The sequence below is a fragment of the Ambystoma mexicanum genome, chromosome 7q (genome assembly GCF_040938575.1).
Source record: "Ambystoma mexicanum isolate Mex_15411 chromosome 7q, UKY_AmexF1_1, whole genome shotgun sequence".
NCBI classification, from domain to species: domain Eukaryota; kingdom Metazoa; phylum Chordata; class Amphibia; order Caudata; family Ambystomatidae; genus Ambystoma; species Ambystoma mexicanum.
In genome coordinates this window covers 1,061,854,890-1,061,999,068 of record NC_090941.1, presented here as the reverse complement: position 1 = coordinate 1,061,999,068, position 144,179 = coordinate 1,061,854,890, and the positions used below count along the sequence as shown (strand labels likewise).

Here is a 144,179-nt window from a genome sequence, read left to right as displayed (position 1 = left end):
GGAAACAGTTACATCAACTTTCCAAATGTATCCTTCATTGCAAACTGTAATGATATTCCGGTAACATAGCCCAAACTGTTTTCTCCACAGTGAACTACAATGATGTCTGGATGCTTCAAGTGGACCATATTCTCACAAAACGGGAGGAAATCTGCACACTTCATTGCTCGAACTCCATACCATGAAACTTGAAATTCACAGAATACAAGATTTTCAGACAATCCACACTGCTCAGAATACACCTTCCGCCAATGGATCCAATAGTCTCCTAAAATCTGGAAATCCATACACTCTGCTTCCTCAAAGACTTAGCCATAGCCATCTTCAGGGCATTCACCGAACAAAACTCCTGCTTCCCCCTCTTCCTGGCACCACACCCAGGAAACCTGATTGTCTGGTCCCCCTTTGTCTGCAGTCATCCCCAACTGTCCGCGGTCTGCGCAGTCACCTTTCCATGTTAGGCATCCTCAAAATACCTGGATGTGGCACTTGCCATCCACGTACCAAAGTGGTGTCTGCGAACAGAATGTTCAATTGAAGGGTGTGGGAAGGTTTACATTTAATTTAAACAATGTATTGCACAATGGTGGCTCTTAAAAGAGCCATTTTTTGTTTTTTCAGTTTTTAATTTCTTTTTCCTTTTCTGATTTTTATTTTCTACAACTACTTACACGTTTTCATATGCCCTGTTCTTCTTTTTCACATAAACTTTCTGTAACGCTCACCTGACTCCCACGGAGACGCTGACCAGGTCTGGGCTGTTGCGGCCTCTTCTAAGGTGATGCGCAGGACTCGGAACACCGACTGGGCCGGACCCCCAAACCTCGCCTGTCTGATGCGTAGGAAGATCTTTCTGTAGATAGGGAAAAGGATTTTAATCACCTGCGGAGTGACGAGTCGAACCCCTCCTTTCCCCTTTTACTCTCTCTTCAAACCACCTCTGAACCTTTCCGTTAATTCTCACCTTAAGATTTGAAATGATGAGCTCTCCATCCTGCTTCTGGTGCAGGGGTGCAGTAGAATCCAGTTACTTCACTGGTTATTGGACGGGCATTCAGGTCCAATTGCTTCACTGGTTTTTTGGATGAATAAGGCGCTTTCGTAAGTATAGGACTTATCAAGTTCAAGGGTTGTTCTCCCTTCCTTTTTGGCCTTTATTTTCAATTGACTGCTTTTAGTCTTTTAGCGCAGGTGCAGAGCGAAGATTCCACGTAGTGAAGACAATTCGCTGTGGATAATTCAGGTGAGCTTATGTTGGGGTGTTTTTTCTAATGTCTGTATGTTCACCCACTAATGCGCGTGTTCTTTTTTCCGCAGAGGGGCCGGGGCGCGGTACTGCCAAAGGCGTGCCGACCCAAGATGAGGAAGGATTCTCCCCCACCAATCGCCAGGTAAGCCTTCTGGAAAATCAGTTTTTTCCCAATGTTTTCTCTGGCTCACCTCTTGTTCTTTTCTTTTCCTTCCTAGGTGCTGGAATGCAGCGGAACGTGTGGATGGTCGTAGGAGTACGGAATTCCTTGTGGACAGGTGAGTTGAGCGCAGCGCTGCAACGAGCAACGCGAGGAATCCAAAAATAATGTCTTTTCCTTTAGGATCGTCGGCGTGTTGGCTCCGGATCCCATGCAATATCAGGTAATGTCCTTTATTCACCTTCTCTTCCTCTCTTCTTCCTTTTAGGTGTTCCAGGACTGAAGCAGGCGTGGCTGGTGTCAGGATGCAGGAGCAGACACAGTGAGCGTCCAGCTGCTAGGAGCAGAGCAACGCGAAGCGTGAGCTGCTGTCTGGGCGTGGCTCAAATAGCCTCCAAAGAAGTCCCAGGTATGTATCCTTCCCCAATCAGGTATGTATCCTTCCCTGACCACGCCCGAGTGGCAAAATAGTCCCACAGGTAAAGTAGTTCCTTTCAGGCCTCAAAAAGGTCTGGATCTGGCAGCATGGTCTGCATCAGGTAAGTTCACCAAAAGCACTCCCTTTATGAGCCTGGCGCCTATGGCGCCAGGACTGATGTCCAAAAGGACTGTGTCCAAAGGGCCCCTATTTGGGGTTGCTGGACCTTCCCTTGGGTACCTGATGTGTGCTTCCGGGGCTGCCGGTCTTGGACTGGCTCTCCGGGAGTATGCATCATGACACTTTCTCAATACATTTTAAATATTTAAAAGAAACATTTGATTCCCAAAATCAGTAAAATTCACTCCATCACTCCGAAAATTGCTTGCACCATCCAACTTGATGTTGTCATTTTCAAAAGATGCCATGCCTACACCATTCCAAAAAAGCACATACACCTTTATTTACAAGGTGCCTACCTTCTTCTAGTTGTGCACACAACACATTTGGGCATCTCCATACTTACCTTGGATGTATTTGTGAAAAAACAGTCTTTTTACATGGAAATAATTCCATCAAGCCTCGGAACATATACTTTAATGCAACCTGCAAATGTAGTGGAGTAACATAGCCCAAACTATTTCCTCCACAATGAACAACAATAATATCTGGGCATTGAAAGTGAGCCATACAATGTCATTCCGAGTTGGGCGGTAAGTATAGGGGAATACTGGCATGGCGTTAAGAGCGTTTCCGTGCTGGCACTAGACCGTACAAATCGGCCTATTCTGACTTCGCGAGCACGCGCTTACCGCCATGCCGGTAATGAACGTTAACGCCATGCCGCAAAAGTGCCCCTAAAGCTCTTACTGCCAACAAATGCACCGTACATAACACTACCGACATGGAGTAATCAGCGGTGACCGTAAATAGCGGTCCCAGCTATTTACGGTCACTGGTAAAGAACGGAACCAGAAAAAAGGTCACCGCACAGGAACGGGAAGGAGCACGGCGGCCATCTTTAAAATCAGAATCCATTGCCATCCTCTCCATACAGGACCCGGAGGCATATACTGAAGAGAGAAATTGGCATTCGAGACCAGCATCATGCCTAAAGCACTAAAAAAGGGGGCCGCACGCATAAGAAAGGGGCGCTTTACCCAGGATGAGCTCCAGATACTGGTGGACACCCTGCATGAACATGCAGACACTGTATTCAGCAGTGATATGCGTAGGCCCACCGTCGTCAGGAAGAAAGAGATTTGGGCCTTGGTAGCACAGAGGGTGAGTGCCGTAGGAAACCCCCCCCCCGCACCACCAAGGATTGCCGGAAGCGGTGGGATGACCTCCGTCTCCAGGTGCGGGCATCCTCTCGGCAAACCGAAGTCAGGCCCTGGAGACAGGAGGAGGGCCAGGTTCCCCCATCAAAATGATGCCGTGGGAGGAAACGTGCGCGGCCATGATGGGCACAGAAGCCATAGAAGGGGTTGGCGAAATGGAGTGCGGTGCAGCGTCATCCGCTGATGGAGGTGAGTGTCATGATTCAAGACAGAACATGCATTCCTAATGTAAGTCACTGCCAGGAGCTGGGCAAGGTGTCACGTCATGGTTGGGCAAAACCCCCCCCCCCAATAAAATCATGACGCAACAAGTGGGACCCAGTCTGATGTCAGGTGCAAGGCTGTAACCCATATGGCCCATACCACACAAAGAGGCCGAATCTGTGAGGCACACGGGGCAGTGATTGTAAACATTGTGAATGTGAGTCATCACAGTACGCCGCCAACATGAGTGACCCAGACATATGCATGCATTTAGCATCCAAGCCCAGATCACTGTCCCACTCACCACCCAAATGTCCACAAAACGCTGCAATCCCATTGTGATACCATAAGCATGTACAAATGCTGACATTGCTCATGCCGTCTCTCTCTTCCCCCCCACAGGCAGCGGGCATGACAGCGAGGACCAGGAAAGCACCTGGGCCAGTACCTCCAGGGGCAGAGGCAGGGGCCAACGTATACCTGCAAGCAGGAGAAAAACACAAGCAACACCACCTGCTCCTGCAACCCCCATGGAGGGTGCACAACCCCCACCTGCACCCCTACCCATGCCTGCAGTGCCGCTGGACACGTGCCCCACGCTGCACTCAGAGGAGTCCAGTGTGGCTGGGGAGCATGCAGCCATGTGCCTCCTCGATGTGTCAGACAGCCCACCATCAATTTCCGGAGCCAACGCGGAGGATACCAATGACATTGCCCATACCCCTGACACACCATCATACAGCCAGGTGGCACACAGCGACTCCGGGGAGAGTGACACCCCAGGGCTCACAGGGCAAGGATTACAACCTGCCTGTCCTGAATCCACTTCCCCTGCAGACACTCCGGAAAGGCCTGCAGGCCCAATACCAAGCCTGCCAAGCACATCGGCCACATCGGCCACGGATGTATTGCGCTCCCAGGCCTCATTGAGGAGTTCATCAGGGACAATCGTGATTCTAGGTTGGAGTGGCACAATGACCTTCAGGCTCTGTGCGAGGTGATCAAGGCGAACACACCGGCTCTGCGAGGTGCTGGGCCAGATTGCAGATGCCCTGGAGGCAGTACACCCCACACCACAGCCCGAGCGGGTGGACCCACTCTCCCAAAGCTCGTCCACGCAGACCAGCCTGGTCCGACGCTCACTGCGTACAGTGCGCCGCCACGACATGGATCCCCCTGGCTCTGGGAGTGCACATTGACCATGCTAGCACACACATGTTGCCTATGTTGTACCAATGGGACTATTGTGGGGTTGTTGTGGGGGGAGGAGGAGGGGGGGGAGGGTGTGTGTGGGAGTTGGGGGGAGGGGGTGGAGGTTTTGTTGTACACGTTTGAACATTATTACTCAATACACTGGTTGATCATCCCTAAGAAACAGAGTGGACATTGATCATTGTGCATGTGTCCTTTAATGTCTCACAGTGCATGGTGGACATGTATCCCCACACCCAGTGCCCAATGTCCTGTCATCCTCACACCCTCAGCTGACTTGTGAGTCAGAAATATTGTCCGATCAATGATTGCCGCACGGAACGTCCCTCCTGTGCATCGGCACCGTGATGCTGTCCTGCCATTCCTTCCTCCTCCCCCTCATCATCATCTGGTGCTAGCAGTTCCACGTCAGGGGGCAGCGGCACGTTCCGACGGATGCACATGTTGTGCAGCATTACACATGCGATGGTGATCTTGGACACCTTCTCGTGGCTGTAGATGAGTGCCCCACCCGACCGGCTGAGGAAACGAAATCGTGCCTTCAACAGGCCGAAGGTCTGCTCTATCACCCCCCGTGTACGGGTATGGGATCTATTGTAGTCCTCCTCGTGCCTGTTCTGTGGGTTGCGGACCGGGGTCATGAGCCACGGCTTCAAAGGGTAGCCAGCATCACCTGCATGAGAGTGGAATGAAGGTAAGTGTTTGTACATTCATGGTGCAGAACTGTACTAGTCTTACATGGCAGCAGGTGATTACTGGCCATGCACACATGTCCCAGGATACAGTCACCCCATTACTGGCCCGGGTATGTGTCCTGTGCAATGGAATGATGGAGGGGGTAGCTTCTTCCTGATAGGTCATGGTGTGAACTCAGGTCTTGTTACATGTGCGTCGTATATGCATGCAGCAGTGTTGGACTGCATTCATTGATCTCATGCGCGACATTTGGTGACAGGGGGGTGTTGGCTGTAGTTGGTAACATACTCGTCATTCTGCACTGATCCCTACCATGGTGACTTGCAGCAATCCTATGGGGGTGCAGGACCAGTGACACACTGTGGGATCCCTGTTGGACTCACTTCTATGCACTCCCAGGGATGACTGTCCTGTGTGTTGTGATGCAGGAGTCAGCGACATGGTGCTATTGCACTGCATGGTGCAGGATACCCTTACGGTGTGTAAGGGCCGGCGATGAGTGGTGCATGTGTTGTGGTATTTGGCCAGGTTTCCTGTTAGTCATGTAGTGTTAGGTGTCGCCTCGGATTCAGCACTGTGTGGTTAGGTGGTCATGTGCCGTGTCACTTGTCTTAGGGCACAGTGTTCTGTGAGGTGCACATCGTGCACTGGCGTGAACATTCCCACACAGGTGGAGTATGCATCTCCCCCCCCCCTTTTCCCACACAGGTGGAGTATGCATCTCCCCCCCCTTTCCCACACAGGTGGAGTATGCATCTCCCCCCCCCCTTTCCCACACAGGTGGAGTATGCATCTCCCCTCCCTTTCCCACACAGGTGGAGTATGCATCCCCCCCCTTACCCACACAGGTGGAGTATGCATCCCCCCCTTTCCCACACAGGTGGAGTATGCATCCCCCCCCTTTCCCACACAGTTGGAGTATGCATCTCCCCCCCCTTTCCCACACAGGTGGAGTATGCATCTGCCCCCCCTTTCCCACACAGGTGGAGTATGCATCTCCCCCCCCTTTCCCACACAGGTGGAGTATGCATCTCCCCCCCCTTTCCCACACAGGTGGAGTATGCACCCCCCCCCCTTTCCCACACAGGTGGAGTATGCAGAAAACCTACTCACAGCCCCAATGCACTGCCATGGGCCATTCAGGTTACTCACCAAGTAGCCAGGCACGTCGTCCAGCATGTCGCTCCATGTAGCGTGGTAGTGTTGAGTTCCGCAGGACCGAGGAGTCATGAGTTGATCCGGGGTATCGGGCATTGCAATGTGTGATGGCTTTACTGGCATTGCACATCATCTGGACGTTGATGGAGTGGTATTGCTTGCTGTTGCGATACGGCACCTCCATGACATGTGGGACCACCAATTCAACGTGGGTGCAGTCGAGGGCACCTATGCAATTTGGCATGCCTGCCAGTGCATGGAAGGCAACTTTGGTATCATATATCTCCTGGGCAGTCTGTGGTAGAGATATGTAGTCCCTTGTGTGGTTGAGGAGGGCATCCAGCACTCGGTTGAGTATCCGGGAAAATATGGGCTGTGAAATGCCATGCATGTGCCCCACTGTATGCTGGTAGGTTCCTGTGGCAAGGAAGTGGAGCACAGACACTACCTTCAGTAGAGGGGGGATGGCAGTGCAGATTTCTATGCGGCTCACTATGTCGTCATGTATCAGGTCCACTATGGTGGTAATGGTGTCCCGGTCAAGCCGGTACAGGGTGTGGATCTGCTCTGGTGTGAGGTTGAAGGGGGTGGCTCTGATGCAGGGGATTGGGGCCTGCCGGCGTGGTAATGGTGGATGCACCGGTAGGGCATGCTGGGCCTGTCTCACCCTCCTTCTCCTCCTGTGTATCCTCTGTGGTGGGGGCTGTGGTTGTTGTTGTTGCTGTTGTTGTAGTTGCTACCTTGCAAGCAGGGCCTCCAGCTCCAGGAATGCTGCTACAATTGGTATCATCTTGGTGTGGGAGGGGGTGTGGTGTGTGGGTGTGCTCCTTTTGTGCTGTGACAGCTCCATTGCCTCCACCTGTGCTGATTGAGTGCACCTGTGCCTCTTTGAAACACTGCTCATGGTTCGTAACACCTTCTCGGCGATGCCGGCATTTACTCCATGGCGGTAAGGTACGTTGCGGCCTTGTGGAGGCCATTTTTTCCATGTCCGCTTTACTTTGGATCAGCTCCGGTTTACGCCATGGCGCTATTTTTGGTATAGAGTGTCGGGCGCGCGCCACTAAACCGCTATTTACGGCCTCGTAATTTACGGCGCCGTAAATAACGGTCTGGTGGGTCAGAATGGGCCGTAAAGGGAAACGATGCCGGTAATCCTTTACCGGCATCGTTTTACCTTTACCGCTCAACTCGGAATGACCCCCATAGTCTTACAAAATGATAGTAAACTCACCTCGTTTAATCCACACACTCTGCTTCCTCAAAGCCATAGCCATCTTCACTATACACAACAATCAAAACACCTACTATGCTCTCTTCCTGTAATCCACAACCAGAACAACTCATTGGCTAACCCCTAAAGTCCCCTTTCCATGCGGGCATTCTTGAAAGACCCGGATCTGGCACCGGCCATCCGCGGACGTCCGCAGTTTCCGCGGACCCCGTTACACAGTGGAAGCCCTTCTACCCTTTCCACTTTCATGTTCTCAACACTCCCTCATTGGCTGCTTTTAAAGAGTCACACATCCATCCTCCAATCACATCAGTTCAACACTTCAGATATACACTGGAAATCTGAGAGTAAATATCTCCTGTTAATCACAGCCATCTGCATCAGAAACTACTGTGAAACTCTCCAAAATTTCTATTTCCAGATTCAACATCTGCATCTAACAATATATAGTACTGGTATATTTATATTATTTAAGTATGTTCTGCAATGCTTTTACAAATATATATACGTATATAGGGTTCCTGCTACTTGCCCTGTAATAAGCTTCTCAATAAGCATATTCTCTTTTTAACCACCCCAGCAAAATCCATGCATTGCAGCATTCAGCACTTGCTCACATCAAGCAGCAAATACTTATAATGCAGTCATTTACAAATGTTTCTTTTTAGGAGTAATTTGATAAAAGTAAAAGAATGCATATGTCTATTTATTATAGCAGCACTGTATGTAACGTTTTACTAACAGAAAGAAAAAGCAGATGCAAAACATTTGTAAAACATTTTTAAGTCGCACCAGGTATGTAGAAGTTTAATATGTTGACAGTACATGCATAACTTCCAACATGACCCATTCCAATCTGTAGGTGCTTATCCAGTCCTGTGTGTTTCTGTGCAATCTGGAACTTGTAATCCAAGTTTTATAATTGGATAAGTGGAACTACAAGTCCCACAAGGCAAACAAATAAACTAGGACTACATAACCACCTATAGAATGGAATGGATTATGTTTGCAAGTATGCATGTGCTGCCAACATATTAAACTTACACACACCAAGTGCTACAAATCTTTCCCATCTGCTTTTATTTTATTTTACAAAACAGTTGCACACAGAGCTCCTGTAAATACACATATGCATTTCTTAACTTTCATGAAAAGGCTCCTAAAAAGAAACATGTGTAAATGCTCAGCATTTTCCATTTTCCTTTCCATAAACATGTCACACTTTCCACCATCACTCATTACACCCCTTACACTGCCATCATTGTCGGCCGACTCACACATATGTGTATATCGCCAAAGCATCTACATACAACATTTCACCTTACATATTAAGTACTCTTCTTTTCCAACCTCTACTATAATACGCCAAACAGTGCTACAACAATAATCCACCATTGCATTACCACTAGGCCACACTTTCCCTATTCTTAAAAAACACTGCAACACATTAAAAATACATTGCCCCACAGACACAGCTTCATTAACATCAGCAGCTCTAAAGTAACCTACAAATGCACCTTTTTCTCACGCCTATGTCTGCCCTGTTCTTTCTAATCCCCCAAACACAACTACTCATAATCCAATTGTTCTAAGAACATACTTAACATAATTTAGTACACCATCCATAACCAACGTTATTAAATCTTTTTCCCAACTACTCCTCCTACCATCATAAACAACACACTCTCTTACTAAAAGTACTTGACCATTACCAGATATACCTACTAACTTTCTTTTACAATTACAGGAAATAAGAAACTTCCCAAACACAGCTACCAAAAAAGAACACTCTTCAGATCCTACAAAGTAAGTACAATAATAATACAGTATTCATCTCTCTACTATTGTAACAATGTAATGTCACTATATATTAGTCTAGCATATTCTTTTCAAATCAACATTTATTTCACTCTTACTCATTATATTGTAACATGCACACTCCTTCTATTCCCATCTCAACAAACCTGGTATAACACCCACTGTTTTTCTCAAAACATCACAATGTCCCTACTTATTCATTTGCACCATCACTCTCTTACTCACTAACCCAAACCCATCACACATGTACACTCTCTTACTCTTACAACCTTCCCAAGCACAATTAGCAGCCCACTACACAATCACACAACACGCTAATAACCTCACTCCAAAAATCAAAACCAGCCACGACTACAAAAGGTGAAGTCCCTCTTTCAAAAACGAAAAGTAAAACAAATCTAGAAAGAAAAGCAAACCTACTAATGAACCTAACCCTATTTGTATCAGTCTTAACATAAACACTATAAAGCAATCCCAAAAATTAATGTTAAACATTTTTTTCCACCGTAGAATTCTTCACATTCTTATCACAAATGCTGGAAAGTCACTATCTACCCTTAAAAACTACCACAGGAGACTAATCCTTCATGCTCTAATTGACAGGGCATTTCTACTAAAGAGAACATTGTTTATATAGACTTTAAACAGAATGAAACTCTTACTAAATTAATAAATTATAAAAAGTACTTCTAAACATGTGCAGTGTCAATATAGATAGCTTTTCAAACTTCTGTGAAGGTGAACAATTGCCATAGACAGTGATAGCTGAGGGTATGAAATGTTAGGAGACACCATTATGGCAAATGAAAACCCTTATACAAAAAACATCCCCAACAAACGTTCAACGAAATGTTCCTTTCGCCCAAACAAACCATCCAATGTACAAATGGACATGCAGCCAATATGTAACGTAAGGCAACAATCCTTCAAATGTTTACGACAATTCCTCCATCGCTATGTCAAACTAAAAGACAAAAGTAGAATGAAAACTTTACAAACCATGGACTCCTGTCCAGTGCCGAGCCACACTGGTCTATGAGGACATTCATTAGCCTGCATTTTGGTAACTGCTTGCAAAAGCACCTTCCACCACATAAAAATTTTAGCAACACACCATTCCGCTATAGAGAATCGTGTGCATAGATTATACTATGCAAAAACTCCTGCTCTAGAACGAAAACATTTAAATAACATTCTCATACATGAAAGAGCCAGAGAACTCCTTTAAAAAATAGAGCACATCCAAAGTAAGTACTTTGGTACTGAAGCTGACAATTCAGTAACTTCAGAAAAAACTACTGAAAACACCAACCTCCTAACAAAAACAAATACAACAAAAATAGTTACATTTCAAAACACATCTGCTGAAATACCAGACCAAGTATGTGTCTGTTGTTGGAGAATTTTTATAAAAAAGAACACAAAAACAGTATATATGGCCTACAGAATAGAGGACAATGAAGAATGGCAATGGTACCAATTAGCTTTATATCTAACAGCAGAAAATAAGTACAAAACAACTGGCCCCTCAATACTTTGCACATGCTGCAACACAAAGCTTGACAATAACCAAATGCCATCACGTGCTATCACTAATAACTTCCTACTTCCAAAGACTCTCCAGCAACGTAACTTGTATGAGAGTATTATAATCCAAACAGTACACCCATTGCAAACTAACTTCAGCCGAAAGCAGTGAAATTACCTCCATCTGAGTTATTAAAGGGCATCAATGGCAAAGTAGTATATATTTGCCCTAAAATTTTAAGGAAAATGTAGAAATTGTAGGAGTACAATGACCAATAGATCTATCTTTGATTGTACTAGTTAATGGTGCACCAACAAAAGACAAAACAAATTGGCAAAAACTAGTTGACTTTAACAAAGTTAGACAAGCCCTACAATATCTAAAAGAAAACAATGAATACTACAGTGATATAAACATAGTTGAAAAGTTTAAAGAAACAACACAAATAATTCAAGATTCACCAGCAATTGGCTAATTTGAACGTGTTGATCATGTTACTGCAGCTAGCATTTTAGACCAGTATACAGTTCACCCAATACACTCCAAAGACACCATTGAAGATGCATTAGAAACATATCAAATGCGTCAATCCAAAGGATCCCCAATGAGCATATGGGAAAAAAGTGTAGAAGCACATTCTTTTCCTCAACTCTTTCCCGCAGGAAAATGAGGAAGATATGACAAAAGGTGCGCACAAATTAGTGCCTCAGAATATCACTCTTTACGAATGTATTCTGAAGACCCCAGATTCAAACAAAATGTAGAGTATATTTTCCACCTCTTGTTTGAACGTGAATTAGCAACTCAATGTTATGGAATGGCACACACATCAAAAACAAGCCCTACTTTTTTAAACATGTCCGCTACCCAACTGCTTCAAAAATAAAAGACAAATATGAAGCTTTGCAGTCAAGCATCACAAATCTCTTGGCAAACATGCATTTAGAATACTGGTTCAGACATCACCCTATTGTACGTTGTATGCTGAGGAACCTAAGCCCATCCACATGGTTTGTTACTTTTAGCTGTGCAGAGTGCGCATGGGATGACTTGCACAACTTCTTATGCACTGCAAACCAAAATAAAGATGGAATAGATATAAAACACTAGGAGAACTCTGTTCTCTTGACCATGTCAATGGATAAAGGTACTTTCACCATTGCTTCATTGCCATGCTTACTTCATCTACAATAAAACTACCCCTCTCCTCTGAGAAGTGCAACATTTATTTTGGAGAAAAGAATACCAATCCAGAGCAGCACCACACATCCACATGCTTTTGTGGATAAAAGATGTTCCCAAATTTGGCCATGACAGTGACGCCACTGTTTTACAGTTTATTGAAAAATACATAACCTGCAACATCCCCTCAGAAACCACAGATAGTGACCTACTCACACAAATAAGTGTGGCAAATACTGCAATAAAGATATAAAACAAAGGTAATTACTATACCAAATGTCGCTTTGGCTTCCCTAGATCCATTTGCATAAACAGACAAGTAAATAGCTTCATGTCTCCTGTTAGACACAGCATAAAAGGCAAATTCCCTAAAAACATAGACAACATTAAAAGGGACTAAGCATCCAAGTACATCAATGATTACAATGCAATCATTGCCCTCTTGTGGAATGCAAACATAGACATACAAAACATTGCAGACAATTCCACTGCAGTTGCAAGATATCTCAAAGCCTATCTCAACAAAGCTGAAAAAACAGAACTAAAAGACCTCTGAGATGACATATCATCTGACAAAACACTATAACACATTTTTTACATCTTTGGTAGAAAAATGCTCTCCCATAGAGAATGTGTGTACCATTGAGGCATCACTCAGGGTACACGCCTACGTTGCTAGTGTGTCTAAGAACGTGAACTATTATCTCAGGCTAATATGTCTGTTAAAACCTTTTGTGTCTGCAGCAAACTGTGAAACACTGGTAAGAGCACTCACTAGTCCTATTGAGACTAGATTATTGTAACGCACTATTTGCCGGAGCAAATAAAGGTTGCATTAAGAGGCTACATATTCTACAAAATCATGCTGTGAGAGTAGTGAAAGGTGTGTCGAAACATGAACATATCTCAGAACACAGGAGATGGAGTTTAAAATCAATGGGCCTCATTAAATGGAATGCGGTAAGGGTTTACCGGTACCGGTAAGGGCATCGGTACCGGTAAACCCTCACCGCCTTACTACGAGGTCCCTTTGCGGGACCCGACCTCAACGGCTGGTTTTACCAGCCGTTAAGGAACGGGCCCGCAAAGGGACCTTGGTGCTAATTACGGTACCGCAATTTGCACAGTAGTCCAATTCTTGCCTTATATCTGAGACAGTGTAACTGCTGTCAGGATTATTTGTGGGATTTCTATGAAGGGCAAGCATTTGCAAACACCACTGGTCCCAGCCGTTTAAGCAAATGTTGTTAACAATTGGTGGCAATTGGAAGAGAAGATTGATTGTTACATTTGCATAGAAATTTACTCCAGTTGTGTTGCTGAATTTAAATGGACCAGAGAGCTGTGTGTCTGCATTGTTTGATGGGCCTACAGATTATTTTGGAGAATAGATATTTGTCTCTTTCTTTTCTGATGGATGTGCAGTTGAGTTTATAATACACAGTTTTCTGGTTGTATTATTTGATGGAGAAGCAGTTGGTTGTTGTTTCTTCAGCGGTATTGTTGGGAGATGTAGATTCTGTTTGCATTACTTTCCTTTTTTTAAGGTTTTATTTGCAGTACCGTAATTAGCTCCTTCCCCATTCCCATTGAGCCCTATGGGGGCAAAAATGGGAATGGGGAAGTGCCTTGGTGAATGGGGAATTATCGCCCCCGCTCACCTTGGAGTAGGGCGGTAATTCCACCATCCACCAAGGTGGACACAGTAAAATACCAGCGGCAACCATGGCGCTAATAGCGCCATGGTTACCACATACCGTCTAATGAGGCCCAATGTCTTGACACCTAAATGTCTGTTTAGTAATGCACTTAGTTATCTTAAAACGCGCATTAACGTGCAAACATCAATCAGGAGCACTAAATCGAAGGACACCATGAGACTGCAACATTCTAAATCTCGTAGAGTTAACAGGAAAGAAAGCTAAAATCCTGTGAAAACAGCTATCGCCTAGAACAAATTGCCAATAGTTTTCTGATGTGAAAGAAACCTATCTAACTTTTTAAAAAAAACATGAAAACTGTGCTCTTTTCTTAAGATTATAATCATCTCAACCTCTAGGATTACAATGCAGTGTGCCCTCGAGACTTTCTACGTGCCCTGATGCCTATGAGCTTTGGTGCGTTAGAAATAGATAAATAAAATAAATAAATACAAGGCTACAGACCCTTTAACAGGTACAGCCTTATCTGTCAAATTTGAACACATTGTCTGGCTAAACCTGAGTCCAGCTTCATCCCAAAAAAGAGAGAGTACTAAAATCCTACCAAGAGATAGAAACAATAGCCACAAATGATCCCAACGGCCAGGACATTTTAAAATTGACACATACTACCCAAACAGAAATACTGCTTTGGAAAACATGTGCCCAAAACTACTCCTACAAAAACAATGTCACACCAGATGAGAAAACTGGCAAATGTTCAGTCCCAACTTGTGAAGGAAGCCTATTAAAACATACCAAACCTAGCCTAATAAATCATGTAAAGTTGTCATTTTAATCTCTGCAACATATAGAACTACATTACATGGCCATACTGCAGCTTTTTAAACCTTGGAGAAAAGAAAAAGAATTATTAGGTGACTATGGGCCTCATTACACGGATGGCGGTAAGGGTTAACGGTCACCGTTAATGGCAACGGTGACCGTTAACCCTTACCGCCGTACTACGAGGTCCCTTTGCGGGTTGGAGGATTTAACGCCTGCTTCTTGCAGGTGTTAAAATCCAACCCGCTAAGGGACCTCGGAGCTAATTACGGCACCGCAAAATTGCAGTGGCGTAATTAGCGCCTTCCCCATTTCCATAGAGCCCTATGGGGCAGAAATGGGAATGGGGAAGGGCAATGGCGGAAAGGGAATTTACCGCCACTCCAACCTTGGAATGGGGCGGTAAATCCCCTTTCCGCCAAGGCGGTGCCGGTATTTTACTGGCATGAGCCATGGCGCTAATAGCGCCATGGCTCACTGCCTTCCGTGTAATGAGGCCCATTTGAAACTACATTCAAAGCAAATGAAAGCAGTTTAACAAATTCCAATTTCAAACAATACAAAAAAATGTTATACAATGAACGCCAACAAGAGGAAGAAATTGAAGCTCAACTAGATGAAGACACTCCTGAGGGCACTCAACCTTCCTTTACTGGAAACCAAGAACCACTTGGAGACCACTCATTTTAAATGAAGCAAAAATAGCCATGACTGAGGTAGAAAATACCATAGGCCTCATCACGAGTTGGGCGGTATCCCTGGCGTTATTACCGCCGGGGCTATCGGCGTTACCGCCAAACCCCCAGAGCTATTAGCGCAGGATCATGGGTTTGGCGGAACGGTAAGTTCCCATTCCCCATTGGGCCCATTCGGGAATTCCCCATTCCCCATTGGGCCCAATGGGAAATTTTCAGTGCCATTACTGTCGGCGGTATTAGCGCAACGGTAATAGCACCCAAAATCAGCAAAATCACTGTGGATTTGCCCCCAGCTCAGAGCTGGGGTTAAATCCTGCCAAACCTGTGATTTGGCCGACCCTTAAATGCGGCAGTAATAGCATTACTGCTGCATTTAAGGGTTACCGCCAAACCCGTGATGAGGCAGCATCTGTCAATATAAACAATCTGAATGTTACGCTCACCTGGTATCCAGAGGGACACCACCCAGCCGGGTTACTCACTGGTATGCTTCTCAGCTTTGCCCTGATGTGGTCTGCAGGGAAGGTTCTGCCTGAAAATACAGGAGGAATGTGTTCAAGACTGACCGACGGAGGTAAGTATCCTCACTCCACCCCCGTATAATTTCAGTCCCTCTGGCGCCCTCTCCTCACCTTGTGGTAGAATTAGGCATGCTCTCCGTCCTGCCTTCTTTGCAGGGGCGCGTTGTCTTTCATGGGAGAGTGCGGTCCAGTTACTTCACTGACGCCGGCCCATTTGATATTGTTCAGGTAGGTCTTATTGCTGTTCTTTAGTTTTGTTGCTATTCTGCATGCCTTTCTTTGTTTAAAATGTCTCTTTTTTCTCTCCCTTAGGTATGCAGAGCTTCAGCGCGGCGAACTGGCTTGGTTGAGCCCCGCTGGTAAATGATGGTGCATTAAGAGTGCTATGATGTGGTAAGTAAGCGCTATGCGCAGCGGTGCGAAGTCTTGCCTTTGCTAACCTGGGTTTTCCTTCCTTGTAGGTCGTGGTGTTCTTCAGCGCGAGTGGAATGTCCGGAGTGGTGCCAGCCGAGAGGCGACCAGCCAGGTAAGCCTTTTGAGCAGGTCGTAATTTGTAAATGTCTCTACTGCTTTCTTTAATGTTGCCTCTATCTTCCTCTTTCAGGTCGTTCTGTCCGGGAGACGTGCAGATTCGAGGAAGCTGTTCTCAGTAGCTGCGAGTGTTTAAAAATGAAGACTGCAGGTAAGATGCTGCTGCTAATGATGCTCCTTTTGTCTCCTTGCAGGTTCTGCTTCTCCGAGGTTCGAGGGAATAGCTGGATACGGTGAGCGTCATGTTGCAAGCTGCAAAGTAACGCAAAGCTTGTTGTCTTGCTCGGGTATGGTTTAAATAGCCCCAACAAAATAGTCCAGGTAAAGTAGTGCCTAGGCTACCACACCCAAAACACTAGACCGCATAGCTTGGTTCTTATGAACCAAGCTATGTGGATGCCTCCATGTTGGCTGACAATACAATAAAGTAGTTCCCAAGCACATTGTTTTTCATGGTGTATGAGCCTGGCCCCGTGAGGGCTTTTGAAGAGGATGCCAGGCTCTAGAGGCCCGAGTCTTGACTCCACCTGGCCAATGGGTTTGCCAGAGGGGGTTTTGGGCGAGAGTCGTGACACTGAAGTAGACTTGTCAGTGCTCAAATCACAGATAAATGATGAACAACTCACCATTTATCTAGAAGTCACTGAAGAAATTGAACATGGTTTTAAACATGAAACTAAAAAGTGTAGCTGTAGAAATTATAAACCTCTGCTCCTGTGTGTAAGTGGTGAAGCTGGCTCTGGTAAAACATTCTTAATTAAAATAATCTGCACATTTCTCCAAACCTTAACCAACAACAACCTTTCCGCTGTTGTAACAGCCCCCACACGTTTAGCTGCCTACAACATCGGATGTGTAACTTTACACCGACTACTCCTCCTTCCAGTAGAACACCAAAATAAATTACAATACTGCTAATTATCAGTAGAGACTGCTACTGAAGTATGCAGAATTCTGAAACAAATGAAAGTGCTCCTAATAGATGAGATAAGCATGGTTTCCAACCTCATGTTGACTTTAATTCACCTCAGAATGCAAGAAGTCCTAAAAACCAACTACAAAGAAATGTTTGGAGGAAAACATGTTATTTTTTTCGGAGACCTACTAAAGTTAACACCAGTAAAAGGTCAACCTATTTTCAAAATACGAGGACATACTTGGCAGCATTATAAAAGTAAATCTCTGGCAACATTTTCAGTACAGAGAACTAACTCAAAACATGTGTCAGCCTGGAGACCTCACATATGCTAACATTTTAAAAGACATTAGAACTGGTCTGCTTATAAAAGATGCAAAATCCATCTAAAATACTAGACTAATCCATGAGGTACATGGGCGAAACACATCGGCTCCTGATGTCATGGAAAAATGTGCTCAACAAAATCTAAAATGCATGTCCGTCCTTGATACCAACCCTTGAAAGCTGTAGTCAATTCAAAGAGACAGTGTAAAAAAAATGAAATGCATCCCTTACTGCATATCCGCTCCACAGACAAACTAGAAGTGCACAGCATGACACTCCCTATGTGTCAACAAGCAACCACATAGCTAAATACCTAAATCTCTCTCCAACACAGCTGGATTGGAGAAAATATTAATTTTGTGCCTAAACAGCAGAGTAATTTTAAAACGGAACCTTGATGTAGAGCAAGGTTTAGTTAATGGAGCAATTGGTACAGTTGTTGGCTTCCAAACATATACACATGACAACAACATTCAGTTTGACAACATCCACTATGACAAACTTGCAGAAGTTAAAAGAATTGGCTGCACAATAGTATGTTTCCTCCTTTTCAAAGACATGTACGTATGCAAAGAATAATTTTCTCTATCTCTTGCATATGCTGTCACTATTCACAAATCGCAATGTCTAACCCTAGATCACGCATTGATTGATATTGGCAGCACAATCTTTAAGGAAGATATGAGGTATGTACACTTTCACTTCTGCATACACTCAATGGTCTACTCCTAGTTAACTTTGATGCAAACAAAGTCAATGCTGACATTCCTTACATCCTAGAATACAACAGGCTTCGTGCACTGTACACCCCATATAGATATGTACCCTGTACCTGAAAAAATAAAACCTTAAAAAAAGGAAAGTAATGCGAACAGAATCTACATCTCCCAACAATACCGCTGAAGAAACAACAACCAACTGCTTCTCCATCAAATAATACATCCAGAAAACTGTGTATTATAAACTCAACTGCACATCCATCAGAAAAGAAAGAGACAAATATCTATTGTCCAAAATAATCTGTAGGCCCATCAAACAATGCAGACACACAACGCTCTGGTCCATTTAAATTCAGCAACACAACTGGAGTAAATTGATATGCAAATGTAACAATCAATCTTCTCTTCCAATTGCCACCAATTGTTAACAACATTTGCTTAAACGGCTGGGACCAGTGGTGTTTGCAAATGCTTGCCCTTCATAGAAATCCCAAAAATAATCCTGACAGCAGTAACACTGTTTCAGGTATAAGGCAATAATTGGACTACTGTGCAGGAATGGTAAAATGTACCATAAGCACACAAGAAGATCATCATGAATTCCTAATGTACTTACTACAAATACTGGAAACCAAGAACAACCCATAAATGAAATCTTTCAGATTTCATACACGTGGAAACATGCATGCACTCTCTGCAACCATGTTTCACAAGAGCACATCCCTAATGAACAATTTGTATATGTATCCATACCAAATTGTGAATCCATTCCATTTCACCAGCTTCTGCAGAATGCAAATCATTGCATATTGTGCCCTTTTTGCAATTCAATCGTTCCAGTATGCAAATCAACTCACATAGCAAATATGTCATACTAATGCTTCTTATGTACAATACAGATGGTACCAAAAACAACTGTAAGCTTACTAGCGTCACACACGGCCAAGTATCTCTTGGCAAGAAAACCTTCACAACAGCAGGTATAATATATAACGCTCGTGCCACTGCCACTTCGGGCACTATACTGCATATGTCAAAAAAAGAAGTGGTTGGTTTGAATGTAACAACACCTCCAAAACATAGTTTACTGTATGGGAGCAAGGGGTCCTCAGGCCCCCTCGCGTCGTATGCTCCTCAGTACAAGGCTTGGACCACGTGCCTCCGGTAGTGGTATTACCCCTTGCCCTTCTGTAAAGTTAACCACGGTTGACTGCTGCATAGATGGGACTACTGAGCAGGACACGGGGCATCCATCTTTTGTGCCCCCTTTCGATTCCATCTTGGGTAAACAGGCCTCACTGCCATAGTACAGCAATGCTCAGCTCCCCTTTCCACCGCAGCAGCCAAGGACAGAGACACACACACACAAGGCGTGCAGGCAGCTGGCTGGCCCCCACCCTTGCACTCCCCCTGCGAAGGAAAGCTCTGCGCTTCCATTCTCACGCTGAAGCTGGAGAAAGTTGCAACAATCAATATGCTACAGTTTTCTTCCTCTGAGATCACTGTTTGCCTGAAAACCGGCATATGAACCAAGATGAGCTAAGCACTTTCTGCTCGATTTGTTCTCATAAACGTGCAAGCCACCCACCCCCATTAAAACAATTTATTGCCATCCTGACCCTGCACCCCCCTGTAAGGTATTTCTTTCAAGTGCCAGACCCTCGTCTGTGCTGCGAAACCCACCCAACACACCCACTACTAACCTTAAGCATTTTTATTATTATATATGCTTTTACTTGCACTAATGAGTTTGAAACCTAGAAAGAGATGCAAACATAGCCTGATTCTTTTACATGCACAATAAAGGTCAAGGCCTTCAATTAAAGCCACGAATGACTCAATTGTACTGACAATAATCATTGTGTGTAACTTATGTAGAAATGTGAAAAGTAGTATAAAATGTTTTAAATGATTTGTCATTTAGTATGCAACAATACTATCTTAGGTAGTGACCACACTGCATGGAGCGCAAGATGTTTGACGTCCGTCAGCTACTCAGCCAACCAGGAGGAAGAGATGCTACCCACACCTACAGCACCACATCGTCTGGCCAATCGGGTCCATTTAGTATTTTTTGTTAGAGTTACTTTAACTAATATAAATGTTGGCACTGAGGTAAATGAGTGGGAGTTTTTTGTGTTATTTCCTAGTTGGAGAAATAAACCATCCTTTGAACTCTTGCAGCCGGGTCTCAGTGCCTCTTTCCCCGACAAGGGGTTTTGCCTGTTATTTTATTTCTTTTTTTCTCACACGTAGTAAGACGAGGAAAGGCACCTACATTACTCCAAAACATAGGTTACCAGCAAATCTAACAAATGCCTACTTAATATTCCTTCAACCCAAATGTATTCATTAAAGTGTAGCACAATAACAGTTAGAATACGCCAACAGTTATCTAACTACTTAAAAAATACGCAAAAGAAGGTCTGGGAGTCACTCTACCGGCACAAACACAACCCATTGACCTGTTCTTGGGTGGATGGCCCCTGGGGGAGTCTCAACCACACTTTAGCTTGCTGCGCTTTTCACAGAGGAGAAATTTCCATATGCATATCAGTCTTTGTTCCACCCAAAGGCAGTCCAGCACTGAAATGCTAGGCAAATCTCCTCTGAACCGGAGTACCAACAGCAACCACAGACACGTGTTTTGGCCTATTCGAGCTTCATCAGTGAGGTGGAGCTGTGCCTCTCTGAGCACAGTGACCAAGGGGTCCACATCTAGATTACCCTGGTAACTTAAGGTGAGACCCAAAGTTCCTCAAAATATGCAAAAGAAGGTCTGGGAGTCCCTCTATCATCACAAACACAGCCCATTGACCATTTCTTGGGCTGATGGCCCCTGCGAGAGTCTCGACCATGCATTAGCTCAATGTGCTTTTCTCAGAGGAGAAATGTCCATATGCATATCAGTCTTTGTCCTACCCAAAGGCAGTCCAGCACTGAAATGCTTGGCAAACCTCCTCTGAACAAGAGTACCAACAGCAACCCCAGACACGTGTTGTTTTCACAGTTCCTGTGTCCTACCAGCTTGGTGCGCTCCACCACCAAGCATAGGATCTCAACACTAGCGCTGTGCTCCTTCTCCCCTATACTTCTTCTTATTTTAAGTCACTGTACAACTCAGGAGGAACTGTTTCTTAGCCTCACAGTTCTCCTATCACATCAGCTTGTCATGCTCTGCTACCAAGCTTGGATTCTTTCTTTTACAGTCCAGGGGTTTTGAACCTCTTATTCTTAACCTCTTATATGGGTGCGAGTCCCAGACATGCAATACTTTTTGTGGCTTGGTTCAGTCCTATGCCAAGCAAGTATTTTATCTTGTACTCTCTCTTTTCTCCTCTCACGGTTCCAGACCCTCTTTGCTTTCAACTTTAGCTTCACATATGGGTGTGAATCCCAGACTCACAATTTTGTGTTTTCTCCATTTGGTTCACTCTCCTGCCAAATATACAACTGTTTGAATCAGGGTGCCAAACCTTCCCTCTCCAGTTCCTGAGCTCACTGCAATGCTTCCCTGGACCTCTGACAGCTTCTTAGCGGTACCGGCAGTTCATGGGCCGCTGTATCCTTCCTAGAGGCTCCAGCAGCGTTCGAGCTTCCAGCGGGGTCTGCAGCGTCCCTGCAGACTGAGGCTTCTCTCCGGTGGCAAGTTCTTTCGTGCTTAGTCTCGCATCGCTGTATTGCTATCGCTATTCCTCTCGGGGTAGAGGGCTCTGCCTCTCTCGCGTCTTTGCAGCACTTTCGTTAGAGCCTGAGCTTGAACCTGGACGAGTTTGGAACTTGCATGTTGGAATTCAAGCAAATCGCTATTCTTGGAAAGCCAGACTGCATGCTTGGCTTCTCGCAAGTGATCCCTGAACTCATGGCCATCTTCTTCTTCACAGTACCAGCTTTAAAGTCACATGTGTAATATTTTGAATTCTCTAGTTTCCCAGTGTTATCATGTAGGTCACTTTGGCTAACTCTAGGGGGAGGGGGCAGGAGGGTTTGGGTGAGGGATTGGACATAGCAAAGCGGGGTGGTACTGTGTTCCCTGGTGATAATCATCCCCAACCCCTAGGGGGATTCCTTTCCCATATGATCCACCCTTGGTGCACCACCCCAAGGGGGACTATTGTACTGTGGACACACTGCCCTGGCCCAATGGGAAAGGTCTCGCCCTCGGTAAGAAACAACGAGATCCTCCGATTAGTCACAACCCACATGCACTACTCACCTAACCTAAGACTGTGATGTGCTCCCCGCGTTTTATCTACTAGCTGCTTGTTCCACCCTTACTGCTAAATGTCCCACCCTCCCCCTTCCAGTTGTTAGCTCCCCCTCCCTTGTATCTCTGCTTCCCTCACTATGTGCTTCCCCCTATGACTTGTAAAGCACTTGTTTGCTTGCTGAAACTAGGTCTGTGCTCAATAATAATAATAATAATAATGATAATAATAATAATAATAATAATAATAATCGGATGCTCCACCCCAAGTTGTGCATATGAGTGGTAATGGAGACTGGTGATGGGGAAGAGAAACACATTGATTGAAAATGTGTCAACCGTGCTGGACGAGACTGAGTGGCTGACAAGGATCCCGAGTAGTGTTGACTATGCAAGGGTTTGCAGGTGGGCTGGCGTGGGGCAGGCCAGGAACAGGAGGGACCACTACATAGTGCTGTGTTGCACGAGCTTGCATATTCCTTGGGGAATAACTGAAGATAACAGACTCATACTGCCCATTAGCCTTAGGGGATTGGTTAGTGGCGTTAGCCCAAAAGGGCACATGGGTGGGTCCCACACCAAGAGGCAGTTGCATGAGTCATTTTGGCAGCCTGCCATGAATAGGGGCATTAAAGAGTCAGCCAGGGAATGTGTCCCAGGTAGGCTAGGTGACAAGAGTTATGGTACCTGAGAGGGTGTAGAACAAGCTTGCCATTAACACCACGGGGCTCTTGAATGTATTGGGTAGGAGGGAGGGATTTTTGCTGGTTTTGCTGGACTACACATCCAGGAGGATTGCGGTAGATGCTTTCGAAATGGTGACCACAAAGAACGTTTTTGAGTTCATGAACAAGGTTTTTGACAGGGAGGATGTTCCCAGGCGTTTAATAACAAACAACAGCGTACAGTTTGTTTTATGTGAAATGTTGGATGTCCATGCCAGGTTGTCCATTGAGAGTCACAGGACTACTTTGTATAAGGCGAGTTCCAGCGGTTTAAGGGAAAATGTCAATAGGTCTGTGAAGGACTTAGTCAGGAAGATGCATTGACGACTTGTGACGGCTTGCACTAGCAAACAATTTGGATTGGCAGTCAGCTTTACCTGGAGGCATTCAAGGGGCAGTTCTGAGAGGAATCCAAAGATGGCGGGGAGTCAGTGAGCTTGGATATTGTATATCAATACCCAAACTACACACTAGACCAGGAACACTCAAACCCTGCAGCACACAGCACTAACAACACGGTCGGGTCTGATGCTTGATCTTCGGGTTCACCTAGTACCAGTAATCATGTTTAGGATGTACTTGTAAGTCCGATAGAACAGAACTGGATGTAACTGCACGCTGAGAAGGTGTCATCCAATAAGAAATTGCAGACTCAACAAGACACAGGGATGACCCTAGACCTGCAATCACTTAGCCCAGTAAATGTCTGGAATCAGGCAACTCAACACTGATGACACTGTCAAGCAGGAAAGGACACACTCAAGCTTGGTAATCAGAACATACTCCAAACTATACCAAGAATGTCTCTCGGAGAATTAAAGGTCTGAACCTCTAAAATAGAGAGATACGGTCACCTCTGCAGGCGCTGGAAGGAAATCAGAAACAGGGGACTCCCTTCAATACTCGCACATACCAATATGCTAATTCTCTCCTCTGCACCAACAGACAATAGAATGCAGCTATACCCCTTGATTAGTTTGGCCTAGCTGCACACATACATTTACACCTCCATAAACACCTCAGCAGTCTTCAGAATTCCGCTATCCCCCATGAGAAATCGGCCTAGCTGCACACATAATCTCATACACAAGCTCCACCACCGCCAGAACGCAGCTACTCCACGTCAAATCGGCCTGCTGCACACATTCTACTGATCTCACACAACCGCTGCACCACACCTAGCATTAGAATGCAGCTCCACACCACGGAAACTGCCCTGGGTGCACACATACTGAGTGCACCCAAGCACTACTTACTACCCTACTCTCTCCACTGACCTCGACTATGGTCCCCGAGGGCGTTCATCCTAGAACGCTTTGAGATTATACCAATGGTAAAAAGAGGCGCTATAAAAATGCCCAATAACGTAACATTATTTTGTTCTTGTTCACTTGACCGTTTTGTAAAAAGTTGCAGAAGGAGGGGTAAAGCAGTTTGGTATCACACGTAAAATGCTGCTGCACTGCATGAGCTTCTGGTTGTTGTTATGGAATGTTAATATGCTATCAACTTCAGGAACAGAGCCAGGTGGAACCCTGTGAGGTCAGCCAGGGGCAGCTGGTCCTGTGATGGTGGCTGCACGGTGTTACACTTGTCTTCTCATCTTCAACCTGCTGTCTGGTTACTTCAAAATGGAGGCCAGATGACTGTAGAATGTCATGGGTGGCGTTTGTATTTCCCTTGAGACCTTTTTAGTTTTGGCTGCCAGTGCCGGCTTTGCCTCATCAGATGGAAAACAATATCATTAGTATTAAAACTAATTTTAGGGGCTGCATTCGCAGCCTTAACTTGGTTCCTTATTAGATTGAGTTGCCTTAACTGTGACACGCAGCCTGCCAAAGACAACAGAGCAGTATCAGTCACTAACCATCAGTCTTTCTACTAACAACCGTGTATTCAATGTTTTATCTTCATCAAAGCCACTGCAATGTACCAGGAGAAAGACCCTAACATAAGCATCACAGAACACTCTTGGGGTGATTGCTGGAAAAAGGCGAATCAATCCTCCTGCTGTATTTCTAACAGAGACTGTGCCTTTCAGATTCTTTATAGGTGGTGTATGTACCTGTCCTATTTGCATAAAATACAATTGTCATTACCACCCCTATGTGGGAGAGGGTACAGAGAAAGAGGGAGCCTGGTCCAAATCTGGTGGTCCTGTCAAAAGGCCAATATCTTCTGCAAGGAGATTGCCCCACACATTAAGGATGTCGCAGGAGTGCAATTGCCTGTTGGCCCCTTGGTAGGGATTTAGAAGGACCCCCAATCCTCCTTGATCACACACCTCCGACAGCAGGTGCTGGAGGAATCCACAAGGCCCCACCTTTAGTCTATGGGGGTACAAGGTGTGGTAGATAGGGGGCTGCGAGAAAGTGACAGCTGCCATGCAGCGCCACCTCCCTCGGTTCACCGGGTAACGGTCCACTCTGCATACTTTCTGCACTAGCTTTCCCCAGTGGGTTATTGAACAATCAATGATGAAACACATTTTCCTAATTTTTGCACCCACATACGTGGACTTGAACTAAGGGACCCTGGGAAATTGCTATAATCTGCTCTGAACAACCTTGTGGGTTAATCCTAACAGTGAGAACTGTGAGCCTTGAATAATGTATGTACTGTGTTGCGGTAAATGACCATATGAACTTGAATGTTGTAATGTATTATTATCTTGTTCTTGCAATGCACGTTGTCTTCTGTACCACAAAAGAATCCTCGTTAAAAAACAATGCAATAACTATCAGCGTCACTCGCTCCGTGGAGGGGAGTGAGCTGTCGTACTTACCAGCATGCCCGGTTCCATTCTGGAGATGCTATCCTAGGCTTTTTCTTCCCATTGGATCCTGGCACCTTTAGTTCTGGATTTAATCCAGAACAACAAATTTAAGTATTCAATGAAAAAACATGACTGGACTAGGATCTCCCAAAATACATAGGTGGGTGATGGCATGCATGAGCTATTGAACTGAGTTCCCAGGTAGCCTCTCTTGGAATTCAGCAGCCTTCCCATTGATGGCATTTGCCCATTCATATAGTCTTGACACTGTTGCTTTACTCTACTGGTTTCTAACTCCAGTATTGCTCCTCGCCTGTCATTAGTACTTATGAGGCAATACCCTTGTCAAAGTAATATGAATGAAATGTCAATTTAAGTATCTCTTGAGCATTGGGAGCACAAGATGTCAGGGAACCCCTTTCATAAATGGACAGTATGCCTCCAACAGCTCATGCAGTACCGACTTGCGGGGTCTCCATGGAGACCAAGGAAGGGGCATAGACACAGGATGTAATATTACTTAGCAACAAGAATCTTCAGGTGGTGAAGTTCCACACTTACACAAAGGGAGAAGAGATGGAAAGCACTGTGCAGGGCAGAATGGTTTCAGCCACAGGTAAGGGTTGTCGCAATGCTCCTGGCTCAGGAAACGGCTGGTTTTTCACGTTATTTCCATATGAGCACAGTGGGGCATGCTTTTTTGAGAGTGGTCTTTCCAAGTACGTGCAAAGCCTTCAGTGGTGTGTTCATATACACCTTGGCTGTATTAACTACTTGACCCCAAGTGGGAAGTCCTGTGTTAGGTTCTGTACTTTGTTGTGATGTAATGTTTATTTCTGCCATGGGTTCCAGAAGCCTAACCCCACTCAGACCTGGTAGCTTGCCTCTCAGACATTGACTTATGGATGCAGTGGGCACGGGTCCTAATGAAGGCGGCCAAGGGATAGGTTGGAGAAGGAGAGCTGTTTTGCCGCAGATTAGGATTTCGGTTTTTCCACGGTTGAGGAGCAAGTGGATGTTCGGCATCCAGAAGTCAATGTCTGAGAGGCAAGCTACCAGGTCTGGGTGGAGTGAGGGAGGGGAGTTGGGAATCTTGAAGTTATCTGAGTGTCATCAGCGTAGTTGTAACAGGTGAGATTGTAGGAGCTGATGAGCTTGTGGAGGGGTGAAAGGCAGAGGGTGAAGAGGAGAGGGGCGAGCGAGGGTCCCTGCTAGACTCTGTGGGGACTGGGCAGGGTCAGAGGAGAAAGGATGGATAAAGACAATTTGGGAACAGTCAGAGAGGAAAGAGGAGATCCATTTGAGTGTGGGATCCCTGATGTCTAGGTCGAAGAATCTGTTTGTGAGGCTGGAGTGGTTGATCGTGTTGAAGGCTACTGAGACGCCAAGGAGGAAGAGCGTGACACAGCCCGCAGAGTCTGCTGTCCTTTTCAGGTCATCTCAGATAGAGACAAGGGATGATTTAGTTCAATAGAGGGGTCTGAAGCCAGACTGGGCAGGGTCAAGAAGACTGTGGGATTTGGCAAAGAGACTGAGCTGAGAGTATGCCTTGCGATCTAATAGTTTGGTTATGAAGCGATTGTTAGAGATGGGGTGTTAATTAGAGGGGAGGAGGGGGTCAAGCGAGGGCTTTTTAGGAGTGGTTTGATGTGAGAGGTTTTGTAAGCTGTTAGTGAGTGGTTGATTATAGATATGGCGAGGGTGCCTGATTTTGAGGAGGGCCAGTGGGCAAGAGTCTCCCGGGGATCCTGAGGGGTGGATATTGGAGAGAAGCCTTGAGAACTCCGGAGCAGAGATTGCAGAGAGGGAACTGAAGAGGGTGACGGGGGGCAGACAGGCAGAAGTAGGTGATAGTTTAGTGTAGATGTAGAGGTTGTTATCAATATCTATGTTGAAGTAATGGTCAGAAAGGGTGCCACATAGTGCTTGGGAGATGGTGTACGGAGAGGAAGAGCAGAAGGGGGTCTTGAACTCAGAGATGATCTTGTGGAGTTCTTTACAGGGGTTGTTTGCATTGGCAATGCAGGAGTTGTAGAAGGCATGTTAAGCTTTACTAATTTCGAATATGTAGGCTCTTGTATGCCTAGAAAGAGTGTCTTTGTTTTGGGCAGAAGGGTTAATCCACCAATGGTGTTCCAGGTGATGGTTTGGGGTTTTGAGGGATTTGAGGTGAGGGCTGAACCACCTGGGGAAAGGGCCTGTGTGGTGGGATGGGAGTTTTGTGGGGGTTGGTGGGAATAGAGCATCAAAGAGCCATTGGTAAAAGTGGTCCGGGCAGGGAGTTCCTCCTTGGAGGGGGAGATTGGGAAGGGAGGAGAGTAGGGAGGATGATAAATCCAGGTAGATGATTACCTTGTTCCAGAGCAGGATCCTGGGGGAGTTGGCAGGGGTGGGACGGGGAGACGGGGGAGTGGGGTTTGTAGAGGACACCAGAGTCAGAGCTTAGAAAAAGATAGCAGAGTGATCAGTCCAGATGAGAGGTGATGAGATCAGGTTGGACGAGCTGAACACTACATCTGAGGTGTGATCTGCAATATGTGTGGGGCCTGATATGAGTTGGGTCATATTGAGGGCATCCAGGTTGTCAAGGAGATGATGAGTCATGGGGCTGTAGGGGGAGTTGAAACAGATGTTTAGATCACCAAAAACAGTAAACGTGGGATGAGAGATCAAGATGGCCACTACAGAGTCACTCAGAGAGTCTGCAAAGGTTCTATTATAGCCCGGGGGTCTGTAAAGGAGGAGTAAACTGAGGGAGAATGTGAGAAACCGTTGGAATTTGACTAGCAGGGATTCACAGTCATCACTGCAGGGTTGTTTCTCGACATGTGAGGTGAGGTTTGTGGAGGTTGGCTATTCCACCTGCTCTGCTGGCTCTGTTGTGGGTGATCAGGGAGAATCTTGGGGAAGAAGGCCTTGTGTGCAGAGGGGAGGAAGTCGTCAGAGAAACCATGTTTCAGTGATGAACTGGATGTCTGGGTTTTCGTCGCAGTTAAGGTCAAAATCATGTGTTTCTTTCTGGTGACTGATCTGGCATCGATGAGGATGCAAGAGAGAGGCTAGGGGGCAACGTCCTGTTGAGGGGGTTTATGATGGGAGATGCTATGGGAAGGGAAGGGAGACATGGGTGGGGTAAGAGGAGTGAGAGGGTGAAAAAGGGGTGGATGGGAGAGGAGTATTAGGGGAGAGTGTGGATGATTGCTGAATGGTGGGAGTGAGGGGGGAAAGTGGAGTTACCATGAAAGATGAAGAGAGGATAGACAGGGTTGGGCTTGCGGGTCGGGGGCAGGAGTGTAGCAGAGTGGTGAAAAATGTGGTTGCAAGGGCAGAGGCAGGGAGAAGTGCGGAGGGTGGTGGCTGCAAGTAGAAGGACTTCTGTGCCTGAGCCGAGGGTGCCAAATGTGTGTGGGTGAGGGTGGGGGGTTGGTCCGCAGAGTCCAGGATATTGGCCAAGGCTGTGCGGGCTGCGCATAAGGAAATGGAGGTTAGGTGCCTGGAAGGAGGGGTTTGGGCTGGGAGAAAAGGTGGGGCATAGGTGGCGGAGAGCAGGGGATGGGGAAGGTGGCTATGTGGGGTTTTCAGGGGAGAGGTAGAGAGGATGGGTAGGGTTGGGCAGCGGGGGAAGGGAGTAGGGGTGTAGGAGAGAGTGAAGAGATGAGGTACAGGTGGTGGATTGGTGGATTGGGCAAAGATTGTGGTGGCCAGGCCGGGGGGCTGCGGAAAGATGGCCTTCTGTTCCTTGGCCAATGGGGGGGAGGGGGTGCTAGAGGTGTGCGGGTGAGGGAAAGAAAGTTTTGAATGCCAGACAGCAGGGGTTTGGGGGGGGAAAAAGGGAGGGAAGGTGGAGGGGAAGGTCAAAGGGGGATGAAGGGGAGGGGTGGGCAAGTTGAGTTACCAAGGGGGTGGGAGAGGGGTTGGCCAGGTTTGGGATAGTGCAGAAAAGGGAGATGTGGGAGGAGGGATCACGGAGTAGGGTGGTGAGTGAAGGGGATCTTTCAGTAGGAGGGAATGGACTATATTAGGTGGGTGAGTAGTAGGGGGTGCTGGAAGGAGAGGAGGTGTTTGAGGAGGTGGGGGTGGATTTATGGTTTCTGATGCTCCAGAGGGCTCTTCTGGCCTTGGAATTGTTTGGCATGGTGAAGGAATTGGTTGGGAGTGGATGGGGAGACTAGATTCAAAGGGAGAGCAGGGCCTAGACAGATGTAAAATGAACAAAAATTAGAAAGACACCATGATTTAAAAGGGGAGCAGACATAGAGTGAACGAATTTAGAAATACATTTTATGCAAAGTGTGACTTCCCTACACAATTAGTCTCAGTGCAAAATATGGCTACCTTGCACAATTGGGCAAAATGCAAAAAAATACTACCTTACACATATAGGCTAAATGCAAAATCCACGATTAGGCTAAATTCAAAATCGGGCTACCTTACACATTGAGCTAAATTAAAAATATGGCTACCTTGCACAATAAGGTTACATTCAAAATATGGCTACCTTGCACAATTAGGCTAAATTCAAATATGGCCACCTTGTTCAATTAGGCTAAATTCAAAATATGGCTACCCTGCAAAATTAGGCAAAATTCTAAATATGGCTACATTGCACAATTGTGCTAAATGCAAAATATGGGTCCTTTGCACAATTAGTCTAAATTCAAAATATGGCCTTGCTGATGACGGTGACAAAACCATCTAGAAGGCAGAACCCACTGACAGCCTTTATGCAAAAATGCTGGCGCAGCATTTCCAATCGTATGGGAAACAATCCGTTTCTGTTCCAGGATGCATGGATTTGACTTTATCCAGCATTGACCGGCCAAGGAAAAGTTCTATTCTGGCCATCTTGGTTTTTAGGAGGAATTAAATACATAAAGGATATGGTTGAAGATGGGGAATGGATCCCCTTCGCGCATCTACGCAGTAGCTTTGACTTGAGTGAATGCACTTACGCGGAGTAAAGGAAATTGAGGGGTATCATCGCTGCCAAGATAGACCCTTCACTCGTAGCATCACAGAGCGCAACATGGTCAGCACTGGAGCTCTGCAGACGTGCTCTGCACCCAGCCACAACTATGTATGGAATTTTGAGATCCTTTCGTAAAAGAGATCCGGTGTTAGCCAATATCTGGGCTCTGGAGTTGGGCGAAGCAATTGATCAGGGCTGCTGGCTGAGATGCTGTGGCAATGTCTGATTGGTCAGCATGGATTTGGGCTCAAGAGCATCACAGACTAAACTCCTTTGTAGAACATATTGGACTCCAGAGCGTATGTATAAGCAATGCCTTTTGGAGAGCGATCAATGCTGGAAATGCAATCAGGCAAGGGGCACTTTAATCTGTCAAAAAATTAAAAACCTTTAGGAAGGGGTCTGTTAAAGACTGGGCTTGGTCCTGAGCTGCACTATCAGGATCAATGCTTCAATATTAGTGCTTGGTGATGTGTCTTCACTGGATGACATACAATTCTGTAGAAAAGTCTGGATACTCCGGGCTTGCATGGTTGCCAAAAAAATTATTTCAAGATCTTGGAAATCGTCTGCTTCCTTCTGCATTGATGACTGGGTGGAGGAGTTGTTAATTGTATCCACCTATAAGAAGGTAATGTATAAGCAATTGGCAGACACTGACACATTTTTAGACATATGGGGATGTTTTCTTGATGCTTATGGCTAATGTGTTTCCTATAGAAAGTGTGTTCTTTGTTGTGCGCTTAATCTAGTGAACCACTTCTTTTCTTCCTTCTCTCTTTCTCTCACTATTAATTGTAGACCATGATGTTTACACAGTGAGATTACAATTGTAGGTATGTTCATTTGTATCACTGCAATGGTTATGCTGTTTTTAAACTAATTAGAAAAGTTTGTTGAATTCCATGATGTTTGCTATATAAAAATAAAACTTTAAATTCCAAAATATGGCTACCTTACACAATTAGGATAAATGCATGTCGGTATATGGTAATAAGTAGTTAGAGTGGTGGGGCTTTTACTGAAGTACAGTAATTGCTGCACTGCCAACCCACACCACACTTGCCTTATCAGTCGCTGTAGGTTGTGTGCGTTCGGCGTACCAGGCGGAAACAAGCAGACACAGAGTGGAGCTGCTGAGTAGGGGGTGGCACTTTACCGGTGGCTATTAAACAAAACGGAATGAGTGCCCTAGTGGACTGATAGCAGATCGGGCAGAAAGAATTTAAAACACACAAGAAAGGGAATGCTACTGTTGTTGGTACTTGTTTGGTTATTGATTTTAACCTAATTGTATCAACATATTGTCGCAAATTATTCCTTACATTTGTATTCGTATCCACAAAATATCATGCAGACTACTGGAGTGTATCAAATAGACCATAAATTGAATTTTTACTCAGAAAAATTCATTTTAATTCAGTGAAAAACATCAACAAGACTAGTACATTTAAAACCTACTAGTAGGTAGGGAACACAATTGAAGTGAGAAAATTAAGAGTGGTGTTAGAGAAAAAAAAAGACAAACAGATCAAAAGATTGTAGGAAAGTGAAACAGAAATAAAACAATACGGTAAATACTCTTGACGAAAAGATTACATAACATATTGGCACAACAATTGATCATCAAGGCTATCTGAGAACTTTCTTCATAGCAAAACTAATTCTTAAATTGTACAGTAAGAACAGTTTTTCAGGCTTTGTAGTTCAATCAACACATTTTTCAAATAATTGTTCTTTTTTAAATCAATTTTCTTGTGGAAACAAATGATACAGCAGTAGAAAATCACAAATATTTCATTACTGTTTTAGCTAATAGGGGCTAATTATTCCGATTTAATTTGCAAATATGACCCTTTTTGGGTTTTAAAGGGAGTTTTATCAACCAGAAAGGAGAACCCAATGGGTCTGCCCACCTGACAGTAGGGGGATCTAATTCCAGTGTAGGGATGTAGTTCTCTTGAATGAGGTGATGGGGGACTCTCAACTCACATCACGTTTCGGCAGTGTTCAGTGGTTCAGAGCTGCCTTCTTCAGGGCGTGGCTACAAAGACCAATGGGGAAATAGTGCTCCAATTCCCATCAACTGGGAGGCTTGAACACTCTGTCAGTGGTATGTGGCCAGGGCAACTTCTGTTGGCAAGCTGTTGTAGGCTGCATGTGAATTGGAAGTGGTAGTCCTTTTATCAGTAGTGGTGAGGTCCACTAGTCAGACTCTGGAGGCATCTGGCGAATGAGACGAGAGAGTGTGTCAAAACATTGTCGTGGGAGAGCCTTCTGTTGCAGGCTGGTAAGAGCTCTTGGTCGTCAGGCTGAGGGCGTGCCTACTGGTGGGCGTGAATCGATCACGGTACCGGCGTCTGCAGAACTCTTGTTGGTATCAGCGTTTATGACGATTTGAATCTGTTGGTTCTGGCTGTGGCATCCTCGGCCAGCAGTGGAGCATCTGGGAGGTCTGCTGTGTATGAGGGAACCAAGAAGGGCTTCCCTTTTGCGGCCGCTCGTAATGTGTGGCGTGCACCCGTAACTGTGGAAACCTGTACACGGAGTGCCATGTTGCTAGGGAACGGGGGAAGCGGAACATGGTGGGCCATGGGTGTGTCTTAATGTGTCCATGTGTTAGATCAAACTACTTTCGGTGGCTGCCCAGGCAGCTGCTGCCCTGGGAGGTTATCTTAAAATGGTATTATGGTATTGCAGCCCAGTCAGGGGATGGTGGGCAGGCTGGGAGTCAGGAGGCTATTGGACGAGGAAGCGGGCAAGGAGGGGAGCAAGGAGGGTGAGAAACACGATGAGGAGCACAAAATAAAACAAAATAAAATACAGAAGCTGTATGGGGAGCGCAGACCAGGCGATACACTTATTCCAAAGAGCAGGTGGAGGTCAAGTGGCTCTTGGGGCTAAACAGAGGGGTCTCGACCCTTGTGTTGTTTCCTGCTAGGCCTTGTAGCCCAATCAGGGGATGGTGTCTGGGCTGGGAGGTGGGAGGCTGTTGGACGAGGAAGCGGGCAGGGAGGGGAGGGGAGCGAGGAGGGTGGGAAATGTGCTGAGGTGTGCCAAATAAAACAAAATAAAATACACAAGCTGGATGGGGAGCGCAGGCCAGGGGATGCACATACCCCAAAGAGCAGGCAGATGCTAAGTGGCTCTCGGGGCTAGACTGAGGGGTCAAGACCCTTGTGATGTTTCCTGCTAGGCCCTGCGGCCCAATCAGGGGATGGTGGGCGTGGTGGGAGGCAGGAGGCAGTCGAACCAGGAAGCGGGCGGGAGGGGAGCAAAGAGGGTGGGAAAAGTGCTGACTAATCTTAATACTGCGTGTCAATGTAGAAAACAGCCTACACTGTATTGTCTCTAGATGGTTTTGTGGTAATGTTATTACTATTGTGACACGGTCCCATGCTTGAGTCTAGGGGATTGGACTCCAGTGACTTAGAGACAGTGAACCAGCACCCTCTCCATGATGCAGGCTCTGGTGGAGGTATATGGCGGATCACCTGTGTTCCCCAGCCCATTCCTAGCCTTCTGTGTATGTTAGCACCGTATACATTAACAATCGCTTGACGAATCCACAGAACAATGCAGGCGGTCCAGCCTGCTCATGGATCCACTGCCATAAGGGTCTGCCACACAACACAACTAGAGAGCAATCTCCATGTAACCAGGACAGTGGACTGGGCTGATATGATATGATAGTTTATTTATATAGCGCCTATACACAATGTGTTTGAAAGTGCTTCAAGGTAAGGGAGGGAACAAGGGAAAAAACAATGACATTACAGTAAGGATGTGAAATTAACTATCGTACTCGGCCTGACGACATTTCAGATAGTGCAAGAGCTAAGACAGATAAGGAAGGGAGGGGGAGAGTGGGAAGGAAATGGAAACAGACAGATGACTACCGTACTACGCCTGACGATATTTCTGGTAGAGCCGGAGAAAACAAAAGGTGAGGGAGAGGGGTGCAGAAAGGGAGGGGAGGAACAAAACAAGCGACTATCGTACTAGGCCTGAGACTGAAAAGAGAGAGAAGGCGATCTAGTAAAGCAATTGGAAACACAAAAGGAAAGAGAGCTCAAGCAGCTTTGCTCCCTCGAGAAAGGTCCACCTCCGTAGCATTGGACGGCCACCAGAACGGGGAGAAGTCTCGTCCTCACGAGAGAGGACAGAGAGAGAGTGGCCGCAGGCATGAAGGGAAGTCGAGCCAGTCATGCAAAGTTGGAGATCGGAGCCTGGGGCAGTGTATGTCAGGAGCGGTCCATGGTAAAACATTTGGTGAGCGGGGCTCAGCGAATTGTAAAACCCTGGCTGCGTAAATGGTCCTTCTTGGGTGAAAGCCGTATCCCAGACCACGAGCGGTGCAGCCTGGGAGAAGGAGAACTAACCAGAGTGTGGTGGATGACCTGAGCTGGAGCAGCCCGGGTGGAGAGGCGGCTTGTGAGGAAACCAGACCATCCTAGGGTCTGACAGATGTAACACTCACCTGATATCCACGGGGACGCCACTCAGCCAGTCCGGACTTCTGACCACTTCGAACCCTTCCCTGGACTTGCTCAACCAAGCACTGGGCCTAAAACACAGTATTATCAGAGTTCAATTCCCTATTGGTCTTGCTTGTCTGGCCCACCTTTTCTTCCCTGGGTCCCAACCTTCCCCCGGACCTCTCCTCACCTTGTTTTTTGATGTGGGGCACTCTCCGTCCTGCCTTCGATGCGTTGGGTGATGCAGGCTGGAGGGTGCCTAGTTGCTTCACTGGCATGGGCCCGTCGGACGGGGCTTGCTGCGGCTTCAGCCCGACCGGTAATTGGAATGAGTCCTACAAACGTTCTGATGGCTCTAGTCCCTTTAAAACTGTGTCTTTCTTTCCTTAGGTGATGAAGGTCTTGAGGATGGTGATGCGCTGCTGACGTAAGTAGGAATGCGGAGCGTGATGCTTATTGGCTTCCTTAGCACTAACCAATGTTCGTCTTTTCCATGTCCTTTTAGGTGCCGCAGTAACCCAGCATGGAAGCCAGCTGAGGAGATGAGCTGCGGTGAGAAAGCGCGATGTGCGGCGCCTCTTAAATGTTTTGCGCTAACCTGATGTGTCTTTTCCCCTTTTTCCGATCGGCGGGATGCTCCGGAGCAGAAGTTGTCCGATCGACGGGAGTTCAGGTAAGGATTAAACTCTATTTGCAAATTCGAGAGAGCTAAGTATTGCAGAATGCTTACTAACGTCTTTTCTTCTATTCTTCTCCCCTTTGGTAGGGCGCGGCGTGCCGAGATGGAGATGACTCTGCCGTAGGAATCCGCAAGACTGGGAAGAGCTGGACAGAAGTTGGATGCTCTTCGAGGTGAGTATTGGCAACAAAGTTCTTATTCTTGCAGGTGCGCTGGCGCTGAAGAAAGAAGTGGGCCTATTCAGGAGATCCGAGCACGGTGAGTGTCACGCTGCAGGTGCAGAGAAACGCAAAGCATGTTTCTCAGGCCGGGTGTGTTTAAATAGTCTGTAGGTATCCCAGGTATCCCTGGGCCGAGCCACACCCGAAAGACTAGACCGCTCATCCAGTTCAAGGAACTGAATTACATGGGGGCATCCATTGCCCCATAATACATTGCAAGTCCATTACTAAGTGGATCTCAGGACTGTGTGTGAGCTTGGTGCCAAAGGCACCAAATCTGAGTGCAAGTAGGTGTCTGGGGAGATGGAGAGGCCCTTAGGGGCCGACTAGGTGGCCGTGACCTGGCTCCAGCCTGATATGCCGGGGGACTGGGGGCAGGAATCGTGACAACAGAGCAGGGGCAGTGGGAAGCTGGAGTGTGCCTGACGCAGGGATTGCCTGGGCCTGAGGAGGAGGGGCCTGGTTGGTGAAGAGGCAAGGAGTGCATACCAGTGGATGCCAATGACCGGGAAGCTCTAGGCCATTCTATTATAAACCGGGTAGTGACATAGCGAGGTGGCATCAAGTCTCATAAATACATTCTGGAAACCAACCACACAACCAGGACCCTAAATAGTAATTACACAGAGAGTCATGTAAGTGGCTAAAATATAGGTTGTAGACGTAAAATGGATGAGAGTGGGATGTCAGACATTAGGGGACCTGTTTGAGGGGGGAACTTTCGTCCCCTTCCGCACATCGGTGGTACAATACCAAATGCCTATGGGGCAATACCTAAACTATGCCAGGCTGACCAGCACCCTGGTGACTAAATCGGAGGGGATACCTGAGGAACCCCTGACTATATAGGGAAGGAGAGGTGGGCAATTTCCAGGCTATACTCGGCATTGCAGGGTAGCCGGACCCTTCCCCAACTCAATGTTAAGGAAAAGTTGGAACAGGTCCTACGCCTCATCTTTGAGGACTCGGAATGGCGTAAAATCTGTAAGAATGTGGGGAAAGTCTGCAGGATTCAAGGTTCAAGCTGGTGGTTCAATTCAATATTTTACATAGAACCTATCTCACTCCTCAAAAACTGCATATGATACACCCAGAGAACTCGCATCACTGCCCAAGGTGCGGACAACAGACTTCTGGCACATGACATGGACATGCCTGGTGACCACAGGGTACTGGCAGGGTGTGGTGTCTAAGGTCGATGCATTGCTGGAATGCCAGATGGACTGCAACTTCAAGATGTGTTTGATGGGAATAGTGCGGGGGAGGAGGAGCAGAAGAAACGAAGGAAGAAAATGGCTGTCCTCGTGTGGTTCCTAGCGAAAAGGAGGATGGCAATCTCGTGGAAATGTCCCAGAGGTCCGGTTCTAACGCAATGGGTGGCAGATGCACCGGGATGGGTTGCGGCAGAACAGGGGATTGTGCAGGCACACGGGAGGAAGTGGAGGGGAACGAGAACAAAGGACTGGCCTGGAATATACTATTACACGATCTACAGACCTCTCTGGGCGACCTTCCCCCCTGAGGAGTGTTAATCGATTGGGTGGAACTGGGGGCTGGAGTAGAAGCCAGGGAAGTGGGCGGAGAGAGCGAGAGTTGGAAGAGGGCCAGGGCACTGCGTAAGAACATGGCGGGACTCCTGCCTACTAGACATTATTTCGCGAAATACAGGAACTGGACAACATGGACCCTCGTGTAAGGGCAGACTGCATGAAAGGAGAGAAGACCCTGGGGGGAGAAAGGGGAGAATGGAGTCGGACCTTGAGACCAAGCATGTGGGGATTGAACTGGGAGGGGCGAGGGGGGTGCAGGGTGATTGTTGTATTACTATGTTATAAAACTGTAATAAAATGTTTAAGAAAATAAATACAAATAGGTTGTAGGCTTTATTATGTACAAAAAACAAAATATCAATGCTCAGGATGTGCTTTTGGCATCATGTGGGTGGTGCCCTCATCCCCAATGTTCAGGAATGGGCCTCCTTGAACCTGACCCGTGCCGCCACACCTGAGAGAGTGTACAGCCACTCAGATTCCCCCAAAAAGAACGCATCATTTACATCCCCTTTATGCTAGAGACCAAAAAAATCCTTGTCTGAATAATTCCATACCTTCTAATGACAAATGAACCCCATTCTGGTGAAACAATTCCAGATTACTAAATGATATTCCTCCATGTCTAGTAAAGGTCAGCCTGGTATTCCTACAAAGCTTTGCGAGAGTTTTGTTCTATTTTCTCCTAGAAATTACGACTGCTTTGTTGGAGTTGGCCCCTCTCCACTGTCTCCTATGCAACATTTCTGATAGTAATATTTCTGTATCCCTCCAACATTGGGCTATACTCTTGAGTGATGTACACATGTTAATTAATATGTGCTTTCTTCCTAGGTGTGCTAGGTCATTACCCCTTAAGTGTATTATTGAACATTTGTAAGGATCCCTGAAACCTATCAAGTCTGCCCGTCTGTCATGAGGGTCTTCTCATAACATACCCTGAATGTCCCATCAAACGGTGAACATTTTTTGGAACTGCATGCCTTCTTGAGAGTCTTCAAGCCCTCTGCCTGCTCTGGACATGAACGAGTGACCCAGAATCCATGCAGACTTGAAAGGGGTCTTACCTGCCGTAGAAATATGGGCATTACATCAGCTCCTCCCTTACATATCTCTTGCTAGTCCCAGATCTCCAACCTCCAATTTCATTCACCTTTTTGGGACCCATACCCCCATCCATGCAGAAGTTGCTGTCCCTATGCAGAATTAATGAGTCCCAAAATATGTTAGACCCCAACCAACTGTTCTAATTGCTTTCTTAATAACAGCTTGGGGGTGTGGCTAAGTTGGCCGTGGTGCGGGTGCATCCTTGGTGAGCTCCGGACTCATGGAGCTGGGGAAGCTGGTCCCCGGGGGCCTGTCAGCCCCATGTGCGACCTGTTAAGGAGGGGAAAGACTCTGTAACACAGTGGTGCTACCCGGAGTGAGCAGGAATGACCAAGCCTAATGAGTGGTTGTACCGTCCTGGGAGACTCTGCTGAGCGTGGCGTGTCATGCTGGAAGAGCGGACTGGAAGAAAACATCATGGTGGTGGACACAGAGCAGGAGGAGCAGCGAGTCCACGCTCTCCTCCAAGCTTTCCTGTGAGATGTTTAAGGCCCTGTATAACAGAGGGATTGGGGAGAGGGGGCACTCTCGTGGTCGAGGGTAGCCATCTTTGGTGTGGGCTGTGTCATGCTGGTCCTGTGTGGTGCCAAAGATGAGGATGTCATCGCTGTAGTTGAATGCATTGGGGACGGAGCAAATCAGTCTGTGTATTGTTTCCTGAAATATCTCGGCAGCGGACGAGATTCCAAAGTTGAGTCGCTTGTAGCGGAATAGGCCCTCATGGGTGGTGAATGTCGTGATGGGCCTCGATGCCGGGTCAATTACTAGCTGGTGATATCCCTGGTTGAGATCCAGCTTTGAGAATTTAGTGGCTTGGTTGAGCCTGATTAGCATGTCCTCTATGTTGGGGCCCGGATGTCTTTCCCGTTGAATGGCGGTATTGGGGATTCTCATGTCCACACAGAGGCGGAGGCGTCCATCTGCTTTGGGGACGACTACCAGTGGGGAAACCCACGGGGTGGGTCCTGTTGCCCTCTCTATGATGTCATTGTCCAGTAGTGTTTGCAGCTCGTGCGACACCTTCGCCTGCAGGTGGAACCCTACCCTCCTGGGGTGTTGTGGTACTGGCTGGATCTTGGGATCGACATGTAGTGTGATGACGTTGTCCTTCAGCCTGCCGACACCTTGAAATAGGGCGGGGTACGCCAGTTTCAAATTTTCTATGTTCGGGGCACTGTGATGGATGGCTTGTATGACACTGGAATTGGGTGGGACGCCTTGTATCACTTCTGACATTTCGTAGTGAAAGTCGATGAGGCCTAGGGCTGTGGCCGTCTTGTGGCTGAGCAGGCATCTGGCAGTCGCCTGGCTGAGGATGACGTGCATCGTGGTCGTTGCTCTCTTGCCTCTGTGTATGAGATCACATGTGAATTGTCCTTTCGAGGTCAGTGGCTGTGTTGCGCCCCATTGAAATATGTGGGCGTAGGATGGTTGTAAGGGGAACATGTCTGCTAGATGTTCGTATGCTATGTAGCTCATGACATTCACGGTTGCGCCGGTGTCCACTAGGAACGGTGTGTCTATCTCACCCAGGTGTACTGTCACTCTGGGTGCCGCACTGTCGTCGGAGGCTTCCGAGATGAGTCGGACATATTCCCTGCTGTATCGGTCGTATTCGGCGTAGGGTAGGTATTCGGCAGGGTGTTCTTCCACGGGTGGGTTTTCGTATGGGTCTCTATTGTTGTCTTCCCTCCGGATCTCCTCTTCAGGGTATGCTTGCATGTGGTATATTTGTTCATGGTTGGCATAGGGAGCATCTGCTTGGTCTACTTGTAGATTTTCGACCGCTCTGATGAACCCAGAGTTGTTTGGTGCTCTGGGGTTGACGGCTGGTTTGGCGTATTCTCGTTCCGCATACGGTCTTGGGTTGGGTGGTCGCATTGGCTCGGGTCGCGGCTCGAACTTCTTTGTGACCGGTTGCTGGCTGTGTGGTCTGTATGTTGACAGTGGGGGTGTCTTCTCCCGACACATGCTCTGAAAGTGGTTCTCTTGTCCACACCTCAAGCACATCTGGCCAATTGCGGGGCATTGGCCTCTGTGGGGAAATTCAAACCCGCATCGGTAACATTGTCTTTCAGGTGGTGGGCGTCTTGCGTTGTTCCATTGGTCTTGTCTGTACATGTTGTTGTGTTGGCGGCTGATTTGATTGGTGGTGACGGCCGCGATGGAGTCTATCTTTCTTGGGTTCTCCATGTGTGCAGCTTGAGCGTCCACTCTTTCATATACTCTGGCGAGTTCAGCAATTTCTTTCAGAGGGAGGGGTTTTTTTAGAAGATGTTTGCGGAAAATGGATGACAGGCATCCCTCTATCACTCTCAGGCGGATGGCCTCGTCATCGTTGAAGTTGGCGAAATCACAGTATGCTATTTTCCTTTGCAGGCGTAATATGAATTGGCCAATTGTTTCCTGGGGTAGTTGGGTGCATTGATTAAAGATGTAGCGCTCGTAGTCTCTGTTCGGGACTATTATCAGCCGACCGTCGATTGCTTCAATGAGTTTTTGGTATGTGTCCCTTTCTGTTGCAGGGATGGTCTTGATGACGCTTTTTATGTCTTTCCCGACCAAGTTAGTGAACATGTCTAGTTTGTTCGGGGCGTTTTGGTTGCCTACCGCCCTCATGAATTCCTCGAATTCGTCCATCCATTCTTGCCACCTTTGTCCTTGGTTTTCTTGCGGTTCCAGCGAGAATGGGTTTGGGCGGCGTAGGAAAGAGACTGGATTTGTGGGCGTCACGCCAGGCGTGGCAGGTGCTGTGTTGTCTCCCGCTGCGCTCCCACCACTTCCTTGTTGCGACATGGCTGGTGGTGTTGAGTGTCTGTTGGTGTGCGCTTTCTCTTGGTCGTGCCCTCTTGCGTGTGGCGTTCCTCGCTTTCAAGTGGCCGTTAACACGCTCACACGTGCGCACAGTTCCTCGTTTTCAAGTGGCGCTTTCCTCGCTTTCGAGTGGCCGTTAACACGCTCACACGTGCGTTCAGTTCCTCGCTTTCAAGTGGCTCATTGGGTGCGTCTGTTCCTCGCTTTCAAGTGGCTGAATAATTGCGTCAGGTCCTCGCTTTCAACGCTCACACGTGCGCGCAGTTCCTCGCTTTCAAGTGGCTCATTAATTTCGTCAGTTCCTCGCTTTCAAGTGGCACATTTATTGCGACAGTTCCTCGCTTTCAAGTGGCTTGCGTTGCTTCGCCGTGCCTACCTCCTTTTCCTGGACCTGTGGGTTTCGTGCAGTACTCGCGTGTGCTCTTGGCACCTAACGATCTCTCGGGCTGTTCCGCTGTCCTCGGCGTGCGTTTCCTTTCCGTCCTTCTCCTCGGCGTGCGTTTCCTTTCCGTCCTTCTCCTCGGCTCCGGCCGCTGTTCCGCTGTCCTCGGCGTGCGTTTCCTTTCCGTCCTTCTCCTCGGCGTGCGTTTCCTTTCCGTCCTTCTCCTCGGCTCCGGCCGTTTACTCGCGTGTATATGCGCCTCCGGCGTCGGGTCCTCCCGTTGCGCTGGGCTTCCGCTCCTCCTCGCTCGCGTGCGTACCTTTGCTCGCGTGCGTATCTTCGTGCGCGTAGGATCCTCCGTCCCTCGCGTCCAGTCCTCGGCGGCGGGTCTTTGTGCTGCTTCAGATATCTTCTTTGGGCACGCTGGATCCTCCTTGCCTCGCGTGCTCCCCGTCTGGGCCTTTCCTACGTGTGCGCGGTCCGCCGTCTCCGTCGCCAGTTGTTATGGGGCCGCCGGCCTACAAAAGACGCTGCGACACTCGGCACATCTTCACTCTCTAGCTTTATTAATACAGACTGCCGACTTCCCCGCTTTCCCGCTTCTCCCTCCCCTTTGTCCCGCCCCCCGTTCCCTCTGTCCATTCCTTTCTCTTAAAGGGGCCCTGTCCATTTCCCATGCCCAACAGGCATACTTCCAAGTTTCCTCATATACATGAACAGAAGCCATGCGTGAAAAGACAATTGCTGTTAAGGGAAGGCATCGAGGTAATCAAAATAGAGAAGTGGCATAGAGTGTCTCCACACAGCGGCCACGTTAGGCTCAGGCCACTTGTTGGAATAAGAGCTTTGATATACACAGAAGTGTGGCTTGATCTATACAATGGAACACACTCAGCTATGGGAGTTTAGAGAAACAGATATAAATAATTAAAATGTCATTTTTGGTCTTCTCAGAGAAGTGCTAAGTCAAGGAAAGGGAGTGATACAAAAAGGATCCCCCATCCCCCGGCTCTTGCTTGGGAACCCACGGTTATGATCCTGGTCTGGTCTTGGAAATACCACCACGATGTACATGGGGATTGAGCTATGAAGAAAAGTGAGAAGAGTAGGGCAAGTTTCCACTTTTTCGCCGACCGTGCGGCAGCACCCCACATTGGGACAGAAAAGTGCTCCTGGGAGGACTTCTGAGAAAAATAAGAAAAAAGAGAAACTGACTGATGGGGATTTCTTCGCTACGTGTGGCTCAACAAGCAAGCCATGCCCCTCGAAGCATCCGTCCCGGGCGTCATCCCCATCCCAAGAGAGCCTCGTGTCAGTTCTTTGGCGCATCGACAAAACAGTGGCACGCCTAGAAGGCAAGCTTGATCACCGAATGAAAAGGTGGCCCAGCTAGAAACCAAAATGGCGACTCTGGAGCAGAAAACAGCAGAATATTCAGACAGTCCCTGTGGTGAAGAAGATGAGCAAGGAAGTAGAGGCAGTGATACAGGCGAACAAGGAAAGGAGAGTGGAAGAACTTGAAAATGCACTGCGTGCTAAGCAGATTAGTTTGCTGGGCCTCCTGCTGGGTGCAGAAGGCAACAACCTGATAGCCTTTGTCTCCTCCTAGTTTCCAGAGCTGTTAGGCTTGGACACTGAAGAAGACCCACTATAAATTGACAAATGTTATAAAGTCAAGTAACGCAACATTGATAAAAAGAGGGATCCTGCAATGTGGTCAATGCTTATTGTCAAACTGTCTGATGCCAGAGACAAAGACAGAGGAGGTCATTACGACCCAGGCAGTAAGTACACCAACTTTACCACCATGGTATAAACTATGTTTACATCGTGGTGGATGGCGGATTTACCGCCCCATTCCAAGGTGAGTGGGGCGGTAAATCCCCATTTCCCATTTACCCTTCCCCATTCCCATTTTTGCCCCATAGAGCATAATGGGAGTGGGGAAGGCGCTAATTACGGCACCGTAAATTACGGTGCCGTAATTAGCACCAAGGCGGTTTAGCGCCATGGATTTTAACGCCTGCTAAAAGCAGCCGTTAAAATTGGAATCAGGCGTTAAGGGTTAACGACGGCGTTAACCCTTAACACCTGGGTCGTAATGACCTCCAGAGTCTTAAAAGCTGCTAAAGAGAAGGTGAGCCTGGAATATCAAGAGAAGAGGATTCCTCTATTCCTGGACTCGGCCCCAGACACGGAAAAGAGAAGGTGAGGCTGGAATATCAAGAGAAGAGGATTCCTCTATTCCCAGACCCGGCCCCAGACACGGAAAAGAGAAGGTGAGGCTGGAACATCAAGAGAAGATGATTCCTCTATTCCCGGACCCGGCCCCAGACACGGAAAAGAGAAGGTGAGCCTGGAATATCAAGAGAAGAGGATTCCTCTATTCCCGGACCCGGCCCCAGACACGGAAAAGAGAAGATGAGACTGGCATATCAAGAGAAGAGGATTCCTCTATTCCCGGACCCGGCCCCAGACACGGAAAAGAGAAGGTGAGGCTGGAATATCAAGAGAAGAGGATTCATCTATTCCCGGACCCGGCCCCAGACATGGAAAAGAGAAGATGAGGCTGGAATATCAAGAGAAGAGGATTCCTCTATTCACGAACCCGGCCCCAGACACGGAAAAGAGAAGGTGAGGTTGGAATATCAAGAGAAGAGGATTCCTCTATTCCCGGACCCGGCCCCAGACACGGAAAAGAGAAGATGAGGTTGGAATATCAAGAGAAGAGGATTCCTCTATTCCCGGACCCGGCCCCAGACACGGAAAAGAGAAGGTGAGGCTGGAATATCAAGAGAAGAGGATTCCTCTATTCCCGGACCCGGCCCCAGACACGGAAAAGAGAAGGTGAGGCTGGAATATCAAGAGAAGAGGATTCCTCTATTCCCGGACCCGGCCCCAGACACGGAAAAGAGAAGGTGAGGCTGGAATATCAAGAGAAGAGGATTCCTCTATTCCCGGACCCGGCCCCAGACACGGAAAAGAGAAGGTGAGCCCGGAATATCAAGAGAAGAGGATTCCTCTATTCCCAGACCCGGCCCCAGACAGGGAAAAGAGAAGGTAAGGCTGGAATATCAAGAGAAGAGGATTCCTCTATTCCTGGACCCGGCCCCAGACACGGAAAGATAAGGTGAGCCCGGAATATCAAGAGAGGAGGATTCCTCTATTCCCGGACCCGGCCCCAGACACGGAAAAGAGAAGGTGAGGCTGGAATATCAAGAGAAGAAGATTCCTCTATTCCCGGCGCCAGACACGGAAAAGAGAAGGTGAGGTTGGAATATCAAGAGAAGAGGATTCCTCTATTCCCGGACCCGGCCCCAGACACGGAAAAGAGAAGATGAGGTTGGAATATCAAGAGAAGAGCATTCCTCTATTCCCGGACCCGGCCCCAGACACGGAAAAGAGAAGGAGAGGCTGGAATATCAAGAGAAGAGGATTCCTCTAATCCCGGACCCGGCCCCAGACACGGAAAAGAGAAGGTGAGCCCGGAATATCAAGAGAAGAGGATTCCTCTATTCCCGGACCCGGCCCCAGACACGGAAAAGAGAAGGTGAGGCTGGAATATCAAGAGAAGAGGATTCCTCTATTCCCGGACCCGGCCCCAGACATGGAAAAGAGAAGGTCAGCCCGGAATATCAAGAGAAGAGGATTCCTCTATTCCCAGACCCGGCCCCAGACAGGGAAAAGAGAAGGTAAGGCTGGAATATCAAGAGAAGAGGATTCCTCTATTCCTGGACCCGGCCCCAGACACGGAAAGATAAGGTGAGCCCGGAATATCAAGAGAAGAGGATTCCTCTATTCCCGGACCCGGCCCCAGACACGGAAAAGAGAAGGTGAGGCTGGAATATCAAGAGAAGAAGATTCCTCTATTCCCGGCGCCAGACACGGAAAAGAGAAGGTGAGGCTGGAATATCAAGAGAAGAGGATTCCTCTAGTCCCGGACCCGGCCCCAGACACGGAAAAGAGAAGGTGAGCCCGGAATATCAAGAGAAGAGGATTCCTCTATTCCCAGACCCGGCCCCAGAAACGGAAAAGAGAAGGTGAGGCTGGAATATCAAGAGAAGAGGATTCCTCTATTCCCGGACCCAGCCCCAGACACGGAAAAGAGAAGGTGAGCCTGGAATATCAAGAGAAGAGGATTCCTCTATTCCCGGAATCGGCCCCAGACATGGAAAAGGGACAAAGACTCTAGAAAGCTTTAAAGAAGCGATGTCTTGACTGTGGAGCAAAGGCAGGCATTTTGCACCCTGCAAAACTCAGGATAACATGGAAAGGGAAAGAATACTTGTTCTGGGATGCTGAGAAGGCTGAAGAGCTTCTGAGTAGCTTGCCGGAAAGACCTGCAGAAGAAGGCTCGAGGTTGGAACAGAAGGTATTCCGGACAAGTGACTTGACTAATTAGAGGAATACCAGCTAGAAATATTTGTGTTTTATACTGTGAAGTAGGTTTGTTCTTGTTGTCCTCGTGCAGTCCTCGTATAGTCTCCACTTGGTGGGTTAAGGAGTTCAAGAAAGTTATACGGATCAGGTGGTTTGGCAGTTGATAGGGAAAATGGTGAGTTATTCCCCCATGCATCGTCCTATAGTTATGGAGGACATCCAGGAGCACCTCTGATTGTTATGTTGTTTTCATAGTGTGGATGTTTATGAGGTGCGATGACCCTATACATGGTGGGCAGAGCTCCTGTAATGTCTTTATTAAAACCCTTTAATAAAAGTAACCTTTAAAAAAAATAAAAGAAAACTGCTTGAAATAGAAATTTACTAAGGGACCTGCCATCTTTGTGTACCAGTAGTTGTTTTCCGAATTGGGGGCGAAGCTGTAGGAATAACCTGGTTATGCATATGGGGCAGTGCCTGAGGTAATCAATGCAGTGTACGTTTATTACTCTACCATTTCCTAGTTGATTAGATTTGGATCTCCTTAATATAATAGACATGTTTTCACATTTAACTATAACGCCCTCTTTTACTAAACCATCAACGATTGCTGTGTTTTTAGCTGTAACTTTGCTTACTCTAAATGCCCCAAAGTCATTCAGGGTGAATACAGCCCTAAGCAGAGTTACCTCATAAACGCTGCGGCACACCTCATCCAATAATCTCACTAACTTCCCAAAATTAAAAGGGCGCCTTGTATCTTTTCTTGTTCCCTATATTCTGAGCCCACATCTTGAGTGTGTACTTTGTTAATGCACAATGGGTCGGGTTAACACCCCACCCCCTACCCCACCGCCCCCCCTAACTTGTGAAATAAAAAATGTCTGACAAGCGTGATTTCTTTTTGTTCTGTTCAAAAGCCCATTCCAAAAATGTGTTTACTTGCTTTGTATTAATGTCCTTAATATTTCTTACTTGCATAATTTTACCAAACTCTTGAAGGCCCTTACTGTAGTGTTTTGCCGTTTTCTCCGCCTAAGCCTTCTTTTTGTGAGTATCCTGGTTGCAAAATTGAGTTTACCTGCTAGGGATTAGATTTCCCTCACTGTTGGTTTATCTCTCCTTTTTAATGTGATTATTGTGGTTAATAAGTCCCCTATTTTATTCTCTGGTATGCGACATTCACCTCTTACCAAGTCAATCTCTGTTCCTAGGAATGAAATTACCTGCACTGGATCAACTGACTTGTCCGTTGCTAAAGCATTCCCCAGTCTGCCGTGAGTTTCTTAAAACTCTCTAATGCCTTCCTGCCTAAGTCAGACCCCACTGGTCCTGTGAATAAAAAGCCATCCAAATAGTGGACCACTAATTCTTCGGGCATCATTTTTTGAAAAGCCCACTGCGAGAATGAACATACTTTTCCAAAGTACGCACACGATATGGCGCAACCCATGGGGAGGCATTTGTCAAAATAAATGTTTTGTCAAATTGAATACAGTGCCAGGGGGTAGAGTTCCTGTGAACCGGAAGTAACCTAAATGCTGATTGTATGTCAGCCTTGGCAATACATGTGCCATAGCCAGCCTTCCTCACTGTTAGGTAAGATTTTCATATGTATGATAAATCTTCCTGACTTCTGTCAACCCCAAACCATTTTGCTTTGCACCAGTAACTTTTTTACCTTGTCGCTAGGTGAAGGGGAATCTTTTTCCGCTCTCATAGTGTTTTACTCTTTTTATGGGGTGAGCTTTGTATGCCTCTCCATAGTGTATGGTTGAAGTTATAGTTTCCTGCAACCTTTGGGCTTATGCTGGGTTGCCCCTATTTCTCTTTCATTTACTTGTGTGAACTACAGTTCCCAAGTAGTAAAGAGGAATTTTCATCCCTCTTTACATTTTATATAGTGAGCCAGCACACCCCCTCCCTTATGTGGAGTGCTAGGGGGATACAATGTATCCCCTTTCTTACTTACCTGTAACATTTTTGTTACAATTGCAAGTTTGCATAAATGGCTGGTGGCAGTGGTTTTACCTTTATGACTTTTAGTCATGTTTACTTGCATGCTGTTAATTCAGGCTTGGTAATGCACAGTAGACCACAATGTTGTTGTTTCTAGTTTATGAGGTCTTCCCCTGCAATTCTAGGTGGTAACAACCTCAGTGGGAGTTTTGTCTCTTTGGCGGGATTCCTTTGTATTCCCTGCCGAGGCTCCAGAGTGTCTGAGAAGGCAGGAAGCGAGGGAGGAGTCCAAAACTCCACAGTGCTTTGTTTTTCACCTTGCCTGAAAGGAGCCCAGTCTCATTGGGAGAGATGGCTGTCCTGAGTGGACTGCCAGACCACCCCTTTCTGTAACATGCAGGGAGATATTGCAAATGTTGTGCTGTATTTCCTGATAAAAACTCAGAACCTGGAAGCTGCTGACAAGTAATACACCAATACCCTGGGACCTCAAGCTATCGGGTGGTGCACGGTCTTCCGAATTCCAAATCAAGCTGAAACTTTGGTGGCATCCTGCTGGACCATGGGAGACACAATTTGAGACCTTGAAGTCCCCTCACCAGAGTTCTGGACAAGATTAGAGATGGGAATCCGACCAGCGATATTCAGTCTTCTCCTGGCTCCTGAAAAGGGCGGCAAAACCACAGAGCCACATCCAGCCACAAAGACACTCTTGCCTGGAGCCTCCCCCATTTATCCCTGATGCTAAATCCCTTTCAGTGTCCTGTCTGTAGTCATCATGACAAGGAATTAATCGACCTGTTTTTGGCTGCAGATCCTGAAGTCCCCCGCCCCACTGAAAACTCTTCTTGTGTGCTGAGGTTCTGTGTTGGCTGGAGTATTTACTTAACTTAAGCCTGTGTGATTTCTGTAAAGCTTTGGGATGTTTCTTGTGATTGGGAGGCCTCTCATCCAGTTCATTCTGGCCCACAGCTGGAATCCTCCTAGGGTGTCTTCTCAGAAGTCCCTGGAACCTTTCAACCTCTCTGAAATGAAATACTTACTTGTTTGAACAGTCTCACATAGGATCTCTGACCTTTGCTACTTCTGTACCTGTCCTGAACTGCCTATTGGACACTAGAGACCTAGTGACCCCCCTTATGCAACTGAGAACTCTCCTGCTCCAAGAATAGGCAAGGACTTCTAAGGGTTGTGCCTGCTGCCTAGAAAAGAGAACACGTGTTTGCAATGTTTACTTACTTGTCAAAGAGTTGGTTGGTAACTGTCACTCTGAGAGTGAGCAGTTGCAAACGTACTTACTTACCTTGAATGCGTGCTGCCTGTCTGAAAAGTATGTGTAAGGTTATGTTACTCACCTGTGAATTGGTTATGGCTCTTTCCCAAAAGTAATGCTGTTGGCTTCACTTAATTATTTCTTTCAGAATATTCGTATGTATGTTTACCAACTGGGTCTTGCTTCCCCAGACCTGCTGTATAGCCTGTTTAGAATAAGTCTTAATAAGTGTATTCTAGGTTTTATTTACCTCTGTATGTCTTGTGCCACCCTAAACAGCATTAGAGAGTTATTGCTTACTTTAGTCTGTGTTCCACTGAACTGAAAACCAACTGTAATAGTATATTATATACTTAGGTTTTACTTACCTTGAATAGCTGTGTGCCATTCTTGAAAAGTATCCTGTAGGTGAAGCTAACCTTGGTCTGCCTGGTGCAATTCTAAATTGGTGCATAAAAAATTGCTTACCCTGTGTTCCACTGATTTTATAAGCAAATGTAATTGTATATTACACCATAAGGTCTTACCTGGTATAACTGTGTGTTATCCTGCATGTAGATATAGGTGTATAATGTTCTTTCAATCTGTGTTCAACTATTCAGAAAGCTGTCCTAGAAACAGGGTTGGTTTACTAAGTGATTCCTTAACTGAGTGCCACTGAATAACTGTAAGGTAATCTGAAAGTAACCTATGGTGTGGCATATACTAAATGTCTATGATGTGGTCTGACTTCCCTACAATTACTGTAGGTTATTCTGAAGAATGTTTATGCTCTGGTCTGTGTACCTTCAAGCATGGTTTTGTGTTTTTACAATGTGTTTGTGACTCTTTAACAAAATACTTACCCCAAGACTTAACTTGGCCGAGTTTTATTTATAATAAACCTTTATTTTTTATAATACCTCTGGTTGTAACTCTTTCTGTTGAACCCTTGCCATACTACACGTTCTTTGTACCTTTCTACAGCCCTCTCTCCCTCCCAAAATGTGCCTGGCTGCTCTGTCTATGCTACCATATACCCAGGTGGTACAGCCTTATACTAAGAGTGGAATTGTGTTCTGTCTGTAAGGAAGGCATGGTATCAAAGTAATACATCACAACGGATGGGTAACCCCTAAACCATGGAACTGGGGAACAACAATGTAACACAAAAAAACCCCAAAGGGGAAAAAGGTTCACATGGAAGAGTACTATATTAATTTGAGTACCCAATAATGGAAATAGAGGCGAGGAAGTGAAGGGAGCCCAATCATGATAAATTCACATTTTCTTTTTTAGTTTATTACCATTATAAAATTGCATAATATACAAACATCAAAACAACAATAAAATAGATGAATTAATTTTAATGTAAAATACTTGTCAAATCTAATGCCTTAAAACATTCAATCGCAATTTGATTACCACAATTCATAACCTCGTATTACTCAAGGTAAAGCATCACTGTCTCATTTTCAAATTTCATTCGAATAGTGGAGATGCTGTAGAACAAATGAATGGTTGACAATAGAAAAAAGTGCCAAATGCAACCAAGTGCTAAGTGCCAAATTGTTAACAATGGAATAAAGTGCTAAATGCAAAAAAGTGCTAGGTGCCTACTGTGCATACATGATCTTCAAATATCATAACAGTTTCGGCGAAATCAACCTATCTGGCTCAATTAAACGAGCCAGTAGTCGCCTTCTTCAGGGCGCACTAAATATTGCAAATATAAACCTGGAACATACTAATGCTTGAATTTCTTTCACTCAGTAGTTCTCATAGGTAAAACTTTGTACAATTCAAGAGGGCTTGATTGTAGATCTGAAGGTCTGTTCGAGACGTTAGCCCTTAATGAAACACATTAAAACAGACGAAAAAGAAAAAACAAAGAAACTTTAAGTTTAAAATACAGAATATAATGAGTGAGCCTCCTAATATTCAACGCCTCCAACCATAGAAATGAAACCTGGGGATATATATATATATATATTCACCTAAGTTGGTCCAAATATGGTGCCGAAAATTGTATTAGTTTCGATCTGCCACCCGAATAGGACTGAAGATGAAAGTAAATTTACATCTAAAAAGACAAAAATATGAAGCTTAGTGAGATATCACAGGATTATCTCAAACTTCAAATGCTAAACCCCAGTATCCCCTGTCTCCACAGGGAGTAGATCGCTATATTGCCCATTCTATTACCAACCTTAAAATGTTGAATGTTTCAAACTCGGATCAAAACAGCATTGGACTAAATTGTAGCTAAAGGTAGAAAATATTCCAAATCTGTGGATCTTAGACGGTGTAGGGTCAAGCCGGAAGGAGAGACCAACAGATGCAGGACCGTGGGTGAAGAACCCTAAGGGAAAGGTATAGAACAAATTTGCATTTTAATAGTTGCAAATCATTAAGTGCATCGATTACAAGAGCATTTTGGGATGAAAAACAAGCTGCATCAGAATTAAGTAGATTCTGACAGATGAGTAGCCTCCGAGCCTCTAAGAAACTAGAATAATAGAATTAGAATGTTAAGATTAATTTCAAATTCATCGGAGGAGATGGACTGCTGCTTGAGTCAGGCAAATGCCACTTACACAAGCCTGTCCTTATTTGTCATACTACAACCGACAATTCCTGACCTCTCATGCGCCCATTTCCAACCAGTATAGTAATGTCGAAGTTCTAACCTAGAGCAGCTTTCTCTCTTGATTTTAAAACAGCCGGCGTAGATTCGCGCCGTCCGATATAGCCTCCGCGGCTAAGTATATTAATACACGCGGAACTAGGGACGTTAATAGAACTGCATGTATGCCCTATGTCCCATCGAAACTGCAAGGAGGACTAAGTTCGGCTCGCGAAAGGGAAAGTCAACGAGTGTATGAAGAAATAACAAAGTTCTCACCCGGAACGAGCCTTCTCTCTCGTCTCGAAAAGCAGCCGACTGGAATGCACGCCGTCCGGTGTAACATCCGCGGCTGTGTTTATAAGTACTCGCGGGACTAAAAACAGTAATAGGACTACATGTGAGCCCTTTGTCCCATTGAAACTAAAACAGGACTAAGTACGGCTTCATAAAGGAAAGAACCAACGAGTATGTGCTAACAAATGTAGCATACTTGGAATAAGCCAATAATATTACATATAGGGCCATATTTAAACGACCGGCGTAAAAGCATGCCATTAAGTGTTATAACCGCGGTTATGTTCATAGATACACGCCGAAAAAGACCGTAATCAAAGTGAGACTACGTACGTCAGTTCTGTGTCCCATCAATGCTAAGAAAGGACTTAATATCTAAATTGCAGGGACAAAGGCAACCGAGTGCATGTCAGCAAGGTTTGCTTGTATGGATGTATTAAAAAATCATGAGCAAAACCGGATAAGAAAACTTTGTTTATATGCATGTTAAGGTATACAATGGAGCCATTCTTCTTGGCGATTTAATCCTGTCTCATAGCTATTGGTGTTGTACATCCACCATTGCTCCCTTTGCGCCAAACGGGCTGCTGTGTGGTTAACATCAGTGCCATAGACTTTTTCCAAAACGCACCATTTCAAACTGTTCGGGTCATGATTATTTTCAAAGTATCAAAGTAAGACAGACACAAGTGACCACAGTTCCAGGGGGTTTATTGAACTTTCACATGTGTGCGATAAACGCCTATCTAAACCTAAATCTAAGATGGGAGCAAGCTACAACCATCAAATAATAAAGAAGGCAGTTCTAATGGAGTCTTGTGAACATAAAAGGGCCTATACTAAAAAAAACTATTGCCAATCCTTACCGCTAATTACAAATAGTGTGGGATAATGTTCATGAAAAAGAAAGAAGTGTTCACAAAATGATAAGTCAGAATGTTAAGTCCGATGGCCTCCCTTCCCCACGTTTTCAGCACGGTAGAAGGCGGTTCACTTGAGCATAGCACACTCTTGGGCTTCTTAGGCACGAGGACACAGTTCCATTACAAGCATCTGGGCTTCTATGCCCAGGTCCCTTAAATGATCAAAAGTCTCTTGATTCAGAGGGCCTGATGTATCAAACAAACGAAAAGTTTCTTTCCAAGAATTGTTACGCTCACCTGGTCTCTGCTGGGACGTTGGGCACAGTTGCAGCCCTCCCAGGAAGTGGGGCCCCCCGATCTGCTTTCTCCCACTGCAAATAGGCTGTGGGCTGCTGCGATTAATTGGAACACTGCTCCTGCGTGGATATGAGAGGACGCAGGTTTGCTGGCCTGTGAGTGAATTCCATCTCAAACCCTTCCTCCCATAGCGTGGTGAGCATGCATCGTCCCATTAAGGCTCATATGTAGATTATTAATGGTGAACTCTCCGTCCTGCTACGTCTGGCAGGGGCGCATGTAGAATGAGGACCAAGGTCCTTCACTGGTCCAGTCCAGTGGCGACTATTCCACGCCTTTCTGGTAAGTGTCTTTCTGTTTTCTCTTTGTCTTGAAGTATTGGTATTGTCTTTTTCACAGCCTGTTATCAGCTCTGTAATAATGTCTTTCTCCCAAATAGGTGTGATTGCGGTCCAGCACAGCAACAGAGTCAGAGGTGGGTCTAGATAAGGAGCGCAGGATCCCGCAGTGGTCCGGCAGCAGGTAAGTGAGCTTTTAAGGACAAGCGCAAAGAATTTTGCAAGCGCGACCTTAAACTGCAGGTTCGTATGTCTAACCTTGCCTTTTGTCCTTTTACAGGGTCCGCCTTTGTGGAAGAAGAAGATGTGCTGCGAAGACCAGAGCCAAAGTCCCGCGTGTCAGAGGATGAAGAAGATGGCATGCTGCAGTGCCTGGAGCTGAAGTTATGCGTGCTGGAGGATGAAGAATGGGCGCCAGGCTCAGCGGTGAAGAATGCAGGTGAAAGCTGATTCCAGGAGGTAAGCGTATGGACAGGAGACTGGATTCCCAAGGTAAGTGCTGCTTATCTCTTGCGGCGATGAGCGTTACAGTGCATGCGAATGCAGATTAATGTGAAGCGTGCGCCTTGGGGTTGGGCTGGCTTTTATAGCTGAGCTCTTAAGGCCACGCCCACTAGTTAAGTTCTGCTTGCCACACCCTGCAACTCCTTGAAGTTGCATGTGCAGCTTAAGATAGAAAGCCACACCCGGACTGATTGCGCACAAGTGGAAAGTTCTTGAAAGCACTCCTGCCCATAATAATAGAGTCTTGCTTATGTTTCTCCACAAGCGTGGTGCCAAAGGGGCCAGGAATGAGTCCAACTGGGCCCCCTTTGTAAAAACGTCCCAAAGGGACGTGCGTGTACCATGGTGCCCCTTGCTCCCTCCACCTGATGGTGCAGCTCCTGTGATCCTGGGCAAGTGGCGATGACAAGTATTCAAGTAGGGTGATTCCCTCTTCATCCTGGATTCCTCTCAGCCGGGCTCAGATCCCCTTTTCTGCCACAATTTTTTCTCGGGTGACTCACAGTTCACCCCGGATCACGCTCAGCCGGGCGCAGATCCTCTTTTACAATTAGTCTTCGTCAGCTGGGCTCAGACCTATTACAGTTTGTATATGTTTTCTCAGGTGACTCACGGTTCACCCTGGATCCCCCTCAGCCGGGCTCAGATCCCTTTTCACAATTAGTCGCCCTCAGCCAGGTTTGGACCAATTGCAGTTTGCTCTACCTATCGAAAGATTTTCAAATGTGCCCAGGATTTGGCTTGACCCATTGCAGGACCACTTCGATTTCACAGTTCACAATTTTACACTCTCAGTTGGATACATAACAGAGACCTTCGAATGAGCACCCACGTGGCGCTGGGTGGATTTGGGTTGTTTGCCCGCAAGTTTGCGGCCAAAAAGAGCGCATCTAACTTGACCATTACGGTCAAACAACCCAAATTAAATGCCTACCCAAACATACCACACAAACACCTCCCCCCCCTTACACACCTTTTGTTTTTGTCTAGTTGTGTGCTGCCGACTCCCTGCAACACCAGTTCCTTTCACTTACATGTTTGAGAATCAGCGCCGTAGGGCCCTTTGTTTTCTTTTTTTTTTACTTTATTCCCCTATGCGGGGGACACACTGCAACCTCTGCTCCTCATGTTCAGTATTTTTGGATTCTCAATGGAAATGCCAAAAAAGACTGTATCCATTTGTACGAATGGTACAAGCCTTTTTTTGGTCTTTTGTACCATCCATACAAATGGATACTGTATTTTTGGATGTTTGCACGCCTGGACCACTCTGTATATGACATGTACCTAGGTTTCAAAAGTTCAGTCACTCATTAGATATGCAATTATATTTGCGTCGCTCATCACATACGTCTCACACTCTGTTCTTTACAGATTTCTTCATACAATGTTGCTCTTTGCAACTATAGTTCTAACACAGACCAGTCTGCTATCAGTCTCCTTGACTCACCGGCTGTGCTGACTTTACTGGAGCAGCTTTGTTGTAGGAGCCAAGGGCAGTACCACAGCGGCAATCACTCCTACCCACCTCGGCTATCGATGTGGAAGAGCCCTGGGCACCTTCGACACACAATGTACCTTTCTTCAGCATTAATTCCCGGTCTTATGTTTCTTATTCTTGAGGGCTCATGAAAGTAGCAGTTGTCTTCCTCTAAAAAGGCCATGGGCAATTCCCTCCTTGCAACCCTTTCTGGTCTTGTCGTCTTTCTCCTCGTATTTAACTGCCACCTGGGAACTGATGCTTCCTCATGTGTTTTGCCTTGCTCAGAGTGTGCTTTCATGCTCCGCTTTTTATCCGTGTGGGAAAGTGTGATGGAAGTAAGGTGTGTGTAATTATCAGAAAATGCCTGACCCTTGTGTTGGGACATGTCAGGTTTATTGCTCAGGAGTTAGTCCGTTTTCTCTCACAGTGAGCAGTCTGAATAAAAGTGTTTGTGTCGGGAAAGGGAGGAATGTGTTCCTAGGTATCCTACATGTTCAGATGGGGAAAAGGTGTTACAAGGAAGGGGACACTTTATCTCTCCCTTCGGTGTCCCACTTCCACTCCCCGAGGACCCCGCATCCCAGTGATCCTCCCGCATTGGTACACCCCCAGGAAGTGGATCCAAAAGCAATGGCCATGTCCTGGCCGCCTGGATGACAGATCCCCGGGGACTGGCCGGTGAGACACCTTCAGGTTTCTGACATGTCTCTGTTGTATGGTTTTACTAAGCGCTTAGTTGGACTTCAGAAAAACTGTCCTAACACTCATCAACTCTACCGCTTTTTTGGAAACTGGTGTAAAATACTGCTGCCTCAATGCTGGAGATACCATCATTGACAGACTATCAACGCAGAATGCTCCAGATACACCAAGCATTCGAGGCTGATGCCTGGCTCCATTACAACAGAGAATTTATAAGGTCAATACACACCTATACATGCTGCAGGTCCTTAAAGCTCAGACTTTAAGGCCTGATTACAAGTTTGACGGTCAAATTAAAACAGCTGTTCTTTTGGACACTGCATGTTGTATTACTCCGGCAAATTATGAGTTTTCCTCTTGAAATTCTTCATTTTTGCCTGCTTTTGTGCGCTGTAATTATCAGCACACAAAAGCAAAAACAGATCCAAAAGGACTGCATGCATTCATGTCTGGGTGACAATAGGGTATTTCCCAATGCAGAACCATGGGAATAACTAAAGAATCCACATGACTCAGACTCTTGTGGGCCCTTTAAAAACTGCATAGTTACAGTACTGCTGCATCGTCTAATGGTATCACTGTTTGGTGGTGTTTCTGGAGAAAATAGTGCCAAACTCGCCATCGGGCATTTTGTCTTCCATGTTCAACCCAGGAGACACACTCTCTTTTCGCCTATGGCGTTCTCACCATGGTCACTCTGAGCATATCATGGAGCTATTTTCAACCATGGCCATCGGAACCTTCCACTATTGAGGTTTTTGCCACCACAGCTCCCCCATTTATTCTGACGGGAAGGTTTACAACCTGAGCAAACACGGTCCTTGTATCCAACCATTTTGCTCACAGATCCAACATATGTTTGCCTAGCGTCAGTGTGGAGTAGTAAGGCAATTCTTTCATGTTATTAGTGCTTTTCATTGGTTGACATTTTGCCTCCACAGGAGCGCCTGTTAATTGGTGATCCACTGACTTTAATAGTAAATAATGAAGGGATTTGTCTTGGGTTTCCTTTAAGCAATTTTCTTGAAATTATTTTTTATAGCATAACACAAGTGTGCATTTTTATGAACTTGGATTGGGCATTAATCCTTGAATCTGTTTCTGTATTTTGTTGTTGAAGTTTTGTATCTGACTGCACTATTTTAACCGTTCTTAAGACCTCAAAGGCATACCAGCCTCTTTGCCACTCGAGTATTGCCCTTTTGCCCTGCCTCCTTGATGCAACTCTCCTTCAAGATATCTTAGTCTTGACCCACTCATGATTTTCCGCAGGAAACCTCCCTTTGGCTCTCAAAGAGCAATCACAGCTCTCTTGAAAAGGCCTGGATCTGATTCTAAGAACCCTGTTAACGATAGACCAATTCCGAACATGCCAGCTCTTGCAAAAATCATATGAGGTAATCTTGCAACAAATGGAAATAGCATGCAGGGGACCACCAAAGCTAACTCTTTTAAACACTCCCAAAGTGGAGTGTGGTGGGGGGTGCTCGATAAAGGTCCCAATGAAAAGAAGGTCTCACTTTGCGCGTGCCATATTGGTGACTGGGGAAGCAGCGGTGTTGAGGCGATGTTGCAATTTAACATGCATCTAGCGCAGTTAATGGGAATGGGATAAGTGTTAAATTTAGTGTTACTTTGTGTTTGAGGTGATACATTTTAGATTTGCACGTGCTTTGCAAGATACTGTCAAAACTGCTGATGCAAATGTAAACAATATAGGTGTGTGGGGTGCCACATAGCGGCTACAATTTGGGCAACAGGGAGCCCCATATGCGCATGTGAGGAAGGACATTTGCAATGAGAAAAACACTGTCAGAGGACGTGGTAGTCTTGAACGGTGTCCAGTCATTCATTCGAAAACAAAAGGATAGAATGCAATACATTTGAGTCAAAAGGACCGAAAAAAAAGACAGAATGCCTTTTTTTAATGTATTTTTTGGGGGGTTTTGGTATAGGTAAAATTAATGTTTTTTGGCCTAAAAACGGGGGGTTTTGGGTGTTACCCCCGAAAAATTATATTAAAAAAAAATAAACAAAATGTGGTCTTTTTTTTCGGCCCTTTTGACTCAAATGTATTGCATTTCGATCCTTTGTATTCGATCCTTTCACCCATAACCGTCTTGAACATGTATACACAGATACACATACCTGGGGGTCTTTAAGGACATATGTTTGGGTCAATTGGGTACATGGTGAATATACAAATCTGTATGCTGCAAGTCCTTTCATAGTTAGTACTGGCCCTGCAACCTGGGTTGGTGAGATGAACTGGGAAAACTGGTTTAGCAAGGTTGAAGGCTGTGGAAGGACAGCAGGCAACTGCAATAATATCGGATGGTCCACTATGAGCAGCCTCAGGTTTTTGCGAACTGGTACTATTGTGGAAAGGAGATGCAATCTTTTTAAGTACATGGGAGCATGTTATTCATTGTCCAAGGAAGTCTGCCCATCTGTTTGTGAGCGAGTAATAAACCTGGGGTGAAGGGAGACCTAAGGGCAGAGTTGACAAATACTTTATGGGTTTTGATCAGTTTCTCAGGATGTGGCCAGAGGCCATGCGTGTTGAATTGGTAGTTGTGTAGATTAGAGTGGAACATGCATGCCAGCAAGTCTGGGCCGGTAAGGTGTGTATGGCCCGTTCAAAGGGAACTTGTTTATTTCTTCCCCATCTCATGTCGTTGAAGTGTCCTTTGCAACCATGTGCATCTCCTCTGGGGTTATAGATCCCAGCAAGATGGAACTTGCAATGAATTACGTTTGTGTGTGAATGTGTAACTATGGGACAACGTCATTGTTGCAGGCTCGTCCTGCTCTGCATGATACTAGTGTGCCCCCACACATCAGGCAGAGCAGGCCCTTCAGGCACTCAGCACTTGGACAACCCCCTGCCCCCTGCACTTGCATGATCTGAATGACACAAGGCCTAGTAGGATTGTTTGTTTTGTCCTCCTTATGTCTCCCTACTGTGTCTTGTCACGCCTAGAAACACTTGTGTACAGGCGTGTTATAAATTAATCATCATTTCATATCAAATAATACACAGGAGACCAGAAGTAGAAAGAAATAGGCTGTAAAGCAAACACACACCAGTGCATTGGAGGGCTGCTCACTGCTTTGACCCTAGCATACATAAGAGTCCAATGTATGAACTCTCCCGTCCCCTGCACACTTTACTACTGTCAAATTAATATGTTGAATATAGTGTTACGTATAAAGACACTGGTCCTGGAGCTACATCTACTTACCCTACCCGCTCCTGTGCAATAGGGGGAAAAAACGGTTCCTTTTGTGCCTACAGCATGTTGAGTGTTCGCTCACTATTCTGTCGCGTAACTCAGACCCACCATCTGTAATGCTGTTGCATACATTGGGATTCCTTCTGTAAAAATCAATGGCTATGTGTAAATAGCGAGTATTTAGGAGTATTTAGGAGCACAATGACTTCCATTAAATAGGAGACAATTGTTGGTTAGAGCTTTTGTCCACTCCGTACATGAGATGAATTCCAGTCGGATCATTGGATTTCTCAGATATAAGGTGAATTTTTGGGTGCAATACACATATGTCCAGACACAGTGCTGCTTTTTCAGACTTGGACTAGTTTCAGCCTGGGGTATTACGTGCTCCTAAATACTCGCTATTTACACATAGCCATTGATTTTCACAGAAGTGATCCCAAAGTATGCAACAGCACCACAGATAGTGGGTGTGAGTTATGTGATGGAATAGTGAGCAAACACTCAATGTGCTGTAGGCCCAAAAGGAACAGTTTTGCCCCTTATTGCACAGGAGTGGGTAGGGTAAGTAGATGTGGCTCCACAACCAGTGTATTTAGACTTAACATTATATTGGACATATTCCTGATAGAGGTTTTACCCCATTGTTTTCAGAGCTAAATAAAAATGAGTAAGTTCCTCCACTACATATTTATGATCTGTTGGGTGTTCTGACCCACGTTTGGACTATTATGCTACAACATTTGGTGCTGTGGGCTTAGGAAATCCAAGATGGCCGAAAAAGCCCACATGTGCGCCAGAATCTATGAAAACCGCGCAGTTTGTGCGCACACCAAAATGGTCGCCTGACTTGCCACCCCCCCCGGTGCGGGTGTGCTGGGTCAGAAGAGCCATGAGTGAAATGGGGTGCCAAAGAGAAAAACAGCAGTGCCTGTTCGCTAGAAAGCACTTTAAAAAATCACCCTTTGTTTCTCTGAAGGCAAGCTCAGAATGCCCATTTCAAACATTGCAGAATATCCAACAATCTCACTGAACACCAGCAGACATTTGACAGAATAAAGTCTTGTGGGCATACAAAATCTGGAAAGAGGATGAGCCTAAAATAATAATGTTCATAGCAAAACTGGCTGAGCTGTGGATTTCAGAAGTTTAAGTAAATTTGGACTGAAAGACACTAAAAATCTAAATGTTTAAAAGAAATGAGTGACCTACTTCTGAGTGTCACATAGGTTTCAATTGTTTAAATGTCATAGTTTTAAACTTAGAATAAGCATTCTAGCTGCATGTGTAAAAATTGTTAGTTTATTTGAATGCAGAAAACTGGGTAACTAGAAGTGACATTAGCTGGGGCCTGGCTTAAGGAACTGAATTCTGCCTGACATCTACCCCCACAGGAGTTAAAACCTGCTCAGCCACTCTTCCCCTTGCCAAAAGGAGTTGTCACCTCTCTGATTAGGTTAGGGGTGGAGCAGCTACAGGGAGTTGAACAAAGGCCTGTCCTGGGCCCAGGCAGATGGTTTATTAGGGTAGTCGTAAATGGCTTCCTTTTGAACAATGGGCCTTCCAGGGCCCAGGCAGATGGTTTATTAGGGGGACCGTAAAATAGTTTCCTCTTAGCAGAAGCTGGGAGGGGCAGGGTCTCTGAGATTGGCAGAAACTGGATAAACTGGTTTCTACACCATGTGACCTGGGAAACCACACCCCTTTGGGGCCAGAACATAAATCTAAAAAGATGGATCATTCATAGAGCGGACTTGTGAAAATTTTATAAGTGATATCATTATTCTTGTGATATTTCTGTGCACATTTGAAGACGTGTTAGGACCGGGTGGTATGTGCAGGGGGGTTTTAGCGGAAAAGAGGATATTACTCTAAATGTATGTATGTTAGAAATCTGACACTCCACCACCTAATGCCCACATGTTTTGCGAACATTTGTGTAAATGCGGGGACAAATCCAATATTGGTAACCCGACCAAAAAGTGAAATATGTTGCCATTTTTGAACCCAAGCTCCTAGAAACGACAGAATTGGAACAGGGGCTACCATCAGTAAATGCATGATGCGTGTATGCAATGCCAAACAACTGTCTATCTATGAAATATGTCTATTAGGATCAGATATAGATTGTGTGTAAAGTTGACAGGGGTGGGTTCTCTGTATCATAAACAGACCTCATCATGATGACACTTCATTTCATTCCCCCAATCAAGGGGAAGAGGAGGAAGTGGCCAATGACAAGTGGAGAGGGGTAGGGTCTAGAAAGCTAGCCTCTCCACCCATTTTCAAAACACATAAAAGCAGACAGTCAGGACAGATAGGGACATTCTATTCCATCTGCTGTGGGACGCTCTGCCGGGAAAATCCATCCTCCATCAACCTCCAGAGAGCCAACACAGAGACTCCAATCTATCCACCTTCAGAGACCAAGACTTTACTTCAGAATTGGTAGCAGAGAGGTCAACTACAAGCTAAATCCCTCTTTTGCAGGCCTCAAATCATTGTAAACTATTCACAGCCAGGCGGGCTGTTTGAATTCTTTGCAAGAACTCTTGCCATTTGCCAGAAAGCAGTGTTGTATCCAGAGAAAGCTGTGCAGAAAGATCCAGAAGCAGTGCTGTACCCAGAGAAAGCAGAGCAGTATCCAGAACCAGAGGCCAGAGATCCAGAGTGACCCAGACCGCTGTTAGCAGAACCAGAGAGCTGACCCAGATTACTGTGAAGTGCCGAGACCAGAACCGGAGTCCAGTCCGAAAACCTGACCATATCCGTGGCGAGGCCTATTTCTAAATATATTGTGAGTACCTAGCAGAACTGTGCAGAACCCAATCTCTTAGCTAAAATAATCTAATGCAAGCTATTTTAACTTGAGTAGAACTGTCTCCTAGAGATCCTGTCACCTGTCATTCTTAAACTGCGAGCTGTCATATGTAAATCCAAAGTTGCACGCTGTCACTTATCATTTTGAGTTGTTCTAAATCCGAAAATCTACCTTTACTAAATCGTTCATAACTCCGGAACCGTTTTGGTTAGGAACGAAATTTAACTTACATCTGGAAGCTGTCCTAGGACCCCAAAACGATTGTGCTACTCCTTGTAGTTCCTCTGTAATTGCGCCCGGCGCACTCGGAAAAATCTGCCGTGATTTGACATTTTGCCGCGAATTGAAAGGTTAGCTCACGTGTAAAAATCTGCAGCTGCTTGCTTTCCGTTGCAAAAATTTGTTGTTTGCAACCTGACAACCATTCCTAGATCCTTGCTAAAGTGAGTCTGAACTCATCCCAAGTATATTTCACTCACCCTGAACCTCCTAAAGGGAATTAAAACCATTTTCAGCATATTCCTCACTTCATTGCCAGCACATATAAAAGCATTTTGGGCCTGTGTTTCAAACTTCTGTAGTCTAAGCTTGCTGGGGTGAACTGAATTACATTTGATTACATTTCTGAGAACTGTGTGCTTTCCTTCCATTTCCTTGCATTGCATAAAGGGGGGGAGTGAATTGCCAGAGAAAAGTGATTACATTGTCTTTTGCTGAAATCCTATCAAGTTTTTTTTCTGTTCTGCATTTTCATTCCACCTTGCATCCATTTGAAACCATAAAAGTATTTTTGCTATCTTATCCATCCTATGACCACTCATCATTGATTATAAAGAAGTGTGCTAGTGCCGGATTATCCATTATTGATTACTGCTCAGATTAAGTGTGATATTCAATTATTAATTTATTATAAAGTGTGATATATATATATATTGTTTAAATTATCAAATAAACCGTTTAAACTTGCAAAACAGAACTACTTCTTGGCTCAGTGGGGTCAGGGGGGTTCCAAGAGAGGGGTGTTATATAGGGGTAGTCATCCAGAACTCATGAACTGGACATAAAGATATATCAATAAGGGTTTCCATTCAGTATCCCAGACTAGGCATTGACTTAGCTGTAGTGCTGGATTGAATCCTCTTACAGATCTATTAGACAAAGGCCAGGTAGGTATCCGAATGGCAGATTTATCTTAAGCCTTAACCAATCAGCGCACAGGTGTGGTTCTCCATTAGGCATGAGGTCAATCTTTTTTTAATGCTTCTAGAATATCCTCTTGGAAAACCACATTGCCATTGATTCACAAATATATCGGTAGAAATCACTGTCTACCTCTGAGCATGAAGGTATATTTGTTTTTGGAGGTATGTACTGAGTATTAAAGCATGGGAACTATGTGTAGACTGGTGTGATATATTTCATAGTTGTAATATCTATGTTTGGATCTTGGTCTACAGTACGATTTGCTCTTGAAGAAGGGGTTGTGGTCCCCGAAATGCGTCCAGCACGAATTACACTGTTTGGCCTCTGCAGGAAACATCAATTGAGAGTTTTTGTATAATTTATTTGAAATCTACTTGATTAAACTACACTGTTGTAGTTAAAATATGTGTTCTTGAATTGTTATGTTTCCTATGCACTAAAGGTTTTGCAGATTTTTCAGCAGTTAAGTGTGCCGGGTATGGGAGAGTTCATAGATTGGACTGTTATGTATGTTCTTAGTATTATGATCTTGTGTCAAGTTCGTTATTCCTCCCCGCACCTAAACCTTTTGACCCTGTTTATTAAACCTGATTGTCTCGTTGGTGTGCACTAACAATTAGCTTTACACTGCACTTACCCTACCAGAACTGGCTCATCCTTATATACAAATGGAGTAGATAAATCCGTTCCCCACCCATAAAACCCCACGTAAAATACATGTATGATAACAAACAGGCCGATTTCGGAGAAACCTGAAGTTGTGAAATACACTGTCATTGTCATTTCTGCAAGGCAGCTTCTGGCAGCCTTGGGATTTGACCAGCATCGTTGCTGTGTACATTCTCAGCAGGGGCCTGAAGTGCCCTCGCCAGCCTGAGGCATCATGCATTCCACAGCTCAGCTCTGCTCTGCGCCCTCACCTGGCATGGGAGTTTCAGCTGTAGGCCAGTCTGTTAGGAAAAGCAGACTGGCCTACACTGGCAAAAACTGTAGTCCAGTCTCATTGCATCAGATCTACCTCAAAGGAACCAAAAGAAAATGCACTATCATTGATAGTAACATGTGCCCAGTTTATTTCCTCTCTTCTCATTCTATGAACCACTATAATTGCTGTCCAAAGCGTTGAACTACTTCTGCATAAAGCACACTGCAATACAACTATATCGATATATATATATACTCAATAAGGAAGCAACAAAATTAAAAAGCATTAGCAAAACAAGACAACGAATGTATGTCCTAACTCCTCTGCAGCCATTCATTCACTGTACTGCATAAATCCCTTCACCCCCCAACAATCATCATCTGCCATTATCTAGGTTTCATCTAAACCAACAAAAGCAGTGATAAGTACATGTCCCTCCCTTTCTAGCACTGAGCATCCTTGTCACTCTAAAATACAGCACCACCTCCTTCATGTGCCTATCATGTCTGTGTGCAATGTTCAAGTCAAAGTCAATGTTTCTCTCATTTTCCAGTATACAGTCAGCCTCTAGTACCTCCATGTCCCTAGGTGCACAGCAGTTAGTGTCAGCAACAACTTGTCAGTGCTTGTCATATTTCTCCCAAATAGCATATTGTATGGCAAATACCTGGTCACTACCGCTCTGTCAGTAGGCCGTAGAGACCAAACGACAGCCAGTCATCCCACTGCGTGTCTCTCACATCCATCTGCTTGAACTGCTCCTTTTTGAGCTCCTCTTTCTATTTTGTCCTCCAACTAGTCACACAAATGTCCACATGCTCCTTCCAGCCCTCTCTGGCCGTGGACCACCAGGCGATCACTGTCGGTACTGATACCCATTGTCTTGTTCTTTCCCTGCATTGATATATTGCATTATTTGTTCATCCTCCCCTTGCCGGTCCACCCGTAACTGCTCTCATCCGGGAGTGTTCATTGGTGCTGTCCTGCCATTAGTGAGACCTTTTATGGCATTCAAGGGTTTAATGAAGAAATGTACAGGGGCACAGGATCTGCTAGCTAGCCTTTGAAATTCCAACAGGACTTTTGGGACTCCTGCTCAGAGTGAGTGTGCCCAGTGTGACACTCTCCACTCTGCAGTTCCTTCTTAATGAGGCGTCTCCCCTAGCAACACTTGGTGGCAGCCTGGCACGGCATGGCAAGCGAACCGCCACAGGCAGATGTGCCTGTATATACATTTTAGAAGGGGGCTGCTGTCAGACTGGTGAGTGTCTGTGCCGCGGTGCTTTGGTGTAGGATATAGCCTGTTTCTTTCAGTTGGTCTTATAAACTGGGGGTTCATGTGTTTACCACAACTAGGTGATGGTAGCCTGGAGCTGCAAAGAACCGACTCTCTTGCCACTCAGTAGCACCCTGTGTGAAGAAATGAAATTACTGCAAGTGGGTGACCTTTTTACTCCGCCATTTAGCTGAGCCAATTCTTGAAGTTAATCAAGTGGTATATCAAGTCATTGGGCCTCATTACGAGGTTGGAGGTAGCCATGCCCTTAGTATGGGCATGGCTACCCCCAAACTCGGGTCTAGCTCCGGGTCCCATGAAAGGGGAAATACCGGGCCATTCCGACATTCGAGGGCCCGGTAATTTCCCTTTTGCGGAACTCGGAGACATTATGCCCCCATTCCCATTTGAGCCCCTATAGGGCTCAATGGGAATGGGGAGGATGGTAGCAGCGGTACCATTCATAAAGGTACCGTTGCTACCATCCTGTTCTGCTCGCGGGTGCCGCTCTGCACACCTGGACTGACCAGGTGTGCAGAGTGGCACCCGCAAGCAGAACTCGTAATGTGGCGGCATGGTTTCTGAACACTAAACTAGCGCTCCCAACCCCCCTTCCCAACCCCCCTACCCCTCCCCCAACCTCCCCCCTCTCCTCACCCACAGAGGCCGCCCCTACCTTCTCTTTCAAAACCATTCAGGAAAAAGACATGATCAACATCATGAAAAACATCAAACCCTCCAATTGCAAAGGGGACCCCTGCCCCGCCTCCATCATCAAAGACTGCTCAGACACCCTTGCTCCTTTCCTAACAGCCTTCGTCAATGCCTCCTTCACCACAGGGAGAGTTCCCTCGTGCCTCAAGGAAGCATGGGTCCGACCTCTCATAAAAAAACCTATACTTGACCCCACCTCCCCCAACAACTACCGCCCCATTACCACAGTCCCATTCGTCCTCAAGATTCTAGACAAGGCAGCCTACCTGCAGGTCCAGCACTTCCTCGAAGAGCATAACCTCTTAGGACTGAGACAATCTGGCTTTCGGCCTAGGCACGGGACAGAGACCGCCCTACTCGACCTCAAAAACCAAATGGATGACGCTAGAGACCAAGGCAAACCGGTCCTGCTCCTGCTCCTCGATCTCTCTGCAGCTTTCGATCTTGTAGATCACGACATCCTCTGCCATTCACCTCCACAGCCAACTTCTTCCAAGAAGCTACCACTTGGAGCCCTCTCCCCCTCCCTGAAGCCGCCTCCAGCAGCCAGCGCGTCGATAAGGAGGTCCCGAGAGACCTGCCTGACCCGGTCCCGAGGCCTGCCTGACCTCCCAATGCCGGGCGCATCGCGGCGCCGAAACGAGGCTGAGGCCGCCTCCTTCTGCATCCGTGCATCCGCCGGCAGGCGGATACGCCGGCGGCCTACACAAAGGCCATACTAAGGCCTGTTGGGTGCCTGTTTGGAGCCATAGGAGCCAGGGGCCAGGAACTTTGCCCTTACTGCTCCAGGTAAGCCAACGCTGCCACCTGCCACCTGTTTCTGTGCCTGTTTTTGCCCGATTCTGCCGTCCGCCACACCCTATGCCCATCTTATTCCAGGTAACTCTCGGCCAACACTACTGCACTACTCCCAGCTACCCATTATCTCCAGCACTATGTGTGTCTATGACACCCCAGGAAATAGCAACCAAAGTGCATAACCCGTGCGCACCACAAGACTGTTAGGTGTTACCCCACTGCATTTCTGCCTAATTGTGCTATTTGGAATCTAGGTGTTACCCCACTGCATTTCTGCCTAATTGTGCTATTTGGAATCTAGGTGTTACCCCACTGCATTTTTGCCTAATTGTGCTATTTGGAATCTAGGTGTTACCCCACTGCATTTTTGCCTAATTGTGCTATTTGGAATCTAGGTGTTACCCCACTGCATTTTTGCCTAATTGTGCTATTTGGAATCTAGGTGTTACCCCACTGCATTTTTGCCTAATTGTGCTACTTGGAATCTAGGTGTTACCCCACTGCATTTCTGCCTAATTGTGCTATTTTGAATCTAGGTGCTACCCCACCGCATATTTGCTGCCTACCACTATTCCTGCACATGTTCTGTTTACAAAGCCACCTATGTCCTCCCAGAGCCCACAGAGCTCCTACCGCAATCCAAAGTTCACCCCCTGATCACAACTGAATCTAGGTGTCACTGCCCTATCCGCATACTGCACTTTTACTGCCCTGCCCGAATTGAACTGTACGTGTTTGTATTGCTTCTCGCCCTGCCTGCCCTATCTCTCAGATAACACCTACATTGCTACTCCCACTCTGCTCACACAACGCCAGCGCAGTACTGCAGAAAATGCTAACTATATTACTCATCTTCTGTGCAATGGCCACGCCCGCATCCCCAGACACGCCCATCCATGATACTGACTCAGGTGCCCCCCCTCCCCAGCCAGGCACTAGTCTCACCAACGACTCCCACACAACTAGGTACTATCCTGACCCTTCCTACCCAAGATATCACTGCAAGTCAGGACCTACAACCGTTGCCACCCACCCCTGCACTACCACTGAAAGAAACAACAAACTTCGCGCTAGACTCTCTAAACTTTATGAGCCGCCCCGAAGATTCCTGTCTGATTCCAAATGCGAAGCCAAAAGTTCCGCCATAGGCACCACTATCCCCACAACCAAGTCCAAACCTATCATTCATACAAACATCTCGGTAAAAACGGATGTACACTCCTACAAAGGAGCTCTCCTCAATACCAGATCATTGGTCGCACACGCCCTTGATATAGCAGACCTAATTATCAAAGATAAATTAGACTTTATTGCTCTAACTGAAACGTGGCTCCACAATGCAGCAGGCCCATCCCTAATGCTGGCCATCCCAGACGGCTACACTATATCTAGGCAGGACCGGGTAGGTAACCGGGGTGGTGGCATCGCCATCATATCTAAAGTAAGCTTAGCTCTCAGACTAGCCCCGACCCAAACTCTGCAATCGTGTGAATCCCTCACTGCCAAACTCCCCATAAATAATACCCAATCCCTCACTATCCACCTGATCTACAGACCACCAGGTCCACTCGGAACCTTCGAGGAAGATCTACACAACCTAATCTCTAACAATGCGAAAACCACTTCACAACTACTACTACTAGGGGACCTTAACTTAGGGTTCAACGACCCAGCAGACATACATGCCTCCACCATAGCCAATACGATCTCATCACTCGGACTCTCACAAAAAGTCAACCTACCCACCCACCTGAAGGGTAGAACCCTAGACTGGGTTGCAGATGCTAATTGTTCAGCGGTCATCTCCGCCACCACACCACTACCCTGGACCGACCATTCGCTGGTCTCATTTAACCTACTGACCTCCAGACCACCTACCACAACCGTGTCACTGGCACCACCCTGCCTCACAAGAAACAAGAAAAATATCTCAATAGAAAAAATCATCCCAGCTATCCTTCCAACCCTAAACGCATTGCCAGACAATCTAGATCCCAACACACTAGTTCACGAATATAATAAAATCATGTTAACTACCTTGGACAAAATTGCCCCACTCAAACTTCGCACCAGCAAGCCAACATCCCATTTAAACAAATGGTACACACCCGAACTCAAAGCCCTCCGCCTAAAAAAGCGAAAAAGTGAAGCTGATTGGAAATCATGCCCCTCCAGTGAAAAGAAAGCCATCCTTGACACAATCTCTCGGCATTACAAAGCTGAAATCTGTTTAATTCCTATAACATCCGCATTGCCAACTCCAACTCAAGTATGAAGGAGCTCTTTTCCATACTGAAGGAACTTGAGTCACCCATTGCCACACCCGACACCTGCACTAAGAACCAGACCTGGTGCACAGACATCCAACAAGCACTAGCAAATAAAATAAACACCTTACAAAATAAAATTCAACTAAAAAAAGACTCCCTAAACCTCACTAGCCCTCCCACATCTCCGCCCAAAGCCTCACCAAGTACACACACTAACTCATTTACCTTCTCTAAAACCACCACCCTTGAGGTCGAGAAAATCATCCTCTCTCTTAAACCATCAAACTGTAAAGGTGATATCTGCCCTGCACACATAATAAAGGACGCAGCCAGAGACCTGTCGCCCTTTATCTCTAAACTTATTAACGCTTCTTTTTCCTCAGGCAGTATCCCTTCCAACCTAAAACAATCTTGGGTGCTCCCCCTCCTCAAAAAACAGACGCTTGATCCCCTCATCCCCACCAACTACCGACCCATCACCACGGTACCCTTCCTACTGAAAATCTTGGACAAAGTTGCCTATGTCCAGATTCAAAAATACCTAGAAATACACAAGCTACTAGGCGCCAGACAATCAGGTTTCCGCCCATTACACGGCACGGAAACAGCCCTCATCGATCTGAAAACCCAAATTGATGATCTGAGGGACAAGGGCAAAACAGCACTCCTCCTCTTACTCGACCTCTCCGCGGCTTTCGACCTCGTCGACCACAAGGTCCTCTGTAGACACCTTGACTCAGCTGCTCATTTCTCCCCAGAAGCTATCAAATGGATTGAATCCTTTCTGAGTGAGAGAACTATGAGAGTCTTCTCCCCTTCAGCAGCAGCAAACCCCTCTCCTATCACTTGCGGAGTCCCGCAGGGCTCATGCGTCTCCCCCACACTATATAACATCTTCACCAAACCCCTGTTCGATGATTTGGACCATCTGGGTGTCACCTACACTAACTATGCTGATGACACTCAGATTCTCCTCCCACTTTCAGGGGATCACAGTAAGGACAGAGAGTTGGTGAATAGGGTATATCTCATCATTCAGGCATGGATGGCATCTCATGGTCTATGCCTGAATGATGACAAGACAGAGCTCATCATCTTAGGTACCCCTGCTAATATCAAGAAACTAGGCCTTGAATATGCCGAATTCAACATAGATGGCAATCTCATCAGAGTATCCAGGGAAGTAAAAACCCTTGGCTTTTATCTGGATGCCACTATGTCATTTACTAAACAGGTCAACTCACTAGCATCTACCACTGCGTACACGTGCAAATTAATAAGGGCAGGCAGACCATTCCTATCCAATGACAGCTGCCTGATCCTGGCAAGAGCACTCATACTATCTAGGCTTGATTATTGTAATGCCCTCTATAGCGGTGCCAACAAAGCCATTATCCACAGGCTTCAAATCTTACAGAACAATGCCTTGAGAGCTGCCCTCGGCATTAATAAGAGAGATCATATCTCTACCACCAGACGCCAACAGAAATGGCTCTCCACAGACAACAAAATCAAACTAAAGTTGGCCTCCCTAACCCATAAAGCCCTCAACAATGCCTCCCCCAGTTATCTGATGGACAAGGTAAAGAGAAAGTCCTCCATCCGACAAACAAGAACCACCAATTCCAACTGTCTGATAATTCCCAGATTCAAACTCTCCACCATTGGCGGGAACAGCTTCCCGGTGAAAGCTGCCACGCTCTGGAACTCTCTGCCACACAACCTAAGAGCCGACCAACCATACTTGCACTTTAGAAGACACCTCATCAGTCACCTTAACACCAACAACCCTTGTATTTAGCTGCACTTTCTACACCCATGTATAGATAGTGACACTTTTGTTCGTGATTCTGCCCTCGCCTCTAACAGCCCTGCACACATCTGTACACTTACCTCCTGTATAGATATTGTCTTTTATGCTTAAAGATTTGTATACCTCTTATTCCTGTAATCCTGAATATTTTTATTTCAGGATTACCCGCCTCTAACAGCCCTGTACATATCTGTATATCTACCCCTGCATAGATATTGACTTTGTATGCATGAAGATTTGTATATTTCTTACCCTTGTAATTCTGATTATTTTTATTACTACTTCAAAGTGTATATTTCTGCAACATTGTAAGCTTCGAATTATCTTTTGCCTGCGCCCTGTTGCCCCTGGGTAAGGTGCGCCATACAAATAAATAAACAAACAAATAAACAAACAAACCTCCTTCCTCCAAGACAGAACCATGCAGGTCTTCTCTGACCTAGCCACGGCATCACCCACCATCATGCTATGTGGTGTGCCTCAAGGCTCCTGCCTCTCCCCGACCTTATATAACATCTTTACCCGCCCCCTCTTCCTTATCCGTGACGCCATGGGCATCTAATACACCAACTACGCTGACGACACTCAGATCCTCCTCACACTAACAGGAAACTATGACACTGACTGCGCGACTCTTAACAACATATACAACACAATCCAAATGTGGATGGCCATCAACGGCCTTTGCCTTAACTCTGACAATACTGAGCTCCTTCTCATAGGATCCCCCGACACCCTCAAGAAACTTGACTCCCAGTTTAGCCACTTTACCATTGACTCAATCAGAATTCCAGTACTCGACACAGTAAAAACGCTAGGCGTCTATCTAGATTCTAACCTATCCATGACCAGACAAGTAAACGCAATCGCCTTCTCTATGGCTTACCATGCAAAACTCCTCAACGCAATCAGGCCTTTTCTGTCAAAAGACACCTGCACCAACATAGCTAGAGCCATAACTGGTTCCTGACTAGACTACTGTAATGTTCTCTTCTTAGGGACCTCCAACAAAAACCTTGAGAAGCTGCAAATAATTCAGAACAGTGCCCTGCGCGCTGCACAAGGCATTGCCAAGAGAGAGCACATCACCGCTGCCAGAAAAGCATCTCATTGGCTCCCCATAAAGGAAAGGGTTATATTCAAGGCGCTAAGCATCACCCACAAATGTGTCCATCTCTCAGCCCCAGCGTACCTATCTCAGAGAATCCACCCAGTCGCGTCCACAAGACCCACCAGGACACCCTATGCCAATATGCTCTCCGTGCCCAGGGTAAAAAGAGCTAGAGCAGGTGCCGCCAGCTTCCCCTACCTTGCCGCACTACATTAGAACAACCTCCCCACCTCTCTGCAAGCTGAACCCTCACTGACTGCTTTGCGCAAAGCCATACAAACTACTTTGTTCACCTAACCAACCTCTCATGTTTTAAACTTTAATGACTAACATGTATGATGTACTATGATGTATGATGTACTCTGTTGTATGATTCTCCTTATCGCTTGACACAGGATCCTGCCTCACTGTAACCCAAGGCACAACCTGTACCTGTAACTAAGTTCCTTTACAAGTAACAGCGCCACAATGCCCCTGGGCTGCCTGCGCGCTATATAAATGTAATAAATAAATAAATAAATACATGGGCACTACCGGCGCTGTTGTTGCCTTACTGCCACAGACATAATGAGGCCCATTCTCTCTAATCTTATGTTACACTACTTTAAACTGATAATTGGTAATTTTGCATGTTCATTAATTTGTAAACATGGTAGCAGTGAAAAGTTGGAGAGAATTGGTTCATTAAACTGGAAAGATAATTGAGTTGGTTTTCACCTCTATATTCTTCAGCACACTAGCTCGTGGATTTGAAAGCTGTGTCCACGCAGATTATTGTTGCTTTTTTAAACTTTCCTTATTAAAGCACTTGGCAATACGCATCACAGTACAGTATGACATGATTTACAATGGAAGAGGTGGACAATCGGGGCGAGGGTCAGGGTAACACACACCACAGAGGGGTAGATCACAGTAACACTAAAGAGCAGATGCAGCTGCCAGCAGCTCAGATTTAGTAACAACAGAGGCTTGAGACTAGAGTAATTGTGAGTCTGTGGCAACGTCTTGTGAAGGCACTGTACACAGAAGATATGTTTTGAGGGGCCACCATATGTCGCTTTGGCAGAAGTCAGCAGGTGGCATATATGCCCATTCCTCCTCCATATCATTGACCCATGCAATGTGCACCCTGAGACCCTTGGGCGAGCTGGCGCGTTACCAAAAATTCAATAAATAAATAAACGTCCCTCAGCCAGTGGTCCCCATTGGGGATTGTGACGCTCATTCAGTGGAGTAGAATACAACGTTTAGCAAGAAGGAGGCACAGATTTACAAATGTGCCCACATATCTCAGTGCTTAGGGTTTAAAGATTGGTGAAGGATCTACGCACTTGCCCGTCATTTCGGGCAGCATCTTACACACATCATCCCAAAAAGGTTTGAGCATTGGGCAATCCCAAATCATATGAAAGTATTTGGCATTAGCATGGTTACACCTAGCACATGCACCCATTCCCTCATTGGAAAATAAGCGTAGCCTATCCAGCATATAATGATAGCCTCGATCAGAATCTAAACATGAAAGCACACATAGGTAGCCTGATGTCTTCTACAGCTTATCATATTAAATTGCTGGCCCACCTAGACCCTCCATTTCCCAAACCAACTGCAAGACAGTTGCTAGTGCTATTGTTGAGTCTAAGATTAACTACTGTAGTAGTCTTCTAGTGGGAGCAGCTAAGACTGATAACCTCTCAACTTCAGACACTACAAAATACTATAGTTAGAACTATTGTTGGCCTTAAAAAGAGAGACCATGTTTAGGAGGCCAGACAGGTACTGCATTGGCTTCCCGTTGCTGCTAGGATTCAGTTTCGGCTACTGACCATTTCCCATAAATGCGTTAAGGGAGTAGGCCTGCGATATTTAACGGAAGCACTGACAAAAACATCTAATGCCAGAACGTTGAGGTCTAATAATACAAACCAGCTACAAATTTCCAAATGCAATCTTACTCAAGTCATTAAATGTGCGATCTTTATGGCAGCTCCTAAAGCATGGAATGATATCTCTCCCGGCCTTAGAGATATTGACTCTATAGCAATATTTAGGAAAAGGATTAAGACATTGCTTTTTAAATAAAGTTGCACACTGCTAGCTGTACGTTATTCCACATAAGATCTCTGGTTGTTTGTTGCACCCTCACGCCTCTGGGATTTATGGTGCACTATACACATGAATAAAGTAAAGTAAAGCTGTGTAGCACTTTCAATTGTATATGTTGTAATCTGGAGTTATACAAAACTTTACGTGTCTGCCAATACATTTCCACCCAGCGGCCATCAGCGATGTCTATCTATAGATCCACAGCCCATTTAGCACGAGAATTGAGTTGTGCCACTATACAGTGGCCATGTATCATGCGATATAAAGAAGACACCAGGCCACGGATTTCACTCGCTGTTAAAATATACCCCAATACTGTGTCATTCTCAGGCTCCACCAGAAAGCCACCTCATTGTTCTTTGCATGCAGAGGCGTTGCTAAGGGGGGGCTGTGGGGGCTATAGCCCCAGGTCTTTTGGTTGTAGCCCCAGATAGAAGCTCAGGTGCTACAGCCAAAATGCTAGCTAGCCCCGAGTCCCGCCAGTCCCTACATTAGCGTAGCCCCTGATCTTTTCCAGACCTAGCAACACCCCTGTTTGCATGCCCTACGTAATCCTGCATATTGTAACCACAGGCAGAATGAATGGCGTAAAGGCATAGGTATGTCGCTGGCAGGAATAGAATTACCCTCAGAGTACAAGGCCCTTAGCTTGTGAAACCTGTGTTGTGCGAAGACCTTTTGGGATGTGGTATCAGCCTGTGGGAAAGAGGGTGCACAGTGCCAGAGGGGAAGATCCATGTGATAGGGGGCAGACACACCTATTGCTTTCCATAGTTTGTGCCAGGCCAATGCTGTTATACTAGCAGGGTCGAACTCACAGGGAAAATGAATGACCGTAGATGCCTGCCGCCCACAGAGTGCCTCTCTGATTGAGTGTGTGGGGAAGGGGGGTCCATTGAGAACCAACAGGCTGTGAAATGTGCCTGTGCAACTGCCCAGTATAAGTGAACATTCGGGTCTGCAAGGTCTGCTCTCTTATACGATTGTGATAGCGTGGCCCACTTCAGTTTCACCGCACCCGATTGCCACACAAACCTGCATGTCTCTGGTTCTAGCTCTTGAAAGAATGACCACCCAGGCCATAATGGTACATTGAGGAAAAGATAGAGAAGATTGAGGAGCACTGTCATCTTAATAAGTGCTATCTTCCCAGCAAAGGGGATATGCAGGCAGGCCCAGCTCTTAAGTCTAGTCAACAACTGCATCATGTATGCAACGCAGTTGTGGTCATACAGTGTGTCCCCATGTCGAGTGGCTGCAAGCTCTCTGTAACGCATGGTATAGGGGGCCAACGTAAATCCTTGTAGGTCACAGGGTTGACTGGTGACATTTGTTAGGGAGAAGAGTTCAGACTTACTGCAGTTAACGTGTGGGCCCGGAACCTCCCCAAACTCCAGGATGTCTTTCATGATAGTTGCCAGGTGGATATGGGGGGCTCGTATAAACAACAACGCACCATCAGCATAGAGAGAGATTATTTCAGGCACTGCGGTCATCCAGATTCCAAGATGGCCGTGCCTATGCCGTATAAGGTCTGCTACCGGTTCAATAATAATAGCGAATATTAGGGGCCATAGGGGACAACCTTGACGGGTGCCTCTGGTGAATCTTGGGGATAGTGTCCCATTGGTGCTGACCCTGGCAGTTGGAGTCATGTATAAAAGCTGCATGGATGAGAGAAACCCTGGGCCAAACTCACTCTTTGGTAGCACTGCATACATGAACTTCCAGGAAACTGAGTCGAAGGCCTTTTGAATACGAGTGTAGCAGCCACTGCCTGGCACTGTGCTATATCTGACCTAATATATTGAAAAGGCATTGTAGGTTTAATGCAGAGGACCTTCCCGGGATGAACCCTGATTGGTCTGGATGAATAATATATGGCAGGAACGGCATTAAATGGGTGGCCAGTATCTTTACAAATATTTTGATATATGTATTAATTAAAGAGAGGGCCTGTAGGAGTCACAACGTTCTGCAGGTGTATTTAGCTTCAGGAGAACTGTAATAACAGCCTCCCATATAGCATCAGGGACCACGTGGGCCTCAACAGCGGCCTGCTACAGTTGAAGTAGGTGGAGCGTCAGCCGTGTCTTGTATCGTTTACAAACTTCAGGTCTTACCTGGATCCTTCCCTGATGGCAGGTTGTCAATCACTTGAATGATGTCAGCCAAGGAATTTGGTTGATCCAGGAGGCTCCTAGCCCCTTGTGGCAGTTGACTGATCGGAAGGGTATCAAGAAACCTGCCAGTGTCCTCTAAAGTACAAGTATCTTTGTCAGAGTAGAGGTCAGTGTAGAATCTGGGGAACACCTCATTAATGGCCGCCTGCGAATGTACCAATTTACCTGCGTTATCAGTAATCAGCGGGATGCACCCACTACCCCACTCCTAGCGTGCCATACGGTTAGCAGTCTTCCCGGTCTTTCGCCCTCTCCATACCGCCTAGCAGCCATCGGGGTGTCAAAGAACTTAAGCTCACACTCAGCATGTGCCCTAAACTCGTCAACTGTCACCTTAATCCGTGCGAGTGTGGACGTGGGAGGGTCAGCTGCGTGCCCTTGTTCTAGTTCTCCCAGCTTATTCTGACAGTCTGCTATGTCCTGTTTGATTGTCTTAGGGATGCTGAACTCGGCCGAAATGGCACTCCCACGTATATACACATTGAAGGCTTCCCAGAGTGTGCTGGTTGAGAGTATTGAGCCAACATTAGTTTCAAAGCACGGTTGCACATAGTCATCTAAGTGGTCGCTAATACCACGTCTTGCAATGATTGTGACTTAAAATTGCCAGCTACTGCGGGACCTAGGAGGCGCAGCCAGTACCAAAGAGATGAGGACAGGGGAATGCTCAAAGTAAGTTGATAAATTAGCCACATTTCAATGCAGGAGTAGTCGTGGACTGATGAATAAAAGGAGTAGGAGCGATCACAGCCATGCATTGCCCTCCAAGCATCCACAAGCCCAAGTGTTGCCATCCCTTCCTTGATGGTGCAAGCAGCCTTCGATAGCGGCCTATGGGTGTAGGTAAACCAATTGAGTTGCAAGTCAAGAATAGTATTGAAGTCCCCGTCACCCCCAAAGGACTGGGATCAGTGGGTATTGAGCAAGACCAAGGTATCTATAAAGTCAGCATAACACTGGCACTCAATGTTAGGAGCATAGACGTTTAGCAACAGCATTTCGCTGCCCGCCAGGGACCCATACACCAAGATGTATCTACCCAGGGGGGTCGATATCTGCCTTCTCATCCTGGAATGGGAGTGACTTATTTACAAGAATCAAAACACCCCGGGACCTTGTGGAACATGTAGTGTATAATTGGTTACCGCCCCAACTTCTAGCTAACCCCACACAGCTTGCAGCCATTGAGTGAGTCTCTTGTAGGTACAATATCTTGGCGCTGTGTCTCTCTATATGTAGGTCAACTTTAAACTCTTAGTCAGGTTCCCCAGGCCACGCACAGTCCAGCTAAGGCATGTCACTTCTCCCATCCTGGTAATCGCAGAGTCATGCCGTCACTCCACACATTAAACCCCTGCCGCAGAGCCACCCCTGGCCCTCTCCAATGCCCATTGCCCCTCTGACTGTAGACAAGTTGCATGCCAAGTGCTGTTTTAAAATCCTAACTCTCCCTCTACACACCTCAGCCGCATGCCCCTTAGAACTGGGGCAATGATATCCCACCAAAACCATACCCAACCATCAATGCAATATTGCATGGGGAGGCCGGTTCGCGGGTTTGAACCTGGCCAAGTAACAGACTTAGACACATGAAAATACCAGTATTTACACACTCCTGAAAATATTGCATATCTGAAGGGCAGTAAACCCTCTATTGTCACATATCGCAACACATAAAGGACCCCTTTTTAAGTAGAAAGGAAAAGTAAATACAATGCCGAGGGGCAGCAGTAATGAGGGCGAGAGGAACAAAAAGAGCCAGCATGCAACTCATAAGGCTAACCCCAGACCGCGATTTGAGCGTTCATGACATCGGCAAGTTCTCATCCAGGAATATCATTGCCTCGCCAGGTAATGTAAAAAAGTAAGTATTGCTGTTCCATTCTATCTGCAGTTTGGTGCAGTAAAGCATTTCATATTGCAGACGTCTGTCGCGTAGGTGTTTCTTCACCGCCAAGAATCTCTTTCTCTGTTGCTGCACAGCCACTGAGAAATTAGGGTAGATGTGCACCCCGCTGGATCCCAACATAAGGCCCCCTTGTTCACAGGCAGCTCGAAGAATGTCATGTTATGTTATGTTAGATAAATTTCTAAAGCGCGCGTTCACCGGGAGGTATCTTGGCGCTGAGTGGAGCAGGAGCTGCAGCAGCAGCAGGAGGACCTAATGCAGATAAGTCTTTAAAGCACGGCGGAATGACAGATGATTATCAATAGCACGCAGTGGCAGTGGAAGACTGTTCCAGGTTTTCGCGGCCATCACAGAGAAAGCGCGGCCGCCAATACGGGAAAGTCTGACTCGGGGAACAGAAATCAGTAAAGCTGACTGAGAGCACAGAGGCCGAGACGGCACATAGCAGGAACATTTTGCCTGTATGTATTCTGCGCCCGGTTTATAAAAGGCACGTTGTACCACACACAAATATTGAAAGAGGATACGTTTCTCAATCGGCAGGCAGTGTAGTTGTCTGAGAAGCAGGGTCATATGGGCACGGGGGGGAGGGGCGGATCACCGCCCGAGCAGTGGAATTTTGAAGCAATTGAAGGCACTTGGTGAGGTAGCCTGGCTGACCTAAATATAGAGAGTTACAGTAGTCTGTGGTGCTCAGAACTAAAGCAGCAACCACAGGGGCACGACGTTTAGCCAGAATGAAAGGGTGCACCTTGCATAAAATTCTGCAGTTTAAAGTGCCCAGACTTGCATACAGATGCTACTTGGAGTGCCATGGAGAGAGAAGATGAAAGCGTCACACCTAGTGAAATAGGCCAGAACTCCGGGGTCCAAAAGAGAGAGGACTAGTGGTGCCACTACCAGCACCTCAGTTTTGGATCCATTGAGCTTTAGCCAGTTTGCCGCCATCCAGGAGCCGAGATCTTCCAAACAGCTCTGTAGCTGGGATGCAGTGTCGGCCCTGGTAAGGTCCAGCCAGACCAGGATCTGCGTATCGTCGGCGTAAGAATAATATCTGATCTCGTGTGACAAGATAAGAAGAAGGAGGGGACGGATATACATATTGAAAAGAATGGGGGCAGAGACACTGACTGGGGCAGAGACACTGACTGGGTCCGTTTGGAGAGGAACGCACTCCAATGGCAATTGAGGTCTCCATATTTAAGGAAGTGGCAGATGATCGGCCGTGGTGGCACTCGCGGCTTAGGTGCCAAGAATCTATGGACGCACTCAATCATGAACTGCAGCGCGAATGCAGGGCTACCCAACAGTGGAAGAAGGATGACCTCTATAAAGGACTCAAGCAAGGTTTCCGTGTTGCTCTCAGGCACCCTTATGATATGTATATTATTGTGTCAGGACTCTGATTCTAGCTTGTCGTTCTTCTTCGCAACCGTGTGTACCTGTTTGGACAGTGTTGCAACCTCCACCTTGAGAACAGTGACGTCGACCTACACTGACCTCAACCGTGACTACGCTTCAGTCAATCACGGGTTGGTTTTTTCATAATGTACCTTAATGGATCCAGCAGTGTTGGTTATGTCATCCAGCTTACTATTAACTGCCGAAAAAACCCTCCTGCATTCATGCCATCATCCGCTGGGTTTTCGGTGGGTTCTGCAGGGGCACCCGTAGGGTCCACAGTCCTGGTGACCTCAATATCCTCAGGAGCCTTCGGGGTAGTTTTGGTGTAAAGGCTCATAGAGCACTGCATTTTGGTACCCCCTTTAACCAATCTGTCAAAATGCAATGATCCCTGGCAAAGATAGGGCAGGCGATAGTACCCTAGAATGTCCACACAGGATGACGCCCAATGTGAAGCCCAGCAGTGGTGCAGTGGTCTCTTCACGCCCCAAGGAAGTTGCAGAAGCAGACACTCACTGCCCGGGTGTTAGGGAGGATTTTCATTTCTGTGCTAAAATCCTCCCACCTTAGAGACCCCTAGATCTTTTGCTGGACTCGTGTGTTTTTCCCTGACTTGGATTTTATGTTGTCACTGTTTTTGGAGTCTGACAAACTCCATAGGCATCTGCTTTTTGTGCAGTGACACACAGAACCTTCAGTGCAGTGTCACAGAGAAATCCTAAAGGTTTCTCTTAAGGTTTAAGTACCTTTTCTTAGGTGAACTACTGTTTCCAAGAATAGTAAGGTGAAATGTATCTTACTTACCTTCTCTCTTTGTAGGTCCAGCACAAACCATCTTATGTGGAGTGCTGGGTGGTTACCAAGTAGCCCATTATCCTACTTTCCCATGTAACATTTTTGTTAACCCCACTACTTTAAATGACTGGTGGCAGTGGTTTATCCGTTATCCTTTGTTACCATTGTGCTTTTCTACCAAAGGCTGAACCCTCAGCTGCAGTACAGCACCCAGTACAGCACCCATGGGTGTCCATTTTGTCAAAATGGCCCCTGTCTTCTTTTTTCGCCATTTTCCATTTGTGGGGTCTTACTTGGCTTTTACTCCGTGCGTTGAGACAGATTTGAGCCCTTTGTGTGTTTTGTCTTTGGTGAGCTTCAGTCCTGAAGCCCGCCTCTGGCTCCAGTGTGTCTGAAAGGGCAGGAAGTGAGGGAGGTTCCCGAAACTCCCTTGGCCTTTGTCTCTAGGAGTGCCTGAACAAAAACAGTCCTCAGTGCCCAGCTGGTAGTCCTGAAAGGACAGCCAGCCTGCTGTATGATTGACAGCCTAGGCTGTCAATGAATGGAAAACTTGCTTAAAAGGTGAGGGTTTTGAGACAAGAGGCAGAGGCGACCACTGGAAGAAACATCCGAAGAAAAATCCATGAAGAGAAGCCTTGCCCAGTGAAGCCCTGCTGCTCTGCTGACCTCCTTTTTCGAATTGACAGAAAAGCTCCAGACAGGACGACTTCTTCCCTTGCGTTATTGGGACCAACTAACCCCAAAACGAACTCCACATCAGTGCTGTTTGCAGAGCGATGAAACCGCAAAGTACTGCTGAATCAAAGAGAGCCCGTAGCTGCCGGCGACCTTCCCAAGTACTGCCGTCCTCCCTCTTGTCCCCACGACTGAGGCTCAGGAACCATGGTCTGCTTGGCTGTAGCAAGACGGAATCCAGCTGGACCACTTTTCTTCTAACCAGAGGTACTGTTTGAGTTAGGAGGTACTTACCTTCTTGCCTTAAGGTGTGCTGTCTCACTTGGGATTTGCACCTGCTTAACTTTCTAAGTTGATTTCAACTCCCTTTTGCACAGGCTTAACAGCTTGTGTGTCTACAGTGATTTTCTGAACTATCTGACTGTTGTGAAAGACTTTTATCCAAGAAGGGCATCAGAACGTTAGACTTTGTCCAAATGACTTTGGCTGCCCTGGCTCCCTAAAGGCAACTTTCTGAATCCATTGCCTTTGGCATTGCTTGTCCCTCATAGGTTGACATTTGTTGAACACTTTTTCTGCTGGGAAAGGCTTACCTAGACTTCATTGGAGGATTCCAATTGGCCTCACATTATAAGTAAATGTCTAACCTTTCTATTTTTCCTTAACCCTTCCTTTCTGAAACTTAGAGTCTAAAGCGCATACTGGTTTTATATATTAATGCAATACTATCCTTGTTGCTGAAGTCACTTCAAGGTATAGGAGAAAGGCATTGGCATCTCCAAAGAGTATTCACCAGCCCTATTGAGTAATTCCAACGTTTGCTTGACTGTTACAAACAATTGCCTTTTTAAAGAATGCGTTACTAAAAAACCTGATGATAATTAATAAATAAATATTTATAGCTGAAACCTCGAGTGTGAGTGTTACTTGGCTACTTTTAGTTGCGGATTTCATCTGTACAGCTCTACAACTCACCTTTACCCCTCTTGAGATAGGCCTGGCTGCTCAGTCACACTACCAACTTGTGTAGTACAGACCTATACCAAAAGGTGGGTTACCTAATAGCAAGCAGATAAGTCTTGTGTAGTCCCACACAGGGACTGCACCAATTCTTACCTAACACCGGGTGGGCAGTGGGGTCTCCCTATGGGTATTGAAATGATGTGAGATTAATCCACGCGCAGCTCGGGGGCAGGTTGCGACCCACTCCTCGCCTATCTACGCAGGATCGCAGCCACAGAGTATTCTGTGCTCTGCGATCACCAAAGTGCGCTGCCAGGGCCAAAGGAAAAAATAAATAAATAAAGGGGTCAGCGCGTTCACAGAGTGCCGTCTAGAGATGGCACAATGAGCACCATCAGTCCCAGTCAAAGGGAATTGGGACTGCTTATGTGCACCAGGAGAAGCACACTTATAACAAACAGGATATAAGTGCAGTGTCAAAAGCGTGTGCTCTCTGTGCAAAATCACCTTGCAAGCGCGGGGGCAGGGCGTCCTCCCGCCGCCTCTGGGAGGAGTGTATTCACAGGACACAGGGACTGAATTAATGGGGCTCAACCTTGCAGCACTCAGGTTCTGCAGCGAGGACTGCCGCCGGCAAGTCTGGTCACGCCGTGCCGCAGGGACGCGAGGTACGTCAGGATGTACACCACCTCTGCGATGTGCAGCTGCAGGCCCCGCCGTGATTTCTTCCTGGCGCAGGTGTTACAGCCCACACACCTAGGCTGGCCAACTGTCCCGTATTTTGCAGGATTGTCCCGTATTTGGGGACTCTGTCGCGCAGTTTGCAGAGTGGCTGTGCGGCATGCAGGTTGTCCCGACTTGACTCTCGGTAGACAGCAAGTCGGGACAACCTGCGTCCAGCACAGCCACTCTGCAAACTGACGAGGCCCTCTACACACCACGGCACTGCTGCCTGCTGCTGCCTAATGCTGCCTGCTAACGCTCTGACACCTGCTTCATTCCAGATATAACTATGTTGGGGCGGAGCTTAGGTGTGCCCTATCTGGAGGTCTGGCAAGGTTGCCCCCACATTTTGTATTACGCCACTGGGCACCTGTCAATAGCCCTTGTAGAGATCAATGGGGAGAAATAGACTGCTGATCCCAGTCAATCAATAAGGACATCAATCCTGGGCATCAGGTAATTGTCGAACTGGGATATAGCATTTAGTTTCCTAAAATCTATACAAAACTTCCACGATTGATCAGGTTTCGCGACCAGTACTATTGGCAAGGACCATGGACATTGAAATGTACAATGATGTCTGTGGCAATCTTTTTCTCCACCTCTTGGAGGATTATTTCCTTTCTGGCTTCCGGAAACCTTTGAGGCTTAAGATTCACCACCTATGCTGAGGGCATGCGAATACAGTGTTGGATCCTTTCACCCGACCAGGTTCATTAATAAAAACATCTTCGGACTGATCTAATAGATCTTGGATGTCTTGTTTTTCTTTTGATAGTTCTGCAGGGACTAATTTGGTTTCAGCTTCACCTTCAGACAGCAAGGTAGCCATCAACATGGTTGAGGATTCTATTGTGTCTTCCCTCCACTCCTTCAGGAGGTTAACATGATATATCTGAGAGTATGTCTCCTATCTGGTTGGCAAATTCTGTAATTATAAGGTCCAGTTCTTTCTAAGACCTCATAGGGTCTATGCCAGCGAGATAGCATCTTATGTTCAGATGTGGGTAGAAGGACCAGTACTTTCTGAACAATAGAGAAGGACTGGGTACTGCCTTTTTATCATAGTGAGCCAGTTGGTTTTCTTGGGCTTTTTCGATGTGTGTATGAACCAAGTCTCTTACTACTGCCATGTGTTCTTTGATCGGCTGCGCAGTCTGGGGCAGCCTCTTCCCTTTCCTCCCATTTTTCTCGTAACATGTCTAGGATATCCTGTGGATTTTGTCCATGGAGTAGTTTGAAGGGGGAAAGCTAGGGAGGCTTGTGGTGCTTTCTGGATGGCATAAAGGGCCCACTGGACCACTATGTCCCAATTACGGCTGTCTGATTTCACAAGTTTTTTTAGAACACTTTTTAGTGTCTTGTTGAAGCGTTTGACCAAGCCATCCGCCTGGGGGTGCTACACCGAGGTAGGCAAGATCTTAATGTGTAAAATTCGTTTTATCTCAGCCATCAATTTGCTCATACATGTGGTCTCTTGATCCATTAGTATTTCCCTCAGAAAGCCAACCTGTGACAGAAAATCAGAATCTGTTGTGACATGTTGTTTCTCATTGTGTTTCTACGGTTGGACGGTTCTAAAGAATCCACGATGTCCATTACAATTCTGGAAAAGGGAACATTATGATAGGTAGGGGTTGTAAGTGTGCAGGGGAGCAGAGCGTGGAGATGTCTTAGGGAGCAAGTAGCAACAAGGTTTCTGATGTCAGCATAAACCCCTGACTAAAAGAATCTGCTGACCACCTGTCCCTGGGTTTTTGCCATTCACAGATGTCCTGCTGTCAGATGGGCATGGGACATTTGTAAAACTACCCTTGTATGTCTTCTCAGAACCACAATCTGGATTTTAAGGGTTCCTTCGGTATTAGTGTCCCCCCTATATAACAGACCCTGTTAAAAAAAAATAGGTCACCCTTTGTGCTGACCTCTTTCTCACAGACGACTTTGAGGAAGGCTTCCACCAGAATGGGATCATTACACTGTGCAAAAGCGAGTTTGGGCATTATCTCAGGGTGTTTTGAAAGGGCTACCACACCCGGAGGATCTTTATTGGCTTCCCCAAAACCTTTTGCTCCTCTTTCTTTGAGGTCTTGTTCTTGCACCTCGATAGGCTTGGGAAAAAGGGCATTTTCAAGAATCCCTTGTGCAATTTCCTCCCCAGCTTTAACGTGGTAGACTTGTTTACCATTATTCTGTATCAGGACCTTGATATCACCTCTACATAGTTTGGCTCTATGACTCCTGCCATTACGTCCAGACCATGCCTTAAAGCTAAGCCCTAGTTAGATACTAGGTGGATGTAGGTGCCTTTGGGTAGTGCTAGTATTAATTCAGTGGGGACTAATTGACGGTCCCCCACCTCTATGGAAATGTCCCTACTACTGTGTATGTCGAATCCTATGTACTCACCTGTGACTACAGAGGGGCTGTAGGCTCTGTCGCTTAACTTGGAAAACCATTTATAAATATATAACGCTACAAACCCTCAGGCATCTGAGCGCTGCTTACCCACGGTGTGTGGTGCTCATTTATCAACCTCAGAAGGATGAAAGGCTGAGTTTGGCTCTGCCGGGATTCGAACCTGCGTTGGCTGGCTCTGTACAGATGTCAAAGCAAGCGCTCTATTCTCTGTGCCATCTGACCAGAATGTCCACAACTAAAGAAATAACTGTCATTAGTCAAAACCTTACCTCTATCCCTTACACTATACCCAAAGAGTCTTAATCAAAAGTAAAGTTCTCACAAGGAGAATGCCTCCCTTCACCTGGTGTTTTAAAAGAAAGTCTCTTCAGGACTTCAATCAATACCAGGGGGAATGACTCCCTTCTCCTGGTCTTGGTTTACACACAGTTCCAGATGTGGCCAGGAGGACTGGCTCCCTTCCCCTTGCTTCTCTGGTAATACTCAAGGTGGATCCAGGGGGAATGCCTCCCTTGCCCTGGATAATGGTTTCCCCAAAGTTCTAACTGTGTCCAAAGATAAGTACTCCCTTCCCCTGGATGTTAGTAGTAACAAAGTTCAAATTGTGTCCACACGGAATGACTCCCTTTCACTGGATGTCAGTAACAACACAGTTCCAATTGTGTACAGGGGGAATGACCCCCTTCCCATGGATACTTGTTTGAATCCCTGACCCTGTTCGCTCCCCCTTTCTTGTCAGGCCCACTTGGTTCACTCTCCCGCCAAGTACTGCCACAAGGAGGATAACCTATGTGTGTATGTGACTTTGGTTTGGGTCCCAGACCCTGAGTTTTATTCTTCTTTCATCAGGCCCACTTGGTTCACTCCCCTGCCAAGTGCTGCCACGAGGAAGATGACTCATATCAACATAGTCTTCACCTCTGTTTGGATCCCAGACCCTTGCTTCTCTTCGCTTCTCCCTTCTCACTAGACCCACTTCCGTGATTATGTTCCCAAGTACTGCCACGAGGAAGATGCTTCTTATTGTTATAGCTTTCACCTTGTTTTGGGTCCCAGATCCTTAATTATCTTCCCTTCTCACTAGACCCACTTGATTGACTCTCTTCTCAAGTACTGCCATGAGGAAGATTCTTTGTATCTTTTTCCCTGTACTGTTTGTCTCTCTCCTGCACCTCCAAGCCCATACCGGTCCCCGTGACGTGCCTGTTAACTTAGTTGGCTCTGGGACCCTGGGCCGGTTATTCCTGGTTGCTTGCATCTTCTCGCCAGGCTGCACGAGTGTGTGGCCTCCGCTGCTCTTGCTCTGTCTACCTTTTTCCTGGTCTCTTCACCGAGGGTGTGGGTGCTGTTGCTGGACCATTCAGTCCACCTCACAGAGGTCACGCCACCATCTACCAGGCTCCAATCACAACCTTGACCTGCTACACAACACCAAGCGAAGGACCCCTATTGCCAGCCTCTTGCATTTGGGAGCAATCTGCTCTTGGCTTTCCCACCAAGTCCTCTGCATCTCCTTCAAACTTTCCGGGCTGGACTGTCATTCGTGCTGGTCTGTGGCTCCCTTTCTCGAAGTCCTTTGTCAGTTTTTATTTATTACTTAGGACGACTCTCCTGCAAAGTCTATACCATTCCTGTGTCTTCTTTGAGCCATTCTTCATGGCTCCTGGTGGCCACCTCATCTCAGTATTGGCCTTGCTGGTAATCTTCATGCTATGGGTGATCTGTTTCATGTCAGTACTGGAGTTAGTAGTCATACTATCTGTATTGTTAGCATTCTTCTTCATCTCGGTTGGGGTTGGTTGAAAGGTGGCAATGGGCTTCAGAAGTTCAGGTTTGGGGTGTTGTGCCGACTTTTACCCAGATGGTCGTCTTTATCCAGAGGAGACAAGTCCTTTCCCATGAGGTCAACCCACATTAAACCACCCTTAGAGGGAATATTTATTAGTGGCCTCACCTCCATTGCCTTCTAGAAGTGGCTCTGCCCTGGGAAGAAGTGACAACACTTAGTAAATCATCACAGTGTTCACAACTTTCACCATGGGAAGGTAATCAAGAGTTAAAGATTGAAATAATGGTTACAGTGTGGACATTTGGGGGATTGCAATATTTTGTATATTCATTTTCCCTTTCTCTCTCCACTCCTCACTCCACCAGCTGGGGTCAGATCCCTTTTAATACAAACTTCGTAGGATTTTCATGTGTCTGTTTTCTCGGGTGATTCACGGTTAGGCTCAGATCCCTTTTAACACAATGTTCAATCAGTCTCCCTCCGCCGGACTGGGACCAATTTAATTTACTTCAACACAAACCTGCTTTATCCCAAGAGCTTTCGATTGATCTCCCTCGTTCGGGCTTGGAACAACTTTCTCTATTTTGTCATCAACTTGTTTGGCAGTATCCATATCGAAGACTTTCGATTGTGCACAGGATTAGCAGGATTACAGAAGTAGCAGGACCACTTCGATGCATAGTTCTTTGCCACTCTTTCGCCTTTCTCAAATCCCAGTTGGATACCTTAGAGAAACCTTCGAATGAGCACGCACATGTTGCCGGACCACTCTGTCAAAGGTATTGTATCTTGGTTTTAAAGTTCAATCACTCATCTGTTGTCCAATTTTACTCGGATTGGTTAACAAATGTGTTTTAACACACTGTTCGTTTCAGCGCTCACCATACAATGTTGCTGCATGCAACCTTGGCTTCAACACAGACCGGCCTGGTATCAGTCTCCCCAATTCACCGGCTGCGTTGATTTCACTGGCACTGCTTTGTTCTAGGAGCCAAGGACAGTACCATGGTGGCAGGTGATTCTCCCAACCTTGATTAGCGACGCGAGAGAGCCCTGTGTACCTCTGACACACAATGCAGGATTCTTCAGCCTAGTTTCCTTGTCTAACGCTTTCTATTCTCGAGGGTTCGTGAAAGTAACGGTTCCTCGTCAAAAAGGTCAAGGGCACTTCCCTCCTTGAGAACCTCTTCTGTTTTGCCGTCTTTCTCCTCGTGTTAAACTGCCATCTTGGAACTGCTGCTTTCTCGTGTGTTTTGCTTTGCTCAGAGTGTGCTCTTGTGCTCCGCCTTTGATCCGTGTGCAAAATGTAATGGAAGACAGTTGTGTGGGATGGTTAGTAATTGCCTGACCATTGTATGTCAGGTATACGGCGCGGGTGTTAGTCCATTTTCACTCATAACGAGCTGTCCGTGAGAAAGTGTTCATGTTTTAAAAGGGGGCAGGGGTTGAGTTCCTAAGTATCCTACCTGGTAGGATGCGGTAAAGGTGTTACAGGGAAGGGGATACACGCCATTCAGTGTCCCACTCCCCGAAGATCCCTCACCCAGGTGATACTCCCACACTGGTCCACCCCCAGGAACTGGATCCAAAAGCGATGGCCGATTCCTAGCCACCTGGATGACAGATCCCTGGGGACTAGTGGGTGAGACACCTTCAGGTTTCTCACAGAAGCAACAGACTGTTGTACATAGGGGATGCACCCAAATGGTTACAGGTAGGGTAGGTGGGAAGCAGACGATTTGGAGTGGGTAGGGGGAGAAGCGGGCCCACTTAGAGCTACTGATGAGTGGAGCGATCAGTGACTGGCAAGATATTCTTTGAAGAGTAGGATAGGGAGTCTGGTGTTATCTGCATTAGTAACTTGTTCCAGAGACAGGGTGCATAGCTGGAAAAAACCTGTAGGTATTGAATCTTGTTTTAACCATTCGCAGTCTGTATACTGTGAACTCAGAACCCTGATGTACAAATGGTTGCATACAGAAGCGCTCCATGCTGTACGGTTGGCTTCCAGGTTCACAACATACAGAGCAACGAGAAAAGTACAGGGACAAGGGGCCAGGAACAAAAAAGGCTGACTTAGTGGGGCCCACCGCAATGGTCCATTTTAACCAACTCAGGCAATGCCATGTCAGTTATAACCGCCAAAAGGCCTCCTGTCATGTTTGACACCTTGGTTCAGTTCTGGATTTTCACTTTGCATGCTATGACTTGTAGGACCATACGTATAATGAAAAATAAACTACACATCACAGTATTCAATGGGAAAAGCCAAGACTGGCTCAAGATGTCATGCATGTTATGGGGCTGACACTTATGGGATGCCTAATATGGGCCTTTATCACATAAGGAGCAACAGTGAAAGGACATTTTGCTCATGTGACAGGCAGTTGTAAACCCACAGATCCACAGTTCGAGTAGTGCAAAAATTGCCTTTTCACTGACTAGCCATTGCAAAAACACAATTTCATTATTTTTAGTTGGTGAAAATCTCCAGTATTTTATAGATACACACAGTTAGAATATTCTTACCTCTCAGGCTTGGAACCCCGCAATTAATTTTTCGATATTTTTTTTAACATTGGTAAAAATAACCCCTTCATTCCCATAGGCAAACCTAGCCTGCTTAAGCAGGCACCTAGTCCTCTTAGAGCGCCTGAAAATCTGCTGCCAGCCTACAGTCTTTACCTTTCCGTTCTACTTTCAGATTTGTTTGACCATTGATGAAGGGACCCTTGGCAAGAGCTCCTGCCCAGTCTCAAGTGAAAGGAAAGTTGGGGAACCAGCCTTCCATAGGCTCAGTCCTCACTCCACGGCAGACCATGCTGAAGGAGCTAAAGCACCTGAAGTCATTTCACCATTAAGAGACAGCCTACCATTATCAGATTCCAATAATGACACACAGGTGCAAACCCTAATGGAGGGCTCAGTCGCAAGGGAGGAGTCCCTCACATATAAAACCTGTGACGGGTGAAAAGAGCTGTGCGGGTATTGGAGAAGGAGACAGTGGAAATGTGTAGATGTCTGTAGAAAGGTGAGATTGGTGGCAGAGGGGAGACTGGTAGGGAAAGGAGGAGTGGAGGAGGAAGGGGTGAGATTACAATCAGAAGAGGAGGTGGTAAAAGAAGAAGCAGAGGAGGAGGTACTATCCAGTAGCAGAGGCAGATTTTGGTACTGAGGAGCAGGTAATTGGGCACCGGTGGGAGCTGGGAGGGCACACTGGGCACCAGGGGGGAGCCAGAAGGGCAGACGCCCCCCCTCTTCCTCCCGGGCTCTACCACTGCTACCACCACATACCTTATATGTGAAGCCAGGATGAGCATGAAGCCTCTCCAGGAACACAGGTCCATCCTGAAGTTAGAACAGGAAGAAACCATAAACCAGGAGCAATTACAAAAGGAAGCCTTTTGGGGATTTAAACCATTGAAGCGGTAGGCATAGCAGACAAGGAGTAGTCAGTGTCAGGTGATCCGTCGGTTGGAGAGGATGTACGAAGAGCAGCAGGATAAAGAGGATTTAAAGCAGCCAAGGAACAGGAGGAGCAACAAGAGCAACAAGAAAGGTGGCAAGAGAACACAAAGAGTTCCGGCACAGAGAGGACTGATCTGAGCGCTGTGACAGGAGGCAGCTCCCCTGAAGCAGCTATATATACCGGCAGCGGAGTGTAGACTCTGGGAATGATTCCGGGTAGCGCTGTGTACAGCATGATGTTCTGATGATCGCCGCCATCTTGAGTGCGGCGGTGTGTCCCAGCGCTGCTGCCATCTTAGTTAGGGATTGAAGAAACACGCCCCAATCCGCCGCAACAAACCAGTCACAATGAGGATCTGAGGGGTCGTGGAAGGTGGGGTAGAGGAGGTGCTGAAATAAAAGGGAGGAGAATGAGAGAGCATGAGCTGAGGAAGAAAATTGAGAGGAGCAGTTGAGGAAAAAGTGATGAAAGGAGATGCTGAGAGAAAGGTGATAATAAAGGATAGACTTCACAAGGGGCGAAAAGAGAAATTCAGAAACAAGAAGAGTTCAGAAGTAGTGTCTAAATAGATAAGCAGGAGACGAGGAAGGGCCTAAGGGAGACTAAACATGTCTAAGAGAGCAGAAAACGAGACACATACACACATACCCCATGCCTAAATTGACATGATTCTTATCACCTCTACCTCACAGATCCTTTCCTCTGCCCCAAGGGGAGTGTTCTAGACCCCCCCCCCCCCTGTGTAGGGGCTGTGTTAGGAATAGAGATAGAGAAAAAGCACATACCTGTCACTAGAATGAGAGAAGAGCGGCAGTTGGCATGAGAGGGATGACGGAGGGTTGTTGCTGGTCCTGTTATATGGGTGCATGGTGGAAATTGTCTGGTTCTGCATTCACCTGACGAAAGTGCTTATTGGAGTGCATGTTATTGTCTGGTGATGCACATGGCACCTGTGAACAAAGGTGACTGTGACATCACCATACCTTCCCAAAGAGAGCGCTATGGCAAACTTTCCACCTCAATTATTATGTTAACTTTCCATCTCCACTAGGTTAGCAATAACCCCTGAGTGGGTTATAGGTATTAGCTATAGCTATTAGCTCTTAGTAAAGGAAACTTTACTTCTGTTTGTTGCCTAAAGAAGAAGGTGCCATATTTCAAAGGCAGTGACAACTCAGACCCAGAACTAGTGAATCTGCATCCAAAATCTGTTTCCCAGGTGCATGGTGATGCTGGAAGAGCTTCTAGTAGATTTGATGGTGGACTCCTGCTTCTTATACACAACTATAAAAGAGATGCAAAGACTTGTAGAGCAGAAGATTGAATGGGCAACTGAGAGAGAAGGACATCAAAACCCTGGCATATTAGAGGGGTATACAATCCTGATCTGGCATTGATATAATTTAAGGATCCCGTTGCCAAAGTGATGATATACGTTGGAAAGAAGGGTGAGAACATCATAGGATGGAGGGATCAAGCAGCAAAGAGCAGACTTTACCCAAGCACATACCTAAGTGAGTGAGGACAGCAAGTACCCAGAGATTATCTGCAAGATGATTGCCCTTGTATAAATGTACACTCATAAAATCATACTTAAAGATTGAGCCTTATGTCAGTGGTATTTCCTTCCCTGTGAGGGAGCAAGTAAAAAAGGAGTTACAATATCTGGTAGATGAGGAGGTCATTGAGCCAGTCAATGTCACAGAATGGCTGAGCCACATAGTCACAATGTACAGGCATAATGGCAAAGTAAGGGTCTGTGTAGATTTGAGGGATGCAAACGAGAGCATTATAGCTGACATGTTCCCCATGCCATTATTTCAGAAATGGTAAACAACAATAGTGGTGTCATGATGCCTACCCCCGGGCATCCGGACCAGGCCCATCAGTCCCAGGAGCAGGCATCCAGATGCTTAGAAAAAGCCCGGCAGCCCCGGCTAGGGGCTATCTGGGTACAGTCCTGGCGCCGTAGGCACCAGGCTCATAGAAGGGGTCAGTACTGGCGCCATAGGCGCCAGGCTCATATGCTTACACTTACCTCATGCAGACCATGCTGCTAAGAATCCAAGCCAACGTGAAGCCTGAAGGGGACTACTTTACTTCAGGGACTATTTTCTTACTCGGGTGTGGTCTTGGGGGAACTTCTTACCTGGGACTACTTTGAAGACTATTTAAACCACGCCCGAAGAGCAGCACACGCTTCGTGTTATTCTGCATCCAGCAGCGTAACGCTGACCGTGCCTGCAAGTCAGCATCGAGCCTTCTGCCACTCCCGCCTCGAGTCTGGAGCTCCTAGAGAAAAGGGGAAGAAGGAGGAAAGGTTAGAACAAGAACATTACTTCTATTCCTCACCTGATTCCGGATCCATCGCGCCTTCAAACAAGGAAAGAGATGTTAATTTGATATGCATCGCATTGCCCGCTGTAGCGCCGCGCTATTCTCACCAGCCTTCGCAGCACCTCCACTATTCACCGCAGTCTCCATCACATCTTTGCCGAACTCCAGCACCTAAGGGGGACAAAAGAACAGCAAGGTGAGCCGAGAGAATAAACAAAGGCAATCTCTGCTACCACCATAGACTTACCTGATTTTACCGCCAGAGGCATTTTTCATCTCCACGGTCTGGCGCAGTCTCCATCTCATCTTCGCCGAACTCCGGCACCTAAGGGGAACAAAAGAACAGCAAGGTGAACCGAGAGAATAAACAAAGACAATCTCTTTTACCACCATAGACTTACCTGATTTTACCGCCAGAGGCATTATTCATCAAGACGTCATAATTTCTCACGCCGCACCTGTAAAAGGAGGGAAAGCAACAGATTAAACACAGGTATCATTTACCGGACAGTGTTGGGTAATACAGATTCTTACCTGAACGCTACCAGCTGCCACGAGGCAATCTTCTCTTGGGTGCAAGACAAAAGGAATCCGGCAAGAGTGAATATCAGACATTTTGAACTCTTACGAACTATATACTTACGGTTCCTCGCCAGGGACCTCAGAGTCAATATTGGTCTGGAACTCTCCCAATTCCTTCGGACCAGTGAAGCAACTGGTTATCTACGCGCCCCTACATTCCACGCAGGATGGAGAGCTCATCTTTTATAAACATGAGACTATGAAAGGAGATATCGGAGGTAATTAGTGGGAAGAACAGTGGGGTGTTATCACTCAAATCCATGGGTGGCTAATTCCCTTTCTCCACTTTCAGGAGAATACTTCTATGGGTCAAGCACACAAAATTAGGCGGGCCAGTCCAGTCTGTCATCTCTGCACTACGCGTCACGTTGGTGAGACCGCAGCTGTCCAGTTCCGATCAACGCCCCTGTGGGAGCCAGGTGAGCATAACAGAACGCAAAGCCTCCCTACAAATTCCCACCTTGGCGTTATGGAGACCTCTGAAACTGACCAACTGGACCAATTATTAGGGGAACCTAGGGCTGAAGTACATTCCGCCAGCCAAGAAACTAATGCCCTCAGGAGAGAACTGATTGTATCAAAGGAGCACACTGATGACCTTGCTAGACAACTACTTCAAAGCCAGGCTGGCAAACACCCCTACCTGGACTCGGGGGAATCCCAACCCCTGTGCAAGTAATTCTACCAGGAACTATTCCTTTAGCTCCACCCAAACGCTTTGCTGGGGACCCCAAAAGGTTTGCCGTGTTTATGAACCAATGCCGCCTGCACTTTTTATGCAGACCTGGAGCCTTTCCAAACGATCAAGCCAAAGTAGCCTTTGTACTATCATACCTCAGTGGCAGCGCAGCTGATTGGTCAATTCCACTAGTGTCATGCCTGCGCCATGGGCGCATACATTGGCGATCAATATGGACAAATTGTTATTCATTTATCTACAGAAAGCTCTTGGATCAACCGCTATTCATTTTTTGGACCTTATTTCCCATTTGCGAGACTTTGGTGCTTTTTTTTATTTTTCCCAAAAAACTACACTTACCACAATGCACTTGGCTATAACCATCTATTCCTGGCTATTCCTATTTTTCTTCATCAGAACTACAATCCCCAGAATCCCTAGGGATTTGCTCTGCTTCCACCAGCTCATGAACAGAGAGGGAGGTGGCCGATTGTCTGCAGGTGTGCTGAGCCAGGTGCAACCAATTAGCCTGCCTCTGTGCTGGGCTGGGCGGTATAAAAGCTGCTGCCTGCAGGAGCTCAGTCTCTTGCATTGAAAGTCCTTTCGGCACCTTTTTTGCTTCGAGCTATAAACTTTGTATGCTGTTTCCTGCTTACACCTGCTTTTGTTCCAGTGCCCTGGCGGGCTCCTGCCTTGCAGCCGACCACGCTCTGCTGCCTTCTACCTTCCGCCCTGGGCCTTTTGGGCTCCCTGCCTCAGACCTGCTCCTCTGGGCGTCCTGCCTTGCAGTCTGCTACACCCTGCTGCCTACAGCCCTAGCCTTTTGGGCTCCCTTCCTCAGCCCTGCTCCTCTGGGCGTCCTGCCTTGCAGCCTGCTACACCCTGCTGCCTACAGCCCTAGCCTTTTGGGCTCCCTGCCTCAGCCCTGCTCTTCCAGGCTCCTGCCTTGCAGCCGATCACGCTCCGCTGCTACCTTCCGCCATTGCCTCCCAGGCTTCTGCCTTACAGCAGATCACGCTCGACTGCCTTCAACCTATAGTCTTCGTCCGCTGGGTTTCCAGTCTAGCAGCCTTCTACAGTCCTACTGCACCCTTCTACAGTCAGCGGCCCTACTCCTCTGGGCTCACTCCTTGCTGCCCGGCCCTTCTGGGTTCCTTGCCGTGTAGCCTGCTTCTCTCCGCTGCCCTAAGCCCTATCCCTCAGGGCTTCCTTCCTTACAGCCCTGCTTCTTTTGGACTTGCCCATTGCTTCCCTGCTTTCCTGAGCTTTCTACCTTGTACCCTACCGTCCTATGCTATCCACATCAGTTTACCTTCATTATTTACTTTCAGTTATTACAGTTCCTCTGTTTCCTGACTGCTGCTCCCTTGCTTTCTTTCTTGTTTTCAACCTTCAGTTCTTTCTCCCTATCCAATCTTGTTATACGGCTTCCCCTTCATTTCCGTCTGCTAGTTTGCTATTCAACTTCCTTTTCCCTGGATTTATCTGTTAGTGTCTTCTCTTGTACTGTTTGTAAACCCCTTGTACAGAGCTTGTCTGTTGGTTTCCGTCAGGCAACCTCTGCCCCTTCCCTTGTCTCGTTTCTGCGTTACAGACACCCTTAGCTGTTGTTCCAAGCTATGAGCAAACAGCGTGGGCCTCTGTTATAGCAAACTGTGCAGAAGGCTAGAGTTTTCCTAAGGTTCGTGGAATACTCTTTTCCTATATCTGCATACACCCCAAGAGGGAATTCATTCTGTACCTTTTTCCTTGCTACTCTTGCCTACTCTTCGTTCTCTTTCCTTTCAGCTGTGTGTGTACTTATCTGTCCACATAATTTTGGCACAACCACCCAAACCCTTCCTGTGTGTCCTGTGCCACTCTTAATAGAGTGCCATCCCTGACAACTAGTCAACCAGGATGACCCTCTTCTTCGGGATTTTCAGGGTTTTCAAATGAGCATGGAAAGACTATTCGCCCGACATTCACAGGGACAGGCCCTGGATAACAAACTTTTGTCCCTGCGACAGGGTAACCAGGATCTGCTAACCTATATTGCTACCTTCAATAGGTTGGTGGTGGAAACCGGATGGCCCGAGGTAAAACGAATTACATTATTCCATCGTGGGCTGCGAGGAGAACTCAAAGATGTTTTGGCTCAAGTTGTGAACCCGCCTCAGGATTGCGCTGAATATATAGACTTAGTGGTCCAGATAGATCCCCGACTTCAGAACAGAAAGGCTGATCGAGCTAGGTTCGAGAATTCAGTGTTGGTTAAACCCAACGTTACCCCCAAAGGAACAGATGCACCAGAACCCATGCAGATCGGGGGGGTTAAAGGACCTTTAACTCAGAAGGAAAGAGAAAAGAGACGGCAATTGCACTTGTGTCTGTACTGTGCAACCTTGGGACATTTTCTGCGGGATTGCCCGGTAAAACCACCCAAAAAGGTGGTAGGAGTTGCGGACAAAAGCCATACAGAGTCTGATTCGGGAAACAACCACGCCCGACAAGCGTAGAGGTCTGCTTGCCGAGCTTAAAGACGGACACTCAGACCTCACACCTAATCATACCAATGCTCCTTATTGATCCAAGGCAGTCATCACGTATGCACGCAGTAAGAGCTTACATTGATAGTGGGGCCATAGGAAACTACATGGACCACGAACTGGCTTCAAGGATGAACCTATCTCTTTGCAAAAGGACCACTACAGACGTCATCACTACCGTCGATGGAACTGAAATTGCCTCTGGGCCAGTAACTCATTCCACTACAGAGATGACACTGTTGGGTCAAGATGGGCATCGAGAAAGCATTGTGTTTGACCTAATCAAAGCTCTGCAATTCCAAATAATTCTGGGAATGCCATGGTTGGAAACACATAATCCTTGTATCGAATGGCGAGAGAAGAGAGTGACCTTCCCAGATTGTGCACACACCTGTTACCTGGAAAAAACCTTGAACAAAGGCCTGGCCACAGTCACTAATCCAGTTACCTCAGGAATATCAAGAATTCCAGGATGTTTTTCAGAAAGAACAGGCAAACACATTACCACCTCACAGATCTTACGATTGTCAAATCGATCTCTTACCCGGTGCACAACCCCCATGCAGCAGGATCTACGCCCTTACGGAGCCCGAAAACCTTCACCTACGGCAATACCTGGACCAATATTCTGCTAATGGCTTCATTCGCTCCCATCCAAGTCTCTTGCATCCTCAGCTCTATTCTTCGTGCCTAAAAAGGAAGGTGACCTTAGAACGTGTATAGATTACCACGCATTAAACCAAATTACGGTAAAAAACCGATACCCATTGCCTCTGATCCCCGGATTACTGGACCAAGTTAAGGATGCTTGTATCTACACTAATTTAGATCTCCGAGGAGCATATCATCTGGTACGTGTGAAGAAAGGCGATGAATGGAAGACTGTTTATGAACGATGTCTTTCGTGAACTCATTGACGTCTGTGTTGTCGTATACATAGACGATATTCTAGTGTACTCCTCCTCAAAATCAGACCATGTTAAGCACGTTCGTGCAGTCCTTGAGAAATTACGCCAGCACAAGTTATATGCAAAATTGGAAAAATATGTCTTTCACTCTACAGAAGTTGAATTTCCTGGATTTATCCTGACCCCAAAAGGAGTCTGAATGGACTCTCGGAAGGAGGCCGCCATTCTCAAATGGCCATCACCCGGTTCAGTCAAAGGAGTACAAAGCATGCTTGGCTTCGCTAATTGCTACCGAAGATTTATCCCTGAATTCTCACATATTGTACATCCCATCACAGCACTCTTGCAAAAGAACAAGCGCTTCTTGTGGACCGAAGAAGCTGAAAGAGCCTTCCAAGATCTAAAAGTGAAATATATGTCTGCACCTGTCTTAAAGCACCCACGCCCCGAGCTTCCATACGTAGTTGAAACGGATGCATCCAGTTTATCCATGGGAGCTGTCCTGTCTCAGTAGGATCCTGAAACCGGCCGACTTCATCCAGTAGTATTCCGGTCCAGAAAATTCTCGGCACCCGAATTAAACTATGCAGTTACTGATAAAGAGTTATTGGCCATCAAATCTGCCTTCAAGGCTTGGCGGCATTATCTTCTCGGCGCCAGACATACCATCACTGTAATCACCGATCACAGGAATTTGCAATATTTGAAGACAGCCAAGGCCCAATCATCACGTCAACTTAGGTGGGCATTATTCTTTGCAGAATTCGATTTCATGATCACTTATCGACCAGGTTGTAAAAATGGCAAGGCAGATGCCTTAACCCGAATAGGAATGGGAAAAGCATACTTGCACCCAGAACCGGTACCTATAATTTCAGAAGAAAGAATTCTTGGCATAACTACTCAACAGACTCTAGAAGATATTCATCTAAAAATCAAGCAACTTTTCAATCCAGCAGCCCTACAGGACTGGGTCAAGAAAGGCCAAGATTATTCAGTCACCAATGACCTACCTTACTATCAAGGTCGTCTATTCATACCACACAAGGAACTACAAGAATTGGTTATCTCCAATTATCATGATGCGCTGATTGAAGGACATCCAGGAGTCACAAAAACTGAAGCTAAAATTAAGAGACAATTTTGGTGGCCCACCTGGCGAAAAGACATAAAGTCATTTGTGCCATCTTCTGAAAAAAAGACCAGCCGGTCTTTTACAACCTTTGGATATTCCACCTACACCATGGCACACTTTGTCCCTAGGCTTCATTACTGATCTGCCTCCATGTAGTGGATTTAACACCATTCTAGTTGTAGTGGATCTTTTTTCCAAGTTGGCCCACTTTATTCCTTTGAAGGGATTACCTTCCGCTTCGATTTTGGCCAAGGAATTCCTTGAAAATATTGTTCGACTACATGGATTCCCTTCCATATTGGTCTCAGACCGAGGTAGTCAATTCATTTCGCAATTTTGGAGGAAATGCTGTCAATTGGCGCAAATCGACGTGAGGTTATCTACCAGTCACCATCCCCAGACTGATGGTCAGACAGAGAGAACCAACCAGACTCTTGAGCAATACCTACGCTGCATGCTACACCAAACTGAAGACAATTGGAAGGATATTTTGTGGATTTCCGAATACGCATACAACAACTCTGTACATTCAGGAACCGGACAAAGCCCCTTTTATACCATATATGGGCATCATCCTCGAACTTCAGAACTCGATTCGCGCCAACACCTAGAAATGCCCGCAGTGAATCATGTGCCCTCTACTATTACACAAGCCTTCAAGGAGGCAACAGAACATTTAAGACAAGCAAAAGAAAAATACAAAAAAAATGCTGACCAACATAGGAGTGATGCTCCACAATACGAGATTGGGGCTCAAGTTTGGCTGGCTACAAAACACATACCCCTAAAAGGAACTCGGACCTTCAACCCTAGATATTTGGGACCTTACACTATTAAGGCCATTATCAACCCGGTGGCCGTCAAATTGGAATTACCTTCTAACATGCAAATCCATCCCGTCTTCCACGTTTCACTTCTGAAACCAGTTCAACCCGGGACAAGATTAACCAAACCACCTGACCCCATCCTAATAGATGGGGAACCCAAATTTTAAGTTAAAAATATCCTGGACTCTAAGATAGTGAACTGAAGACTTTTTTATTTAATTGACTGGAAAGGTTACGGACCACAAGAAAGGTCATGGGAGCCTAGTGACCACATTCATGCACCTCGATTAGTGAAAAAAGTCCATCGAAACTTCCCAGACAAGAGGACGAACGACCTTAGGAGGGGCCTTGGGGGGGAGTGCTGTCATGATGCCTACCCCGGGCATCCGGACCAGGCCCATCAGTCCCGGAAGCAGGCATCCAGATGCTTAGAAAAAGCCCAGCAGCCCCGGTTTGGGGCTATCTGGGTACAGTCCAGGCTCATAGAAGGGGTCAGTCCTGGCGCCATAGGCGCCAAGCTCATATGCTTACACTTACCTCATGCAGACCATGCTGCTAAGAATCCAAGCCAACGTGAAGCCTGAAGGGGACTAGTTTACTTCAGGGACTATTTTCTTACTCGGGTGTGGTCTTGGGGGAACTTCTTATCTGGGACTATTTTGAAGACTATTTAAACCACGCCCGAAGAGCAGCACACGCTTCGCGTTATTCTGCATCCAGCAGCGTAACGCTCACCGTGCCTGCAAGTCAGCATCCAGCCTTCTGCCACGCCCACCTCGAGTCTGGAGCTCCTAGAGAAAAAGGGAAGAAGGAGGAAAGGTTAGAACAAGAACATTACTTCTATTCCTCACCTGATTCCGGATCCATTGCGCCTTCAAACAAGGAAAGAGACGTTAATTTGATACGCGTCGCATCGCCCACTGTAGCGCCGCGCTATTCTCACCAGCCTTCGCAGCACCTCCACGATCCGCCGCAGTCTCCATCACATCTTCACCGAACTCCTGCACCCAAGGGGGACAAAAGTACAGCAAGGTGAGCCGAGAGAATAAACAAAGGCAATCTCTGTTACCACCATAGACTTACCGGATTTTACCGCCGGAGGCATTTTTTATCTGCACGGTCCGGCGCAGTCTCCATCTCATCTTCGCCGAACTCCGGCACCTAAGGGGAACAAAAGAAAAGCAAGGTGAACCGAGAGAATAAACAAAGACAATCTCTTTTACCGCCATAGATTTACCTGATTTTACCGCCGGAGGCATTATTCATCAAGATGTCATAATTTCTCACGCAGCACCTGTAAAAAGAGGGAAAGCAACAGATTAAACACAGGTATCATTTCCCGGACAGTGTTGGGTAATACAGACTCTTACCTGAACGCTACCAGCTGCCACGAGGCAATCTTCTCTTGGGTCAAGCTGCAAGACAAAAGGAATCGGACAAGAGTGAATATCAGACATTTTGAACTCTTACAAACTATATACTTACGGTTCCTCGCCAGGGACCTCAGAGTCAATATTGGTCTGGAACTCTCCCAATTCCTTTGGACCATTGAAGCAACTGGTTATCTACGCGCCCCTGCATTCCACGCAGGATGGAGAGCTCATCTTTTATAAACATAAGGTGAGACTATGAAAGGAGATATCAGAGGTGATTAGTGGGAAGAACAGTGGGGCGTTATCACTCAAATCCACGGGTGGCTAATTCCCTTTCTCCACTTTCAGGAGAATACTTCTACGGGTCAAGCAGACGAAATTAGGCGGGCCAGTCCAGTCTGTCATCTCTGCACTACGCGTCACGTTGGTGAGACCGCAGCTGTCCAGTTCCGACCAACGCCCCTGTGGGAGCCAGGTGAGCGTAACAAGTGGGGAAGATCTGTTCTTGAATTTGGATATCTCTCCCATCTACCACCAGAATCCCCTAGAAGACGAGTGCAAACATTTGGCCTTATTCATAAACCTATTTGTGCTGTTTTGTTACCAAAGGATCCCCTTCGTCCTAGGCTCTGCAGTGGCAGTTTTATGAAGGCTAATGACCAATGTATTCACTGGGAACAAAGGGAAAGATTATGATGAGGTTTTAGATAGGATCCAAACTAAGGTTCTAAACATTGAGATGAGCAAATAGAAATTCAAGATCCCCAAGGACGAGTACTTGGGCCATATAGTTAGGTATAGCCCTAAGGAAGACAGAGTGCAATAAAGAAGGACCGACAACCACAAATAAAGATGAGCTATAATAATTTGGATATCTCCCTGAATTTTATTGTAAATTTGTGAGAAAGTTTGCAGAATTCTTTCACCCTTTAAGACCTCTTACCAAGAAAAGGGAAGCATTTAAGTGGGATGAGGATCATGAGGCAGCTGTGAGGAAAATTAAGGAGGACATTTGTAAAGCGCCTAACCTCAGGGATTTGGCATGCACTTACCGGTCATACCACCTGTTGATACAGGGACCAAAAGGCTTCAGTTTGGCATTGTCCGAGGTTACTGGACAGCAAGATAAGATAATATGTTATACTTCTAGGGTAGTGACTGATGCAGAGTCGTGGTATTCCGTTATAGGAAGAGAATTATTTGTATGAATGTTGGGGAGGCATAATATTTTACAAAGTAGATATGGGGAAATAAATCACCATTTACACAGACCATAAACCTCAGGTTGAGGTGTGAACAGTGAACCCAGTGTCCAGAGCCACACCCAGGATTGGGTGCCTGCTTTTGAGGCTTCAAGAGTACAATTACAAAGTAGTATACATCCTCAGGTTACTAAACTGTCTGGAAGATTTTCCGTCACAGATGCTTCTAGCAACACAGGGGAATAAAGTGGGGGGGCGGGCATCTGTGGTAACAGGTGTGGAAGTGGAAGTGTAGATCTGTGACCATAGATGTATGGGTTGAAGTTATGCAACAGAATCACACATTGTGGCAGTGTGTAGTATCTACAGCTTTGTTAACATTGCAACAGGACCCAACACATTCTCAAAGGGCCTCATTACACGGTAGGCGGTAAGGGTTTACCGGTACCGGTATTTTACCGGTACCGGTAAATCCTTACCGCCTTACTACGAGGTCCCTTTGCGGGCTGGGGGATTTAACGCCTGCTTTTTGCAGGCGTTAAAAACCAACCCACAAAGGGACCCAGGGAGCTAATTACGGTACCGCAATTTGCGGTACCGTAATTAGCGCCTTCCCCATTCCCATTAAGCCCCATGGGGCAAAAATGGGAATGGGGAAGGGCAATGGGGGAAGGGGGAATTACCGCCCCGCCAACCTTGGAATGGGGTGGTAATTCCCCTTTCCGCCAAGGCGGTGCCGGTATTTTACCGGCATGAACCATGGCGCTAATAGCGCCATGGTTCTCCGCCATCCATGTAATGAGGCCCAAAGAGTGTTAGAACATTTAGGGCCTCTTAGTCTAGAATTTGAGGGGGAGCCAAAGTACTCAGGGGTTTGCTGTGTCTATACACCAAGGCCAAACCTCACTGATGAGGCCGAATGAAACATGCCTTGTGTTGCTTGAGGTTGCGAGCAGAAGGTATTTTACTTGGCAGACTGGATTGCCCTTTTTAGCGTGGGATCCAGCCTGATTTGTACATGTCTTTACCCTTCTCTAAAGGCATGACAATCTGAAAAACCATGATTTGGTCTGTTCCCCAGAAAAACTTCAAGGTTTGGGATTTATTCCAAGCCTACTATCCACTATTCTTGAGCATTGCATCTGGTCCAAGCCGTCCTGATAGCAAGCAGCAGCTGTTGGGCATTGCACTGTGTCCCAGTACAGTGGTATAATGGAATGAATTTCCATTTCCACTGATGCATTTCTTCAAAGCCTTGTGGTCAATGGTCCGCACCACATGCAGAACACGTCTCACTTTCTTCATACTAAGAGGTCTTAATTATGAAATAACACTACTGTACCCACCAGAGCAGACATGTTTGGTTTATGTCACAAAATAGCACGCAAATAAGTCTTTCAGGCAGTGCAATCTGAATTACTGAATCAAGCAGCAGATAGAGACCACCCAGAATACGAGGTCAGTTTATTAAGCCTTTAGAATCATTTCCGCTGTGTTAACAGCTTTTATAAGCAAAAGAAAGGGGCTGTAATGGGTGCCATGTACGCACCTGAGTATGCATACATGTATAGGTGTTTGTTAGAACGATGACTCATTTTATACGAACCAGTTTGGTTAATTGGTGGCACTGTATTGGTTAGGGTGCATGAATTCATTTTGGTCTTAACGGGTTCACCAGCAAGCAAATTCTCTTTGATGCTTGATATATAAAGTTAAATGATGGATGTTAGTTTGCAGCACTGTTTTCTTTGAGATTTCTTCACTATGATTTTGGAGGGCTATCTTTCACTACCAGTCTTTCTGCTGTCTCTGTTGGGCGGGTTGGAACTTAGAAGGCATTTGCAGTACTTCTTAATGAAAAATAAATGTCCCCAACTGGGTGCCGCATTATGCCTTTTCAGCTGATTGTGTTCAAAATCACTGCTCCGCTCCCATATGCAATAATTGTCTGTTTCCGAGGTAAGAATTTACAGTTCGTTTTCCTGCTTCTTTTGTTTGTGCTATTCATGTTTGAGTAGCAGTTCACCAAATAAGATGTTTTTCTGCATATTTCAAAAGCACTTGAAAAAGGAGCATTACTCTCAGCAAACATGTCGTTCCAGTATGTATTTATTTGCCCATCCTGTTATTGTGCTCATGGGTAGTACAATATAATGTACCTTTAATTTAATCAACTGGATGAGAAAACACATATTTTTGAGGTATGATCACTAAAGAGTACTAAACTATTTGACTCATCATATACGATTCAGAAACTATAGTTACCCTTTTTTTAAATTGAGGTGACCACCCCAAGGAGATGTAGGACAATGTCCTGCAAGCCTCGCTTCCACCAGATGGTATGGTGGCATTCCAGGGTCTTTTTGTTGAGAGTGGTTGGCTATCATTATCCATGCCTGCAGTCTACCATGCAAATTGAGGAAAATGATCCCATTTGTGAAAAGAATGCGTAAACGGTTTATGCAACCTTTTCACGCCTGTACCTATAAATCAGGTAATTTAAAATGACTCCCCAGGTCTTTCTTCATATATAGTGTATCGTGCCACCCTCGCGCTTCTTCAAACTGCCAGTCTATTGGCACAGGTCAGTGGATGGGTAGGGGCTGTTAGATGGGTTTATAAACAACATAAACCTGTATAGAAGTATTCTAGGTATCAATGAGAGGTTGTTGTCACCTCAGGGATCCAAGTGACATTACAAAATACTGATGTTTACCTCTCTCTGGTCTATGGCATCACTTGCGACCTGTAGGTGAAATAAAGTGTCGGTGCTGATATTAACCTACCTGCAAATACATATTTGCCCACCCGTAGACCTATCATGCAGCTTTCCATACTTTTTAATTTGTCTTAATCGATAATTAATTTCTCGCAGAGAGCAGGTGAAATTCAATTACAAGCATTATGCTTCACGCCACCTTTTTAATTTTAAAATATGTGTTTCTGGGAAATACCTCAGATGGACAAAACATTACTCTGAAATAGCCTCATCTTGAGGCATGCTTCTACTTCACTGCCTTACAAACCACATTTACCTATTGTATTGGCAGATGCAACATGTACCCCTTCTGACACAAAAATACACTCTTTCAACCCTGACCTCTTCTATACCCACCCATCCCAATAGCCCAGGCTCTCCGTTTTCACCTCCTAAAAACTATTAGTGGTCACTCGTCAGCACACACCACAGGAACGGACAGACTTGCCACCCCACCACGCCACACAGTGTTCCGCCCACATCCATTGCCCAGAATGTACTCGGATTACAGGACTGGGGTCATAACAATGTGGCAGTGCCTTCTAGCAACATGTCTCCACCTAAACCCAAATATCTGGAAGCTAATTAGTGCACAGAAACCAGGTCCATCTGATCTACATGCATCCCAACACATCTGCACACATCCAAATCGCCTTTCCCGCTTTCCACACTAGCCCTTCTCTCTCCTCGTCTTGCTGGACCTAGTGCCAAGAGCCCCCCCACCAGAAACCACAGCAGCTTTTACACTACTCTGCATACGTCATATTACACTGTTAGGGGCCGAGAAATTGGAATTCATGGAGCAGTAGCTGGAAGTAGCTCCTGGGGGCCAGGATTTTCTTCACACCAAGAGTTACTCATCATGACCCAGGAGATATTAAAGTCTATCCTCATGAATGGAGTGGCTTGCTTTTTTTGTCAAACTGTGGCATGCTCGTAAATATGCACCTTCCTTGAACCCTTTTCTATTTCTTTGTTGCTGTGTCTTGGACTCTATTGCTGTTCGTTTCTGTTGCATCCTCTGTCTCCTGCCATCTTGCTTTAAATGTCTTCCCCTTTTACGTTCTCTTTAAATGGTTTACCCTTTTATTTCTTTTTTGTCCGTTCTTCCTTCTTGCTGCTACCTCTCATTTACTCTTTACCTATGTTTGCTGCTACTACACAACTCTGTCACTACATCAATCTCTGTTCCTGACCCATTTCTATCTACACTGCCACCTCCTTCTGTGATGCGGCCGTGTACACTCTTTCCGCCAATGCTGCAGAATGAGGAGCGAATACATTGGGCCTCATTACACGGATGGCGGTAAGGATTTACCGGTACCGGTAAAATACCGGTACCGGTAAATCCTTACCGCCTTACTACGAGGTCCCTTTGCGGGTTGGGGGATTTAACGCCTGCCTTTTGCAGGCGTTAAAAACCAACCCGCAAAGGGACCCAGGGAGCTAATTACGGCACCGCAATTTGCGGTGCCGTAATTAGCGCCTTCCCCATTCCCATTATGCCCTATGGGTCAAAAATGGGAATGGGGAAGGGCAATGGTGGAAGGGGGAATTACCGCCCCGCCAACCTTGGAATGGGGCGGTAATTCACCTTTCCGCCAAGGCGGTGCCGGTATTTTACCGGCATGAACCATGGCGCCAATAGCGCCACGGTTCTCCGCCATCCGTGTAATGAGGCCCATAGTATGTAACAAATCTAACTTCCAAATGAGATGCAACTGTAACCATGTGTACAGCACATATGGCCATTCATGCTTTAGGAATGTGCATAAAAGGCGCAATAGCAAACCTTTAGAAAACGTGTAGACATAGTTAATGTCAGATAGGTTGAAATGCCAACCTATCCAATAGGACTCAATGGGAATGGGGAAGTGGAAACACCGGCACCATCTCGTGATGGTGCTGGTGGTTCCACGTCCGCCTGCAGGCGGGAGGTGTACAAACCCGCCTGGTCAGACCTGGCAGGAAGATCACATCCCGCCTGCAGGACTCGGGATCGGGCGGTCCGGAATTAACAGTGGCAGCGGGTTTATCGCCACTATTAATTCCGGACCGCCCGACCCGTAATGAGGCCCGATATCTTTCTTTATCAACACAAGGGGCCTCATTACGACCCAGGCGTTAAGGGTTAACGCCGTCGTTAACCCTTAACGCCTGATTCCGATTTTAACGGCTGCTTTTTGCAGCCGTTAAAATCTGTGGCACTAACCTGCCATGATGCTAATTACGCCACCGTAATTTACGGTGGCGTAATTAGTGCCTTCCCCACTCCCATTATGCCCTATGGGGCAAAAATGGGAATGGGGAAGGGAAAATGGGAAATGGGGATTTACCGCCCCACTCACCTTGGAATGGGGCGGTAAATCCGCCATCCACCATGGTGTAAACGTAGTTTACACCATGGTGGTAAAGTTGGTGTAATTACCGCCTGGGTCGTAATGACCCCCAAGGTCACATGGCATTTCAACCCATCAATCTGGCATTTAACTAATATTCATTTGAACCAGATAGATGTGGGTGGGCATGCCCAGGGAAGCATACGGGGCAAACTCATTTTCCTGTGATTGTTTTTTGTATGCAGTAACGTCTTTATTGTCTTTTGGCAGATGGAGGACTGAAGGATGGGGACACGGTGGAGGAGTTTCTAGATTTGTACCCATTTCAGCTAGAGAAAGAAGACATGCTTTCACTGGAATCAATGGTCAATGCATACCAATATGTGGAGGGTGAGCAAGACAGAGACGGTACTAATAATTTGAACCAGTGGCAGGGAGAGCCAGGCGATGACACGCATGGACTACCGATCAGTGGACAGTGTCTCATCATATGCCTTGATGACGGAAGCAGCTTCAAAGCCAAAACGCTGCAGAAAAGGCACCGGCAGATCCACACCAAGGAGAATTCATGGAAACCCTTCACCTGTCTAAAATGTGGGAAACGCTACAAGTATGAAAAGCATTTGATGCGGCACAACATCACGCATACAAAGGAAAAACCATTCTCCTGCACTGACTGTGGGAAGAAGTTCAGGAGGAGTTCCAACCTGAGTCTACACCAGAGAGTCCACTCAAAGGATTGTCCGTACACGTGCATCGATTGTGGGAAATGCTTCTCTTCGTGCTCGTCTCTCAAGGAACACCAGAAGATCAGCTCCAGAGAGAGGCTCTACTCCTGCTTGGGGTGTAGTATGAGCTTCACTCGGCTCTCTTGTTTCCGGGTTCATCAAAAGAGCCACCCCAGGGAGGGGCCATACCCTTGTCTGGAGTGTGGGAAGCACTTCCGGAGGCGCCCCAATCTCAGGGTACATCAGAGGATTCACTCTGGCGAGCGCCCATATCCCTGCCTACAGTGTGGGAAGAGGTTCAACCAGCGCACCACTCTGAGCGTGCACCAGCGAATCCACTCTGGGGAGCGCCCATACGCCTGCCTGCAGTGCGGTAAGAGATTCAGCAAAAGCTCCCATCTTGGTGTTCATCAGAGAACCCACTCTGGAGATCGTCCTTACCGCTGCGTGGAATGTGGCAAAACTTTCCCCTGGCGCTCATCACTCAGGGTTCACCAAAGGATTCATTCTGGCGAGCGTCTTTTCCCCTGCCTGGATTGTAACAAGAGCTTCACCCAGCTCTCTTGTCTCAGTGTACACCAGAAGATCCACTCAGGAGAGCGTCCTTACCCATGCCCGGACTGTGGGAAGAGATTCACTCGCCGTTTCCATCTCAGTGTGCATCAGAGGATCCACTCTGGCGAGCGTCCATACTCCTGCAAGGAATGTGGCAAGAGCTTCGCCCGGCTCTCTTGCCTTAACGTGCACCAGAGGATCCACTCTGGGGAGCGCCCTTACCCCTGCGCGGAGTGTGGCAAGAGCTTCAGACAAAGCCACGTTCTGAAAACGCACCAACAGAGGTTTCATGTGGAAGAGGCTGCACGCGGAACACACGATTGTGATTGTAAAAACTAAATCTAGAACAGGCAACTTAATAAAAGGAAATGACAATGATAATGTAAAAATAAAAAATGCTTTCTTTTAATAAATGAAAACATTAAGAATAAATAATTGATATTTAACAGACTTACTGCCCACCCTGATATTTATTGTAGCGCCCCACTTTGTTCAACTCTACTTATCAATGTGGTGTGTTGACTCCTCAGTTCAGCATTGAATTTCTTTTTTACCCATTTTTTTGTACTGCAATGTTTATCCGCTAATGGGCAGTTGGTGGATTGTGCTTAAGTATATAGAAAGGGGCGTTGGGGGACTGGTGAGGTGGTGGTGCAGTGGGAATCCCCCACAGTTTGCAGTAAAAAAACAGTAAAACTAAATTCGTTGTTTTTACTGACAAAACCACAGCTGAAGGTCTTTCGACTAAGACATTTTAGGTATAGATATTTCGCCGAATCAAATTGCCCGCCATGTTTACCACGGTCATTAACGCGGTCATAAGTTATAAACCTGGTATTCTGAATATCACCCTTCATGCTGGCACACCATTGACATGTAGTCAGATGCTTTCAAAAATAGTTTTAATGTTCATCTCTGAGAGTTGTGTATTGTGGATGAGGACTGATGCAGATAGCGGTAAATTAATACGCTTCATGTGCTGTATACAGCCATCCTGGTTTTTCCTTCTCCACTTTGGGAAGGTTCTGCTACTGCTCTGCATATAATTTGCCAATACAGTCCTTGCCATTATGTACCTTCATTTGAAAAATACATTTTTAGGGCCCAGGCTTACAGGTTCACAAAACAGAACTTTGGTAATTTCCTGACTGGCACAGCAGTTTGCCCATCTTAATAACCCATACTTTTTCGTTTTCCATTAGGACACACAATATACATAATCCACTTGCTCAATACCTCTGCTCAGCTACAGTGGCCTAGACAGGATGTGGCCTGAAGGCCCTGGACCAGCCCCATGTCCCCAGTGTCCACCCCCTGCCATTCTATCTACAGCTCAACTGTGTTCTCGTTTCTTTACTGCTGATGGGCCGTATTTGCTTGCCTCATACACAAAATAGTGAGGTAAACCCAAAACACGAGCGCTAAAGCAATCACTTAACAAGTGTTCAAAATAAGGGCACAGTTTGCAAGAAAAACAAGGATTAATTATATGCAAACATGTCCAGGAGTGTCAGTCAGCCCAGTAAAACTTAAAACTGAAACCATGCTGTTACATCTTTTACAGCGGAAAACCTCAAGTTAGCAGAAAAGAAGCACATCGGATACAACATTATTCCATGTTCCCCATTGGCTAGCACCTATACAGAAATCTAAACATCCCCTATAGTTCCTTACCTCATTGGTCAAACATATCTAATTACAACCCCTTACAAAAATACCTAATTGTGCAGTCAGCAGAAAACACTAATGTGATTGGTTCATTGTACTCAGGTAGCTTTTTGCAATACTGTACTCTTCTTATTGGTCAAGACAACCTTTGACAACTTGTGATGTGCATACCCCAAAAGGACCCAATCAGGGAGCTAGTGTGAATAATGAGGTCAACTCCATCTGGGTATACAGTGGCTTCCTCATGAGGCCAGACACTTTAGCGCCGCCCGATAGCTCCTTCAACCTTGCAGCTGTATTCTTTGGTATCAGCTCTTGCTACTCGAGTCTTAGAACACGTTGTTTCCCAATCAAACCTCCTAACTTATCTCTCTAGGGAACCAGGCGCTTTATAAAGAATGCAGTCAAGGCACCGCACTTGGAGATTAATTTCTCATGTTTATTTTCTCTATTTGCTCAAGCACCTGTAGTTCAAATGGACCGGCCTCTTCTCCGTGGGGGCGATGTTACTTCAAAAACCTAGCTCAACACCTTGGCAACGCCAGACGCCAGGCCCTGTTCTCATGAGATTCATCCTTCACAATAGCAACACTAATCTAATCGTCCAAACCCACATTCCGTTCTCCACTCCGCTACGCTGTGAGCGGCTCGGCCTGGCACAATTAACAGCTATCTGTGCTGCACGTCTCCCTTCTTCCATCACCTTGGCTATCTACACCCTTGCTGTGCGAAAAATACATAAACTCTAATTAAATGAACAGAGCAAAAAGCTCCAACCAGTAGCCTAATTTTCTAACTACCAAAAGATGCATCTTCGAATGAGGCCTAATCCAAAATGGCAGAGCTTTTGTTCATGCGGCACACAGCCCTCATGTTACTACAGCACGACCCTTACCCTATCTCACTGTTAGACACTTCAGCTACCTTTTCAACTGCTACCAAAAGCTTTCCTGAATATAAAATAAAACGGCATATTCTTAATGCAACCAAAACACAGCTTCAATCACTGCTACTAGCTACAAAACTATTAAACACGAGCTAGCTCTAACCTCTAACTATACTAAGTAACCTTATTGCATTGTTGCTTCTTCTTTCACTGGGTAAGCTCTGTGTGGTGTCTAAAAGTGTGTCAAAGCTGATTACAAATAATAAGTGTGCAGAACTGTCAAACACAACAGCGAAATAATGACACTAAATAACCCACTCTTCTTGCTAATACAATTTACGCAGCCTAAAAATCTTTCCACGGTTGGGGCGCTGCACTCTCATCCCAACAAAGGTTATGCAAAACAACAAGCTATGTACTTGTGTAAAAACATGACTACAAGTATGTAACTTTATCCCACATGCGCTTCTGGAGTGTGTCTAAGTTTTAACCCATTGGGTGGGATCTCAAGTTGCCCCATTTCACTTGTGAAGTAATCAAGCAGTCTTGGCTTTAAGGCTCACATTTATTACACTGTGCTACTTGTAGGCTTGTATTAACTGTAGACACATTTACAAAACATGTCCTAACATTGCCAGCACTTGCAGAACATCATTTCAGAGCTTTTCTTCCAGCATATTCTAAGCCTTAAGGCATTCACCGCCTCTCATGTTGCCATGGGCGTAATTTTAGGGGGGCGGGGGTGTTTGTCCCTCCCAACTTTCATGGCACACCATTTTGTCCCCATTCATTTGGCTGGGGCACCTTTTCTTCAGATGTCATGTCCCCCCCAACTTTTTCAGCAAAGTTACTCCACTGCATGTTGCAGCAGTCCTATACAAATTACGCCATCCATGCCCTAAACGATTACATATGGATAGACAGATCTTCAGGAAAGTCGAAAGACAGAAACCTCATTCATTGGAATCTACCGCCAGAGTAACCCACCACCAGTCAGTCAGTTAAGTCAGTTAAGCACCTCAGGTTGCCCAAACTATTAAAGGTACCTTTAAAGGAATGGTTCGGTCAAACATTTTTATTGCCCCTACGGGTCGGCCATGTGTTTTTAAGCATAAATCGCTCGATTTTAGAAATATTTCCTATGGACCTTACCCGAGCTTTCGTCCATTAAAAACAGGCAGTAGGGCGCCGCCATTTTGTGATAATCCTATCACTTGCTGCATCGCCATGGCTGACCTGCTTTTGCGGCACTAAATCATATCCCCCGCCCCTGAGCCTGACATTATCAAAACATTCATATTCCCCGCCTCTCTCCATGACGTTTCTGTGCTGCGTAGGCAAACGCGCCCAGTCGTCTTCTACGCGACTTCACACAGAACCCGGAAACCAACACAGATCACCTCACAACACAGCGCGCCACAATTCGGAATATGAAACTGTACTTTAAAATCAAACAGCAACACGGTAAATTTGGTAAAGTACATTTATTTGACATTAAATGTTTATAGAATATTCAGCAATTGCAACAGGAACTCCGAAAGTCATTTATTTTCTTTTATCTCTATCCGCAAATCCGTAAAAGTTTATTGTGAGTCACGCGCTGTTCCTTTATGGTACACAGGGTGTTGGTTTTCGTTCAAAGAAGCACTTTTGTCGCACGTTGAACCGCAAGGCTGTTCCATCAAGTAGGCACTAGACCAGCGTAAAGGTTGATATGTTGCTTCTAGCCGCTAGTACCGCGTAAGGGCATATGGGCCCTTGGCGATCGTCCCAGAAGATCATCAGGATTGTGCAGTTGTTTACATTAAGCTGCAGCTGGCGGTTAAAAAACCATCTGCCGGTGTCTGAAACTGGTGGCAGTGGCAAAAGGGAAGGATATACCTGTTTTGAAAACATAAAATGTATAATTAGTCTCGCCAGCCGATCTTTATTAATATTATTCATTTTATTTATTACGGCCGAGCTGAAACTATTTGCTTTCAAGGATAGTGCAATGGAGTATGTTCGGCTCTAAAATCAATGCAAAAACGAACAAAATAAATCGAGGTAAGTACACAATGAGAAACGACTTTTTGTCTACATGCGTGTGGAATGTGGACCTGCATGCCCATGTGCCCGCTACAAGGACGATCCCACAAACGTTTTCAAAGCTCTTCATTCATTCATTAATTCTTCATTCCGGTATAAAAGCGTCTAAAGAGTTACTTACATTATATTTGCAATTTCCATTGTGTCTCTGCGTAATGCAGTCCGTAAATCCCACTGTGCTCTTGACAATGATTTTTCGTATACTGAACTAACATGAAACTCGGTCTAGTTTCAGAATTTTCTGCCTTATCGTCTCTTTTACGTTATTGCACCCCCCACCCCCCCTTCAAATGAAGTTCTTTCGGCATGGTCCCTGTCTCCTAAGGTAAAAAAACAATAGAACCTTATACTGCCAGTGCGAGTTGTGGGCCTCTTCAGGGCGCGAGCTGAAAATCAAAGCCGCTGACCTTCACTAGAAATGAGCATACATTCTTTCTTTGCAACATCCCGTAGTAAAGCCATCTGTGAGAACTTGAAGTTTCAAATCCATCTATGTAGTGCGCCTCAATGTGCAAATGCGAACTGGCTTGTCTCCCATCTGCAACGGCTCGCTTGGCGCGTTCTAAGGCCCCCAGTTTTGTCCTCGTTGTCTGCGAGCTTTGAAGCCCCAAAGAACCATAACTATTGAGACTTTTAATTTTTTGGGGAAGGTCAGGGAAAGTATAAAGTACCCGAGGAGATGAGTTGAAAGTGAGATTTATTGTTTGTTTGTTTTATTATTTGCAATACGCAAGCCTCCCCTCGGTTAACAGTGCCCAGCATTTAGAAGAGATTGCGAAAATAAGTTACATCAACAAAAATATATACATACACATATAGACAAGGTCAGCAATATGAGGTGAATAGAGAGAGAATTCAAAGATGACACCCAGGTTGTTCGGCACCCAGGATGGTGAAGGTAGGGGTTAGGGTTAGCGTACTTTGTATGCACACTGTACAATAACATTTATTTACAAAAAGACAATCGTATTACAATTATTTAAACCGGGATTTGTACTTCACAACCAGCTCTCCTTTGGGTAGACATGGCACAGTGGCAATGTTGGGTGACAATGGATCAGTGCTCTGCACAGACACGTTCAAAATTCCATATCTGTGCTTCTCTAATACAGCAACAATAAGGCTTTTGACAAAGTCGAACTCCATTTCCTCATAGACTGGTTTGATCACCCATTGCTTACTTCTTTTTGAAAAGGCCTTAGTGTAGAGAGGCATCCTTACATTACCCTTAGTCCTAGATTGTTCACGGCCGAGATTCTCGTTATGGGCCAAGACCGCTAGTAGAGTCCTATGTCTCATGCCCTGTATGCTGAAATGCAAGCGCTTTGGCCTGTACTTTAGGCACATATTGTGGAACACCTCCAAACCTCCTGTGTGACAGAATTCTGTCAGTCCCCTCAAATCTCTTGATAGAGTTTTATCGAAAACAATCTTCTCAATGGCTTTGTGTGTCGGTGAAGATGGATTCAACCACTTCTTCTTCCGTGCCTCCACTGGGGACAAAGGGCCATGTTCACATTGGTGAAAATGTAGGTTTTCTGACCAGCGGTGCACGTTGGTACAGTGGTGCATCAGTGACCGCCATTTTTCAAGTAGTATTTCCACTGACCCTTCACAAGTTTTGGAGCTACACCAAAGATGGTTGCTGATAGACTGGGACCACTCTGAAATACTTTCCAAACCTTTTTTTTTCCCTGTAGCCGAGATTTCCTTATTGATTGATTTAGCAAGATGCCATACGTCAAATTGATGTTGAATATGTGGGAACTGCTCTCTCATTGTCTTGGCAATTGAAACGTGTCTGTCCGTGGCTATGAGGTCGATGTGCATTCCCCTCGATTGCAGATATTCCACTGATTTTATAAATCCTAGTTTCTCCATGGCCACTGAGGATGTACATTGTGTTACCTGCACGACCACCAAACTCACAATTTTCTTACTATCCATGTCCTGAAAGTGGTAGGTGCAGTACTTGGCAGAAAATCCAGGGCTGTCGCACTGTCCATCGCCGGCTAGCCTGAATCGTTTGCCTTCGAATTTACTTGCTAGAGACAATTGTTCAATTTTCCAAGCATCACTAATGGCCGGAAACAGATAATCATGTTGGTATTTGTAGTACTGTGTTTTTTAAATGAAATGGAGTCCCACAAACTGAAAGAAACACTTTGGGCCTCATTCCGAGTACGGCGCTAACCAATGGCGCTATTAACGCCTTGGTTGACGCCGTACCCGGACCGGCAGCGCCTTGGTGGTTGGCGGAATTACCGCCCCATTTCAAGGTTGGCGGGGCGGTAATTCCCCAATCCCCATTTACCCTTCCCCATTCCCATTCTTGCCCCATAGGGCATAATGGGAGTGGGGAAGGCGTCAATTACGCCACCGTAAATTACGGTGGCGTAATTAACATCAAGGTCCCTTAGCGCCATGGTATTTAACGCCTGCTAAAAGCAGGTGTTAAAAGCACCATGGCGCTAAGGGAACTCGGAGTATGGCGGTAAGGGATTACCGCCACCGCTCTCGTTAGCGGTGGCCGCTATCCCTTACCGCCATACTCGGAATGAGGCCCTTTAACTTTCTAAAACTTGAGCCACTAAAAAGTGATGCAGCTGCACGCAGTAGATTGCCTGCTGGCAGTTTCCCCAGCATCGGTTGTGCAGACCATGAGAACGTATGATGTAATCTACAGGCGGCATGTATTGTGACGTTACTGCCTTGTTTTTGACGAGTCACATGAATCAATGGCTTCCCACATACTTTCCCTCTGATGGAATGCCCACATTTCAGCATACTTATAATATCCATCAAATGACTGTCGAATACTATGTATTTGCCCTCTTTCATTAGACTGTCATCCTGCGTCAAAGTTGTTTCGGCCTGTGACGTTGAGGACATTTCACCACATTTGAAAGAAATATCGCTGCTATCAAGTTGTGATGCGTCGGTGAATGCTGCTGCTGGTTCATTCTCTGTCATTTCAACATCTGCTACTTCAACATTGATGGGAGAACACAACAATGTCGACAGCTTTTTTGGTGGCAATTTTTTGGCGGGTGTAGATTGTGTGAATTGATCTGCGACTATTTCAGAGCTATCTTCAATAGATCCAGTATCATGTTGTTGCGGTGGTCCAGTCGTACTGTAGCAATGGTCCTTTACAACTTTATTGGGTTCTCCGGACACATTCATTTCATTTTCTGTATATTTGACATGAGAATCCCGAGTCTCAACACGCCACGTCTGAATTAATAGTTCCTCCATAGCCTCCATAGTGTAAATGGTCTGGCAAGCAACATCTCTCATTCGCTTCACTGTCTGTGTATGTATAGTTCGTAGACCCACTGGTAACTAGAGGACAGATTGGAAAAGGAATGTTCAGTTTAAACACAAGATAAAGTATAGTACAATTGACTTGAAAAAAACATAAAATAGTCCCCAGCACAAAAACATTTCTAAAGTTATGAACTGTTTGTAACTAACCTTATTTTTGTTTCTTTTCTTTGCAACTTTTTTGACTCGACCTTCAACATCTGCACACTGTTGCTCCGATACGTATCCACATGTCTCCCCTTCCTCTTGCGCTGCAACAACTATATTTTCTGTATCTGCATAGACAGCACGGAATGAGACTCCATCGACTCCCTGAAACATAGTATTTTCATTACTGTGTATCAAAATATTGTTAGCATAAAACACACGTGAGGACGAACACACATGTACATCTCAATAGCCAAACACGATTTAAACATTGTGTGGAACAATCAAACGACTAGTATTCGAGCTCTGATGACCTAGTTCGATGGAGCTGTCAGTATCCATACCTCTGTCTCTGCATGGACTGCCACGAATGATTGTATTGAAGAGGAGGCATCAGAAACTCCCTGAAACACAGTACTTGCGTTAGTATGGTTTTCAATATTGTAAACATAACACACACTTGGGGTCGACGGCACAGGTACATATAAAGAGATAACCACAAATGTTGAATTGTCTAAAAGAATCAAGGAATATTTAAATATGATCAGATTTAATCGACTTATTTCTCCGATTTCTTTACATCTGCATCATCTAAATGGGATCTTGTGATTGTAGTGGAAGCTCCATCGTCTCTCTGAAACACAGTACTTGCGTTAATAGGGAAGAAAGTATAGCAAATGGAATCACATTATATGATCACGCTCGATGGAGCTGACAGTATCCATACCTCGTGCTGCTGAAGAATATCCAGGGATGTTGTCAATGTGGTGCGCACTTCCGAAAGCTGTTGCGCCGATTCGTATCCGCATGGTCCCGTTTCCACCGGAATTACTTGAATGTCAGGCTCTGCATCAAGTGCGTGGGTTGACGATTCAACAACTGCCTGAAACATAGTATTTGCATTAGTAAGGATTACAATATTGAAAACACAACACACGCTTGCGGTTGACCGCACAGGTAGATATCAACGGCTAACCACGAATGAAACATGGTGTAGAACAATCAAACGACAAGTGTTCCAGTCCTGATGATCACGGTCGATTGAGCTGTCAGTATCCATACCTCATGCTGCTGAAGAAAATCTAGGGCTGTTGTCAATGTGGTGGACGCTTCAGCATCTCCCTGAAAGACATTACTTGCATTAGTATGGATAACATTAATTATAACTGAAAACAAACACCAGGGGACGACAACTAAGGTGTATATCAATTGGAAAGCACTAACCAAACAATTGGTAAAATAATCACACGATACATACAATCTCTTACTTGACATGCATAAAACAAGTCTGTAGCGGAATAGCCAAGTATGATTACCTGATACGCGCTAGAAGTGGTTGATAACTGCGAGTATGTGATGAAAGTAGAATGTTCTTGCTTCAGATTCAAGGGATAGTCAAGAAGTTGTAAAGGTAAATTGTTTGATAATGAAAAGCCAACTTTTAAAATTGCCATGTAAGGAGACAGAATACTTGACTAATGCGCAATATAACACAGTTCCCTGTGCCCATATATAGATTTCTGTTTGTGGGTTATGAAATCTAAAAATAATATATTGATAAATGTCATTATTCAAAAAGCTATACACTCATATCAATGTAGAAAGTATTATAAATTGGAAACAACACCTAAAATATCAATGAATCCATTCGGCTACCTACACACTACCGCAAGGCCTAAAGCTAAAAACAGACACTTGACTCACCAGTGGCGGATTGTGGACGAATAGAGTGGGAATAGCGTTTGCGAGCAATTTTCGTGTCGATCGCCGTTTATTCTTCTTTGTTACCCAAGATGTGGTGTACATGTTCGAGGGAAAGTGCCGGCTGCAGATGCGGTATCGATCACCCCTCTTGTCCTCATATCCAGTGGATATCCTCAATGTCTGACCCATTCTCTTATTCGATCAACAGTTTTCGGGAATACATGCATTGTAGTGCCTTCAGATTTAGCATGGGTCTTCGAAGGGCAAGCGCTAATCGAACAGGCAGACATTGTTGAAAATTCTGAAAAGTAAATATCAAGATTATTATAAAACCTTGATGAATAAAAATATCATAAAAAAGTAAATGAAACATACCATGCTCAATGCAAGGTTTGTTTTGGTCGCCGGAACTATACCAGTTCATCATGTGCGGCTTAGTATTTGTATAAGTTACAGAATTTTTTTTAATTATGTGACTAAACTCTGAACATGTGACTCGTCCCTTGGATGTTCTGTCTTGCACGAAAAGGAACCATGCTTACATTATAGACTGGACCCCCGAAAGATGCAATTCGATGACAATTGACACAGATGAAAATAAATAGATCTATTGATAGCATAACAATTGAAACTCAAGTCAATAGCAATGAGACCAATGACCATAGCTCTATTGGGTACTGTAATCGCAAATCGATAGAAATGTAAAAATGACCAAAATTTGACTAGGATACATGGCCTTACCTTGACCAACAAACAGTTGGATTCAGCAGGCCGATCAGTATGTTGCAGGAGAACAGGTAGATGGCCACAGGTAGCACACTGACGAGTTTGCTCGAAGCGGTCACAGATAGCACGATGACGAGCAGATTAGCATAGATCTCAGTGCTTCTCAGGTAGAAGGTTCAGGAGTTGACTTGCAAAGCACAAAGATGTTCTCATGAGACATATCAAGTGGTTTATAAAGTATTAGAAACAGGGGTGTGTTTGTGAATGAATGATGTGTGTATGTCGTGGTATTATGTGGTTTGCAGTGGGGCGGCCTGCCTCAGGGGAGGCCTGCCTGGAGACACGGGGTCTGAGGAGGCCATGTGAGCGATGGCCCCTGGGCGTGGGATACCTTTTGAAGTGTACATGCTGTTTGGCACCTTGGCCGTTTGCGCCCGTGACAGGGCCCCATGCCAGCGCTCATTCCCGGGTGCGAACCACCTTTGATAGAGGGGGTGGGATGGATGGGCCTGGGGTGTGCAGATAAGGCACAGGAAGACTGCTGAATGGAGACACACTTATGTGGATTGCAGGGGGTCGGCCTGCCTCAGGGGAGGCCTGCCTGGAGACTCAGGGTCTGAGGAGGCCATGTGAGCGATGGCCCTTGGGCGTGGGATACCTTTTGAAGTGTACATGCTGTTTGGCACCTTGGCCGTTTGCGCCCGTGAAAGCCCCCCATGCCAGTGCTCATCCCCGGGTACAAACCGCCTTTGATAGAGGTGGTGGGATGGATGGGACTGGGGCGTGCAGATAAGGCACAGGAAGACTGCTGAATGGAGACACACTTATGTGGATTGCAGGGGGGCGGCCTGCCTCAGGGGAGGCCTGCATGGAGACACGGGGTCTGAGGAGGCCATGTGAGCGATGATCCCTGGGTGTGGGATACCTTTTGAAGTGTACATGCTGTTTGGCACCTTGGCCGTTTGCGCCCGTGACAGCCCCCCATGCCAGCGCTCATCCCCGGGTGCGAACCGCCTTTGATAGAGGGGGTGGGATGGATGGGCCTGGGGCGTGCAGATAAGGCACAGGAAGACTGCTGAATTGAGACACACTTATGTGGATTGCAGGGGGGTGGCCTGCCTCAGGGGAGGCCTGCATGGAGACACAGGGTCTGAGGAGGCCACGTGAGCGATGGCCCCTGGGCGTGGGATACCTTTTGAAGTGTACATGCTGTTTGGCACCTTGGCCGTTTGCGCCCGTGACAGCCCCCGATGCCAGCGCTCATCCCCGGGTGTGAACCGCCTTTGATAGAGGGGGTGGGAAGGATGGGCCTGGGGCGTGCAGATAAGGCACAGGAAGACTGCTGAATGGAGACACACTTATGTGGATTGCAGGGGGGCGGCCTGCCTCAGGGGAGGCCTGCCTGGAGACACGGGGTCTGAGGAGGCCATGTGAGCGATGGCCCCTGGGCGTGGGATACCTTTTGAAGCTTACATTCTGTTTGGCACCTTGGCCGTTCGCCCGTGACAGCCCCCCATGCCAGCGCTCATCCCCGGGTGCGAACCGCCTTTGATAGAGGGGGGTGGGATGGATGGATGGCCTGGGGCATGCAGGCAAGTGTGTGGGAGCGAGGGGCCATCAGGCCCCTCTCATCCTTTACTTCTCAGTAGAAACTCGTACCAAGTGCCTCCAGTAGTGGGTTCACCCCTTGCCCTTATGTGATGTTAAGTTTGGATGACATTCGCGTAGATGGGAACACTGGGCAGGACACGGGGCATCCATTTTTGTACCCCCTTTCCACTCCATCTTGGTGACCAGGCCTCACTGCGATAGTAAAGCGCGCAGAGCACATGGCCCACACCCTCGTTCCCACTCTGACTGGAATACTCCAGAGGTATTTGCAACAGCTAATAAATATAACACATCACTCTTCCTCTGAGATCACGGTCCTGCATGTGAACCAGCCTGAACCAAGCTGTCGGGGGGAAATTCTGCAGACCTCCGGGCAGGGAGGCCCCAACTCCTCCCGTGTATATCTCGGATCGAGACAGAGTATGAGGCACACACAAGGAGCAAGGTGACTTCTGCTGTTTATTATGCAAACGGCAGGGATGGGTCAAGGACCGTACGCGTTCGCCCTGACACACACAATCGTGGGGCTCGCAGGCCCTTTTTACTGTAGTATGACGCGCTACTTGCGTCACATCAGAAAGTTAACAAAAAACCTATCGCCACTCTTAATTGGATGCTCGAGTGGTAGGGTTAGTATAGAACACATATAGAGAGCGATACTAATGGCTAAAGGGTAGTCAGGTGATATATCTGGGTTGTCCCTACAATTAGATACATGAGAATTGTTACATGAAGACTCCTGAGGATTGGCTAAAGCTAGTGTCGTCAGTGATAGGAGCCCCATGTTCTGATTGGTGCACTCGTGAGCTCCCCAGCCTGGGACCACCGTTGTTCCCAGCTCTCGGTGTACCTTTAGTTTGCAACAATGTTTCACTATGGGTACATGCAGACAATGTGAGGATTTATTCATAGCTGGAAGGCTGACCGTTCCCACAGTCGTAAATGTCCATTGTGCCTTTAAAATGTATCTACCTGCGTTTTTGGCATGGAATCCAGACGCCTCTTCTCTCCTGGACTTGGCATCTCGTCAGGTTCGGCTTGGTCACGTGAGGCAGGACCGTGTTTGAGGCAGAATTCTGCACAATTAATATTGCTTTTCCACTGTGTGTTCTGCTTTAACTTGTAGGTATGACCTTAACGCTGGTATGCGGAGTGCGAGATTGCAACATCGTGCCTTTGATGACTTGTTCATTGAATATGAGTTTGCAACATGACGACCTTGGCTAGTTGCTTCGCCAGGCTCATTCTTGCAGGATCAGCAACCTGACTTTAGCTTTGTCAACGTCCATGGGAACTCTTGCTTGAGGCCTACTTGGGCCTGGTGCATAAGCGATTTATTTCGTACATGGGTACTTTAGGTTATAGTGGCATATAGTTCCATGATTAGTATCGTGTCTTCATTGTACTTCTCATGATGGCAACTGGTTGCAAGGGAAGCGTGAGCAAGCTTCGTATAAGTTCATGACGCGTCTTGCGTTTCTGCATGCTGAAAGCCTATATGAAAAATAATAAAGATGCACGTCCGTGAATATGCCTGTCGCCTAGTCATAGCACTGAGTATATTCTTCGTGTAGATTGGTGTGGGAATGTCCAGTGTGTATATTTGTTCAGCTGCGCTTCCCGTTGTATAGGTCGTCATGGCATCTCTAACGACGTGTAGATTTCAGTCTAGTTGGTCCGTGCCGCAGGTGTCGGCGTGGCTAGTGCGGGCTGCTGGGCAGGCAGATGGACACATCCGTATGTTTCTGTACCAGGGTATTTGGTCGTCTGGTAAATGGACAAACTCTTCTCGTGGCGGGTGTCTGGGTCGTGACCCTTTAGGCCAAGCGCGAGAGGTGAAGGACGGGAGTCTGGCCTTCCATTCTCCCACTTCAGTCCCCCCTCTGGTCGACTTGTCGACCACAAACATATCCTTCTCATTATCTCCTCTTACTCGCCAGATCTTAGTTATTCCTCCTAGATGTCCATAATGGTTTACATGATCCTCAAATGACCAATACATATATTCACATGTTCCTCCAGGAGTACAGTATACCCATTTTCCTATGTAGCTTCTGGGGTTTCTTGGGTTCTCGATCTTCACTGATGGTGGATCCAGATGGTTGGTGATAATTTGAGTGCGCAATTTCTCCCTCTCGATTATTATCACGCCTGTATGTTGGCCGTCATCTGCTGGCATCAAGGGGTGCATACCCACCATTTCCAACAACTCGTCAGTGGTACGTGCTTTCCGGGCCTTCCAAAATCTAATTATGATCAGCGTAGCTCCAGCCAAAATTGTGCAACCCACTATTATTTTCAGTCCATCTGACAGCCAGGATGGCATCCAAGACCATAATAGTGAAAACCAGCTCTTATCCTTGTTTACACCGCTACTTTCATCCACCATTTTGGAATGCAACTGGGCCAATTGTGAAACTGCTTCAGTCAGTGTACCATTGTCAGCATCGTTGGCAGGTATAAACGTGCAGCATGATTGTCCTATCTTTGCACAAACTCCTCCTTCCATTGCTGTCAGCAGGTCCAGTACATATCTGTTCTGAAGTGCTACCATCCTTATAGCTCGTAGCTCCTCCTTTATTGCGTTAAACCCATTTACTGTAGAATTGATGGTCATCATTAGTTCCCATCTAGTTATTTGAAGCCATTTTGCGTTTGCGTAAGCCTGCAGCCCTGGATGTATTATTGAAGAGAAGAACATTGCTGCTCTGCTGAATAGTCTGTGTTCTGGCGGTATTGAGGTTAGCGCCGTTTCCGACCTTCCCCACAGGTAATTTCCTGTCAATGGTTCTCCCTGTCTTTTTATTCTGTGTAGGACATTATTATTGCTGTTGGTCCTGTTCCCTTGTTCCTCCTGAAGTGGTACAGATCTCCTTTTTCTTCTGGCCCCTTCATCCATTTTGGGAAAGTGCGCCACATTGACATGCTTCTTAGGTACTACTAATGATGGTACGTTGACGTGCACCATTGTGCACACACCATTCCACAGGGGAGGCAGTGTATGGTATGCCTTTTCTCCACAGGCCCAATAATGGTCCATTATTACTGCTGTTCCCGCTCCCCCCTCAGGTAACTCCACCACATTTGCACAATTGGTATTATATCCTACGTCCACTTCTCCTTTATGCTTGTAGCATACCTTGGGTGCAGTCAATGGTAGTATTGTTATTGGGTCTTCATCTGTTTCTACCCACGTGAGCATTGGTACATACTTAATCCATATCGTCCAACATCGGTGATTGTGTGTCTCGATAGTTGAGATAGTTTCTTTCGTTATCATGTTGCTGCCAATCACCCCTATCTCCCAACTGTTGTCCAGATACACCTTCCCTGTTATCGTCAACAGCGGCCTCTCCCAGCATCCTTGTTTACCTGGAACCTCAGTAGCGTACCAGTCACAGGGTAGGTACTGTAGCGTTACCTTCTTTGTTTCTCCTTTTGCAGGACCACTTGTTATGTATTTGAATGCTTCAGCATGTAAACTGCTCTTGTGGTAGCTCAAATAGGTCTTGAGGAAGTTGTTTTCATATGGGTATGAGTCTCGCGTTTTCCATGTCATGTGTACTACTGTCCCTTGAAATCTTCCTTTTGTTTGGAACAGTGCCAAGTATATTATGCATTGGGCTGTCTTTTCCTCTATTTCTGTGGCAACAAATGTTCGTGAAGCACTCATGGCGTATGGTATTAATGAGCAAACGTAGCAGCTATCCTCAGTTGTCTGCTTACCAATGCGGGTCATGTGTTGGTACCATATGTTGTTTGTAACGTGTGCCGAATCTTGTATATAATTATCAATACCCTTATTGTCTGAGTATGTGCTGCGTTTACCTCTACGTTGCTTGGGTGCACTATTACTAATATCACCTGACACACCACTTGTTGCAGCAGGGGACGGGGGTACATTATGTTTAGGAGCAGCGATGAAATTAATAGCATAGCTGTACTGCCATACAGAGGCAGCCACGAACCCGGTGATCATAAAAATCCCTATTATTTTTATTACAGATGCTAGTCCCACCGGCATTTTGCTCTTACCTTGCTGCAGTCCTGGCAGCGTATTCTTGCGATGTTAAAGTTGCCCGCCTGGAAATTCTCAAAAAATGCTTGTTATGAAATGTTAGTTTGTTTTAAGCTCTCCCTATCAAATAGTCATTCAGTGCCCAGGCGAAGAGCTGCTCCCACGCTATTCTAAGTAATCGGTCTCTTAGCACCGGTAAGTAGGGTCGAAGGTGTGGCATATAATGTTCTATGGCCAGGAGAAATGCTGTGTAGTAGACACGCACCCTCCTCTTCTTTAGGTACGTTGGCCTTTTTATTTCGTATACAAATTGGTGTGACAATTCTTCTGGGTAACTATCGTCTGGGAGTACCATCTACGCCTGGACAGTGAATTCGTGAATTAACTTTTCTCAATAATGCAATAATACGCAGTTCCTGTATGTGCGAGAGACAAAGAGAACATTCACGTGTTTACATGTGTATTTGTGTGGAAAAATGTCCTTTTTAATTCAGTTTATTACTATACTGGGGGGTCAAATGGGCGGGGGATCGTGCTTCAGATGGCGGAAGTATTTTTACTCTTCGACCGAGTGACCATGGGGTGGGCAGTATGGGGATCACCCCTTTCTTCGTCAGTTATTGTCTCCGGAGAATCTGGGTAATTAGACGGTAAGGGGACAATTGGGACGTTGTCTGTAGTTGAACTGTCTTCCGCTATCGGAGATGTTGTTGTTGTTCTTCCAATGGACCTGTTGTTGGCGCTGGGGCGGGTCTGCAGTTTGTAGATCTTTACATCGTGTAGGTGGTTCCAGGCACGTTTATCTTTTAATTTTACTGCTCTTGTTGATACGTCCTCTACCAGATGGGGGCCGGTGAACCTCTTATCGTTCCACCTTCTATTGAAGTTGCGCAGTAGCACGTGGTCACCCTTTGCAAGTTTGCCCAAGTTCTCTTTTTCCAATTCTGTACTCGCACCTTCTTCTTTATTGCTGGTGGACCCGCCCCGTGTGCGCTCGAGCTGTTGAGACACAAACACAACACTAGTAACCAACGAAGACACATATTGGTACATTTCATTTCCCAATACATTTGCTGAACTTTCGTGATCTGTGAATGCCCTTGACGTTGGCGTTAGAGGAAGGCGCATTTGACGTCCAGTAACCACCTCGTGGGGAGTGAGGTGGTGGTCGGACCCTGGCCTGTTCCGTAGTTCAAATAGGGCTAACGGAAGGCAATACAACCAACCTTTCTTTGTTGTTTGTTGTATTTTTGCAATTGCCTCCTTTAATATGCCGTTCAGGCGTTCACATATACCGTTAGCTTGTGGGTGGTATGCACATGCAAATTTGTGTTTTATGCTCAGCAATGAAGTGATATGCTCGAACATTTCGTTTGCGAAGTGCGGGCCATTATCTGACCTTAAGACCTCGCACACTCCCCACCTGGGAAAGACCTCCCTTACTAGGAATTTAGCTGCTCTAAATGCATCAGGGTGTGAACAGGGCCCTGCTTCAATCCACCTAGAGAATGGGCATACCACTACAATCATATACCTGTTACCTTGACAGATGTTGATCATATCAACATAGTCAATGTGAAGGTGTCGGAAAGGTCCTTCTGGCCGGGGTATAGTACCTCTTATCACTTTTAGGGTATGACCGGCCGTAAACTGTTGATACGTGAGACAATTGCTGATAAAATTAGACACATGAGAATTTAACTCGGGACAAAACCAATCTTCTCTAATTCGTGCTGCAATTATTTCCTTTCCTGTATGGGCTGGATGATGTAATTGGCTTAGGGCGGTGTTTAAAAGTGCCAACGGTATCACAATTTTTCCAGTGCCACCCTGGCGCCATAGTGCGTCGGTAGGTGACATTGTACACCCTCTTTTTACCCATATTTCTTTTTCGGCCATTGGTGCAGCCGCTTGTAACTCCATTATCTGTGTGGCTGGGAGATGGGTGTAACCTTCTTTCATCAACATCTCCCTTGCTACTCCCCTCCCTCTCCCTCTCTGTGACTCGGGGGGGTTCCATATCTCACCAAAGTATGCAGCATATTTCGCATGTGCGTCTGCTGCTGCATTCCCTTTTGAGACGTGGTCTTCACCATTGGTGTGTGCGGTACATTTTACTAGGGCTAGTTCTTGGGGGTCGTTTATTACTTCAATTAGTTCAGCCAATAAGAGGGCGTGTTGCACTGGAGTGCCATCAGCTCTCCTAAACCCTCTTCTCCTCCATTTTGATAGTCCTGAGTGGACAGTGGATGTAACATATGCGCTGTCGGAATATTTTCTAACTCGTTTGTCAAAACTTTCCTTTAATGCCAATATTAAGGCAACAAGTTCCGCGGCTTGAGCAGAGTAATGCTGTGGTAATTGTACACATTTCATAGCCACACATACCGGTGCCTCCATCATTTTTACCACTGCTGCCCCAGTCCTCCTTATCCCATCCCCTTGATCAATAGTTGATGACCCATCAATAAACAAAAGTTCACCTCCCTCTAGTGCGTTCTCTTCAACTTTTCTACTACATGAGTATATTTCAGTTATTTGGGTGCAGTCATGGGCATAATCTCCTTCCTCAATTACTTCTGCTAGGAACCTTGCAGGGTTAACCGTGCTACACCGAACAATTGCTAGTTCAGCTCTAGACAGGATGATCTCATACCCCGATGCCCTCTGCGTTGTTAGTGTTGACTTAGGTTTATTCAATATTGCAAATAGTGCATGTTCCACAAACAGTGTAGTTGGACACCCCATTGTTATCGCTGATGCTTTTTCCACTGCAAAAGCAGCTGCAGCGAGACCTTGTTCGCAAGAGAAGTGACCTAACATCACAGGGTCTAAGTGACCACTGTAAAATGCTACTGGTTTATAGCCCATGCTCGTTTTTTGGGCCAATACTGCTTTCATCACTGCTGAGTCGCAATGTGAAAATATAAAAAATCGTCGTTCATAATCTGGGGACGCTAGTACTGGAGCAGTTGATATCGCATCCTTTAATTCGTTAAAGGCTTCCCTCATTTCCATAGTCCACCCCAATTTTTTCTCCCCTTTATTTGCTTCCCGCAAACCTTCAAGCAAGGGTCCTATGTATGAACTGTAGTCAAATACCCATGCTCTACAGTAGTTACATAGTCCTAAAAATTGTTGCAGTTCTCTCACAGTCTGGGGCGTTGGAGTGCTTGAAATGGCCTGTGCTCTTTGTGGTGCAATCTTTCTTCCATGTTGGGATATCAGTTGGCCAATGTAGAGAACCTGCTCCTGACAGTATTGTATTTTTTCCATGTCTACCTTGTACCCCTTTTCAGCCAATATAGTCAACATTTTTAAAGAGTCTTCCCTGCATTTACTTTCGTTTGTACTGCAAATTATTATGTCATCAACATACTGTAACACCGTGCTCTCCACCTCAACATTACCCAAATCCATCTGTATTACTCTATTAAAAATTGATGGTGATTCGCAATACCCCTGTGGCAATCTGGTGTGTTTCCACTTTGTATTTCGGTAAGTGAAGCTTGTCAAATCTTGTGAGTCTGGGTGTAGTGGTATTGAGAAAAATGCATTTTTAAGGTCAATAACTGTAAATCGTGATGCTTCTGCCGGAATGCCACACAATATCGTGGCCGGGTTTGCTGTCACTGGATATTCTGCTTCTACTATGTTGTTCAAGGGCCTGAGGTCCTGTATGAAGCGCCAAGATCCCCCTTTAGCTTTGCGCACTGGGTACACAGCCGTGTTACATGGTGATTCCGAGGGGACCAATATCCCATTGTTTATAAGGGCCGTTATAGTTTCATATATCCCCTCGTCTGCCTCTTTTGACAGTGGGTACTGTTTTACTCTTGGTAGTATGGCGCCTTTTTTTAGTTTTATCCTTACGCCCCCTATGCTTTTTATGCATCCCACGTCATAAGGGCTAATAGTCCATAATGATTTGGGAACCTTTGCCATATCCTCCTTAAAGAAGGGAACTGGGGTGCATGCGGGTGCTTCTAGTGCCATTGCAATTTTTTGTGCTACTTGTTTGTGAGCCACCCTTAGCCATATTTCTACACTCATCATGAACACCATTTCATCTTCCTCCTTTTCTTCTGAGAATAGTTCTTCGTCTGATACCTGGGTCAGCCTGCAACCTTCTGCTAGTGCTATCACTGCCCTCCATGCTCTTCCTTCCTTATCTTGGGCGTGCACAGCAATGTAATCAGCTGTTGCAATAATGCTCTCAATGTCCACTGCTAGCACTTTTCCTTCTGGTTCATTAACAGGTGTTTCTGGTCGGAACAGATAGGCTGCTGGCCTTCTCCATATTCTCCCTTCTATCCCTGGCATCCATGCAAATGCCATGTCCGTACCATACTGGAATAGTTCGCCATCTATGGGTTCAGCCCTAATTGCAGTCTGTCCACAGTATGCTTGCATAATCTGTCGTGCTGCAAGCATGTTAATCCCTGGAGTAGAGCATATTATGCCATCCTCTGTAAAGGAGATAGTCATATTCAACCTGTTCATTATGTCCCTTCCCAGTATATTTACTGGTGAGGCACTATAATACAATAGTGGAACTGAAAGATCGTAATCTCCTATAGATAAGGGAACGTTATCAGTGAAGGGAACCAACCCTTTAGCCCCAGAAAATCCTTGAGTGTTCATGGCTTCGCCTGACATCTTAAATTTACCTTCCCTTATGCAAGACCGGGTTGCCCCGGTGTCAACAAGGAATGATAATTTTTTGTCACCTATCGTTACCTCTATGCGTGGCTCCTCCGCACTATTAGGTGTTACTGACAGGATGGGACACACCAAGGCCGTCTGTGGGCTGTCCTATTGAGGGTACAATGATTGGCCGTTTCCTGTGTAAGGGTTGTGTCCCAACACCGTCACCCTACCCAATTGCGTTTGTTGTGTTTGGGGTTGTTGTGTTAGTGGTACTTGTTGTTGTGGTAGTTGCTGTTGTTGTGTTATTTGTTGCTGTGGGTCAATACCTTGTTGTAGGGTCTGCTGTAGTTGTATGCCCTGCTGTTCTTGTGACATCCTATGTTGTGCCTGATCATTCCATGCTGGTGTTCCTGGCCTGACCCTACACGTACGTGACATGTGTCCTATTAACCCACAACTCCAACACACGGGTGGTTCCCTGCTTTGCCATGGGAAGCTCCCTGTGTTATCCTGGTATACGGGTTGCCCTGAGGGGTATGAATTTCTAAGTCCCCCCACCTGCTGTTGGGTATTGTATCCGTATCCTCTCCCTCTCATAAATCCTCCTCTCCCCCTGTTATAATTATAATAACCAGGTCCTTGCATTTGGTACCCTCCTCCCATGTTTGGTGCGTGTGATTGTAGTTGCGGCCCTTGTTGTGTTATAAGCTGTGGAGGTGCTACTTGAGCCGGGTCCTGTGCAGCTACTACTTGTATGGGGCTTTGGGCCATTGTTGTGGGCGTAGTTATTAATGCCCCTTCCATTGTATATTTAGTAAGTTTTTTCTGTACTAGTTTAGCCTCTTCTGTTTTCCTGTCCTCTTCCTTTTGTTTCATTTTTCCTTGCCATGTCCTGCAGTGATGTACTATAGTCAGTTGTATTTCTGGCCATGGTTTTGCTTCCATTCCCACTACTTTCTTTAGTTGCTTCTGGACTCCTTCTGGGAGCCCCTGTACTAGTATGTGGTAAAATATGGCTGGTGTTTTGTCCCATTGCTCTCTAGTTTCCATGCGCCACTTCTCCTGAATATCCTGGATATAATCAACAGGATCTTCACTCTCGCGCATCTTGCGTGAAGTAATGGCTCCTATGTCTGATGTGTCTGGGTACTGTACTCTCAGGGCCTGCCAGAGAGCATGTCTGCAGTTTGCGAATGGTGCCCCATCATGCGATGTGTTTGTTATTGTTACCCCATGAAATCCTGCTCTCTTCCAGATGTCATCCGCTCTATCCCCTAGTATTGATATTAACAGGCCCTTCACATCTCCTACTGCTAATTTATGTCCTGCGGTGTGTTTTTCCATTTCATATATCCATTTACCCGCACCCCCGCTTAATGATGGGAGCCTACACTTTATATTTTCCTTGTCTGTATGCTTCCAGGGGACGTACTGTGGTCTAACCCCTCCTTTCTCCAATAGTGGCATCAAGTTGTGACTTATCTCCCCCTTTTCGTTCCATAATATTGACTCCTCACACTCCTCTTCCCCTTCTGTTTCCCTTCCCTCTTCAACGTCACCCTTATTACCCCTTTTCCCAATTCCTTCTCCATCCTTTTCCCTCCTTTCGTCATTTCCTGTATTTAATGTGGGCATGTTTATCTGTCTGACTTGCCTGCGACTAGGGAGATCTCTAAGACGACACCCATAAGGTGTATTGTAGTCCATAAATGGCGCTAGTTTTACTCTGTGCAGTGAGCGTGCAGTGGCTGGACAAGTAGGGTGTGATGTGGGAGGACGCGATGATGATGTGGGTGGTGTGGTTTCATGGGTTTGTGTTTCTCTTATTCCTTTCACTCCCTCCTTACTGCTCTCCAGCTCCTCCCATCTTCTACTCATCCATGGCGAATCTATGTTTGTTCTAGTGAGGTATAGTTTATCTAAGCTTTCCCTTCCACTCTTTCTTCCCTCCTTCTCTATCCCTTCTTCCTCCTCACTGCAAAAGTCATTTATAAATGGCAACCCCCACTCTGTCTTTTTTCCTTTTATCGTTACTGTTTTTAAGTCTATTAGGTCTCTTTCCCCCTTTCCATTGCTACCAACTGTTCCCCCTAGTGCTGATGTTGTTGTCACCTCTCTACTCTTATATACATCTCCCCATCTTTCACTCTCCCTACTCCTCCCTTCTCTTCCCCCTTCACTCCTCTCCTCCATTTCTCTACTATTTTCCTCCCTTTTTCTTTTCAATTCCTCCATTACTTCATTGCTCATTTGTTCCAATATTCTCTCATCTTCTTTCTTCCTTTCCCATTTTACCCTTTCTCTTTCTACTATACTCTCTATTACCTTCCCCTCTTCATATTTCTTAGTTGTTTCTGATAGTACCCTCCTCCTCCATAATTCCATTTCCTTTTCCTTTTCTTCTTCTTCCTTCTTTCTCTCTCTCAGCACTACTCTCGATACCCTATCTGCTGCTGCTTTTACCCTGTCGGCTTCTCTCTTTTGCTCCTCATTTCGTTCCCTTAATTTTTCCAATTCGTTCTTACCCTCTTTCCTCTTCCTCACTCTCTCCCTTTCCTCTCTCTCAAGTTGTTTGATCAATTCATTCTGCTCGTCCCTTAGTTTTGCTAATCTTTCCTCCAAAATTTCTTCCTTCTGCCGTAGTAGCTCCTCTCCCCTCATTTCGCTCTCTCTGGCATTATCCTCGTTTGATCTCCTTACCACCTCCCTCTCTTCTCCGGTTAGTGAGCCTCGTAATTTCAATAATATCTGTGCAGCTACCCACTCATCATTTCCTATCTCTACACTCTGCTCTTCCCCAATCTTCCCCTCCCCCTTTGTCATCCTCCTATGAGCCCCATATGGTGGAGGGCTGTATGCTGGGTTCGAGTATCCTTCAGCTGCCCTTAATTGTCCTTCTATTTCCTCTAATTCTCTTAAAGGGTACAACCCTCCCCCCTCTGTTTTCACTCCCGTTATTATTGGTACCTTGTTACTAAGTTCCCCCTTAATGCTTTTTAAGTTACCAATAGTATCTTCTCCCTCTCTGTCGTTCCCCGTATCCTTTGTGCTTTCACACACCTTCTTCCCAGTCTCTCCTTCTTTCTTGATCTCCCTTTCATCCGGTGTTTCCTCCATAGTGAACATTCCATTTGGTCCTGGCCGGGACCCCTGGAACATCCTCCATAGGTTAAACACCTCCACATGGTTTGCCAACTTCTTCCCCTTGTATGTATTGTGCAGATGGTTTAGCAGTGAATGTTGGGCATATGGGTCAAAACTTCCATTAGGCGGCCATGGTGTCAACATTTTGTTATCAGTCCCCTGGGTCCACTCTATACTGTACTTAATTAATTTCTCCCTGTGGGGTGGCAGTGTGGTACATATGTGTTGTAGTGGGGTAGTGAGGGTGTTCCCCCACCCCCCTGACCCTGTCCCGTATGACATAGTGGAGCTCCGGGGCTCCTCTTGTTACCCTTATCTTCACTGGCAGCTTGCAATATACACCCTTATATTGTTTACCTTGTCCCGTAAGTGTGGGGACTTACGACAATCCTTTGACACAATATGCAGTAAAAATTATAGTAAAAATTATATATATGTACACAAACAAAAAAAAAAAAATATATATATATATATTTATATGGTTTTATATTTATATTCCTTCCCCTACGGCCCCTGCGGCCGAAGCGCACGCAGCCCCCTGCGGCTGCGTACCCCTTATGACGCTCTTATACAGTTGCCCTGTTTCCCCGTTCTCCTCCCCCTTTTACACTTGCCGTGGCCGGCGTTCTCCGTGCGCAGCCACGCCCCTTTCCCCTTCTACTTTTGCGGTCCTTTAGTCTATTCGTTATCCCCGAGTCCGCTTCCTCATCATCTCTCTCTCCCTCACCGCTCAACCAAGTTCGCTATGTACGCGATGTCCTATTAAACCCTGTTGGTGACGTCACCTATTTCTTCGAGTTACTGGTACATTCTTCTAATGTTCTTTAAAATCAAAATACACTTGTAATCTATCCCCGCTACCCCTACAGCTGTCTTCTTGTCTCTCCTGGAACAAGGTAATCAAACCAATAATATAATCGGACTGCGCACGCTGCGTCGCCTCGCGTGTGATACGCCCCTCAACAGGAGGGCTTAACCAGCCAACTATCTTCCGTATTGAGCAACTATGCAACTAGCTACCGCCTACAGGGAAACGTCATCACCTATCGAGTTTCTTGCTCGAACAATAGGGATCCTCATCTACTCATTGATCAATAAATCACAAATCGTAGGAAACCAGACACCCCCACCCTTACACGTAGTCGCAACTTAGACCAATCAGTGGCTTACGAGCGGCCGCACGTGATGTTTTCGTGCTCCGCCCCCCCCCTCTTTCGCGTGACGTAGCCGACTGCTCTCGCACTCGTTTCGCTACCATTCATTCCATTGGCAATACTAAGTTGTTGTACCTTCGCTGTGCATCTGTACAACACCTCCCTCCTCCCTTATTTACTTTTCCCCCCCCTCACAATTTCGCATTGCTCATTGTGCGCGTCATGCTCACCAGGTTCTCTCGATGCAGGGTCGCTCGACTGCGTGCACCCCTCCAAGCGGCTCGCCACCTCCCCTCGTCTGGACCACGTCTGGACACTCGCCAACCGCGGGCGGGATACTTCTCAACCGGCTCCCGAGGGCCAATATCCGGATTGCGCTGTCCGGTCTTCTCGCAGCTCCGCGATTGTCCTGTAGTCCTCAGAAGGGGGCAACGGCAGAGGGGGCCGCGCCGCCGGGCCTCCTCGCAACGGCAGTGCTTGGAAAAATAAAAATAAAAGTGGATCTTAAACAGATCTCAGCAGTGCCTCCAACTTGTCGGGGGGAAATTCTGCCGGGGTCGGCCGGGCCGTCCGCAGACCTCCGGGCAGGGAGGCCCCAACTCCTCCCGTGTATATCTAGGATCGAGACAGAGTATGAGGCACACACAAGGAGCAAGGTGACTTCTGCTGTTTATTATGCAAACGGCAGGGATGGGTCAAGGAGTGTACGCGTTTGCCCTGACACACACAATCGTGGGGCTCGCAGGCCCTTTTTACTGTAGTATGACGCGCTACTTGCGTCACATCAGAAAGTTAACAAAAAACCTATCGCCACTCTTAATTGGATGCTCGAGTGGTAGGGTTAGTATAGAACACATATAGAGAGCGATACTAATGGCTAAAGGGTAGTCAGGTGATATATCTGGGTTGTCCCTACAATTAGATACATGAGAATTGTTACATGAAGACTCCTGAGGATTGGCTAAAGCTAGTGTCGTCAGTGATAGGAGCCCCATGTTCTGATTGGTGCACTCGTGAGCTCCCCAGCCTGGGACCACCGGTGTTGCCAGCTCTCGGTGTACCTTTAGTTTGCAACAATGTTTCACTATGGGTACATGCAGACAATGTGAGGATTTATTCATAGCTGGAAGGCTGACCGTTCCCACAGTCGTAAATGTCCATTGTGCCTTTAAAATGTATCTACCTGCGTTTTTGGCATGGAATCCAGACGCCTCTTCTCTCCTGGACTTGGCATCTCGTCAGGTTCGGCTTGGTCACGTGAGGCAGGACCGTGTTTGAGGCAGAATTCTGCACAATTAATATTGCTTTTCCACTGTGTGTTCTGCTTTAACTTGTAGGTATGACCTTAACGCTGGTATGCGGAGTGCGAGATTGCAACATCGTGCCTTTGATGACTTGTTCATTGAATATGAGTTTGCAACATGACGACCTTGGCTAGTTGCTTCGCCAGGCTCATTCTTGCAGGATCAGCAACCTGACTTTAGCTTTGTCAACGTCCATGGGAACTCTTGCTTGAGGCCTACTTGGGCCTGGTGCATAAGCGATTTATTTCGTACATGGGTACTTTAGGTTATAGTGGCATATAGTTCCATGATTAGTATCGTGTCTTCATTGTACTTCTCATGATGGCAACTGGTTGCAAGGGAAGCGTGAGCAAGCTTCGTATAAGTTCATGACGCGTCTTGCGTTTCTGCATGCTGAAAGCCTATATGAAAAATAATAAAGATGCACGTCCGTGAATATGCCTGTCGCCTAGTCATAGCACTGAGTATATTCTTCGTGTAGATTGGTGTGGGAATGTCCAGTGTGTATATTTGTTCAGCTGCGCTTCCCGTTGTATAGGTCGTCATGGCATCTCTAACGACGTGTAGATTTCAGTCTAGTTGGTCCGTGCCGCAGGTGTCGGCGTGGCTAGTGCGGGCTGCTGGGCAGGCAGATGGACACATCCGTATGTTTCTGTACCAGGGTATTTGGTCGTCTGGTAAATGGACAAACTCTTCTCGTGGCGGGTGTCTGGGTCGTGACCCTTTAGGCCAAGCGCGAGAGGTGAAGGACGGGAGTCTGGCCTTCCATTCTCCCACTTCAAAGCACATAGCTCATTCATCTCCACAAACGTGTCCTTGCCCACGCACCCTCATCAGTGGAAACTTACTGCCATTCTGACCCTGTGTCCCTGCAAGGTATTCTCTTCATGTGCCAGACCACTGACCACGCCATGATGCCCACCTAGCAGATCCCCAACTAACATTAGACCCCTACTGCAGTATATCGTTGCCTATCAATAACAAATGCCACATACCGGAGATTCTTGTGAGCACAGACCCACACTTCAAACAGTGTATTATAGTGTTCAAGACCCTTGACCTAAGGCCTGTATAATCCAATGTTAATTGATAGTATAGATATATGTGTTACTTTTATAGAGACATAACCGACTGAAAGACTTTGAACAAGTGTTATTTAGTGCATGCATTATTGATAATATATTATGTTAGCTTAGATAGTGACCACCCCGCTTCACAGCGACCTGAACTTCACCCATTCCGAGCACAGATGTCTGACGTCCATCCTTGAATGGAGACACACTTGATTCATTTAAAAAATCGAAACAACCATTGTTAAAATATATGTGGTGTTTTATTTTGTATCTTATTTTGATGACACAAAAATACAAGATTTTAAACATTGTACAGTTCAGGTTGCAGCACAGCGAGAGAAAATCCCCTGTACTGACCGCTGTCACTCGGGAACGTTTCTTTTATGGCATGAGCGGCACAGGCGGGTATCACTCTTCGAACGCAGTGTCCAAGCCTCCCGTGAAGCCACCATGTAAAGGAACGATAGGCCACCAGCCTGTACCACCTGTGAAAAGGAATAAAACAAACTGTTTTTAAATGACCAAGATAAGTTTAATAAACGTTTGTTGTCAATGACAATTCTTGTAACTAATGGCATTCTGCTCCGACAAATGCTATCTAGACAATGCACACTATTAAATGGCTTTTGTGCGTTACAATGATATGTATATGTAATTTTGGATATAGTAGAAGACCATGAAATAAGAGTGGCATGACAAGCAGAGTATATTTATTACTCGGATTACGAGGACGAACAGTTGCGTGAAGTTCGTGCATAAGCACCATCATTATCCTCAACACAGACCGTGTGAGGCAGGCTGCCCTGAAGTCTGGCAGCTCGGTGATGCATTGCGGTCGTGGCTCGCTTTCCAAAATGTAGGCTATGCATCTCGAGTTTTCACAGCAGCAGCAGTTCTCCTCCTCAGTTGGCATTAGCTCGCACCGATTGCATGTGCACCAGGTGGAAACACCGTCCATGCGACGAGGTCCAGGCTCTTCAGCTGTTAAATCGTCCTCCCAACTGACGTCCGAAGACCCATCGTTTTCGCGTGTTTCCCTTTCCAGTAGTTCCTCCTCGGTATACTCGGGCTCGTACATGTAGGGCATTATTGTAGCCATTGTGTGTTCAGAGCACAGAAACGAGTCACAGAATACTCAAAGTAAAACAGAGAGAGGAATGGAATCGAAAATCTGCTGCTGTGTGTTGTGAAACCGTCTGTTTATACTTATTGAGGAAAGAGGCGTCCTGCCATTTCCATTAGCTGAAGCGCAGCGGATTTTGACACGAGCCGTGCTTTGGCGTTGTGAAATGGGCGGTACGCGTCTGCTGATGACAGGCTCAGGGGCGGGGGATATAATTTAGTGCCGCAAAAGCAGGTCAGCCAGGGCGATGCGGCAAGTGATAGGATTATCACAAAATGGCGGTGCCCTACTGCCTGTTTTTCCGTGCGTTTAGTGGACGAAAACTCGGGTAAGGTCCATAGGAAATTTTTCTAAAACCAAGCGATTTAGGCTTAAAAACACGTGGCCCACCCGTAGGGACAATAACATTTTTTGACCGAACCATTCCTTTAAATAATCACAATGGAAGTGCAAGAAAAATAGCAAACGTCCAGGATCAGCAGTGAGCCAAGAATCCTCAAAGGGCCATCTCAGCAGCAATAAATCCTCCGAGTTGCAACAGTTGGCTTGTAAACCCGACTCTAGCACAGACACATAGTTTGCATTGATTAGACAGCCTGCAGGCCCAAGTGTGTGAAAGGCCAGAGTTTGGCTCACTTTGCAGTAGTGTCAATTAGGACCCACACTACACTCACAAGTACAAGCATAAGAATATGCAGCAGTCAGGAGATTGCAGCTCACAATGAACACAGTCAAGCCAAACAAACTGCTTCCGCAGCCACAAAAGACACGCCACCGGTGGCAAATGCTACCTGCGCATAATGAGCTTTGCAACTATGGGTAATGTAAGCCTAATAACTACATTGCTGGAAGGTCTACACTTAGAAATCCCTCTAAATTTCCACCATATCATATGCACTCTGATGTCTGCCTCTTGCCACTTCTCACCATTGTTGCTCTTCATGCTGTGGCCCTGCCTGATCCTCTTCCTTCACATCATATGTCACTGCTATTGCCCTCTGCATGTCTGTCCTTGGTTTTCCCCCCAGTTGCTTCTTTCTGCCCTGACATTTTGCACTATTGCCCTTTTGCATGATAACCCTTTGCCTTCCATTTTCCTATTGCTTCTTGTATAGTCCATGACTGTTCCCCACATGTGTCCACTGTGTTTCCCTAAGCTGCTTTGCTCCCCATCTTTTTTCATTGTCTCCTTCTCTTGCGCCCCATCGTCTGTTTTCTCTGCTACCATTCTAACACATCCCTAACTGCATTTTCTGGTTCTGCAGTTTCTTTCTATTGAGCAGTGCAACCCTTAGTCAAAATGAAAAGCATTTCATAAGGCATTGACTAAGCAAGCAAAAGGCTTCCAAAATGCCTTATTTAAGAATTTACTAAGCCATACCGGGCATGTATAGGGCACGAAGAATCTTAACTACTTAATAAACCGTCCTTACACTTTTTTAAAGAGGTTTACTCAATGTTTTGAGAAATGCTTATCACTGCTTGGGAACTGTTATTTGAACATTCCAACAGCATGATAAGTGCTTATGAAATGTTAAGCAAGCATTTCTCCAAGCCCCCTATGGAAAAATCTATGCCTTTTCTGAAAAATAGCCATATAAATCTGCAAAAAGGATCAGTTTTTCATCCCTCCTCTCTGGCACGAACCCACAACATGCTGTATACCCAATAAGGATGATCCTGCACTCAGGCCACGTGTGAACTGCCAGCCACTCAAAGCCTGTATTTGTATTTAATTGGTTATTTATATCGCACCCGGGGATCGAACCTGTGTTGCTCAGCGTCGTCTTGCTTCCAATCTACTATAAACTACAGGTTTCCCCAACCTTGATCCAAGTCTTGATTGTTCAGGCCAGGGACAGTAAAGTCTATATGAGCTTGTGTGATTGAAGGGTGCTTACACAGATGAGTGGAAGATGGCGTTCCATACGAGGAACAGCCATTAAAAATAGACAGGCATGCCTTTTGGGCTGTGTAATGGGCCTGCCTCCTTACAGTTCTGAATGATATATTTCGGGATACTCAGAAAGTGGCGAGTTATTTGGATGATATTTTGTTGTTCTCTCCGCCCTATGTACCCCACACTACCCATATCTGGGAGGTGGTTCTGCAAAGACTAAAGGGGTCATTACGAGTGTGGCGGTAAGGGGTTAACAGCGCCGGTAATGATGACGGTGCCGTTAACCCCTTACCACTGCATTACGAGGTCCGTTAGCGGGAGCCGCTAAGGGACCATGGACCTAATAACGGGCCCATTATTAGCTCCCTCCCCATTCCCATTGAGCCCTATGGGGGCTAGAATAGGAATGGGGATGGGTATTTTGAATGGGAATTTACCGGGTCCTCCAAGGTTGGAATGACCCGGTAAGTCCCAATTCAAGGAACCTGGACACAAGTTTGGAGGCAGCCATGGCGCTAATAGCACCGTGGCTGCCTCCAAACTCGTAATGACCCCCTAAGTGTCGGATTAGTAGTTGGAACCAAAGAGGACACGTTAGACGTGCAAGATGTCAAATGCTGGAGCGGGTGTAGGGACCACATTTCCCAGCAGGATTAGCAAGGTTCTGTAGTTTATGGACGTGCCTGTGCAGCTGCGCATAATTAGCCTGGTCTATTTGAGATGCAAGCGTGCTCAGGTGTGGATTATTGAGCATCGGCGTGGGAAGATGTGGCAGTTTTGGCGAAGAAACCAAGGAAAGGCTGGGACGCCGGAGGCCTGATGAATTACCAGCAACCCGGGCCGCGGTGGTGACAGAACGCTTCCCAGTGTTTTTGTTTCTTCTCTTCAGGTATGGGTTTTCCCGTGGAGTTCCCGGACATTAAGCTAAGTAGCCCTCATGTTTGCTATTGTGTCACAGCACATCAGTCTGAACTTGCCTAAAAGCACGTATGTATGAAATTACCTAAAACGCACGTGTATATCACTCTTGTTTCCCTAAGTTTGCTCGCCTGTATTGGGCCATACCTGTGGAGAAAGATAACAGATTCTGGGCCTCATTCCGAGTACGGCGCTAACCAATGGCGCTATTAACGCCTTGGTTGACGCCGTACCCGGACCGGCAGCGCCTTGGTGGATGGCGGAATTACCGCCCCATTCCAAGGTTGGCGGGGCGGTAATTCCCCAATCCCCATTTACCCTTCCCCATTCCCATTCTTGCCCCATAGGGCATAATGGGAGTGGGGAAGGCGTTAATTACGCCACCGTAAATTACGGTGGCGTAATTAACATCAAGGTCCCTTAGCGCCATGGTTTTTAACACCTGCTAAAAGCAGGTGTTAAAACCTCCATGGCGCAAAGGGAACTCGGAGTATGGCGGTAAGGGATTACCGCCACCGCTCTCGTTAGCGGTGGCCGCTATCCCTTACCGCCATACTCGGAATGAGGCCCTCTGTTTAATTGGCAACTTGAGGGGAATCATTTCCTGGGGGTGCGGGGTGGTGGAGCTTGGACTCAATGTTAAGGAGCAATTTTGTGTTGAAGGGGTAAAGTTAAGAGTCCGCTGCACGAATCAGAGTTCCCTGCATGAGTTAAGGATGTGTGTGAGGTCATTTAACACACAAAGCTTTCATGGGGCATTGTCATGGGCAACCTGGGTTACGCATATGAGTGATTTTGTTCGTTTGTTTAGTTTTGCTTTAATTGCCCAGTGGGCCATGAGTTTGTGTATTCATATGGGAAAAATCCCTTGTATGTTCCATATTGCTTGCTTCAGTGTCACCATATGTCTTCTGTGTTTCACCATGTTTCATGTTATGTGTCCACTGTTTCATTATCATGTTTGGAGGATGATGTAAATGTGTACAAGTTACGAGGGTACTAGGTGCAGGAGACAAAACAGGTTTGGATACGCCAGAGATTAGGATTACGGGTACATGTGTCTTTTTCCCTTTACTCCCCCATACCTATCCAATCATGTTTACCCTTGACCTCTTTCCAGTTGTCCTTACTTCCCCTTCCCTATCCACAACCTCTACCTAATCCCTAATCCCTCTTCCCCCTCCCCCCCATTGGCTGCCACGTGGCTCCCTGTGACTTCAAACATCAGGCGACCGTGCCAACCACGGTGGGAGGGTCGAATCCATTTGGCTTCTCTGGTTCGGGGGAGAGTGTTGACAGTATTAGCACCTTCTTCCACTGCCTACCGTGTAATGAGGCCCTAAATCTGTGGAAAGGAAGGGGAGGTTTGCCGATGAGGTGATAGAAAAGAGAAACTAGGCAATAGAAAGGCTAAAAACAGAGAGGGGCAGCAAATGGGAAGAGTTGGCAGGGATTTGGTTGTTGAAGTAGGGATGCGTGTTTCTCGAATGTGACAAGTTACTGGTAAGCATGAGTGTAGGACTCAGGAGAGTACAGCTCAGATTAGAGCAGAGTTTTATTGTGATGGCAGTATCTAGAACCGACGAATCGTGGGACTAGATGTAGTTAGATGGAGAGTGGTTGCATGGAAATAAACCTGACGCTACCTATACTGCCTGAGTTCGCTTGTTGCCTGTTTTTCCACAGATGGTACCATGATACATGTTGATTAAACCCAGCTGAGATGATAACGGGCATAGCAAACTGCTCTCCTCGAGCCGCTATGTGATAAAGGATAGCATAGAGGTCTAATTGAAACCTCGAAAAGGGGTATTGAAGGAGGGCTGTTGGTGTTATTTCTTGCGCTGCACGGACGCCTCGGTTATTTCATTTAAATGGGCAACATGCATACATCTGGGGGGGAGGGATGGAAGTTAATATCTTGTATGGGGCATTGTAAATAGAATAAAATGCAGGATACTCAACACATGGATATTAATACAAAATAATACAATAAGAAAAAAAAATATTAAAAAGAAGCAAAAGGCTGTGGAAGGCGGAGTCAACCGAAGGAAGGAAGCTGAGCTGAGGGCCGAAGTCAATAGTAAATTGATAGCCAGAGAACTATTGTTAAATAAAAACGATGGGCCTACGTACGAGTACGGCGGTGCGGTAAAAAATGGCACTAACGTGGCTGTAATTTAGTTAACACGACATTACTGCAACGCTGTACGACAGCTTTGACTGTGAGGTGGAGAATTTTCCTCCAACAAAAAGCAGGAGGAAAATCCGCTGCTTCACTGCGCAAAAATCGGCAAAATCAGAATTACTGCAGGTGGTAATTCTGCCGAAATCCCTATGGAGTCAGGGGCCTTCACTGCCTACCACCTGAGGTAAATCTGTGGAACCATGTGGCAGTAACGCTATTTCAATTTGGCAGTGTTCTGGCAGATTTACCACGGGAATACCACAAACTCATAATGAGGCCCAAAATCCTGAAAATGGCACACCCTCAATGTCGTTAAAGCAAGGAGAGACGGAATGGGAAAGGGACCCTCAAAAGAGCTTTGTACCCCAGAAACTGGGCACACCAGTGTATTATATGTACATTAATTATCAGCAAAGCACATGCAAATATCGCGAGAAGTGGAGCTCGACAACACAGGGAGATCAAAATAAACCTGTGGAAGGTACCTTTGGCAATGCATGCTTGAGGAAAAGGGCAAAGTGAGAGCAGAACAATGGGCAGTATTCTTGAACAGGTTTGGGGAAGGTGCAAGGAGAGTTGGGAAGTCAGGAATGAGTCAAGAATGGGGTTCTGAAGGATACAAGCGACAAACTAATGGCGCAATTTCAAGAAGAAGCTAATAAAGGGAAAAAGATCCGAAGTAGAGGATAGAAGCAAGGGCATGGTCCGGGTTGTATGCCCCGAGGAGCCTGGTAACCTTGTTATACCCGCAGTGAGTAAATGAGGGTACAATAGAAGAGGAAGGCACGGAGAAAGAAGGGCAAGTTATTATTCAAGTGCTAACACTTCACACTGAAACTGTCATGCTGCATACACACATGCAGCTGCAGCGTAAGCTCAAGACGCAGCCGCACAACAGCTGCAGCCCCAAGATACAGCAGCAACGCGTGTGCAACTGGAGTGACAATCCCAAGCCGGCAAGCTTGATATCCTTCTGCATCCAGCACTGC

At 46.3% G+C, this 144,179-nt stretch overlaps 1 protein-coding gene across 1 annotated transcript; it reads left to right on the top strand.

Annotated features, from left to right (window-relative positions):
* Positions 1–43,706: 43,706 nt before the first annotated feature.
* LOC138528162 (zinc finger protein ZFP2-like) lies at positions 43,707–109,942 on the top strand. Its single transcript, XM_069639615.1, has 3 exons — positions 43,707–43,776; positions 54,598–54,756; positions 108,549–109,942. The coding sequence occupies exons 1-3, from the start codon at positions 43,707–43,709 to the stop codon at positions 109,898–109,900; spliced, it is 1,581 nt and encodes a 526-aa protein (XP_069495716.1). The 3' UTR covers positions 109,901–109,942.
* Positions 109,943–144,179: the final 34,237 nt, after the last annotated feature.

Coding starts and splice junctions, on each gene's coding strand:
- LOC138528162 (XM_069639615.1), top strand. CDS start 43,707: ATGGCGACTCTGGAGCAGAAAACAGCAGAATATTCAGACAGTCCCTGT. Junction 43,777..54,597: donor TGAAGAAGATGAGCAAGGAA/GTAGAGGCAGTG, acceptor GTCCTTTTACAG/GGTCCGCCTTTGTGGAAGAA. Junction 54,757..108,548: donor CTCAGCGGTGAAGAATGCAG/GTGAAAGCTGAT, acceptor GTCTTTTGGCAG/ATGGAGGACTGAAGGATGGG.